At 38.6% G+C, this 121,896-nt stretch overlaps 4 protein-coding genes across 19 annotated transcripts; 1 reads left to right on the top strand and 3 right to left on the bottom strand.

The window, feature by feature from the left end:
* Positions 1–760: 760 nt before the first annotated feature.
* GGH (gamma-glutamyl hydrolase) lies at positions 761–15,827 on the bottom strand. Of its 3 annotated transcripts, XR_001313192.2 has the most exons (10): positions 15,627–15,827; positions 12,240–12,351; positions 11,242–11,292; positions 9,665–9,749; positions 8,794–8,932; positions 7,625–7,731; positions 6,357–6,444; positions 4,142–4,279; positions 2,741–3,563; positions 761–2,228 (listed from the first exon to the last, which is right to left on the bottom strand). XR_001313192.2 is itself a non-coding variant. In XM_014060087.2 (9 exons), exons 1-9 carry the CDS (start codon positions 15,730–15,732, stop codon positions 3,442–3,444), a joined length of 948 nt encoding a protein of 315 aa, XP_013915562.2. In that variant the 5' UTR covers positions 15,733–15,827; the 3' UTR covers positions 761–3,441. The 3 variants fall into 3 exon arrangements, 2 of the variants coding, with proteins under 2 accessions (XP_013915562.2, XP_013915563.2); XM_014060087.2 differs by having other exon boundaries at positions 761–3,563; XM_014060088.2 differs by lacking the exon at positions 2,741–3,563.
* A 3,273-nt stretch (positions 15,828–19,100) lies between these two features.
* On the bottom strand, positions 19,101–33,691 carry TTPA (alpha tocopherol transfer protein). Its single transcript, XM_014060089.2, has 5 exons — positions 32,873–33,691; positions 28,302–28,455; positions 25,415–25,608; positions 24,114–24,224; positions 19,101–22,606 (listed from the first exon to the last, which is right to left on the bottom strand). The coding sequence occupies exons 1-5, from the start codon at positions 33,071–33,073 to the stop codon at positions 22,436–22,438; spliced, it is 831 nt and encodes a 276-aa protein (XP_013915564.1). The 5' UTR covers positions 33,074–33,691; the 3' UTR covers positions 19,101–22,435.
* Positions 33,692–40,861: 7,170 nt separating this feature from the next.
* Positions 40,862–52,084, bottom strand: LOC106543963 (E3 ubiquitin-protein ligase RNF4). Of its 6 annotated transcripts, XM_014060084.2 has the most exons (4): positions 51,535–51,834; positions 44,016–44,725; positions 43,459–43,516; positions 40,862–42,440 (listed from the first exon to the last, which is right to left on the bottom strand). In XM_014060084.2, the coding sequence occupies exons 2-4, from the start codon at positions 44,677–44,679 to the stop codon at positions 42,374–42,376; spliced, it is 789 nt and encodes a 262-aa protein (XP_013915559.2). In that variant the 5' UTR covers positions 44,680–44,725; positions 51,535–51,834; the 3' UTR covers positions 40,862–42,373. The 6 variants fall into 6 exon arrangements, 5 of the variants coding, with proteins under 5 accessions (XP_013915559.2, XP_013915557.2, XP_013915556.2 ...); XR_015695635.1 differs by having other exon boundaries at positions 43,459–44,725; XM_014060082.2 differs by lacking the exon at positions 51,535–51,834 and adding an exon at positions 51,978–52,084 and having other exon boundaries at positions 41,025–44,725.
* YTHDF3 (YTH N6-methyladenosine RNA binding protein F3) lies at positions 51,911–73,022 on the top strand. 9 transcript variants are annotated; one of them, XM_014060077.2, is made up of 8 exons: positions 52,043–52,151; positions 53,405–53,429; positions 56,013–56,044; positions 58,219–58,304; positions 61,585–63,189; positions 67,811–67,879; positions 70,856–70,910; positions 71,874–73,022. In XM_014060077.2, coding segments are annotated over exons 3-8 (1,836 nt in total). In that variant the 5' UTR covers positions 52,043–52,151; positions 53,405–53,429; positions 56,013–56,025; the 3' UTR covers positions 71,876–73,022. The 9 variants fall into 9 exon arrangements, with proteins under 9 accessions (XP_087563140.1, XP_013915551.2, XP_087563138.1 ...); XM_087707014.1 differs by lacking the exons at positions 52,043–52,151; positions 56,013–56,044 and adding an exon at positions 51,911–51,930; XM_014060076.2 differs by lacking the exon at positions 56,013–56,044 and having other exon boundaries at positions 52,011–52,151.
* The last annotated feature ends 48,874 nt before the right edge of the window (positions 73,023–121,896 follow it).

Here is a 121,896-nt window from a genome sequence, read left to right as displayed (position 1 = left end):
CCTAGTGCCAAACATGTTACAGCACATTAAAGAAACAGAGTTTATTATGTTCATAAAATGATACAGCTTGTATGGAATCAGTGAAAGTCACAATGGATAGAAAAACTCTTTAATTCAGTCCTTAATTGAAGCAGATTTTCAGATAAATTCAAGCATGTTTTTACAAGCATCGTCTGGCCTAGCTCTCTTTCAGATAGAGGTCCTAGTAACTTGATGATGTCCAGCTGGCTGGTTAAAGCTCCCATCAGCCACAGCCAATATGGGAAGTTGTCTGCGAACATTTACTCTGTATTAGATGTGTACAGTACACACAAACCTCAGTAAGGTAGTTTGAGGTGTGACATTATGGTGATAATAAAGGCAGATATCCTAACCCAATAAGCAAACAAGAAAAAAATTGTGCCTCATTGCTTAGTTAGTTGATGGTGAATCGTATAGTGAAAAATCATGATCTTTTGGATCCTTTCAAACATTTTGACAGTTGAAACCTATCACTTCCCTTCAAAGAAACTTAGCATTCTATACAATTATAGAATTATATAAAATTATTTATAACAAGAGCTGAAAGGACGTACTTTTTTTTTAAAAAAAGCACCAACTTTCAAAACAAAGCTGTAAGTACCATCTTTTTAAACATCTGAATGAGCTATCTTTTCTTCTCCACCTTTTTATCAAAATTATCCATATGGAATAGCAAGTAGCATGGAGACATGCTAAGAAGGTACAGTAGGAAAAAATGTACGCATTTCATTCTTAAAAGCACTATTAAGTTGCATTTCCTTTATTATACAGCAATAAACACATTTCAGCAAAGAATACAAGGCTATAGGATCAAAGTCAAATATATGATGAAAGAATACAATTGAGTAACTGTATTAAATTAAACAAATTGTATAACACTTAAAATACATTCACACTTACTTCCTGTCATTTAGTCATTCAGGTTTGGTCTTTTAATATGGGAAACGTAGTTTTTTAACAGCCCAAAGGACCACAATAATTATTGATTTATCCCAGTTATCCCAGGGGAAGGGAGGGGGAGAATGAGGCGAATTACAATTTTTTTAAGACCATTCTAAAACTTAACGTATTATCCTATATTTCATGTTTTGGAAGACCTTATCAATTTTGTGTGATCACTATAATCAGAAGGACTGCAAAACAACCACAACAAGAAAACAAATCAAAGCACAATTTGTGGATCATGCCTGGTCCACAGGCTATTACAATATATTAGTGAAATACAAAAAGTGCAATTGTAAAAAGACAAAAAAATAATCCTATATATTTTTTTAAAAGGCTGATCTTTAACTCACATTAATAGCATCATCAACATGCAAGGTTTTTATATTTACGAAAAGAAAATGACAGGGAAAAATCTATGCGGTTTTTCCCCCATAGGCCACACCAGCAGATACTCATGTATTTATGATACTAGCATAATATTTTACCCAAGAAGAGAATTTCAGTCACAAATACTTTATATATCAAAATATAGATCTAGTTTTCTAAATTTGCATATTTGTTGTATTATATGAAAACCCTGTTAATATTTGGTAAATTGGAATGTTTCACTTCAGTACTCAGGGTAATGCAGACTGCCCCTAAGCATATTTAGCACCTTAGTTATTAAACAGTCATGACAAATCTTAGAAAACCACAGATCTTAAATGCATTAATTGTAAATAAAACCAAAACCTTTTATGGGGAAAATCTGGTCCATCTTAAAATAAGATGACATCTTAGAAGGATTCTCTGAGCTTCAAATTTTTGCAAAAACAGTATTTCAAGTAGAAAACCCCAAGCTCCATTAATCTATACAAATGATATTGATTGATAGAATCCTGGAATGGAATGAAAGTCACTTTCAAGCAACCGCTTTACGGCTTTCAGGTTGGGTCAACCTGAAATACTGAGTTTCTATTTTGAGAAGGCTGGGATGCAGCTGAAAGGTAAATTGAGTGCCTTTTTCCCATCGTGGATAAGTTTTAGGAGTAGAATGCCATCTGAATTTTTGTAAGCATCGTCAAAGACAAAAATGCATCTGAAAATATTTGTCCTGTCCGTTTAAATGTCTCATGAGGTTACCAGCTGGCAGAGCACAAGGGAAAGTGCTGCCTGAAGTTCTCAAAGCAAAGCAAAACTTAACCTTCCATAAGAAGATGCCTCTCAGATGTACCAGGACTTCAGTTTTCATGATCCCTAGAAGATTCATGTATAGAATGGGTCTGGAAACAATGGGTGTACTTAGTATGAGTTATCTCCACAGTATTATACAAATCCAATCAGTTTAAAGTGCATGGACCACACAGGAAGTGATTATGAGTAGAAAGCAAAGAAGGTGATTAAAATGTAGGGGAGAGAAAACTAATGAGGCTCAGATATTATCTATCTGTGTCATAATAGTAAACTTTATAGAAGATACATGTATATCAGTGAATTTGTGGCAATAGTTTCTTTTAAAAAAAGAGCAAAATAATTTTTAAAGTGCTGCATTATTCTAAGAAAATGTATAAAAGAAAGGAATCTCATAAAAAGGAGGATTAAAAAATACAACATTGTTTGGGTGGATAATGATGTCTACTCTAAACACTAAAACCACATACAACAGAGATGTAAGAAAAGGAAGGGAAGAAAGCAATTGGCAGGTTGAAGATATGAAATTAAAAAGGCATTCCAGTGAGAGGCTCAGAATGTGTGTCCAAGGAGAAATGTTCTCCTTTATTTAAGAATGGGTTACCTGAGAATTTTTATATCACACTGTTCCTTAATGGACAGAAACAACTATAGCAGAAGTTCTTTGATCGAAGAGAAGTCTTCATTCCCATTCACATTAAAAAGCCATCCTCTTCAACTTTTCCCATTAAATAAGAGTTTTAAATGAACACAAATAGTTAAGTGCAATTTCACAAATGAAATATGTGCAATTAATGAAAACATAAAGATAAACTACATAAAATGTTATATAAGGCTGGAGTGTTTACCAATTCCAGATATGATAAAGATCAGAACAATGTGAGTTCTACTGAGGACATGTCCCCCTTTGCCAAGCCTGTAATAATAGGAAACGGTAAGTCAAATCCTGTATGATTTACTGTAACCACCAAACTAACAAATACTGTTCCATTTCTAGTTATTGAACCCATAAGGGGTTTGTGCTTCAAGTGAACAGCTATTGGGGACACTCAGAAGTATTCCTGCACAAGGTTCATAAGATTCAGGGCTTTCACAACAAGCTTTTAGTGTCAAGTTGCTTCAGAAGCTTTTTCCAAATTCATCGCTTTGGAACATGAATGATTCTACAGAAAGGAATGGAAAGGATAAGTTCTACAAAGACCTACACACAATCTGAATTTTTGCCCTTACAATACACTGTATCAATTTAAACAGAAATATTAAATCATTTTAAAATTTACTTATGTTCTTCTTCAGGCTGGCAATTTAATCAAAAAAGTACACTTGGTCAAAAGATGAAAAGGTCCCAGTGTAGAGAGGATTAAAATTATAAATCAGTGCATCAGCCTCAGCCTTTTTGCTGGAAAAATGGTGATTGCTCTTCCGGGCTGCAAAATATTGGACAAATATGGATTATTTCATGTCATCATCTTCTACAATCCCAATTCTTTTGTTAACATTATGCTTAGAGACTCTAACACTAAATATAATCCAAAAACTTCCCGATTATTACAGTTTAGAGGATATGTCCTAGACTTAAAGCTCTTTCTTCTTTCAACCTGCCCTCCTTGTAGTTTCTGTGAAACACCATATTTAAAGAGAACAGGGGAAATGTATTTGACTGAAATTAGCATTGGAAAATCCCAGGTTTATATTGGGTAAAAGGTAGATGTCTTTTTCACAAAAGACAAGCAACTGGTCAAAGGTTATTGTGGAATAAGTCTTGCTCAGTGTAGTTGAAGTAAAGTATAATTTTCAATATTGCAGCCCCCATATCTAACCATTCAGTCAAGTAATAAAATACAATCTATGAAATATGCTATATTTCCAACAAATATTCCATTAATAAGAATTTCATATTTGCGGTACAAACACTGTTAAAACATAATGATCCTTTTCTTTTTGCTCTTTTTTTTAAAGAAATGTTTCATTATATCCACTCATATCCCTTACCAAGGTTACTTACCTTCATTGACTAAGAAGTTAGCTAGGAAAAATGTTACTTTTATAGATGCTGATGAATGTGGAATGCCAGTTGAATTTTTCCATTCAAATGGACTTTTTTCTGGATGCCACTGAACACCATAAATAGGGTATCTGTAAGCTACAAAAACAGAAAAACTAAATTACCAAACTTACCCACCTTATCATCTTCAGAGACAAGTTATTGGAAGATCTTGAAACTATGAGTTGCTTCATGTCAAGATGTGGGGTGGGAGGATGTAAATTTAATAAATAAAACTTAATAACTAAATAAATAGGAACAAAGAGCAGAATCTCAAAATTATCAGCCAATGTACTGCTCAATAACTCTTCATAAAGTAAGACTCTATGTTGTCAAAATGGCTATATTGAAGGGAATTCTTATTACAGAAGCTTTCATGACAATGTCTCTTTTCAGTCTTGATTATAAAGACTAATAGGTCTACTCTTTAAAAATTAGAATATAGACCAGAGACCACTGTGCCATCCATTCCAGTATTGCCTGTTTTGGCAGTAGCTTACTTCTTTGCTCACTTGATCACTTGAACTATGATCATTTTAAACTAAAGGTATAGAGTTAGTACTCTGTTGCTAAACTATGGTACTATTAAGCACAGCTTTTTTAAAAAATGCAATTAAGAAATAGTAGTATATACTACTAATTTAACTAAACTAACATAAATTAATATAATAATTCTAATTTGATGACACTTTCATTGGTCAATAATCTGAAAACTAAAGAATATACCTCAACTGAATATGAGAACATTTGCAACTGTCTTCTTCCACCGAAGGTTTACTTGATAAAATACAATTTACATTAACTTCCACTAACATAAGCATGCCATAAGAGCATGATAAGAGTTTTAGTCAGACACATATGAAAGTACATAAATCAGGGAGAACAATAGATGATGGCCACAGAAAATTTCAGAGTTATGTTTTCTTCAGCCTTCCTATTTCCTCTACTAATGTAAAATCTGTAAAATGACATCATTCTGTTGCATGTTTTCTAATTCTCCTTTGTTTTGTTTGTAAAAATAGAATAGTGGAATGCAATGACCTAACAATAAACACAATAAAACATGCAGTTTTAAATGTATAAGGAAAAGACAGAGGTAGAATAACCTCTGGAATCCATCTTATATTATTTGAACAAATGGGTCCTTCTTCTTTACTGTGACCACAGTGTAGGGATAGAGGAAAGGTTACGTAAAGACATGCTCAGCAAACTGCCATGACCTCAGTAACTGGTTACCTCTTAACCTATGAGCTCCCCTAATTAGCAGAACCAGGCACTACCAGAAACTATTGAGTTATGTGAGATTCTATCCTGGGTGGGATGTTCTTAGAGATTGACAAGGAGAATATGCCAATTATTGGTATTGGTATTTTGGTATTTTATTATTTGTATGCCGCCCTTCTCCGGGAGGACTCAGGGCGGCGAACAATTCAAAGGGGAAAAAAAGGGGGAACATAAAAGACAAAATACAAATAATAAAAGTAGACAACAGTCGCACAACCATACATGTCGAGAGGGAAGGGAACTCATCACCCCCAGGCCTGCCGGCAAAGCCGGCTTTTCGGAAGGCCTGGAGAGAGGTGAGGGTCCGAATCCCTGCGGGGAGTTCATTCCAGAGGGCCGGAGCTGCCACAGAGAAGGCCCTCCCCCGGGTAATAGCCAGGTGGCATTGGCTGGTAGATGGCACCCGGAGGAGGCCAACCCTGTGAGATCTAATGGGTCTGTGGGAGGTAATTGGCAGCAGGCGGTCTCTCAAGTACCCAGATCCAATACCATGAAGGGCTTTATAAGTTACGACTAGCACCTTGAAGCGTATCCGGAGACTGATCAGTAACCAGTGCAGCTCGCGGAGGATAGGTGTAACGTGGGTGTACCACGTTACACCTACAATGCTGTTGCTATATGCACATTGCTTTGCTTGTAAAAGCTGTATAAAAAGAATAAACCCTGCAAAGGCAGGGAGGCATTTTGGAACGAACCCTGTATGATTGATTTTTGAACCCATCACCATGGCAGTTTCTGTGACCTTCAGCAGATGTTTTGAAGTGGGTAGAAAAGAAAGAGAAAACCTATTCCACCATGTTGCCAGTACAAAAACTGTTTCACTAATAGGCTGCCCATGCAGTGGCTACAATTTTTAGTTCTAGACAGCATTTAGAAATTAATTAGGTATTACCTTCCATGGTGGATATGAATTCCACATTATGAAAATTAGTTGTTAAGATCTTATAAAAGTTGCGCAGTTTCTCATTTTTTGTGTAATTCTGTAAAAAAAAGGTAATCATGATTTAGACTAATTTTTTAAAATAAATTTATCTGCATCATTTTATCACAATTTCTCTGTGGCGCCCAGGTGGATCCCTTCTCCAACTTTGCACCAACTTATTCAGTCCAAATTTCCAAGTTTGGCCTTCAACCCATCTTTTGTGTCTCTAATGCACCTTGAGACCACAGACAGGTCTCATGAAAGTAGAGGCAAGAGTATGGGCAACCATATTCAACTACTAGGTAGACTACTCTTTCCCCCTCTTGGTCTTGTCCAAATAACTATGTGGGATGATTTTCAGTTCACATGGGGGAGAAAACAGTGACAACTAAAATATCATCATTGGGATTCTTTCCTTCTAGTCAGCATGGGATATGATTAGGCCAAAGTTCTCAATAAACAGCATTTATCAGATGCAGAGAACCAATTGGACCTAGCCAGGTTCCCAACCTTTATCAACTATGAGTCCAATAGGTAGTCCGCCTCCTCTCATGGCATATTTAACAAACATTCAAGTACCTAACCACCCAAGGGCCTTTACTCTGACAAAATGTCAGGCCTTCTTCTCAGCTGTACTTGAAAACTAATACAGGGAGATTCCCTACCCCAAAAAGACAACATCTCTATGACTCTGGTCATTTAGAAACTACAGAATATGTACTTCTACAATGCTTATATTAAAAAGATATTCATCCTAGCCTCATTTCGCCATTATTGCATACATACTCAGGATATCAATCCTGATACAACATACAATGGTACCCTATTCTTCACGCTTAAAATTATGTCAGACCTGTGCCACAAATCAGGTTTCATGAGCAGCTAGACCAGGGTGTCAAAACTCTCAGGCCGCAGGCCGGATGTATCACGTGCTAGACCCGGGTTAGTGAAGAGGTAAAAAGTCCCAATATGCCATGTGACAACGCCATGACAATGCGAGCTTGACACCCCTGACCTAGACCATTATTATAGAATGTATTATATTATGATAAATCTATTTTGCCAGGCTTTTTAATGCCCATTTATTATTCCTACCCCTCCTTTTAGACTTTTTTATATTTTTTATTTAGCTTTTTTTCTAACTTTATTTTTGCATTTTATATTTTTTTATGCTTTAAAATTCTTTGTATACCCCTCCTCCTTATGCTGGTCTTTGACAGCAATTGACAAGAAATTACCTGCATAGATAGGCTCCAGAAATGAAAGTGTGAAGATACAGGCTCTGAAGCTAACAGTTCATATATCTCTTCAGGAAAATCCTGGAACATCTTACTGTGGTTTGAAGCTTATTTCCAAAAGCAAAACAAAATGAAACACTACTCATCAACATCGAGAAGAGCAATGATTGGGTTCAAATTCTATGTTAGGCTGCATACCACAATTTGTAAACCGTAGTCGTTATATTCACCAACTTGCTAAGTCAAAATGCAACATCTGAATTGTGTCAACCAATATTGCCAATTGACTGCTAGGCACTCTTTTGCTTGCTCAGATTTGGACTGGAGACCAAAGTCAAGCCTCTGTCCTTCTTGGGCAGATGGCCACTTAACCTTCCTGCTGCAGAGATTTGTGTCAAATGCTTAATTATGCCCAGCAGCCAATCCGGAGGGACATATTTGACATGCTCACATATGAAAATAGTGATAGATAATGAAAGATAGATAATGAGATCCTGAATGGGACTCTAAATTTTCTTATTCCTCATTCAGCTTTTATACATTGAAAGTATTAGTGTCATGATTATTCAAATATATTGTCCTTAATACATATTTTAAAACAATTCCTTGTAAACAGCTTTTCAATTTAATCAAGAAAATTATAACCCACATATTTCTGAAGAAATGAGTGTCACAACAGTAGGGAGCTAGAAATTACACTGTATTATTCCTAACTCAGTCCTGCTGTCATTAAAAAGAATGTATGACTTAAGTGTCTTTTTCCTCTTTCTATTCCGAACAAGCAGAAACTTCTGTTTTTATAGCAAAAAGGTATTGTCAGCATAGAGGTTGAGTACTTTTGAGCTGCACTAGATTTGGACTAGATTCAGGAATTAGTCACAAGATAGAAGCAGAAAGACACTGATCCACCCAAATACTGTACAAATACAGTATTTGTATACAGTTCTTCGCTTTAACTCTGAAAATATTATATTATTAGGAAAAACTACTGAATATGCTGAGCTGTCAAGAATTCTTATTGTATTTCTATTACAAATAGCTAAGGAAATGCAGCTATTCTGTTCATTTTCATAGGGGAAAGGTTAACTGTCCTGTGTCATGCATTCCTTAAACTACTACTTCATTGAGCTTAGATCATGTTATATTTGCTAAAACTTGTGAATTTTCACCTTGAGTAAAATTTAGCGGCATTGTGAAGCCATTTGTATTTGTCCGAACGAGCAAGTTTTCTCCACTCGTGAGATAGGTGAGCAATTCGTGTCCTAAGCATGTCCCCCAAATGGGAAAGTAATCTTCTCTATCATTGGCCTAGAAAATGGCAATGGGAAAAAACGACCAGGTCAATACACAAGATCATAGACTAATCACTAAATGTTTTGAATTATAACATCCATCAATCCCAATCAGCAGTCATCACATTAGAACTATATTTGACTTCCAAAGCCATTCAGATAAGAAAACCTTCATTCTCCATTAAAGCAACAAAGCAGTCTAGACATGACAGAGTATATTTTGCCTTGAGAGAGAAAGTGGGGGGATATAAATCAAGCAAACAAGCAAAATTAAATTAACACAATAACTGCAGCTTTGAGAACAGAGTCGATGAGTGTGGGCAATCATTCCACAAGTAGGGTTTCTTAATTGAATTGACATATTTTCTTTTCAAAAATCAATGTCCAGTTGTTTATAATTAGCAGAAACATAAGCATTGATTGGCCCAAATCCTGTATTAAACTAATACAGACTAAAATGAGGCTAAGGGCGAAGGGAATTTAATATGCCGTTGCAAGATAATAGGATTTATATTTGAAATGCATCTATCAGAAGTATTTTATTTACATGTATCACACTCTCATCAAGATAATCCTGTTTTACATAGTAGATATATCAATTGAAGCACACACACCTCAATTAACTATTGAAGCACACATACTTCTATTGACAAGGTTATGCAAGCTGAAAAATGTGTAAACATGACTCACCTACAGCCTTCATGTCTCAAACATTAATACATCTTGACTTGAATGCTAGAACACTTACCTCTAGTGCTTTTGTATAGAATATTTTAGCCACTCTGGAAAATTCAGAAGTTTCAAGATCAACACCACCTCCCGGAAAAAGTATTCTAAGAAAATATGGTTACAACAATTTGATTATCAAGAACGTCTCAGCTGATTTCAGTTAAATGAGGGTTATAAAGTAAGACCTTTTAATATATACAACAAACTACAGCAGTAAATGCAACTTAAGCTTTATTTCAGCTTCTTCTTTAATAACTCATTAGTTTGTATATTGCTCTAAAAGTCCAATATCTAAAACGTCTTCCAGTTCTAGTCTGCACTTACTTTAAATGCAAACTAGAATGTAGTTCAACAGCAATCAATGTTATATTTATTAAAAGAACCAGAGAAACAGATGAACTACCATTCTGGAAACATACAGTATTTAACTTTGGGCTAAGAAGCATTCAGTCCTTCAGAGATCATAGTTCCAAACTTCATGCATCATTAAAATGATATATTCCTGATATATTCCTATTTGCATTGCTACAATTTATTATTCTCAATAATGTAAAGGTAAAGGTAAAGGTTCCCCTGGCATATATGTGCTAGTTGTTTCCGAATGTAGAGGGCATTGCTCATCTCCGTTTCAAAGCCGAACAGCCAGCACTGTCTGAAGACGCCTCCATGGTCATGTGGCCGGCACTGACTAAATGCCGAAGGCACACGGAGCACTTACCTTCCCACAAAAGGTGGTTCCTATTTTTCTACTTGCCTTATGTGCTTTCAAACTGCTAGGTTGGCAGAAGTTTTGACATGTAACAAGAGCACACTCCAGAATGCGGCGCTAGGGATTCAACTCACTGAACTGCCAACCTTCTGATCAACAAGCTCAGCATCTTAGCTACTGAGCTACCTCAGTAACTTTTTTATTTATCAAGTACTTTACAAATTTTCTCAAATTGTGTTTCTTATAAGGCAGGCTGTTCTCTATAATAGTCATCCTATGAATTTTCCTGGCTGGAAACTAAAATCAAGATCTTCAGTATCATTTTGATATCTTGATACTCCTTCCCCTATAACTAACTTTACTGTTATACCAGAGGCGGGTTCCTACCAGTTCGCACCTATTCGGTAGAACCGGTGCGTCAAATCTACCGAACCGGTTAGAAGAGGTTCCACCTGTGGACCCGGAAAGCAGGCCACACCTACAGAAGAGGTTCCAAAATTTTTTGAAACCCACCACTGGTCCTTGGATATGATTATTCTACACTATCATGCTCATATTTATAAAACTCAGTGCCTCTGTGAAAGGTAAGGATGACTACTGCATTTGTGGTGCAATCAGAACATTGTGTGTGTTGAAGTTGTTTTAACACAAACCAAAGATGCCTTTTAAAAAACAAGTTTACATCATATTCTTATGCATGCCAGTGCTGTATGTGAGGTAATTTAAGGTGGTTCTGACAAGTGTCGTTGGCATCTTCATATCCGGTCACATAGGCAGCAAGCCACTCCCATCCGGTCACATGGGTGGCAAGCCACTCCCACAAAGGAGGCCACACCCACAGAGTAGGTTCGAACAATTTTTGAAACCCAATACTGTGTTTTACTTACCCATTTATAGAACGGAATATCTCATCATATTCTTCATTGGAACGATTCAATCTATAATAATTCAAATGAAAATTTCTAGCCTGAATATGTATCATTCCAATGTTAGATTAGAATTGTCTTAATCACTAAATGCAAATAAAATTCATCTTTAGTAATACCAGAATGGTTACTCAATATGAATCAACTACTCAAAATAAAAGTTACTATCCTTCTTACAGTACTGTAGATTGACTAGAAAGTGAAATGAATTACACATATGGATTATTATGGAGGAAGCCTGAATTCAAACTGATCACTGAATCACTTTGGAATACTAATACTTTTTGTATTAGTATTGTAATATTTTTAATGGGATTATTGCAATGGCAACTTTTTCCTCCAAGAATCTTCAAGGCAGCATATATGAATACTCCTGGATCTTCCATCTAATTTTATCTTCAGAACAATCTCAGAGATAATAACTTTAGTGATTTTTTGGCTCAGTAGGTGAATATATTTATATCCTTTTCTTTAGGACCTTAAAGCAGTGTGTATTGCGCTTCCTCCTCCGTTGCCCTCCACAACAACTCTGTGAGTACAGCTGAACTAAAAGGAGTCAGCTTCCATGCCTGAGGTGGACTTGAACATGGTTTTCCCCAATTCTGGTCCACCATCTTAACCATTGCACTCACTATGATGAGTTTCTGAATATAAATTTGAATGTAGACATTCCTATTCCTAGTTCAAGACTCTAATTATTACATATGACATCATATGTGACTGTGATAGCACCAAGAAGTATTAAAGTATTTAATTCCAGTCCGGAAGACTGATATTACAGTTCTTAAGCAGCTTATTCACAACAGCTGCTTCTAATTCCTCAATGTTGAATATTAAGTCCTAAGTACGTTTCTGTGTGATATTATTCAGTATCACATGGTATCTTGAAGACAAATTTAATTATATGTTTTTTTTTATTTCTGGCATAGCATGGGAGCAGATAGTTCTTAGCAGCTTACCGTACTGGTATTACTCTTGCTCCAGCTGATTCGATGAATTTCACATAAGAAGCAGCAATGTAAGAACTTCCAAACTTCTGAAAATTTTCAAAAGTTTCCTGAGCTAATATTCCTAAACCATCCAGAAAAAGAGAGAATGTATATTATATATTTGTGCCATTCTAAGACTGTACATAGAGGCTGATGTTAAAATAATAGAGCTGTATTATTGATATATTTTGAAGTATTCAATAATTGTTTGAATCCTTTCAAAAATAAATCTATCTCAGCATCACATGTTGTGCTGTGCAATAGGAATGTCACATGTTTCTACATAAACTTGAGAACATGGTGCTTTTCAAATCTTTTGGACTACTGCATTTAATTCCCAGTCAGAATGGTCATCTGGGTCATGCTGACTGGAATTCTAGAAACTTTGATCAGACCACTTGGTTGCCATTAACATGATGTAGAAAAGATGTGGAGACTCTAGAGAGAGTGCAGAGAAGAGCAACAAAGATGATTAGGGGACTGGAGACTAAAACATATGAAGAACGGTTGCAGGAACTGGGTATGTCTAGTTTAAGAGAAAGAAGAACTAGGGGAGACATGATATCAGTGTTCCAATATCTCAGGGATTGCCACAAAGAAGAGGGAGTCAAACTATTCTCCAAGGCACCTGAGGGTAGAACAAGAAGCAATGGGTGGAAACCAATCAAGGATAGAAGCAACTTAGAACTGAGGAGAAATTTCCTGACAGTTAGAACAATTAATCAGTGGAAGAGCTTGCCTCCAGAAGTTGTGAATGCCCCAAACTGCAAGTTTTAAGAAGATGATGGATAGCCATCTGTCTGAAACAGTATAGAGTTTCCTGCCTAGGCAGGGGGTTGGACTAGAAGACCTCCAAGGTCCCTTCCAACTCTGCTATTGTATTATATTGTATTGTATTAAATACATTTTTTAAAGAAATCCAGCTTGTTTAAATATGATCTTGGACTAGCTTTGTTCTTCAAAATTTAGTATAAAGAACAGATTTCAATAATTATTTTACCATTTGTGGTACATGTTTTCTATACTGATTCTAAAAGAAACCCTGAACATTGTCCTTTATTTTACGTAGGATGTGTACCAAAACAAGATGAAATCCTTTCAATCTTTTCCAGTAAATTATGCAATGTCACAGCATGATCTATTGCACAACCATTAGAAAGAGTCATCTGCTCAAAACATTCCCAAATACCAGCTCAACATTCACTAAATGCTGGATCTGACGCTTCTTCGTTCCAAGATTTCAGTGACACAGTAAAGAAGTGATAAGAAATAAAATAGCAACTTTAAATAGGAATAGATTAATCACTAAAATCACTAACAATTCACTTTAAACTGAGACAGGTAGTCCTCGACTTACAAACACAATTGAGCCCAAAAGTTCTGTTGATAAGTGAGAAAATTGTTAGGTGACTTTTGCCCCTTTCTTTAAGACCTTTCTTGCCACAGTTGTTAAATGAATCACAGTAATTGTTAAGTTAGTAACACAGCTAAGTGTATCTAGTTTCTTCATTAACCTTGCTTGTGAGAGAGTCACAAAATGTGATTACATGATCCTGGGACACTGCAACTGAACAAATATGAGTCAGTTGCCAAGTGTCTGAATTTTGATCATATGACTATGGGGATGCTACAATGGTCATGTCACTTCTTTTAGTGCCATTGTTAAGTCAAGGGTATCTCTTCCAAAAATAAACAGTATATAATACTTTTATTATACTATCTATGTCATATATTTGATGACAATACAATAGGAGCCAATACAATAGAGGTATTGACTACAACTTCCATAATTCTCAGACCCTGTGGAATTAGAGTGATTATAGTTCAAAATATTTGAAGAGCAACAGGGTTGATTTGAAGAAATATAATACAATATCCAAATGACTGAGATTTTGTATCATATTATAAAATGTTTTAGAAACATCATTTTGTACTTGAGCTCCAAAACGTAATCTGTATGGTCCTTGGTGCTGTCTGAGCTTGGTGATTTTCTTGCAGATGTTTCATTACCCAAACTAGATAATATCATCAATGCTAGAAAGTAGTAGGCTTTGCTCTTATTTTTATATATTAGTGGTTTTGATTGTTGGTCTAGAGTTGTAGATCAATGTCTTTATAGCTGCTATGCATTCATATATTTATTTTAAGCCTTGCTTGTAATCTGTAAATCTTAATTACCTATTATCACTATCCCATTATGTTCCTCATCAAAATCTCAGAAAGCATTTGATGATGTAAAATTGGAAACAAAATATTTGGACAATGAAATAATTTTGGATCAATTGAATCAGATCAATCCAAGTGCCTTCTCATTCTAGAACAGTGTTTCTCAACCTTGGCAACTTGAAGATGTCTGGTTTTCAACTCCCAGAATTCCCCAGCCAGCATTCGCCAGACATCTTCAAGTTGCCAAGGTTGAGAAACACTGTTCTAGAAGGTGGATGATTAATATTCATCTAGAAGGTGGATGATTAGAATTCATTTTTTGTCATTTCTGCCTGTTCTTCATAACTTAGAACAGTGTTTCTCAACCTTGGCAACATGAAGATGTCCGGACTTCAACTCCCAGAATTTCCCAGCCAACATTCACTGGCTGGGGAATTCTGGGAGTTGAAGTCCGGACATCTTCAAGTTGCCAAGGTTGAGAAACACTGACTTAGAACAATTAGTTATGTATATTGCTACTCCAACTGTCTCTGTGACATCTCCCACTGCTTTTCCTTTCTACAGTTCTTTCTAGCAGCATCCTTTGTATATTGCTGTATTTGATATATGCTAAATATATCACTCCAAGAGATTTTCAGGATCCAAGAATGAATCACAAATATTCATTTCATGTTTGATTATGTACTGTTTTTTCTTAACTAATTATTTTTTTAAAAAAACTCTCATATTCTAACCTACCTCTAACCACATCCATCTGAGGTTATATTCCCTTTATTTAATATTGGCACAACAGAGAAAAACAGGTAGAACAACAACACGTCTATCCAGACTATTCCTATTCATGCCTTATGCACTTCTTCCAAGAAGCCAATGTAACGGATTTCGGTCGAGGAATAAATAGAATTAGAATAGAATAGAATTCCTTATTGACCAAGTGTGTTTGGACACACAAGGAATTTGTCTTTGATGCATATGCTCTCAGTGTACATAAGGAAAATAAAATACATTCATCAAGAATAAAAAGATACAACACTTAGTGATGGTCAAGGTTACTAATAATTTAAATAATAACAATTAATAATAATTTCCCCCTCCCCACTCTTTCTCTTTCTCAACACTGAAAGCACTGAAGTCGTGGGTGGCTAACTGTCAGCTTCGCTACTCCTGCAACATCAGCGCCCTTCTACTTACCAATAATCGGTCGCTCGTTCTCATTCCGCAACACAAAGGAGACCGCGGAGCAGCAGCAGAAGGCGAGAAGCCCCCAAGCCCCGCGAACTTGCAGCCCCTTTGCCATAGCTGGCGTTCGCCCAGTTTACTTGAACGCAGCTAAGCTTTCGAAATAATCCCACTCTGCAAAGCTCTTCTGCTCCAACACTCAGGCGCGAGCCAGCTTTTGCAGCCGCGCCCACTTGTGATGTCTCTCCGCCACCAATGGCACGCTGGGAAATGTAGTCTAGAGGGAACTGGTCTTCTCGCCTTCCGTCTAGAGCTCTCATTTTGTTACTTCTCAGAGAATGTTGTTTTGAATAAATGAAAAAAGATTTGTGTGGATATTAGGGAGCTTCAATTTTTTTTATTGGGGAATGGATTTTTCTGCCCGCTCAAGAAGTAAGGAAATTCCGTGAAAATTAAGACAAAGTTCCAAACTACTGTCCTCAAAATTGATTGTATAAATGGTATTGCAGGTTATTTGATCATAGCTTAAGTGTGTAAACATCGACGGTCAACTGCTGCAACTAATAGAGTGCAGACTAATAAAAGTGGGCATGCAAACAGAAAAGACTAATAAAATTAGCAGTAATAAGTAAAAGAAGTAAAGAGTAAAAGTAGTAATAAATAATAGAAGGGTAGTATAAGGTTTAGAATAGGTTCCTAAATTGGTTTACATGCTGGAGAAGAATGTGTGCGTTACTAAGTATATTTAGGTAGACCACTTATTAATGTGTGTAACGGTTAACCTATTTCTGATTAGATTATATTTAAAGGAATAGGAGAAAGGATTCCCTATCTAGTTTAGATGTAAATTTCATACATAGGATATGTAACAAACTAACATTTTTGAAAGGTTGGAGTTAAACACCTCCACACTGACAACCTCTGTATGCATGAACATGTGTTTTATAATACATAATATGGCATTAAACTTTCAGCACTACTAGAAGTCTCCTTCAGTTCTTGCTGTAATGCTATACTCTAGGATGATGGGCATCTCCATACACTGGGCTTCCTTTTCTTCTTGCAGGAATGTCATTATCAGATTTCATAACATCATTGGTGAATGTCAGATGTGTCCTAAAGATAGAAGACTGGCAGAGGAAGTCATTCAAAAAACATAATGACAAACTCACCAAGTTTCCAACACAAAAATTCAAAAGCAGTTTAACTTGGGAAATTCTAGACATTTTAGACCAGTAAACTGTAAGAAAATTCCCAGAGATTGGCACTCTAATAAATCATTAACAGACCCATTGAAATAAGCTCCATCTATAATAAATAAAAATAGAGCAACCCAAAATCAAATAAATAAGCTCTCAGCATATCTTTCCTCATCACACCTTTATTAACCAACCCCTAGATAAACAGGAAAAGGAAAAAAGAATATTCCACTCCAAGGGCAATCAGAAGTAGCAATATCCCAGTCAAGGTCAGTAGGGCAAGCTATTACATATAAACAGTCTGCAAATTCCATTCCTCCATTCACTGATGCTGTGATTTAGTCTGGCAGTGAAATGTGTGTGAAAAGCTAAGCAAATGGAAAGAACACCAAGTACCTAAAAATTCATCCTGGACTAAATATATTCTCCACAAATAACATCCATATGTTCCTTAATATAAGTTTGATGATGCCTACCAACCATTCTTTTAAGGACATCCCCTCATAACCCAGCCCTTTCTCCCACCCTAATAAGTGAAGCCACCTAACCCTATTTCTGTTTGTTCCAAAGTTAAAATGATTGTTTCAACTTCTACCAATTCAAGCCTCGCTAACCAGTGGTGATGTAGCAGAAGGAGGAGAAACATGAAAGAAAGTACATGAAATACCAAGAGTGAACAGCTGCACAAGACAGAGAAATATGCAATAATCTGCTGAAAATCCTTAGGGTACATAGGAGCTAAAGCACCTGATCCATAGGATGAATTAGGACCTTACCATCCCACACCCCATCCCCCAAAGTAGCAAAAATCTACTTTGCTTAAGTTGACCCACAACACTTTTTATTGGCCTTATTACTTTGACAGATTAGATTTCACCTATTGGAACAAAGCAAAGTATGGCAATATGCTTCTGCACCATTATGTGGATTACAGTAAAGCATGTTAAAGCAGCAGCTTGAATTTCCCCAGAATAATCTCTCTTGGGCTGCAAAACAAGTTTGTTTTCTGAGTCTTTCTGTTGCCATCTAATGATAAGAAGGTTGATTCAGTCTTCCATCTTTCCAAGGTAAGGTGAAATAAGGACCCAGATTGTAGTGAGCAATATGCTGTAAATTGCTTAGATAGGGCTGTAAAGCACTCTGAAGTGGTATATAAATCCAAGTGTTATTGATACATATAATGCTATATATTTGACAATTCAGACTTCTCATTCTAGTGATATGCCATCCTGAATCATATCCTGGTTGCCATGTGAAAAGAAGATACAAACTCAAGGTAGACCACTCCAAACTTGATTGCAGAAAATATGACTTTTGCAACAGAGTGGTCAATGCCTGGAATGCACTACCCGACTCTTTTGTTACATTCTCAAACCCCCATAACTTTAACCTGTCTAGTGGGGACCTCGCCCCTCTCCTAAGATGTCTGTAAGGGGGCATGCATAAGCGCTCCAGTGTGCCTACCATACCTGTCCTATTGCCCCAATTTATTCGTACTCATTTCCTGTGTTCATGCCCATGTTTATACTTATACCTGTTATCTCATACATATTTGACTAAATAAATAAATATGGGGAAGTATATTTTAGACTAATGATAGCCAGTAGCATGCATCCTTCCCATGTAAAACATAGTTTTGTCCCACAGAAATCTATTAATGAGAAATTAAAACTGATTTGATCATATGACATATCTCTAAAAGGAGGGGAGAAGGATGCATAAATGTATATATTGTGGGGTTGTGTGGCTTAAACACTACAAATCTGTTCTTCTGTAGTAAAAAAAGAGATATTAACAACAGTGTCTGAAGCATTAGTTTCTGCTTGTTTCCTATTGGATAGGAAATCCTTGGTTCCCCCCCCCCCCCGCTTTATGGTTTTCTTACTTTTTAAATTGTAAGCTGCACAGAGCCATCTGCAATTGGGTAGCCTTTAATTTAATAAAATAAATAAATGCAATGGTGACGAGCAAGCCAGTATGATTAAGATCAACTTTGGGGTTGCCAATTATCCATGTTCATAATGCCACAAGCAACTTCCAGAAAATTGCCAATGTCCCTGGAACTCTACAGTCACAGGGCAAAACTGCTGAAATATAAAGAGTCATTCTCTCCGAGCAAGAGTCAATGATACATTATAAATGAATGCATAATGAAGCCTCATGATCATTGCAAATCAGAAATTGGAACCATAAATAAGATCAGTCAGAATTACACACTTTCCCATGTCAACTATTAACTGGCTCGAACATCTGACCTGGTCCATACATAGTGTGCAGGCACAGGATGTTGAATGACTTTCAAACTTTATTTTACACACACGCATATTACATAGGAATGTACTGCACACATAGGAACTTGAATGCTGAACAAATGACAATAGCCATTTAGGGCAATTGCGAAGTGAGAAGCATGCATGGAAGAATTCAAAGTTCTTTGCTTATCTAATTTGAAGATATTCAATACTGTATGAATATAATCAAAAACATACTGAATAAAAGACATTTATTAAAAGGTTTTATATTATTAACACTTTATTATATGTTAAGTTTTTAATATTTCTGTAACTTTTATAAAAATGCAAATTGCATAGTAGAACTGCAAAAGACAAATAAAAAAATACAGTATAACATCTTAAGCTCATCATTATTGAGTTAACTGATTTCTTGATAATGCAATTTTATGTAAGCTAAATCCCATTGTTCTTGCGGGTTTGCTCCAAGGAAAGCGCTTATGCTTACATCTTTAAAATATTTGCCTTCAGATTTTTTAGCTGATTTAACAATTTTCAAAATAGTCTTTATCTGGTCAATCCCTTTCCCATAGAAATATAAACTTTAACATTACTAAAAAAAATCAGAATAGGAAAGCATGATACTTAGAAAGATGCCTAGAAAAGTTGGCAGCATGAATTTTCTGTATTTTTAATGCAGTAAATATGTATATTTTTGTTTTTACTCATTAAAGTGTTATCTTAGTTGTCATTTGATTTTTTTTTCTGTTAAGAAATTACTTTGCATGCTAATCTGAGAGAAAATATCAGAACACCTTGGCAACATGTATGGACTCCAATTCCCAAAATTTCCCAGCCAGCATGGAAGTTGAAGTCTACATAACTTGAAGTGGCCAAAGTTAAGAAGCTTTGTTGTACATGACTTTGCTTTTACTTTCAATGTTTTTCATACTGTTTGTTCCCACTAGGATTTTGGATCATTCAGATGAAGTAAGCAAGATTTTATTCAAGCATCCCTCTGTAGACTATTGATGAAAGTCATCTGTTAATGCTACGCCCTACAAGGAATTCTAACTTGGGTTATCTGGGAAGATTTGCTGGAAATGCAGTCCAGTTACCCAATACTGGCATCCTTCTGCATTAATTGTTCTTCTACTTCTCAACTGGTTGCCACACAATCTGGCAGATTTGCTTTTTGGTAGGCCTGCTAGCACTCCAGAGCAATTTGTCATCAATATTACTCCAATGCCTTAAGCCCTTTTCTGCTCCTGCAGTAGTTATGGTTACTATAAGACTGCAAGGTACATAATTGTGGCCTTCTAAGTCACCATCCTTCTGCAAGCCAGTTCTGTTTCTCTTTGTACTTTTTCCCCCAAAAGCAGGTTCAGACACAGAAGCCCATTGAAAACCAATGCTTTCTGTGGCCTGCTTTCTTTCAAGATTGAAGACTTTGTGCCTTTGAAATTAGCACTCACAGTCAGAAAAAAACAATCTGAGCAAAATCAAGGCACAGATGGAAAATAATTGTCTGTGCAAAAGGAAGGGGGCGGAGGTGGAATCCATTAAGTAAGGTAAGGAGAAAAGGTCAGAAAAGGGCTTGAATACAGTTGCCACACATGCAACTTACAAAAGGCAGACATTGCTAGATTTTTTTATGAGTTCCTACCTTTTCTCCAGTAAAGATTTCTTATCAGAACCTATCTTTGTGAGTTTCAGTCCTACCAGTTGGGTGGTACCTGAAATTTAATCATTTTCTTAATCCTTCAGTCCTTCTGGTGACTGAAAAAACTTGCAGTCAGTAGAAGGTGGGGGAAAATATAATTCAGTCTATTCCCTCAGTAAAAGAGGATTTGCAAACTGATTCAGATATTATTTTCCTGCCTCTGCCCCCCACCCTTTTTTCCTTTCTTTTGCAAAAGGAAAAGACAAAACCTGGTCAACAGTCTTAGGAAACTGAAATAAGTGTTATTCTCAGTATATGTAATTCTGTAGTCTTAAATTGATTTCCCTTAAAAAGGTAACCCAACACAGATAGGGATGCTTAGATTTGTGTATGTGTATATACTACTTTCACATTATTTCAAACTCAGTACTTTATTAAATATCTCCTTGATAGTGTCTGAAAAAGTATTTAAAAATTAATGTTTCTACTTCCTACCTCCATATCTGATTCAGATGCATATTGTGCCCAAATTGTGATAATATTATGGTATGTCCTTTGTTAAAGGAACATTAGTGGCTTTCTAGTATAAAAGCCTAACTACTTATTTTTTATGATTTTTTTCTTACAGCACTTGAAGCTCCCAAACCTATATTCCTGAGAATTATGTCAAGTACAATTAAATTACATGAACAAAAACTAAGATTTAAAAAATCAGTAGTAAAAAAGAGTAATTGCTATATCAACTGATACATAGAGCTGCTTTTTTTGCATCATGAAGTAGCATCTAAGATCACCTGAGAGAAAGTTCCTTTAAAAGCTATGGGTATATTTACACAAAGTTTCAAAGCATATTATATGTGTTTTAGATTACAGTGGCTAAGCATAAATCAGTATTCCTATGTGAACCAGGCTATCACATTATATCTTAATAGTGTTTGTTTTGCAATAACATATTAGTACATTTGATTGGTAAATTTTTGATTTATATCAACCACAGACATTTGTGTTTGGTAACACAGTCTATAGCACAGTAGGCAAATATACCACTGAGAAAGAACCCACTGAACATAAAGGTTACTTTAGAGGAAACATTCACATATTAATAGTCTTAATACATCACCATTCACAAGGAGTCCAAAATGAATAAAGAAATACTTATTTCACAGAACACATAAAACAGGGGGGGGGGTAGCATCAGATATGAACACAGGAAACAGCTTATAAGTATTTCACCATGTTTGTCAGCTTCTCCATGGCATCTAGCTAGCTACTAGGAAAATGCTTGTTCTGATCAAGCAGAAGCTATATTTACCTTTTGGCAGGCCGAATTTCAGCAGATGGTCCAGTTGCATAACATTTTCTAGGGATGAAACAATCCCCTTTCACATCAAAGACTTTCTCATTTTTATTTTGTAAATAACCTTATCTCAAATCGTAATACCTGATATTGATCTATAAATAATTTTTGGAGAGTCTTACAGCTTTATTTAATTTTGTATTTAAATGATCAGTTGACCAAAACCATCAAAAAGCACCTGTATTTTTTTTTAAATGGAATTAATTGTTTCTTTTGGGGATAGGTATTCCGAGTCTATACCTATTTAAAACAGCTGAAATTTTCCATGACCTTTGGATCCTGCAACTTAAAGCATTAGTTTCATCAGTACCTCATTCTGGTTAATAAGTATTTCTCCTGCCCAGATATAGTTTACTTCATGTCAGTGGTTATCAAAAAAGAGAAATACTTTGAAGATAGTTTATAGATTCCATTAAAAAGTCAATCAAATATTTAGAAAATTCTTCAAAAGAGCCTGCTTCACCATTAAATTCTTCTGGCAGAAGGCTGACTGGAAAATGTTTCTGGAGGCCATGTGCAAAGTTATTCCCATGCAGATGAATCTACAATTAGATAGCAGATAAATCAGATAATCACATTAAATTAGACATAAGGTACCATGAAAATAGATTCCAATCACCAGTCCAGGAGATTGGATCTGAAAGTCTAAATAGACCAAGATTACAATTCAATGAATAGAAATCTATACAGAAAATATGTATAAAGTTATATGGAGCTGAGATAAGTGGACAGGGTAGGAAAGCAAACCTCTTTCAGCCTTCCATCTGAAAGTACTTTTCCCATCCTCCTCCCCCACAGCCAGCTAATACAGCTTTAGCTCAGAATTAACACTATCAGAAAGAAATATACAAATATATAATTGTCGTATACTTTACTTTGTAGGGTAAGAGCTCTATTTTCTCAGACATATATCAGATATAAATTTGTTGGTCCACTCACCATATTTTTTGGATTATAACACCTTTTTCCCTCAAAAAAGAGGGTAAAAATCTGTGTGCGTTTTATACACTAAATACAGCATTTTTAGCCTCCCGAAACTCCAACCCCATTGCAAAAATGGCTGTGCATAGCCTTTAGGAGACGTCCAGAGTGCTCCTGGGGGCTGGGGAAGGCAAAAATGAGTAAAACACGGGCCATTTTTTGCTCATTTTTGCCCTCCTCAACTCCCAGGAGCAATCTGAAAGCCTCCTGAAGGCTATGCATGCCTTTTTTTAAAAAATGAAAAACGGGGCCGTTTTTGGGAGGTCTGCAGAGTGCAAAAACTTTTTTTTTTTAATTTGCCTCTTCAAAATCTTGGTATGTCTTATACTCCGCAAAATACAGTAAGGGTAAAATTTTGAAAATATAGAGGTGGAAGAGACATCTTCAAGAATTGTAATTATGTAATTATGTGGAATTAAATGATTACATGATTTTTCCAGGAAGTGCTGCAAAAGAAAATCTGGCTTTCAGAAAAAAGTCCATAATGTTGCAAGCATGTAGTATATTTTTATTATGAAAAGAAGGAAATGGACAATAGCACTATTTATCAACCTCAACAACTTTAAGCTATGTGGATTTCAGTGGCCAGAAATCATTAGGTAGCCAAGTTGCTGAAGTTGAGAAACACTGGGGTACTTTATACATTTTCAAAAGTGGGTTTGATTTGTTTTTTTCCTTCGGAAGAAATAAATATGAACTAGATTACTTGGATTAAAAAAAAGGACTCCCAGCAATATTTGGGATTAGAATCTTTTACATTCCTATCATTCTATCATCAGGAAATCAGGAAAAGAAACTTTTACATTTCTATATCAGGAAATAACAATTTCACTCAAAACTACTCAGCAGAATACATACACTTAGCAATAACACCTTTATCTATGAACTTGCATATTCCTTTGAACTGATACAATAGTAGGTTTATAGGTGGTTTCCTGTTAATTATAATAATAAAAGAATTGTTGAATCAGAAGAAAATGGATGTATTTATTTCAAAAGAAAAAAGTGCTGGGTGCTGAAATAATAAGGGATCAATTCCATAGCAAATAAGAATTTGTGCTTACTTACCCTTGCTTTGATTTTTTCAGGGAGTAAAAGCTTAATTAGATTAAAAACATGGTAAAAAATTATAGGCTCTCTAATCAAGTGGATTCCTCGAACTTTTAGTGGGAAACCATCCTGCCAAAAAGGGAAAAATAAGAAAATAAAGTCGAGGTGAGTTTGCTTGTTATATATATATAATTGATTTGAGCTCTGAACTTGGCAATTTGGTTGCAAACATTTCATCACCATGTGAGGAGACATTGTCAGTTCGTTTTGAGTTAAACTCAAAATGATTCAAAACACACTAACAATGTCTCCTCAAATGACGACAAAATGTTTGCAACTAAATTGCCAAACATGGAGCGCAAACAGCCTAACTACCAATCGAGCTACTAATATTCAAACATATTTCAAGGTCAATAAATTCAATATAGAAAACAATTTCTTTGAAAAGGTTTTAAACATCATTGTTTTATATGGACAACCATACCTGTGTTTTGACGTATGAATGGACTGTATTTATATAATAATTACTGAATACTCAATTGTAAGGTGAAAGAATTGATTTCAGAATTGTATCTATTTCAGACATATCTTTTGAATTATTAAGACTTGATTATGGATCATCAAAATATATTTTAAATTAATTCAAGCAGTTGTCAACTCAAGTGCACTGAGAACTATGGAGACAATGTGAAATTATTGACTACAAACCCAAGACAGTACACATCTTTGCACTATAAGCAAGCCACAGTGTCAGACAATCCAAGGTGACCAAGCTCTTTAGAGCATATAATAATACAGGACAAACCTGGAGAGTGTGAAGTCAGCAGTGGTTGCATCCAAGCAAATCTATGGACCATTCTTCTTCACACCTAGCTGCCTATTTAGAATATGGACAAAAACCAAGATGGGGGCAGCCTGGCAGACATATTCTTTATTCAGTTTGAAGAGAGTTTAATTTTGAATTGTAGCATAAAGCTATACTTATTTATGTTTTACATGGGAAGGATGCATGCTACTGGCTATCATTAGTCTTTATTTATTTATTTAGTTTGTCAAACATGTACAAGATAACAGGTATAAGTATAAACATGGACATGAACACAGGAAATGAGTACAAATAAATGGGGACAGTAGGATAGGGATGGTAGGCACGCTGGTGCGCTTATTAGGAAGGGTGTGAGGTCCACAGTAGACAGTTTAAGGTTGAAGCTATGAGGGCTGAAAAGGTGCTATTTATTTGCTTCAATTCAGCTACCTGATTTTAGTTCTTGGAAATTAGCATAATATGCCTCAGTGGAATAAATAAGAATAAAGCTTACTGTGAGTGCAAATGTTATTTTCTTGGTCACTGCTGGAGTGACCTGAAATGCATGAGCAAATTTCCATCCTTGGAGATCGAAGATTGCCTTGACTCCATTACGTTGGGTATCTGGCTCTCTTGCCAAAAGCTCAGATAGCATAATACTTACACGAAAGAGATCATATGCTGTAAATATCTTAGGATCCCATCGTGCTAAATGAAATATATATATACACAGAGAGAGAAAAAGATATGAATTATTTAACAATAAGCCAATTTTTCTGCACAAAGTGAATATTTACCCTTAAATAAAATTCTGAACTAGGCAACAGGAATAATGGGAAACATTAAAAAGTTTACTTATGTTTTCCAAAACTTGTGCATCATGAACTATTCCAGACACTAGGTAGGCTTAATAGCAATCATACATTATTTGTTCAACTGATATGATTTTCCTAACACACAATGAGAATCAATTTTATGAAAGCTAATATATAAACACAAATTAAAAACACCTATAGTTTCTATACTGTGAAAACAATTAAGACAAATTAGGAGTCACAATTTAAATACAACCATACTTTATAGGCCACTTCACAAAGTTTATCATAATTATTCTTGCTAAGAAAACAGTTATAATAAATAAAAATAAGAGTGTGATAAGCATTACTACAAATGTCTACATCATTGATTTCAAAGACTGGATGAATGGATGAACAAGGAAATGAGGTACTAGATTATTCTCCATCAACTCCAAATCTGTCAGTTCTTCATAGGGAAAAGAACTAGATAGGGGTTTTCTTAAAAAGCAGTCTAACTGATCTTTATTTTTCTTATTTTCCAATTGCTGAAATAGTTGGGCTTGATTAACACAGGTTAAACGCTACTATTGTATAGAACAATCCCAACAGACTTTCTTTACCTGTGAAATTCTACTCTAGCAGTAAAGGGGCACAATAGTGCATCTAATCTTCTTTTACAGCTATCAAACATAGAAACACTCTCTGAACTGCTTATATTTTCTTGTATTTTCAGGAGAATTAAAAACTGCTTAACTCTAATTAGATTCTATTTAAATTTCTTGGAACACATAACATATCAGTGAGAGAGAGTAAAGTCTGAGCAGATGCGCTCCTAAATATTTAATTCAACATCATTAAAAGCATAGTCTCTGTGTATTATAATCTACATTTTGCCCCGAGTCTTCCAAGTTGCTTGTTCAAACAAACTCTCTTTCTTCATTCTCTAGTTTTTATATGATTATTGCTTTATGGCTATGTTTATTCCATTCCTCCCCCTTCATACCTTAATAATCAACAGCCCACAAAAATTATCTGTACATTATTTGACTGAATGTTGGCCAAATATTACTGCTGATCTTAGTGCAGCATTTGCCTTAAGACAAATTTCCCTTTCCAAACTGTTTGAAAATAATAATAAAGGTACAGATGTAAGATTCATTTAAAATGAAAGCAAAGTGTCCATGAAAGAGATGTGGTGGCATAGTGGTTAGAATGCAGTACTGAAGGCTACTTCTGCTAACTGCCATCTGCCCACAATTTGGCAGTTGAATTCTCAGCGGCTCAAAGTTGACTCAGCCTTCCATCCTTCCTAGGTCAGTAAAATGACCCAGATTGTTGGGATCAATATGATGACTCTGCTTAGAGAAGGCTGTAAAGTGCTTTAAAGAGTCTAAGTGCTATTGCTATTGCTTTATATACCATAATAATGAACTCAAAAGGCAAAGGCAACAGAAAACACAAACTATTTTGGGTGAGATTAAAAAGAAGAGAAATTAAAGAAGTTTCCAGAGAAGATAATTATTTCTCAACCAATGAAACTTCTACAGCAACAATTATCTATGTTAGCATTAAGAGAAATGGAAATAAAAATAAATTATGCAAACAAAAAAATGAGTTTTCAAATAAACCAGGGAAATGATGGAAAAAATATTTAAATTACAAGAGAGTGATACTATAATAACAGATAATGTGACTATGCAAAAAGTATTTCAATATAATTCCAATTTATATAAAGGAAAATAAATTTCCCTGGAGAAAATAGATGAATATTTAAATTTTAAAAAGTTTTACTGAAGATTACAGAGAAATAGATTATAAACAGACCAGGGGTGGGTTCCTGTACCAGTTCGCTTCATGCATGCGCCTGCTGCGCGTTGCTCGCTCATGCGCAGTTGACTTTAAATTGATGTGCATATATGCAGAAACATGCTGGCAATGGCAGAACAGACCAGGGAACTGCTTCAGGGGTGTGGCTAGCCTGGGTCACTACCGGTTCTGCAACCCAGGCCAAATCACCACTATTGATTTGGCCGAACCGGGCTGAACCGGGAGCAACCCACCTCTGAAACAGACCCATAACAATAAGATATGTTTGTGAAGTTATTAAAAAAAGACTAAAACAGGAAAGGAAGGAGGTCAATTGTTTCCTAAGTAAAAGGCAGAAAAGGAGAGGGGAGAAAAAAGCCTTCTTTTACTTGTGTGTGTGCGCACACACACACACACAGACAGACACGCACAGAGAGGAAAGTAAGTTATCAAATATGGTCCAGTGTGGCTGCTCATCCTTCACTTCTCCAGCTGGTCAACTTTAGCTTCTTTTTGCAGGCAATCTTCTAACCTTGTTAACTAGCCAGGAGAACCTGAATTACAGCTCTCTTCTCCTCAATCCCAGAATCAGCAATTTCACTGAGCAAAGGGCAAATAGTAGAAGGTGCAATGGACATGGCCGTGGCTTCTGGTCCTGATCATAAGGTCTGAGGGCAATTTATCCACTATCCCTGTATGTGCATTCTTCCCCTTCATCATCCTTCACTTTGGTGTTAGAAACTAGATAGAGTATCCTATCTAGTTTCTAACACCATAATCAACATAAAAGTTACTTGCCAATTCTATAAATGACAACTCTAGAACCACATGGATCCCTCTCTTTCAAAATTCCAATGTAGCCTGTTTGCAACAAGCTAAGACTTGAGGATGGATGTAGATTTGCAATTATTTCTGGGCAGTCCCTTCTCCATTTGTGGTAGTTTTTGAAAACCTAAGAACAGAAATAATAAACAGAGATGGAAATGAGATAACACAATATCATAATTTCATATATATATATTTTCATGGATAATAACAGTCTGATATCACCTACTAAAATTCTGGATGTCACAAGCTTAGACCTATAATACTTTCCTGTGAGTTTCTGTCTTCTCAGGAATCTCCTTGAACACCAAACCTCAAAGTTGATTATACAGCCAGTCTTTAACATACAACCGATCACTTAATTTCTGTTCAAAGTTCCAAAGGACTGACTTGGGGGTACTTGGCACCTAGATTCTAAGTTCCAATGAACATGACTGCATTTCAGGCACACCACAACCTGACTGTATTTACAGCCATTTGCAGGATCCTGTACTCATGTAACTACATTTTATGACAGTTTTACAAAGTCTGCATTTACTTCTGATTTTCAGCAAAACCATGTCCAAAGCCAACCATTAGTTTGCTTCACAACTATGATGTTTACTTAACAATCATTGCAGAAAAATTACTTTACAACTGTCATGAGTTACAACCATGCTGGGCAGGCTCCATTATGGTTGTAACCCAAGGAGTGCTTGTACAAGAGAGAGGGAGGGAGGGAGGAAAAAGAGAGATAGAGAAAGAAAAAAAAGTTGTGTATTTATATGAACTCTATCATAGCTGGTGAACAACAATTTAAATGGCCATTAGTGTTTATTTAGATTTTTGCAGTCCAAAAATTATTTATAATGTAGTCCATTGCCGATTCTAATGCTACAATCCTGGTTTATGGAAAGTTTCAGGTACTTTCTTGCCTATGCCTATGCCTGTCTATGCCTATATGAATGCTTATTCACCATGGACTTAATTGGCTTTACCTCCTAGTAAATGCATTTTAGATTTTGCTTACTTTTCATGTAAGGCATTTCATAGAATCACTTAGCAGATATTAGCAGTTAGCCAAGTTCCCAAAATGCAATCACAGGACCATGAGGGTGGGAGACAGACAACCAGAACTTGAACCTGGGTTGTAAGTACATTTTTGCGGGTCTGTAACAACCATGGCCACTAAGCGAGAATTATTATCGGTATCACACATACACACATGAAGACAAGAAATTTTCATAATTTAACATTCTAACTTAAAGCTATTCAAATTTAATACATCAGAACAAATTAATTTTATTCTGTAAAGCCAGTATGGAAGTGGTATATGGAATGGCATGAATTGGTTATAAACATTAAAACAGGACATAAGAGTTTGAAGTTGTCCAAATATTGCCATTGATTATTTTTTGCATTATGAGTTACCCATGATAGAATCAAGCAAACTTTAATAACACTGCCATCTAGTCTTCATTTTGGAAATAGTTTACCTTAGTGCCACACATACTTTGGATTTCTAAGGCAAAACAATGCTTTGGAGCATGTTTGGGCAAGCACTAAATTGTTAAATGTATATTATTCTAGATTCACATGAGAAGGTGTAGGTAATGTAATTACATAATCCTGGTGGATACTATAGGACTATTACAAAAACTTTTTGCCTTCAGGTTTAAAGCATTTCATTATTCTAGCCAACAATAGTACCAACATGGAATATTAAATAACTGTATTATGGCAATTGTGTGGGAAGATCAGAAGGAACATTTGAATGAAGCACAACGAGTGAGGATTAGATTTTAATAAAAATAAGCTATTATTATTGCTAAAACTGACAATCAATATGCACAGCTCCATATCACCTTCATAGAGCGCAATATATTCTGTCTCTGCACTTTTACAAATAGGCCCGGGAAAGCTATTGGATGCAATAGTAACAACAAATTGCCTGCCTCAGATATAGTAATAAAAATGCCAATGCACATACATTTCTTAGTGAACAAAATGAGTTAGGTTGGAATCAAATATGTGCTTAGCATAGATTGAAATGTCAATATAAATAAATGTTGCTCTGTGTAGCAATATTAGTTACAGTGTGATCTGATCTGAATGCAAGATACAGGAATGTTTTGCAAAAGGTGAGTTGGAACATAAATTAATAGCTCAAAGCTCCATATTATTTGTTAATGCAAGGATTCCCAGTCCCCGGTCCATGAACCAGCATCGGTCTATAGCCTGCCAGGAAACAGGCAACACAAGCTAGTAAAGGCCTAGGTGCTCAGGTGCAGGACCCAGGCAGTGATGAAACCATGCCCCTTTAGTCCATAGAAAAACCACCCTCCACGGAACCAGGATCTGGCATCCAAAAGTTGGGGATCATCGTGTTAATGGATTCCAAGTTTATTATTTATTAAATGTACATGTATGCTCACATGATGACAATAAACTCAGATAGCAAAGTTGAATAGTGTTTGGGCTAAAGTTTTAAAGGAGTAAATAAAAATATTTTGAACTGCCTCTTCTATCGTATATCTGACACAGAATCCTTCTCAGAGCCAGAACCGTATACTAGAAACATCTGCAATAAAAAAAATCATGATAAATTCCTCCCATGTCTGCTTCATACACATTTTAAAATTCCCCATATTCTAAGGAAGTTTGAAATTTCCTACACATTTTTGTTATAGGTTTTTGAAACTGATTGTTAGAAAGCTTGATTTGTCAAACAGCAGTAAGAATATGAAAGATGAGAGCAAAACTTTGAAAAGCATATAAAAGGACAGAGAAATGATAGAATACTAAATAATAACCATATAACTAAGTAGTAACAATAAACTAAACAAAGGTTTGGGAAACAGAATATTTGTTTTTATTTATTCCACCTTCTCTTCTTGTGTCTGCTTTCCCACAATTATTGTGAAAATGGGAATTTGTATTTGTGTGTTGTAGGTTTATTTCTATTTCTTTGAAATATGGTAATCTAGCTGGGTACAATGTCTGGTTTGTGCAAACTCAACATTTCACTTTGAATTAAGATGACACAGGAAAACAAAAGCTTATAGAGGCAGAAATAAAAACAGGCAAACAGGGAAAACAGTGACATACATGTACCGCATGAAAACATGAACTCTGTCACTATTTGTATAGTTGTAGTTTTCTTTCTCAGTATCTTTCAGGAATCTGAGCTCAGTGCCTTGAGCATTGCGTCCAGAATTTTAAATTCTTCTTTTAGCTTTTTATTGTCTTTTCTGTGCTCCTTATTGCTCTGAGGTACAAAGGTGATGGAAGTTATTACTATAGCTGTCTTTAACAGCACAAAAAAGCTAGAAGAAAGACAAACTAAATACTACTGGATGGGTGGTGCTTTAAAAAAGGAAAGACAGACACATGCTTAAATAAATCTGAACTGGAAAAAAAAAAGGATCAGTGCCACACAAGTGAAGAATGGCTTCCAACTGATACAAAAGCCACCCCAACCTTGTGTAAAGGAATTTATTCCTGGTGAGTAAGAAGGAAGTGAAGAAATGGTTGCTAAACACTGGGAAAGTAGAAAATATGAAAAAGAGACTCTGGAAGAGAATGTTTCTGACTTGACCAATGCTATCCTTAAAAAGGGTGGGGGCAGTGAAAGTTTTGGAAAGGCTTTCAAAATTCTGTTAATGTGTCCTATAAAATAAAGTAGCATTTCTGGAGTATCTCATGACCTGGCCTATCTTCAAGGGCTAAAGATCAAGAACGACAACTGTTCAACCATAATGTCTATGGAGATTCTCAATTATCCAGGTCATGGTTGTCCCAAAGGTGCTTTTTCAAGAGGCAACTGGAGTTTCTGGTTTTTTGTTGAAGATGTTTTGTTTCTCATCCAAGAAGCTAGTGGTGGAAGCTTCTTGGATGAGAAGTGAAACATCTTCAAAGAAAACCAGAAACTCCAGTTGCCTCTTGAAAAAAGCACCTGTGGTTCAACAATAATAGATTTCTGACATCCAAGATTATGCAGTTCAATATTCTTTCAAGACGAAAGAGCAATTTGAAAAAGATGAAGGGTAGCCATTAAGAAGCAAAAACCAGGCACAGGATGAGGTGAGGTGTGCCTTGCCATTGTTGTCCCCTTGCCACTGTCTTTTTCTGATGGGCTTCAACTTCCCAATCTAACCCGGCATTTCCCTTGCAGTCATCTACTGAAGTAATAACCAGTCCAGACCTTGCTTAGTTTCAAATAGGTGTAGGCACCTGCTTGGGCTCTTTCATAAAACAATTTACAGAATCAACACATTCCAATTGGTGGAAGTCTCTGACAAAGAGAAGAGCAATGCTCAGCGTCTCTAGTGAAGCAGATGGAGGCCAAAGAGGAAAGCAAGAGGATCTTTATAAGCTGGTAACCTTCCAGCTGTTTAGCATGGAAGGATCTGTGCGACGATGGCGAGAAGGAAGAGTCCGAGCCAGACAGCGAAGCAAAATTACTTGAAGAAACCCGCGCGCCAGTCTTGAGCTAGGAAGGGAGGAAGCAGGGAGGGAGGGCGTTCGTGTTCCTGTTCTTCTCCTGGGGACCGGGATCGCTTTACCTTCCAGGCCAGGTCGCTGTCGAAGTCTCGACACCGCAAAAAGCGGATCAGACAGGCGTCAGAAAGGTCAGACTGGCGGACTTCTAGGTTCTCTTCCACGGCTCTCCACCTCAGCGCTGCAACAGCGGCCCTCACCTGAGGGGAGTCGTCCGGCAAGTCGTTGAGGTTACCCGGCGGGGAAATAGGCTGGTCTCGGTCCATATCACTGCACGGAGTCCCGAGGAGAGGCAGGAAGGCGCTTCCTAAGCGCCCCTGCCCATAACTACCGGGAAAAGAGAGGAACGAAAAGAAGAGCTTCGTCCCGTAAACAACTGGCACAGCCAACTCAGTTGCGAAAAGAAGCAATACTCCGTGCCCCACCCCATGGCAAATAATAAGGGCAGCATTAGGACGGTCCACGCTCAGCTATTCCCCAGCCAACACTTCGGTAAAGAAAGACGGCGCAGGAGGAGCACCTTGCGCAACCCGAATAACACGGGAGTGGAGAAGCAAAGGACCTTTTGGGACAGTAGAGCCCGGCTGTTGCCAATCTCCAAGGCTGCTACTAACATGGACGCAGAAAGCGAAGCCAGCTTCTTCAGTCAACTTTTCTCCGAGTAGTTAAGCAGATTGTGGCAGAATAAAGTCGCTCTCCCTGTGTTACAGAAGTCTCGGTAGGATTGGCTGGATTCACTTCGAAAGCTAAATGCTACCTAGCTGTAAACAAAGCTAGAATGCACTTTGTTTAATTTTGGCTTAAGCTGTTATAGGCTTAAGCTGTGTTATATTCAAGGTCTCTTCGAGTGGCACTCCTGGCTTAATTATTGTTGAGGTGTCCTGTGACTATTTTGGAACCTGATTTATATCAAGGCAGGGGTTTGTTTGTTTGGTTTTGTGGTGCTCCTGTTTGGCTCTTACTACCTACCATAAAACAATAAAGTCCTATGTTTAGAGCAGGGGACAAAAGTTATGTGTGAGAGAACTCTGACTTCACAGATTAAGTCATTCAACAAGGATCACCTTTTGGCTTAGCACAATTTAAGGTAAAGGTTCCCCTCACACATCTGTACCCTCACACATCTGTACTAGTCGTTCCTGACTCTAGGGGGCGGTGCTCATCTCTGTTTCAAAGCCGAAGAGCCAGCACTGTCTAAAGATGTCTCCGTGGTCATGTGGTCGGCATAACTAAATGCCAAAGGCGCATGGAGCACTGTTACCTTCCCACCAAAGGTGTTCCCTATTTTTCTACTTGCATTTTTACATGCTTTCGAACTGCTAGGTTGGCAGAAGCTGGGACAAGTAAAGGGAGCTCACTCCATTATGCACTGCTAGTGATTCGAACTGCCGAACTGTTAACTTTTCTGATCAACAAGCTCAGCATCTTAGCCACTGCATCCCTCTAGTACAATTTAGTGATGCCCAAAAATGTTCCACTGCCTCAACACTTACATTTCAAGGCAAAAATAGGTGCATATCTGAAAATATTGCAGATTTTCATGGTCATTGTTTTTGGTAAGGTCAGAATCACGGTCTGATACTATAAGGCAAAATAAGAAAAAATGTATTTGTGAACTGACAGGGTGTCAAACAAGATGATTTCTAAGATTCTTTCAAACCTAGTCATTGATTCTATGGATGTCTCTGTACATGGAAGTCTCATTATAATGTAATTCCTGCTTTCTTTCCAGCAGTTTAATAACCACAAACTATATGTATAACTCATGCTATTGGCTGTCAAAATAAGCATTCCAATAACACTTGAACTCTTATTAGAAAATCCAAATTAATGCTCAAGCATTTCCACATATGTTCTTTTCATGATGTGTTTAAATGATAAACAATGAAGCCCCAGAATAAAAGCTTTCCCATTGGAAAGCATGTATCTGATCCTACATTTTGAAGGATGGAGGGCGGAGCAAAATGGCCATAGAATGACCGCATTTTAGTGACCTTTTAATTTTTCTATTTCAGTACTCTTTTAGTTTTAAAATAGCTTGTTTTATTTACGTCAATTAGTAGTTTTATTTCTTATATTGGTATTAGTAATTTAAGAACTTGAGAATTAAGATTAGTTGGTGTTTTATAGTCTGGAATCCAACAGCTTTAGACATCTGCTGATGATTATGAGGCAGCAATGGCTATAGGAAAGTAATGAAAAAGAATTCCCTTAGGAAAGTCCAAAGGAAGGATAAGTTTAAAATGATGGAAAGAGAAAATTCCAAACATTCTGAACATTAAGGCACCAGAGCTAACTCTGAACTATTTGTTCCAGCATAAGGACACAGTATGTAATTTTTCTTGTCCTTCCTCTCTGCCCTCACAGTCTTTGCTAATAAATCCTACACCCTATTTCATTAGGAAATGATTTTTTCCTCTGGTGAGAAGTTTTCTGTAGGAGATAAGATGGTAGTACCCTTTGAAAGCCACAATAATTTAAATATGAATGTATGACTTGATGGCTAAAAATTGGCTTTTAAAAACTACAAGAGTTACAGGTAGTCTTCAACTTACGTCCAAAAGTGGGACTGGAACCTCTGTCACTAAATGATGCAGTTATTAAGGGAGTCACACCCAATGTTACGACTTTTGTTTTAACCAGGGTTGTTAATTGTTTCATGGTGTTTTTAAATGCCTCTGGCTTTCCCCATTGATTTTGCTTGTCAGTAATCCCCTAGGAAGGTAGCAAATGACTACTGCTTGTCCCCAGGACACTAAAAGTGTTGTAAATTCATGTCAGTTGCTAAACGCTTCTCATGACTGTAGCGATACTGCAACAGTCAAAAGTGCAAGGACCAGCACTGCCATAACTTTTGGTCATTAAACAAATGATTGTCATGGATGAGTTATTTGTTCAGGGACACGGGATACTGTTCCAGACTGCTGCCAATAGTCTTAATGGGGAACAAGTGGCACACGGGGCAACCAGCACTATACTCCTAAGACTTAATTGCAAAATATTATCCTGTTTTCCCGAAAATAAGATCTCCCCAGATAATAAGCCCAATCGGGCTTTTGAGTACATGTGCTAAAATAAGACTTCCCTGAAAATATTGCAACACAGCAGCAGCCATGAGATGACCATGGCCGCGTCTCCTGCACCTCAAAAATAATAAGACCTCCCCGAAAATAAGGCCAAGTGCTACTTTCAGGAGTCAAAATAGGATCCTGTCTTATTTTTGGGAAAACACGGTAGTTAATATCAATCTCCAGCTTCCCAGATGGCATGGATTGAAAGAATATTGACCTTTAGGCATTATGCACTGCCTTCAATATTTTTTCAACTTAAAAAAACAATTTGTGAAGGGTTTTCAAATTGCGCTTCTATGTGTTTTTCACAATAGCTTTTAGCCTCTGCTAAATCCTGGGAGGAGAGCCAAGGCAGGATGGCAGAGTTCGTAATCTCAGCCAGCAATTTCTTACACAGCAGCTCCAACAACTCCAAGGTCAGGCCCAGATAAGCACAGGAGATACAATCCCTTGATTTAATTAAAGGAAAGACACAAATATCAGTCAACCCTGAAGAATGAAGAATAACCAGCTCAGTCGTTTAGAACAAAAAACAATTGCACATAAACTCAAAGCAGTTAAATCAAGGCTTTGGTCAGTGACTACTGCAACTGAGTTTCTCAATGTTTCATCACTGCCCTCCAGTTGTTGTCCTGTTGAAATGCTGAATTCTCTGAGTGCTTAGGTAAAGGTTCCCCTTGCAAATATGTGCTAGTTGTTCCCAATTCTAGGGTTAGGGTTAGGGTCATCTCCGCTTCAAAGCCGAAGAGCCATCGCTATCTGAAGACGTCTCCATGGTTATGTGGCCGGCATGGGTAAATGCCAAAGGCACACGGAACGCTGTTACCTTCCCCCTCAAAGTGGTCCCTATTTTTCTACTTACATTTTTAAGTGCTTTTGAACTGCTAGGTTAGAAGCTGGGGCAGTAACCTCACTCCGTTACGCAGTGCTAGGGATTCGAACTGCCAACCTTTCTGATTGACAAACTCAGCATCTTAGCCACTGAGCCACCGTGTCCCTCTGAGTGCTTAACAGCCCCCTAAAAGGTTTTCCAATGTAAATTTATTTAAACAGCCCCCTAAAAGGTTTTCCAATGTAAATTTATTTAAACAAATGAAGAAAATACCAAGTAGTTCAATGTAATGCAATCTTTTTATAACCTCCCAGATGATTAGCTCACAGGCAAAAAGCCCTTACAACTGGATGGTCAACAACAGACTTGTCAAAGGCTTCTCAGGTCCATTCCCACAGGCTTCCCCCTGAATAAATCTTGATTTTATTCTTCCAATGACTGCCCATTAATAATTTGATATTCCTCCTTGCAAGATAATTCCATAGGACTACTGAACATGGTCAGCCTTTTGACACTCAGCCCTTATTTACTCTATCCATGAAACTTCCCCTATGGAATTACTCAGGGGTGGGCTTCAAAACAGCAACAGGTTCTGTGCCTGGCTGCGGGTGAGCATGGCCATGGTGGGTGTGGCCTAGTGAGCCTGCTCTACCATGGTGGTGGGTGGGGGATGGTTTTGCCTTCTCCAGGCTCTGGAGGCTTTCCCTGAGCTTCTGGAAGGGCAAAAACTGCTTTCCCCAGGCTCTGGATGCCCTCCTGAGACCAGAAATAGGCCCGTTTCTGGCCTTCTGGAAGGCCTATTTTTCTCCCTCCCCGAGTCTCCACGTGGGCCCTCCACTTACCTCACATCCAAAATGGGCTGCTTGGAGACTCCTGGGAGGGGCAGGGTGGGATTGGGGGGGGCAGGGCCCAGGCAGGGATGGGATTTGGAGGTTCTCTGAACCAGCTATAACGTTAGCTATGGGTTCTCCCGAACCTGGGCCTCAATTCACCACCCACCTTAATTGGCAACAGGAGACCTCTCTCATCCCCATCACCATTTTTTTCAAGCCAAATTGTTGGCTGAGAAAGCCAGGAAATTGAAACTACATCTTGCTAATGCTCTTTCTTCCCTCTCTTGGAATGTAGCTGGTTGGGCCCTGAAACAAGCAGACTTTCTAAATATATAAGCAACTCCACCACAGGTCACTCAAACTTGAAACCAGGTTGGTATCTTACTATTCTAGTTAGGTTTCCTGGTACATGTATATTAATAGATGGGGATTTCAATGCAATAATAATTATAAAGGACTCTATGAATGTTTTAATGGCTGACCTTCTGAAAAACTGAACCATCATTTATAAGGAAAGAGCAAATAAAATTCAAATGAATTGGACAGCTCTTTGCAATTTTTAAAAGATTTCCTATACCTGTATATTTTCTGTTACTCTAGGACTGTGTGATGAATCTAGCAGTCCTTAGTCTATATCCCTGAGGCTCACACTCAAAATTCTTTGTGGTTTTTTGCAACCCAGAGTTTTTTGTTGTTGTCTAAGCTGCACCCTGTTGACAATTATAGATATTATTAACAGAACCTGGAAGAGAATGATAATATTAAAAGAATGGTGTTTCTTGTTTTAAAGATAGCACCATATATATGTTAATGTGCATATTCTGTTATAAGAAACAGCAGCAGAGAGGACAGCAGCAAGTGGGTTCATTCCTATGAGTTTTGTCAAAAGAACAGATTCATTGGATCTTTTCTGTAAAGTTTTCACTAGATTAATGTTGGTAAACACAAATTTTTGTTTCCTAAACTGAAAAAAATAATCTACCTATAGCCATTCTAATCTAAGGTTGGGTTCACAAACATGAAGTCATGATAATTTATGAAATCTTGCGCTCAAAACCAAGGAAAACACAATTTGTAGCAAGTAATGCATTCTGAACTTGTTTATTAGCCCTTTCCCCAATTCTCAATATTTATAGAAGGGACAATAGAAGGTACCAACTATTTCAGAATGTAGGGGATGAAATATTTACTTGGCAAAACTGCATGCATGCACCTGAACAGCAGGGATTAAATTCTAATTTTCACACCAAGCTCCACTAATTTTGAGAGATAACAATTACCTGAATACTCACCAATTTTAAGGGCCTGGCTGATTATTGAGGAGACCACCAATTTTATATTCCTTTTATTTATAACAACCTTGTTTTTAGTCCTTTTAAATAACTACCTAGAATTCAATTCTCTTTGTCCTTTCTCACAAAATTATTCAAAGCTTTAAGTCTTTTTTTGTAAATCCTAAATAGCAAAATTATCAAGGTTTCTCTTGGTTTATTTGAATAACCCTTTTAATTAAGATTATCAGCCAGTTTCATTTGATGTCCAGTACAGCTGCTTTTTCTTTATCGTTCTTGTAGCCTTTTGTTTTTAAATCCACTTTCAAATCAGTCCTATCTTGTTTCTCTTTCATAACATCTTTGAAACACAGTCTATCTATAGAGGTTGAAGACACTCTTAAAATTAACTTCTGTCTTGTTAAGAAATATTTTTTAATATATCCTGTGTTAAAATATTTTTCTCCATTCTAAATTAGTGCAATGTTATCCTTTGTTATCTTTACAGGGAGTCCTTATCTTATGGAACTTATTGGAACTGGAACTTTAGATGCTAAGCTTGAGTTATTCCCAACTTTATTCTTTTGCCAAGATATTCATTGGCTAATGGAGTTGTGGTGGCACAGTGGTTAGAATGCAGTACTGCAGGCTAATTTACTGCCACTAGTTTGATCTGACCAGCTCACGGTTGACTCAAGACTTCCATCCTTCTGAGGTTGGTAAGATGAGAACCCAGATTGTTGTGGGCAAAATGCTGACTTTGTAAACCACTTAGAGGCTGAAAAGAACAATGAAGCATTATATAAGTGTAAGTGCTTAACAGTGTCAATGTGGATTGCTGGGATTACCATCACTAAGTGTTGGACATTGTGCTTTAGTTGAAAATTGTTATTTGTAACATATATGGAAGATACTAGACTGGGGAAAACTAAGTTAAAGGATAAAACCACATTAAATAAACAATTATATTTCAGATGGCACTTGCCCATATCCTTTGGAAGTTATGACAGACTAGATGAGTAGAAATTGAATAGTTTTTACTTTAAAAAAAAGTATTTTAGTAGCTATGCACTTTAAATCCCAAGCTTGTACTGCATGGATACTGGCTGTAGGAATCAATGGGTGTAATCCAACAGACAGCTATGGTGGCATGAGGAAAGATGCTTTAGGCTAAGTAGCTTGTATTTAGAAGGGAGAAATCTCCCTTGAGTTCAATAGGGCTGTGTTTATGCTCATACAGAATTGCTTCACATTGACTTTTGCAGTGAACACAGTTGAGTAATGAATATAGTCTTTCATTTACAATCACAATTAGAATCGAAACTTCCAATGCTAAGTGATGCAGTTAAGTGAGGCATCATGTGACTGTGCCCAATTTTATAATCTTTTTGTTTCAGTTGTTAAGTGGATATGACTTTCCCCATTGATTTTGCTTGTTGGAAGCTGGCTGGAAAAATCCCAAGTGGCAATCATGTGACCCGGAACACTGCAACCATCAGAAATACATGCTGGTGGCCATGTACCCACATGAGCATTGGGATGTTGCAACAGTCATGAGTGCATGGATCTGTCATAACCACTTTTTCCAGCATCATAACTTTAAATGGTTGTTAAATGAATGGTTGCAAATTGAAGATTACCTGTAGTGCAGTTACAGATGGTAAGCAATAACTCAGCTTGTTGACCGTTGTTTCAGTATTATGAAGTTATTAAAAACTAAATGCTGAGTCCTTATTCTATATATTATAGCCAGGTTTAGCAACTTCTTGGAATTTTGAAAGTGACCAAACACTTATTACAATGCTTTTAAAGCCTATTACAACATTCTCAGCTGAAAAATATATCCAAATAGCAGCACTTCTGAGATAGTTTGATGTGTCAGCTTACCTTTTCCTGTTTTTGAGGTTTGTCTGTTTAATTTATAGTTATCATGTACAAAGAAGTTTTTAATTCTTGAACTGTATCTTTGAGAATTAAATCCTATCAAAGTTCTGTTTCAGAAACTGATTTGAGTTTTTATTAAAATCTATTCCTCAATTAGCCAAGACACTTTTTATGGTGTGTATTTATTCAAATTATGATGCTCAGTACAATAATTGATTACAACACAGCATTCTTACCATTTTTGTAAATAAATAGCACCTGCACCATTAAATATCCAGATTCTCCCTATATATGTTCTTGCATAATAAATGTGTGAAAGAGTCAAGTATGTAAAAAGCTTTTATCTGTAATAAAATTTGTCCAATATGCCAACACAAACATGATATAGATACATATAAATAAAAAAGCATGGATTCTACATATTTAGGGATGGAAGAGAATACAGATATTTGCCATTTTTAAAAAAATTATGCATGTTTGTATAAATAAATATCACCTTGAAAACAAATTCAGAATGTTTAGATTTTATTTTGAAAATGCTAAAATTATAGACTACAGTGTTAATTATGTTTAATCAATTTTATTGTGCTTCCATTCCCTAGCAAAAAGATTGATTTTGGAATAGAAGCAAAAGCTTTCAATGTAGATTTTAATTGTGAAAGAAATAACACATCCTCTTGAGGTTCATGTATGACTACTGAACAATGGTCTAACATTACATTACAGTTCAAACCTATTTAACATCTAATGCTACAGATGATCTGTTTGCTAACTAGAACTTTCAAAAGCTAGCAATAAAAAAATCACTCTAGACCAAGCAGACTTGAATTAATGACAAATTATAATAGAACAACAATTAACAATTGTGTAGCTTTTTTATTAGACAACTAGATTAATTGATTTGAATTCTGATTGTAACATATTTTATCAAAAGGAGTCTGCTCAGTAGAATTCAACCTTACTTTCTTAAAGGGTCTAGATTTTTAATTGGCATGGGTTACCCCAATCATCCAGAGTTAATTCACAAATATGTGAGCTGAAATATAGGAAACAAAAAGTGCTCCTAGATAGTGAAATTTTTAACAAGTAAAACTGAGTAATATAAAACTATGTTGCTTTCTAAACTTGTATTAAGAGAATGATTTCAGTAAATGCTCTTATTGCATCTAAATGAACCAATTATATGAATTCAGTTGATTATATAGCAACCTCCAAGCATCTGGGAATTCATGGATAAGCAGGCCTCTTAACTCCCAAAGGAAATTACAAATAAGGTTTCACATTTTATGTAAATCATTCTGAAATAATTGGTCCAGGTCTGAACTGAGACACACATTTTAGATGTATACCAAAGAAATAGGACTACTCTGTTTCGAGTAGAAGTGATTTCAGGAGTGAATATCAGCAGCTGAGAGAAAATAGTGAGAGAAGGTGCTGGGAAGTTTAGGGCCCAGGTGGGCAATGCTTGCTGGAACATCAGCAGTGGTGGCTGAAAGGAAGGAGGAAGATCTGGTAAAGTCAGGGGCAAAAAGGACATGCTATTCTAGAATATCAGTAAAGCTGCTGAGGGGGGGGGAATACAGGGGAGAAAAGACTCTTATTTATTCTTTACTAGAAGCTGCAGTGTAGAAATGGACAAAGGGGTGATATGTACTAATCTTACCCTATTCAAATTTCATCCAAAACCTAGAATAAATAAAGCTAAAGCTGGATTGTGAAGGACCAAAGAATATTTGCAGAACCTACAAAATGAAATGGAAACAAAATATTATTTCTGATTTATACACATCTCTAATTTTTACTGCCCTAATATAAACGGATAGGGGAATCCATATCATTTTTAACATTTAAAAATGGAAAAATATTCAGTTGTCTTTTGAAATTCCTAATACTGTAGAGATTGTTTCTATGTTGTGTATTCGTGATAATTTGTAAAGATAACTTTCATTTAGAAGGTGGCTGCTAACAAACCCGTCATGATTATACAATAAGCAAATATCATTAATATAATAGAACATAAATTGTCTATCCAAACTGCATGGCTCATTTCCTTCTGCCTATGCAGAAACTACAAGTTCTACTATTTTCATCCATGTAGCATATAGCAAAAATATGACGCTCCAAACTAAAATTCTTAATAACAGACTGACTGTTGTATTTTTCATGCTATATCATTCTAATTATTTGTTAATGGCAACCAGACTAATAAGGGCTTTCTTAATATTTCCCAAATGCACCTGTTTAGATCAATAATGATAGTATAGAGATTAAAAATGTTCAGTCTGCACTTTATGACTATATGAAGAGAATTGAAAGAACCATTAGGACTTCAATACACCAGTATGAAAATGCATTTACTGAAAGACAGCATTCATTATCTTCACTGTGTCAAATATCTGAACTATAAGCTTGACGCCAGAATTCACATTTCACTTTGCCTTGTTCTGTGAGATGGTGATGAAGTAGGTTTCAATTTATTCTTCTCTTAAGTTAGGTGCGTGTAGAAAGTATTTCTTTATGATTATACTTTAGAGTCAAACATTTTCTAATTATGGTCCTACTACTGTCTTCCAAAAAGCCTCCAAATAAAAGATTTAAACATTTAATGTTAGAAATGTGGTGCACCTTGACTACAATAGACAGTCTTCTTGGAAATGCAGAAGTTCACGCAAAAGGTAGAATATCATCAGGAAACAAACGTGGATTCAATTTTTTTGAGAATGAAATGCAAAAAGAAAAATGTAGGCTGCTACTACTCACATTATCATAAGCATGACTTGCATCTTGGGCAAATTAAAACAGATTTTCATCCTGTCATCTGAAGTAAAAAAAAATTGTTATCTTGAAGATGTGTCATTTTTCAAAAACAGCATGGCAATACCATTTTGCTTTCATTGTAGCTAACTGTCCTTCAAACATCTACATACTTTGGTGGACTGTAAAGCCAACTTCATATGATTAACCATTTTTTTTTAAAAAAACCTTATATACTAATAAAACTCCATAATGGCCTGCACGTTAACTGTTGCATCTGAGAAATTATAATATTCTATTGTTGCTGAAAATATACGTATATGTAGCATTCAGAAGAGTACAGTTTAGATTCTTTGTAGAAGGTTCTAAGTTTCATATATAAATTGGATGATACTGTTTGTAGCCAAGTTTCTTCCTACAAGTTGGGCAAGAATTAGAATTTCTTAGAGAATCACGGAGACACTGGCTACAGAAGACATGGCCACATTTTGTTGATACAATGAGCCGTCCATTCTGAATAATCTCTGAATAGCCATCCATGCAAATTGGGCAACTCACAGTACCTGAACGGTGGGAACTTGGAACATCATCTTCTAACAATTCCAATTCTTTACTTAGTGTGCTAGTTAAAATCACTTCATCTCTTGGTTCATCGTCATCACTACTTAATATACAGCTGTCAGGGAGTTGATTTCTAAATTCTTGATTTTGTGGTTGACAAACATTTTCTTCAACAATCACAACTGAATCATTGTGTGTCAAATCAACTACTATTGGTTCTGAAGATTCACAAGTTAGGTCAACTACTTCTTCACAAGTGTTAACTTCAACATCAATTGGTTCTTGGGAAGCTGTTTCAGAACCTGTGTTACTAACTGCGCTTCTTTTACAAGTTTGTCTAGAATTAATTGTTCCTCCACAGCGCTTTTTCTGTAACTCGGCCTTCTTCATTCTTTCACTAGGAATCGAGTTGGGAGCTGTGGCAACTACTGGCACAAGACCATTTTCAGTGCTAGAAGAAGCTATGTTGGTACTGGGAGGCTGCAAGAAGGCTATGGTAGAAGTAGATGGTGTTGAGCAGGAGAAAGAGGAGCAGGAGGGAGCAATATTGGAAGATGGTCCTACAGATTTGACCTCAAAGACTCCAGCTAGGCTTGATGGGCCAAGGCCTCCTTTTTTATTTTTCCGACGCTTGGTCCCACAGCGCTTGGTATCAGCTGGGCTCATGGTTGGCTATAGGCAGGGAAAACCAAATTCCCAATAAACAAGCAGTCTAGGAGTAAAAGAAATATATGAGTAAAACAGATGAAAGTAAAAATCCACTACATGTGCTTCCAACTGATGAACCAAAGAACAAGAGTACTAGCCATACTTTACTATGCAAATTATTTTTAAACACCACTAATTTTCTTTGTATAGATCATTATCAATGTTATTTATTGTTATAACTGAAATTATACCTTTTGACCAGGAACAAAGGTAGCGCGTATTGTATGCCCTTAACCCATTTCCCCCCCATAACAACAAACCTGTGAGATAGGCTGAGCTGAGAAATAGTGACTGAATCAAAATTACTTAAGATTAAAGTTGGATCTTAACCATCACATATGCTGGCTCTAAATTTAGTCAGTTTCTAGTCTTATGTTATAGTTAGAATAGCAGTTCCTATTATTTCTGGAATGTAAATTGCATAAATACATTTATTGCCTTAGTGCTTACCCAAATAAGCTTATGTTTAAAGTAGGCTTATTTTTTCAGTGAGTCAACAGTAAGTAAAGTTGAAAGTCTGCAGATTTATCAACAAAAAACTACGTAAGTCACCAATAGATCTATATTTAACAAGAGCCAGAGAAGATAGAAGCAGAATGTTCATATTTATTTAGCATTCTCAGTCTAAAGAATTGTTTATATTCCACTTCACTGAAAAAATAGCAAGCAGAATATTTATTACAAATTCTGAAAATAATGTTTCTAATGTTTAGAAATTCTAAAGTATTACAAAAACAAAATTTAGGTAATACCTATATTTTTAAAATCTTAATTATGCCAGTAAAAGTTTGATGAAAGAAGAATTTACAGGACTACTCCACCACGTGTAAAGGAGTGAATTTTGAATTTGAATAAGATTTGCCTAAGAATAAAATTATTTTAGATCAGGGCTATCACGCTCGCGGCCCATGGTCTGGATGTGTCACGTGCTGGCCAAGCCCATGTCTGGTTTAGCGAAGCGGAAAAAAGTTGTGATACATCATGTAACGCCACTGTGACACCACGAGTTTGAACCCCTATTCTAGATATATCAGCAAGTTGAGAAGAAATTGACTATGAATGGTGAAATCCAGCTTCTAGTCCCGCCCTACACATCAGAAGCCAGCTGGGTGACTTCGGACCAGTCACTTCCTCTCAGCCCTAGTAGAGAAGGCCACAGCAAGCCACATTCAAAAATGTTGCCAACAAAAGATAAAAAATAACTCAAAGGCTTTCTTCACTTCAAACCCAACAAGTTAGCACAGGTTTTTAAAAATTCCAATTTAATATTTCTCTAAGCTATTGAAAAGCCAATGTAGGCTTTTACATGTTATTAACTATTGTGAAACTAACTAGTTAGCTTAAATATATAACTAGTTAACTACTATGATATATATAGTATGTACTATAACTAGTATATTTAAATCACAATCAACTACAACTAATTCAAGTTCAAAGATCAAATGCAATCATCAAATTCAGACAGGATGACAAGAATTACAAAATTGAAACAAGGTTATCCCAGTTCAACACAATTACAGGAAATCCAATGGGTCCACCTTTTATTTGAATTCATTCAGTGAATGGGGGGCACCACCTTTGAATAATTGATTTGCTTATTGTCAAAATATTTTGTTAAGAAATCTCTTATATTAAACCATGATTCAAATGAAAGTACTAACTCAACTTTCTGTAGAATTGGCTACGTGTGCCCGTTTATCTATTTATAAATATTAACAGAATGTCCTAACTTAGACAAATAAGGAACAGATAAGATATTTACACTAATTTAACCTTTTTATATTATTTCATTGCTTAAGCTAAAATCTACTTTAGTAATCAAGAAAAATAAACTCGGACTTTTTGCTGCTTTCATTTGATTGATCATTAGATTTGGAAATATAGCATTCCCACCACTAAAGAAGTGCAAGACTATCAGCTAGTTAACAACTGACAAATGAAACTGGACAAATTCTTTATAATCTTTATAATTCTATACACTAATTTATCAAAACTAAAATATATCTTCAGTCAATTCTCATTTGGTAGCAGATTTAGCCGTCAGCTGTCCCAAAGGAAAAATGAAAGCAGAGGCATATTCTCTGTATCAGATGAATTTTTTTGCAGCAGTTAGAAAAGATGATGATGCAGGTCTAGACAGACCAGTGGTTCTCAACCTTTTCTTGGATGGTCCCTTTAAATACCTTTTGTGACCATGGACCTCCAAGAATTAGGATTTAAATCATAAAAATTTTTCAAGCCTTTGTGGATTCCGTATGATGACATTGCAGCCTCTTACAGGCTCAACACAACAGGTTGAGAACTACTGAGATAGGCTATTGATATAGATCATTAAAAAGATGTGCAGTTTGAAGAGAAATGGACCATTTTGAATATACAATTGTCATCTATTCACGTTTATCATGAACATGTGAAATAAAAAACTACTAAACATTAAACTGGCACACAAAAAAAATATTCAATGCTATTACCAAAATGATTGCATAACCATCCTTAGAAAAACAAACTTGTTAAAAAAATAATAACATATTTTATATATTTCACACAACAGCATTACATTCAACAGGAATCATGAATCAGTCTAAAATTTTTAAATTACTATTGTTAAAAGATAAGCAGCTTTTTACTCCAAAAATATTTTCACTTTCTGTTTGACAATAAAAAAACTAAAAAGGCAACTGTGAGCTACTCATAATGTAATGCCTCGGAAACAGAAGCAAATACTAATTTGCTATATCTGCTATCTCTTCTCTTAATGACTGTTTTCAATTACTGCCAAATGGTGTTGTCCTGGTTTGAATATACCATATTATTTCCCCTCCCCCCATCTAGTTTTGTTGCCTCAATTAAACCAATAGGCAAAATATCCATAATGATTTGCAGCAGGAGTCAGCTGGGGATGTAGGGTAGATTCTGATTTTATATACATGGTTATTTTTTTAGACTAGTCTTGCCTTCCTAGTATATCTTATTTGCACAACATACAAATTAAAATAGAAATATATTGTAAGGCACAAGGATAGAATAGTCCAGAAATGAGGGAGACAGATCCAGCCATGATGCTAATCAAGTCATGGAGTATTAAATATGCAAGGTACCTTGCTTGAGAATTAGATCTGTTGCTTAGTACATGAGAGTGGCAGGATGAGAACAACAAAATAGACAAATGCAGGGAAATGGGCAAAAATAATCCCATTTATGGGCAAAAAGAAAAAAAAGCAGAAAATTGAAAACAGTAGGAGAAAATCTTTATTAGGCTACAGACCAAAATACAATAGTAGAAATGAAATAGTTGCTTTGGCAAATAAAGGGGCTAATAAATTAACTAAATAAGTAAATACAAATCTATACCTATAATTTACTATAGAATTAAAAATATATGTTAATCTCAGTCATAGTGATTACCTCAACCAAATTCTATAAAAACTAGAGCTAGGGGCTCCTTTTTGTTGCTATCAGTCATCTACATTGGTTTTAATTTTATATCATTCTGTTAAAATATATGAACCAAATCCAATGAATACAAATAGTAGGAAATTTTCATTTCTTTAACACATACCCTACCAGGGTTTAAATTAGAGAAATGTGTGTATAAGGGGGGTAAGGTGAAATTTAATATTAAGGTTAGCTGAAGTTAGTTAACTAATCTGTTTGTGTTCCTTGTATTCAATCTATGTTAACTTTACGTATTCAAATAATGAATGCATAAAGGTATGATGGTGTTCATAACATTTTCAAATGAACTGATTTTTATCACCCTGCTTATATAAGAAATTCTAAGATCCACCTTTAATTTAACTGAAATAATTTCTCCTGAGATAATTGAGAAACCTTTTAAAGTTAGTAGTGCAAGGTGATGCCTTAACTTCTACATCAAACTGGCTCTCATAACCCTATATGCAAATTCTTCAGAGTAATAGCCACTGACTATCTCTATTTCTTAGGAAATAATCTTCAGATCCATAGATTTAGAGAAAAGTATTTTTACTAGGAAAGAACCAAAAGCAAGAAATTTCAGGCAATGGAGGCAAAGCGCGCAAAAACAGCAACTTGAAACAAACTGTATAGCCCAACCCCCTTGTAGCTAGGCAACCATAGACCACTGAATACCAGAGCTAGCAGATATGGCCTTGGACAGATAAGAAAATTCCAGGCCGTAATTGCAATGCAATGAAAATTCTCCACTGATTCCCATTTAGAATACTTAGTGTTTCACTTTTTAGAATTAATTTAAATGTTATTCAATGGATATTTTCCATTTTGCTTCATTAGTTTTTGTCTCTTAAGCTATTTATCGCTTTGCATTTTATGCCTGCTACTTAACATTTGATCTTAATGGCAGACTCTTGGTAAAAATGAGAAAGCAAGTCACAAGGGAGAAAGTATTATCCTAGTTATCTGAAATGTGTGCAGTTATCCTCAGGAGCACCTGGGGATGCTGTGTGATGGAAAGGCAATCATGCTTTTTTTTGTCTACAACAGCACAGCAGTCATTTTACTTTCTAAGCCAGCATAAAAACAGCAGAAGAGTGTAGAGCCTTCCGCTTTACTATGGCTAGTATTTAGGTGGGGTTCCGTGGTTAGAATGCAGAATTGCAGGCTAATTCTGCTGACTGATTCTCCCTGGCTCAAGATCAGCTAAGCCTTTTGAGTTCGGTAAAATGAGGACCCAGACTGTTGAGGGCAATATGCTGACTGTTAACCGCTTAGAGAGGACTGTAAAGCAATGTAAAGCAGTATATAAGTCTAAGTGCTAAGTACTTTTTTTCTACCTAAAGAACCATTCAATTTGGTGGGAGAGAAGTATGTCCATTAAAAATTATTATTCTTTGGAATAATTAGAATGTAATTCTATGTATTTCTTCCATTAGTTCTCTCTCCCATCAATATATTATCTAAGTGTTCTAGTTAACAGTCACCGTACTGTCAACAATTTACTGTGCAATAATCTTGGAGGAGGTAAGATAATGATTTTATCTTGGAATGGCACTTGGCATTCTTCTATGCTGTCTAGATGGTTAAGGTATCTGACCTTGCCATTTCTATGTTTCGTACAGGAAGTCCTTGACTTAAGGTCGCAACTGAGCCTGAAACAAGACAATTAAGTAAACTTAATTTTGTCCCATTTTACCACTTTCTTGCCACAATTGTTAAGTGAATCACTGCAGCTGTTAAGTTAGTAACAAGGTTGTTAATTGAATCTGGCTTTCCCATTCTTTGCTTGTAAGAATGTCACAAAAAGTAATCACGTGGTCCCGGGACACTGCAACATGCTAGTTGACAAACATCCAATTTTTTATCACATGATCATGGTTATGCTGTAACAGTTGTATGAAAAACATCATGTCACTTTTTTCAATACTTGTAATTCTGAATGGCCACTGAACAAATTGTTGTAAATTGAGGACTACCTGTATTACCAGTAGGCAAAGCAGCATTCATAATGGAAAAAGTGGAACAATTTCATTCACATATGAAGATTCATTTTTTAAATTGTTTTGTCCCTCCCCCCCATGAACATTCATAGACTAGGACTTATTTTGTGATAGTTTTTACTTTCCACCATTTCAAATGTCTGGTTCCTCTGTGTTTAAAAAATTTCTGGCCATTTTTAAAAGTAATTTAAAGGCTGTATCCCATTTTTTCTTGGTCGATTGATTATGAGTGTTCTGGAATAGTAAAATAATTATTTTAAAAATAAAATAGCAACAATCTGGTACTTTAGTAAAGTTGTCCCCTTGTCTAAACTGTAGAAAGCCTGGGGATGTTGGTGCTAAACAAGAAAAGAGGTAGAGAAAGAAATGGGTTAAAAGGAATTTGGAAAACAAAAGTGCTAATGACAGTAGTCATTAGACAGTAGCTAATGACAGTAAAGGCTGAGTAAAGGCTGAGTAAAGGCTAAAGACAGTAAAGACTGAGATTAGTTGGTGATCAGGAGGAGGAGTTGGGTGGCCATATAAATATAATCAATTAATAAATACAGATATTTCCCAAAGCCCAAAACATATCTTCAATTGCTCCAAAAGGTTATCTGACTTCGCCTTTAAAATAACAAGTAGTAAAGCAAAACAAATTTAACATATACTGAAACAATGAGTTTAAGGAAGAAAATAAAACTTGTATAGGGGCTTGGAAAAAGACAGATATTAAAAAAGAGTTTAAAATGGAAATGGAGCCAAACCCTTCTCTGTCGATGCTATGTCATAGCTCAGCAATAAAAATTAAATCTCCAAATAAATGACTCGTGAAATCCAGTTCTCCATTAATCTAATAACGCTAGTAGTGGAGGAGAAGAAAGCATATATGCAAATATTTACTAACCACTTCCTGCCCTTCCTGAACAACAACGAGTTCCTCCCTTCCGTTAAGCCTAAATTAGAGGGCCTCGAAGCAGTCCAGACAAAGCCTGTTTTTAAGATCCTGGCTGTCTGCCTAATCCCAATTCCATCCTCAATCTGTCCAAATGTCTCTTTTGTCACAGAATCCGTTTTGGGAAGAAGCCTTTGCGGGATCTTCTGTTCCGTCCGATCTCCTTTAAACAATGGGAGACGGAAAGGCTAGGAATACAAAGCAAAGGCACACCTTCCTTCCCACCTTCCCACGTCCTTTGTCCCACTTGGTTCTCCCAGTGAAGCGCCGCTTCGAAGTCCACAGCCCATCCCAGACGGGCCCCAATCACAACCGGGACAATGGCAGCCCCTAACCCGAATAACGCAGGCCTTTTCTCAAAGGCGACACCCCCGCCGGCCATGAAGCTGCACGGCTCAAACTCACCAACCACACCCTGAAAAAGAGCCCTTGTCTTAAACGCACCACGGGCCGCTGCCGAAGCGGGAGAAGGCCGTAGGCGGCCCCTTCTTCCTAGCAGCCACCTTTCGAAAACCAACTGCCCAGCTCTTGGCAGCCTCACTCACTTCCTCCTCCGTCCCAGCCAGCTTTTACTGCGCCTGCGCCAGATGCTCGTTCCTCTTACGAGGCGCCGCCTCTATATGGGCCTTTGGCGCACGCGCGAAGTTCCATTATTTTTTCTCTCTCCCCAACGTGACTTAAAGCGGAAAAGGAAATGGAAAGGTCAGGCGGTGACGTCGTCAACGGAGGGGGGGGGAAGAGCGGAAGGTGGGGAAGAGCGGAAGGTCAGGGTGCCGCGGAGCGGAAGTAGGAGCCGGAGCGCGTCCGCCATTGTGGGAAAGCCCGGAGCCCGGAGCAGAGGTGGGAAGTCGCGCTGCGTCCGGCGGGTGGCTTTGGGAGGCACTGACCAGGACAGGAGGGTCCGGGCTGCGGAGACAATCAGCCAGCGGCGGCGGGGAAAGTAGAGGAGGCGGAAACAGCGACCACGACGACCTGAGGGAGAGGAGGAGGAGGCCCAAGCGGAGCGGGGTGAGGGGGATTGCGGCTCCCCGTGAAGAATGTCAGCCACCAGCGTCGACCAGGTACCGCCTTCTCGCGGCTTCGTGGTTCCCGAGTGGAGGATCCCCTCGTCCCGCCTTCCTTCCGTTGGTCATAGCGGGGATCCGATCCGAGACTGTGGGACTCCTCCCCTGCTCCCAGGACCGCCCCTTCTGCAGGCCTGGAGGCCGCTGGGCCTGGGGCCTTCCTGCCGAGGCTCAACGATTCCATTTGCTTGTGTTCACGGGAGGGCAATTTATTCGCTAGTCTCTTAAAATCCACGACCTCCGGCCCTTTCCTTGCTCGGGCTGGTCCCTGGCCCTCTCTGACTGTGGTTGGACGTGGCTCTGAGGAATTCGCAGTTAGTCGTTGCCGTTTGTTCTCCATTGTACAGTATTTTCTGCTGGCCTTTTGTTGCCGCGCTTCTTTTCTTCTCCCCCTCCCCCCAATATTTATTTTTCTTGCTCTTTTGTCGCCTTAGGGTAATATGGCTATTTTTTTCCAGATAGTATGGCTTTGTTTAAATGCAGTGCTATATTTTTTATACACTGTTTTTTGCTTGCTTATTTTTTTCCTTTCCTAATTTTGCTGTTTTCATTCTTCTGTGCTTTTAACATTCCATTCCACCTTCTTATCTTTATGGGGGCTGTTTTTCTCCTTGTGCTCTTGGCAACCATCTAATGAACTTCTCTCTCCCTGTGTACACATCTTTTTAAAAGATATTTGAAAACTGTTCAAATATTTGATACTGGAAGTCTGTATTGAATAGCCAATTTAATAGACATCAAAATCAGTCACATCAGAGTCAGTATAACAATCTCAGATTTGAATTTTCACTTTTGAAAAATACTTTAGTATTTGCCAAAATTAGGCAAGTATAGATTTTTCTGCATTGATTTTATGCTTCACCAATACAAGGAAATTATTACAATTTCAAAGTCTCTAAGTCTAATGGGATAGAGGAGAAAAATGGGAATAATATACAGTGGACTGTTTATAATCATGTTATCACAGTGGAATGTTAATTCTTATCTATGCTTTAATGATAAATCTAGTGCTTAAATAAAAAGTTCTAATAGTTTTGTGTCTTATTGCTTGCGCTAATAGTGTACTTTTATGTTTAAATATTAAACTATTATGTATCTTTTAAAGTGTATAGTTCTTGTGATATTTCACGTACTAACCCGTTTAGAATTCATTAGATGCTTAGGTCCTAGTGTTTACTATTTTTAAAATAAGATGACTTATTTTCTATATTTATATTTAATTTATTGTTATTTTATTTCATTGCTCACAGAGACCTAAAGGACAGGGAAATAAAGGTAAGATGATTTTTCTTTTGTTACAATCCCAGTGAATCGTTATAATTATTTAATTAATCTGAAAAATGTCTATAGGGAGTGAGGATATTCATTTGACAACTTTTATTTAGTAAATGATTCATTAGGCTACACCAATGAAATTCTGCAATTTGTTCACATTTCTAATAAACTTGAATTACCTAAATGTTTTGCCATTTTCTTTATTTCTGCCATCAGAACAAATAGGACTAATCGACTATTCGAATGACGTAGGTTCTTTATTATTTTCTTTTGCCTATTGATTTTCCAGTTCAGATATTAAGTGTCTCAAGTACCATTCAACTTTAATTAGGTTTGATATAATTGCATATTTTTTCAGTTCATCTTAGCATCTAAATTAAAATAAATTAAGGAAATTCATAAAAAGATTTTCATTTCCTTTTCATTCCATTCCTTGAAAGCTCAGGAGGAAGGCATTTAGATTAGAGTTTAAATTTGAAAAGAAGTGGAACACATAGGCTGGATACATGGGCTGGATCTCTGTTTGGTTTGGACAGTTTTTCTTCAGCATCCCCTTGTTATGCATTTTACATTGATCAGGATATATCTAAAGTTGAGTGTTTTGAAGAAGAATGATGGGGTTTTGTAATTTCAGGGAGATAAGAATGTGAAAGGTGTTTCAATCTTTTTTTTAAGCTAACTTACAGTTGAAAACTTTTGTTTTTAAAAATAGCATTCCAAAGACTTCTGTGGTGATTTGATACAGTTGTCATTTTGCTTTCTGATAGCTTAAGTAAGCCATTTTTGTTCTTTTTATTTATTTGTGGATGACCATTGTAAACTTTTATCCTTGAATTCTAGTAACTAAAGTCTGTGCATGGGTTTGGCCTTGTGTAGATAAAAAGAAAGCTGTACAAGACCAGAAAAACCTTGCATAAACATTTAAGATTATACACAGTAAACACTGTGTCAACCAAAACTGTGTGATATAAGTGTGCACATCACTGAAATGATAAATTCCAATAGGGTTTGCTATCAGACATTTCTTACAGTTCTTTGCCAATAGTTCTTTAGAGCTATTAAAATTGATAGGATCCATCACAATAAAACACTTTCAAGTTTGAAGGATGAAACGAAGAAATGATTATGATATCTTTTTTCTGGAATACACTCAGTCATCTCAGGTTGGTTTATTTCTCAGCACAAGGATGCATAAATGTATTGTTTAAACATTTCCATGTCAGAAGTATACAGAAATAATTTCTATAAATTCCCTATAGTCCATACTTCTTGTTTTAAAGATTATTCCCCAGACGATTTACATAAGTTTAAAAAACACCACAAAACTGAAAAAAACTCATTAAAATAACATCAAATAGTAAGAAAGATGTGATGCCTAAAAGTGTTATGAAACATTAGACAGTTGAAAGTTTTATACATTTATGCAAAAGATACATATGCTGATAATATTTTAGAGAATATTTTGCATATGCGTTAAACCACAGGATTGAGGCAATGAATTGAAAGCAAAGCTGTGTATTTTGTCTTTCAGACACTGGTAATTGAACTGAATAAATTAAAACACTGTTAATAACATGGTTGTACACAGTTTATAATATTATAAATTAAGATGGCAACTAGTAATGTTCTTGTTTTAATCATTCATGGTTTATGACAAGGTCTTGGCAGTTTATTATTATTATTGCTCTGAACATATTTGTACAGCTCATTTACAAGTAAAAGACCTAAATATATTAAAATGAGTTATTAGCTTCATTATACTTTATATAATTATTTGCTTTTAATAATTGATAAAAATATATCTATAGAATCAATGTCAGATTGCTTATATTAGAATTCTCAATAAAATCCTGAAATGTCTGTTAATCTGATATTGCATTGCACAGCGCATTTTGCTTTAATTTTTAAAATAAATTGCTAATAGAAGTAAAACCCATTATTTATTTAGTATTTATTCAGTTTATATGCCAGTTAAATTATTGAGGTAACTATGGTTGATTACAATATATTAAAGCAATAAACCAAGGAGCAAACAAGTTTTTTTAATTATATTTTTTTTTACTATATTATGGAAAGAAATACCAAGAACTAAGGAATGCACTGTATTTATTTGTATTTGTAGTTCTTTTAAATTAAATAAGCATGATTGAACTTCATGATGATAGTCAAAATATCTTCCAGTGAAACAGGATGCCACACCTTTACATTCTATATATATTAATTTTATCACTGAATATTATATTGAATTAATAGTAAGTGTGCTTTCTACTTTGTGGTTTAGATTTTTAACAGCTAAATTTCAATTAGGGAGTAAATTAATCAGACTTGCAATATTTTTTGTTCCAAAATTTGTTCTGAGACATACCAGTTATTGATTTGATATTTTTTAAAAAATATTTTTTTAGTTCTTATGAGCTAGTAGCATATGTTCGTGTTCGTGTTATATGGCATAGTTGATTCCTGTAAGGTGAATCACAGGATAAACTACTGTTGTCTTTCTCTGAAATACTTGGTAGAGAATTGTGCCTTTCTCTAAAAATTGTATCGCACATTTACATCTTTTTCTTTTGCTTACTCTGTCAGATATTCTATTAGAATGAATTGTACCAATTTTGGTATGTACTTGTTTTGAATATTATTAATTTTAAAGTTAGTGTTTGCACTTGCAATATTATGTGACTTATATTTTTGACTTGTGGTTTTTAACAAACCCAATTGTTTTTTTTCCTTTCAGTACAGGAATTGTGCAAAGTGATGTAAATCATGTTAGAAGATTCAATGTTTTGAACAGAGAAAAAACTTTTAGGCTGTAGTTTACAAAAATATATGTAGAAAGAATTTAAGAAAAAAAGTCTAATGAAGAAAATATGAAATTGAAAGTATGTTAGAAATAGAATTTTAAAGAAACTAATAAAATGAAAATGTGATTCTTGAGTGTCATGTAGGACTGCAATAAAGCTTATTGTGGAGTCTTGGGTGCTGTCTGAGATTGGTTGTTTGCTTGCCGTTGTTTCATTGCCCAGTTAAGTAATACCATGAGTGCACTAGGTACTGGCACTGATGATGTTATCTAGTCAGGTAATGAAACATCTGCAAACAAACAACCAAGCTCAGAGACCATTAAGGACTCCACGGTTCAACCCTGAGCTACAGATATTGTGTTGATATCTGTATTTATATCCATTTTGTAACCCAAATATTAGGCACATTTTTGTCTTCTCCAAAATTGGCTATTTGTGACAGAAAAGAGAATACTTAATGGTGATGTATATTAAAAGGATAAGTAACTTTATTACAGACTACCAAGCTTATCAAAACAAAAGATGAGATACGTTGGATATATAGCTCAACAATCTGCTTTCAATAGAATATTAGAGCAGAGTATAAATCTGTTAGCATAATCATTGTAATAAGGGGATGCAGTACCTAATCTATAAACTAGATTGCCAGTTGAGTGGTTATAGTTATATATTTGTGAATTCTTTTATTGACAAGTTAAATTGTAAACCTTAATATCCATTCTGGTTACCAGGAATTCAGTGTATAAATAAGCACTACCTTTTGAAAACATTTTTCCTTCATTTTAAGTTTGGAATTAAAATGTTCTAATTTTTATATAAGGATTTGGCATATTGCTATCTAATCCCTACCTATACCTTTAGTATGCCTTCAGTGCAATCTCACTTTTTAAAAAAATCATTGTTGCTTGTTGCTAGAAGTGGAAACCAAATAGAACACTTGGAAATATTGAGAATATACGGTATATCTGTCTTGAAATTCTCGTTTATGCATTGTGATGTCTTTGTAGAGAACAGGCAGACATGGAACAATACACAGGCAGATTATTAAAGCCACATTTATAGGACCAGTTACTTTTATATTATAGTTTTTATGGTTCAAATTCATTGGTATTGGCTTTTTAAAAAATCAGTTTTTGTCATATTACTTCAAGCTACATTTGAAGTAATATATAGGAAATCCGGCCATTTGTCCATCTAGGTCAATATTGTATCACTGAATTTCAATCAGGAATTTTACATAGTGATTGTGTGATTGAGTCTGAGATTACTTATGTATAAAGCAAGTAGAAATACTTTTTAATACAAGCATTTGCTGATTTCATTTTTGAAATAAAGTTATTGTAGATATATGTTGGAATGTCGCTGTACTAGAAAGTGAATTTTAACAGCAAAGCTGGATTTTTTGCTGTTATTCAATCTATTTCAGTATAGAAAAATTAAATTGGCTGCTTTCAGTAAGCCATTCATCTATTCTCTCTCTTACGAACTTAAGGGAAAAATGCAATCATGGTATACTATACAAGGTAATTAGATAACTTAGTATACATATAAAGTGCTGTATAACACTAAACAGTGTTTAGTTAAAGACCAGATCAGTGCTGTAATTGCACTTCTTTATGAATCCATTGAAGGTCTCTTGTTCTGATATACATACTTCTCCAAATTAGTTTGTTTTCATTAGGGCCGTCTTACAAAAAATATTTCAGGCTTACTTTTTTTTTCTTGCTTTATATTCTAATCCGTGGCCATTGAAAGTGTAAAGCTCACCCTTCCACCTTCTATTTATGTAATATTTTCCCATTTCCATCTCTTTTCTGGATGATCCTATAAATACAGAGTGCCAACCCTTTGCAGCTTTTTGATTTAAGGATTCCACAATACATGCATGTTACCTATTATGATTTATTTTAAAATGTTATGATTTCCATTAGATGTTCACAGTGACACACAATGCTTTTATGTTATTTCTAATTTTAGTTGCATTTCAGTTTCAGTGCAAAACGGTTCGATTCATCAAAAGGATGCAGTAAATGATGATGATTTTGAGCCATATCTGAGTAGCCAGACAAATCAGGCAAGTATTTACCAAATTATTACATTTCTTGGAGCTCTGTAATAAGTAATAAAATAGATTGCTTTAATTATCTAATAACAATAAAACATAACTTTTCAAAGATTTCATATCCCATTTACCTTATTTTGTGGAGTATAAGACACACCAAGATTTTGAAGAGGCAAATTAAAAAAAAAGTTTCTTCACTCTGCAGACCTCCCAAAAAACGGGCCCATTTTTTCCCAAAAAGGGGCATGAATAGCCTTTAGGAGGCTTGTAGAGTGCTCTGGGGGGGGGAATGTAAACCGAGCAAAAAACAGCCCGTTTTTCACAAAAACGGGCCCGTTTTTTTGTCAAAAAAAAAGGGCATGCATAGCCTTTAGGAGGCTTATAGAATGCTCCTGGCGGCTGGGGGGGGCAAAAAACGGCCCATTTTTTGCTCATTTCTGCCCTCCCCAGCACCCAGGAGCACTCTGAAAGCCTCTTAAAGGCTATGCATGGCCATTTGGGTGAAGGGGGTGGGGTTTCGGGAGGCAAAAAATGCTGTATTCAGTGTATAAGACGCATCCAGATTTTCGGCCTCTTTTTGAGGGAAAAAGGTGCATCATACTCTGAAAAATACGGGACTTATAAAACATTGCTGCCTTTTTGGTACATGCCAATGAGTTAACTTTATTTTTCCTTAAATTCTTTTACAATCTAAATACAAAGGGTATACCTTGCAGTGGACATGGATGGGAAACTAGCTTAGTTAATACACATTTCTTGTGGCCATTTTCATTCATATAATACTCTAAGCAGAAGAGCATTTTTAAAGTTATACATTATATTTTCAAAGAGCATGGTTAATTTTATTTTTTTAATGAAAAATAAAAACAATGGGAGGGAGGAGTTTGAAGCCTTGATTAATTCTTGCCTGAATTATTAACCAGAGCTGTCTAGCTAGTCTTAATTAAACTCATGGGGTGCTTCTGTTGTTTTCTTCTTGCTCTACAAAGGTGGCTATTTAACAAAGGCCATAGGCAAAGATAAGGATAATGAACCAGGATTTGCATATGTATATGTTTAGTTATTCTATTCTAGCTCAACCCTATTGTCTTAGACGTTTCGCTGATATATTATAGAATTTTTTTCTCTCAAGCAGCTGCAAAGAACTAACTTAAGGCCTTGTTTTTCCCTGAAAAATTCTTAATTTGCTTCCACTGGATGTTTCAGTGTAGCAGAAGTCAAGGAAGTTTTTTTTCATCCAGGTTTGCCTAAGGCAGTAGGAGCAAAACTATATGTGTACAATAGAGAATTTGATGGCGTGGTCTTCTGAATGTCTTTTCCTGTGATTGTCTCTGCTGCCTTCTGTAACTTCCAGCTTGGGGTTGCAGTTTTATTGCTTATTATTGCTAGTTGAGCATCATAGCAAGCAGTATGTATTCAATTATAAATATTTGATTTTTGACACTAAACAAATGCCAATTTAAATGCTATTTAATATGCATAGGATATTTATATAATTCTGACAAACAGAATTAGAATGTTCATCTGCCAATCAATGTATAAGCTTTCAGTTGCAGCCACGTTTTCTGTCATTAGTTTTTGTCTCCTACTTCATCAGGACTTATCACATGGTATCAGTAATACAGAGAGTCCTTATATTTGGAATTGGCAACTTCGTTGCTAAGCAATATGGTTATTCAATGAGATATCACATGATATCTCATGTGTTATGACTTTACTGCCAGTGTCTCCTTTGACTCTGGTTGTCAGAAGCCAGCTGTAAAGCCCTGAAATGATGATCACATAATTGCTGCAATGGTGGTAAACAGCCACTGGTTGTGAAGAACCCAAATGATGCAGTGGTCAGTTGTAAAAATACTTTCCAGTATTGTCGTAGAGATCTATTGGACACAGTTCTAGAAATCATACCTGGAATCTTGTGCAACAATGCTAATATCTCACAAGGGTTTGTGATAAGAGCATTTCAGACATTGTGGGAACTTTGCATGCCTTGTTGCGTATGATTAAATTTTGGCTTACTGTTTTCCTGGTGAAAGTCATAGTTAAAAATCTGGAAGATGTTGAAATGTTAAAATATGTTGAGTTTTTTTCAATGCAAAAAAGTTTTTTGTGATGTGTGCTTGTGACGAGACAATTGTATGTGTTTCTGCCCAGGTAGTAGGTGATTTGAGCATCATATTTGCATTGGAATACAAGAAACATTAATTCATATGATAGTTTTTTAATATGATGGTTTGAGTGCGCCAATAAAATGGCCTTAAATTTCATTCCCAATTAAACAAGAACTAGGCTTGAAATTGTCCCCTCCATCCTAAGATAGCTAGTTAGCTAGCTGTGTGTAAGTGATATGATTAATTATTTATACTTCAGTTCAATGTTGTTTTACGCAAATTTTTAGTTTATGCAAATCCCTGCCATATGAGGGCTCAAGAATATCTGTGCTTAACACAAATATTACCTTTCCCGTTTTATTTTCCTCTAAGTTGGTAAAATATTGAAAATAAAGCACGTAAAATAAACTATTGTGCTTATTTTAATTTTTCTGCCATTGTACAATAAAAATATTTAGGTCGAATGAACAGAACAAGGTGTATAAAATTCAGAGATTTTGGGTCAATTAAGCTTGCAAAAAGTCCTGTCCTGCCTATGCATTTTACTTAGTGATGTATATTCTTGGAGTCTCAAATTTTGTTCCTTCTCAGGAGTAAGAAATAAATGGTGTTCCATAGCTTGATCTCTTATTGCTATCTTTCCGTAGTGAACTTAGTAGCATCTTAACATGAGACATAGTGAATTCAAACATACTGAAGGTACTAAAGTCTATTCATATTACATAAATAAAACTCTTACCATGTATAGCCTGATTTAAGATGAAGAAAACCACAGGAAGAAGGCAGGAGCCCAGTTAGAAGGAATAAAATAAAATGGCATCGGGAATATTCTTAGATGTTGGAGGTGCATCAGTGCCAGAAGATGTGCAGATTCTCTCTTTAGAAAGCAATATCTGTGTAATTAAAATTATACCACTGTGAAGCAGTTTTAACTATTCAGTAATTATATTAACCACTGTTATATATTTGGTTTTTAGGGGTTTTATTCCATGTCTTTTAATGTGAAAATATTTTTCCTGTATTTAAGTTTTAGGTTTATGGTTTATTAGATTTATATGCCAAGGACTAAGTTTTGGGACATGAACAGTATTAAATATTCTTAAATTTGGATTTGTAACAAATGAACATTATAAATGCAGCATTAAAGTTTAATTATTATTATTATTTTTCTTCTTCTGCAGAGTAATAGCTATCCACCAATGTCAGACCCATACATGCCTAGTTATTATGCTCCCTCCATTGGTTTTCCATACTCTCTGGGTGAAGCAGCATGGTCCACTGCTGGAGATCCTCCAATGCCATACTTGACAACTTATGGACAGATGAGCAATGGTGAACACCACTATATTCCCGATGGTGTATTCAGTCAACCTGGGGCTTTAGGGAATACTCCTCCGTTTCTTGGTCAGCATGGATTTAATTTTTTTCCTGGAAATGCAGATTTCTCTACATGGGGGACAAGTGGATCTCAGGGGCAATCAACCCAAAGCTCTGCTTATAGCAGCAGCTATGGCTACCCACCCAGCTCTCTCGGTAGAGCTATAGCCGATGGACAGGCTGGATTTGGCAATGATACTTTGAGCAAGGTACCTGGAATTAGCAGCATTGAACAAGGTATGACTGGATTGAAAATTGGTGGTGAAATGACAGTTGCTGTAACAAAAACAGTTGGATCAGCTCTAACCAGTACAGGTATGACCAGCATTGCAGCAAATAATGTGCCTGCAGTTAGCAGTTCAGCACCTAAACCAACCTCGTGGGCTGCCATTGCAAGAAAGCCTGCTAAGCCTCAGCCAAAACTTAAACCTAAAGGTAATGTGGGAATTGGGGGCCCTACAGTACCGCCACCACCTATAAAACACAACATGAATATTGGCACTTGGGATGACAAAGGGTCGGTGGTAAAAGCTCCTCCAATCCAACCAGTACTGCCTCCTCAGACTATAATTCAACAGCCTCAGCCTTTAATTCATCCACCTCCTATGGTGCAAAGCCAGCTGCCGCCGCCACAGCAGCAACAGCAGCCGCCACCACAGTCACAACAGCCTCAAGGACCTCAGCAACAGGCTCAGCCTCATCAGCTGCAGCAGCAGCAACAGCTGCAAAATCGCTGGGTGGCTCCTCGCAATAGAGGTGTAGGCTTCAATCAGAGCAATGGAGCTGGCAATGAAAACTATGGTATAGGTGTTATACCAGTTAGCTCTTCACCATCTGGTGTAGAAGTACACCCAGTTTTGGAAAAATTAAAGGCCATAAATAACTATAATCCCAAAGACTTTGACTGGAACCTGAAGAATGGTCGTGTGTTTATAATCAAAAGCTATTCAGAGGATGATATACATCGTTCCATTAAATATTCTATCTGGTGTAGTACTGAACATGGTAATAAGCGCTTGGATGCTGCATATCGTTCACTGAATGGAAAAGGCCCACTCTATTTACTTTTCAGTGTGAATGGCAGTGGACACTTCTGTGGAGTAGCTGAGATGAAGTCGGTGGTGGACTACAATGCGTATGCTGGAGTGTGGTCTCAGGATAAATGGAAGGGGAAGTTTGATGTTAAGTGGATCTTTGTTAAAGACGTTCCGAACAACCAGCTGCGGCACATTCGCTTGGAAAATAATGACAACAAACCAGTTACCAATTCAAGGGACACTCAAGAAGTACCCCTAGAAAAAGCCAAGCAAGTGCTTAAAATAATTGCTACTTTCAAGCATACCACCTCAATCTTTGATGACTTTGCACATTATGAAAAGCGTCAAGAGGAGGAGGAAGCCATGCGTAGGGTAAGAGATCATAATACTTTTTCCTGGATTGGCAGATTGATTATTAAAAATGGAGTTGCTTGTAGAAATTGATTTAAGGTGGATAATTCCACCTTAACAGATTTAGGTGAGAGTTATAAAATATTCTGGGCAACATGTTTGTTGCTGTCTGCATTAAAATTTAAATATCCTAATTTTAATTTAGAGCTGTATTAATAAGCTGCAAGGTCAAATATTTAATAGTAGTTATGAGGTTCTGTGTCTTAATATAAAGTATTTAAGTTGTAATAGACACTGAGGTGTACAAAAAAGAAATCCTTTGCTAGCACTATTGCTGGTTAAAAAAATAATACAAAATAAAAATATATTTCAAAAAAATCAATAAAATCATTTCTGAACAATTCCTTTTACCCCTATTCCCTCAAAAGCATTATAATTTGTATCCAAATTGATTGCAGACTAGGAATGGACAATCTACAACTCAGCTAAACCAATTAATGGAGTCTGAGTTCACGCTGGCAGAATTCAGCAGGAAGTAAGGAAACAATAGTTTTGAGATGCTTAAGGCACGCATTTTCATCCTTTAAATGTCTTGAATTACACAAAATCTTGAGCTAGTTTTGGAATTGAAAGGAAACAAAGAGTTCTGGTGGAATCACACCTGTTGGACGCAGTGTTTGTGACTTAGAAAAGTTCTCTGTCTTGTGTTTTTCCATTCTTGGATTGTTCTGAGAAGGCTAAAGGAATCAAACTGGGTAAAGCAATAAATACCTTTCTTTTGATTTGGATCTAAAGCCTCTTAGCCATCCGAATTTAACTTGTTCTTCCTTGGATTATCTGCAAGTAAGGATGTTGCTTTAGACACATGGCTTATTATCAAAACACTTTGTGGAGACAAAAACCCCTTTTTTTAGTTTAAAAAAAGACTGAACTGTAATTCATTTATTTGACAGTAAGCCAAGACCATTTGAAAGGTTATTAAAAATTTCTTGCAGCTTTTGTGGACAAAATTGCTTAGGTTTGACAGAAGCTAGATTTCTGGCTCACACTAGTAGTAGAGGTGATTGAAGTCTTGTCTTGTGAAATGATCTGGGATATTTTGAATTTATGTCTCGGAAAGCAGATCTTCTACAGCAGGAGTGTCAAACTCAAGGCCCGGGGACCGGATCCAGCTGCAGAGTACTTAAATGTGGCCCGCAGGGCTGCTCTGGAAACAGGGAAGGACTGCCCTGCAGTGCCTCTGCCAGCAAAAACAACTCGGGAGGGCTGTGTGCGGCCCTCTTGAGCTCCGTTTTCACTGGCAGAGGGTTGCAGGAGGCCGTCACAGCTGAAAACTGAGCTTGGAAGCCTTTTTTCACTGGAGAAGCGCTTGGGCCTCCACAGGTGGTCCTGATATGAATGATGTGCTGCCCATGCCCACCTGTCCACACCAATCCCCGCCCCCCAAGGTCAAACACACCTCTGATGTGTTCCTCAATGAAATCAAGTTTCACACCCCTGCTCTATCTACAGTGTTACTTTCATCACTTTTCAGTAAGAACCCTGCTCCTGCTGGCTATGACTTCCTGTGAAATGGCAGAAGGTTGGATCTGGCAGTAATCAGTAGTTTCTGGAGATGGTTGTAGCATACCTCCAGTTCAAGAAACATTGGCTCAGTACGACTTTATACCTATTTCCTTAGAAAAAAGGGGTGATCTTAACCATTTCTCCTAGAGAAAGTAGATTATTTATATCTTGGTAGTCAGGATTCAGTTTGTAATATAGTAAGTAAATTGCATTGGATATGCTTGCTGATGAGTGCAATCCTCTGAGTCCTCCTTGAACTTGGGAATTTTGGAGTTTTCCTAGCTTCACAATTCTTGCTTGAAGAGCAAGTAGTAGTGATGACTAGCATAGATTTTGCATAGTTAAATGTACTAATTGCAACCATTTCTAGACTGAGAAGCCCTACTCATATATAGGTGCTTACATCCTAATCCAGCGATGGCGAACCTTTTCTGGCTTGCGTGCCATAAGTGGGGGGAGTGCAGGGGGGTCGTTGTGCGACCCCCCAGTGCGCATGCGCGCACTACAGGCACAACCCCCCATTTTTTTGCATTCTTTTCTTACCCTCCCCAGGTTCCAGGGACTTTATAGGAGCCTGGGGAGGGCGAAAACAGCCTCCTGTGGATGCCTTCGGAAGCTTCAGGGACGCTTCTCTGAAGCCTCTGGAGCAGTCAAAGCGACCCTCCAAGCAAAGCAGAAGTCACTTCCGGTTTGCTCGGAGGGTCGTTTTGAGCGCTCCGAAGCCTCCTGAAGGTCCCTGAAGCCTCCACAGGGCGTCCGGGGGAGGCTGTTTTTGCCCTCCCCAGGGTGTACTGTGTGGTCTTTTTGAATGATACTGGCAACACTAAGGTTGAAGTGGAGACCCGGGCTGCTAACAGGTTGTTCATAGTGGAAAGGTAGGCAGGTAGAAGAGAAATTGCAGTATCCCCATGGTTATAAGAACAGGTTCACTGACAAGCAACAAAATTTTTATCATGAGATTGCAGGGACACCTACCTCAATGGTCATAACTTCAGACATAGTTTTTAACTCTGTTCAGTGCTGTTACAATTTCAAATGGCTCCTGAACAACCATTCATTCGTTAAGAGATGACTGATGCTGATTTTCCCCTGGCAGGCCCTATATGGCTAAAGATCTGGTTACCAGGGGTACTGATTTTTCTTGTACTCATCTGTACATCAAACCAGATGAAATACAATATATTCCCTCCCTTTCCCATCCCTATGAGTGTCACCTGATGGAGCTTTCGAAATGGGTCTCTTGAATAGCCCTAGCCCATGCGTGGAACTCCTTCCCAACAGAGAGATGACTTGCTTTATTGCTTTGGGGCTTTAGAAAATTGTAAAGGCTACCTGTTTCACCTTGCCCAAGAGGGTATACTGTAATTGAAGGTTGGGTTCATGGATATATGAAATTTTTATTTTTGATATTTTATCTTTTTGCCTTTATATTTTTAAATGTGCTTCAGAGTTATTTTTAACCACCTGGAGCCTTTGAGAATGTATCACATGTAAACAAAATAAATAAGAAATAAACAATATAGTGGATCTAACTTCTAACTACCTATGTATAATATTTTAAAGTATTAGACTTGTAAAATTACCTATGCATAAAGTAGTGTTATAGAATCTTGAAAATATAGTTTAAATGTTTGCACATTTATGTTAATTGCTATAATGTGAAATATTCCTTATAAAATGTGTCTTGGTGTGATAAATCAAAGCTTATATTGTATGTGCTTAATTAAATCCAACCCAGCGCTGAGTCTTATTACATGATGTAACCATTGTAGGCTAGCGTAGAACAAGACTGAAATGTATTGCTTTTTGCAATGAAAGATGAATAAAGGGTGGTTGTCCATTGGAAATTTTGAATATAAGCCCCAGATAGGACTTGAATCTCCTTGCCAACTTCATACTTTTCCCATTTGATATGCTTTTAAAAACTTGGAAAAATATAATATCAGCAACGGAGAATTGCTGAGAATTCATAATGCTTTAGCTTTTGTAAGTCCGTTTACTACTGAAAAAGTAGTGAAGTAGAAAAGTAACAATAATAAGCTAATCTGTTGATAAATGTATTCATTAAGTGGAAAAATTAGTTTTCAATATGGAAATACTAGATAATTATTTAACCAGAATAATGTCTCACAAATTTTAGTTAGCTATGACTTTGGTCATTTTGGAAGGAAATCTGGACTATAAAATATACCTGGAAAATATTAGAGTGGGATATTCTCTTAAACTAGGTAGTTTAAAAGATAAGTATTCTAATTCCTTAGTTAAAAATAGTCACTGCAAATGGAATTCTGGAAAAAAAAACTATATTGCCTTGAAATTATATTTGTCAGTGGAGAGGATTGATGGAAGCTATTCACAAACTGATGGTTATTAATTGGAGTTATTTTAGAGAACACCAGTATCCATAGGGGAAGTGAAGGAGGTCCAGAATGGCAAGATGATACTAGTAGCAGTATGATCAAAGCTCTACTTCTGTTGTATGTGTGCCAGCATTGCACACATGACAAGCAGAGGGGCTTCATTAACCTGCTGCAACTGCCATTAGGCCTTTTTTGATTTGGTCTCTCCTCATGGACACTGATGATTGCAGATCACCATTGTAAAAGCCAACCACTGTTAAATTGAGATTCTTATTAATATTCTAAATGAATTAACAATATGAAATGTTTTATTCTTTCCCAAAATTTTAGAACAGCCTAATAAAGGCTTGACCTTTTAACTGAATTGCTATTTTTCTTTAGACTCTGTCCATATGCATTAGGTGGAAAATATATCGTGTTATATTTGTTAATATAAACAAATATTTAGTTGTTGAAGACCAAAGCAATTCTCCCATCATATATTTGTTTTTGAAAAACTGACCAATCTGGTTTATTGATAACGGAACCAGAACTTTGTGCAATTGGTTGTGCTAATTACTGTGTTGTGATTTTTAAAAAAAAGACTGAATCCAGATTTCACATACTGAATTAAATGGGTCCTTGTACTGGCAGAGGAAATTCCTCATTGTAGATAAGGAGCAGATCATTGATTATTTTTGTGGATTCCATCTTCTCCATATACCTTATTTTCATAGATGATCCCTGCATTTCCAGATTTTGGGAGGCTACAGGGGAAGGAGGTTGTTTTGCCTTCCAACTATGAGGTATTTCAGTTTGCAGATAAGTGCTCTGAATAATTTTGATGCATAATGAAAGTAAGAATTCAGGGCTCTGAGAAAATAAAACTAGTCTTGAAAAGAAAATTTGTGCATATAGTTTTTTTTCTAAATATGCGAATGAGATGGGAGTTGTTTTTTCCCATTATTTTGCTAGCTAACAAATTGCCTTTTGGAATGAGAAACTTTTTTTAATAGAATACCACTTTTTGAATCCCAATCTGTTAACATATATACCTTTTAATAAGCTTTTGAATGGCTATCTAAGAAAATAATTCTATAATATTTGGTATCACGCATTTCTGCGTTGAGTAAAAAATTAACAGTGCCCTATATATATATAATTTAAAGAAATCCAAATTAATCATTGAAAAATGCTTAATAAAAATTGGTTTCAACTAGATACTTGGTTAACAGTTGCAACCTAGGCAACTTTTATGGAAAATTATGTATTGACTGTTTTACATTCAGTATGAATAAATTATGCAACAAGCAGCATAGAATTTGGCTGATCTACTGAAATTATAAATGCAAAACAGATTGCACTATGTGAGCGTCTGTATAAAGATACCTATTTTTATTTGACATTCTGTAACCATGTTTCATATAACAGACTGTATATTTAAATAGAATATAGGATTAGATGTTCACAAGGTAGCATACTTGTTTCTCTACTGTATTTTTGCAGCATGTATTATGATTGAATTTACTATTGAATGAATTTTTTCCGCTTCAGAAACAATGTTATGATAAACTCTGACAGTGCTACATATTGTGAATTATGTTATAAGATATTCAGTATCTACAGGAAACATACTACTCTATTAGGAACACTTGAAAATGATATTTATCACAGAAAGAATCCCAAAGCTTATCTCTGAAAGTTTTCCCATTAACTTTGCAAATGAAAAACATGGAGTTGTATCTAATAGACTACCGTATTTTTTGGAGCATAAGATGCACCTTTTTCCCTCAGAAAAGAGGCTGAAAATCTGGGTGTGTCTTATACACTAAATACAGCATTTTTTTTGCCTCCTGAAACCCAGTCCCCTTCATCAAATGGCTGTGCATAGTTTTAGGAGGCTTTCACAAAGCTCCTGGGGGCTGGGGAGGGCAGAAATGAGCAAAAAATAGCCTGTTTTTTGCTCAATTTTGCCCCCCAGACCCCAGGAGCACTCTGTAAGCTTCCTAATGCCTTTTTTTTAAACAAAAAGGGGCCTGTTTTCGCAAAAAACAGGCTGTTTTTTTTCTCATTTTTGCCCTCCCCCCAAGGAACACACTACAAGCCTCCTAAAGACTATTGATGCCCTTTTTTGAAAAAAAAAACGGGGCTGTTTTTGTGAAACATGGTGTGGTATTCTGGAACTGTACTCTGGTGCATCTTATACTCAGAAAAATACGGTAATTCCATTTACCACAGAATGGATCTTGGTCTCTTATTTTTCTGATTAGATTTATTTGGGAATTGGGTTCTTTTTATTTATCTAGTCAATTTATATAATTGGTCATCTCACTTTGCAAACAGTTTAAAATAAACAAAACCTCAAACTATATAATAATAACACACAGCTATCAGGAATGATTTAACTTATCATCATTACAACCAGGAGATAGGCTCTAGCCCATGCCCAGGTGGAAATCCAAGTTTTCAAGGCCTTATAAAAAGCCTACAGGGACAGTCTAATCTTAGGGGGAATGATGTTCCAAGGGTGCTGCAGCAGAAAAGATTCTTGCCTCACCTAGCTGACAGTATCTTGAGCATACCCTTCCGAGAGAACCAGCAAAAACAATTGGGGAGAGATGGTCTCATAAGTCACCTCGTCCTAAGGCATGAAGAGCTTTAATGGTGATAACCAGAACCTTGAATTGCAGAAGCACATTGGAAGCTGATGCAGCTTCCAGAGTAGTGGCGTCACATGTGCCAAGTAACTGACACCAGTAAGTGCCTGTGATGTTGCATTTTGTACCAGTTGAATCTTCCAAATATTCTTCAAGGGCAGCTCCACATAAAACACATTGTAGTAGTCCACTCTAGATAACAAAATAACATGTTTGACCATGGGCAGCCACTTCTCTGGTGTAGGAATGTGTGCAACTAATAATAACCCTTAAGGTTGCAGAGGCCCTCTTAACCATGGCTGCTTCCTCCTATTCAAGCAGGAACTGTGAGTCCTGGAGAACCCAGTTCCCAGTTGGCACAGAACCAAAGATGGAAGGACCCATGAACTAGGAGATCCAAAATATCAGAGCCACTCAGTCTTGCTTAAGTTGAGCTAAAGACTCTTTTGCCCCATCCAGAGCCCCACATTCTCCATGCCCTGAGAAGAGCCTCCATGGCATTACTTAGACATCCTCGTGTAGAGATATAAAGCTCAGCCCAAACTGTCAGATGACGTCATCCAATTTCATAGATTATAAACAAGAGAAGAGGCAGTATTTGATCCCTGAGGTGCTCCACAGAGGAGAGTCCACCACCACTGTATCTTTTCCCTCCTACCAATATTAACTGAGACTTATCCTGGAGGAAGGAAGAGAGCCAGCATCTTCCAAAAGCAACCACCGTCTCTAACCTTCCTTAGAAAGGGAAGTACGAAAACTGGACAAAAATTATTCAGAATTCTGGGGTTTAATGATACCCTCCCTTTAATATAATTTTATTGAAAGTTTTAATACAAACTAAAATAAAGAAAAAGAAGAAGAAATAAAAAAGCTAACATGCAAAAAAAAAAGAAGAAAAATAGAAAAGTGAGAAAAAAGATATAGTGGTTTTCTATTTTTCTTTAAAACAGTTATAAGTACGACTGTAGATTTACCTCATTATAAACTTATATCATTGCCTCTTTTCTTTCTATAATCTATTCTGATGTTCAAAAGCATAGATTTTTTTTCTGTTTTACACAAAAGTCCATAAGGGATTTTTAATCTGCAATAAATATAGGTATTATCTTTTTTCTAATCAAACAGGTCAATTTGGCCATCTCAACAAGTTTTTATCAACTTTGCCAACCACTCCTCAACTGTAGGTATTGCCAGATATTTCCATGTTTGTGTATACAATAATCTTGCTGTGGTTGGGTCTAGCGATGGCCCCTTGAGACAGCAGAACTATCTACCTCCTCAAAGAGAAATTAACAGCTGCCAGAACCCAACCACGTCCCCCCTCTGGAGGTTGTAATCAGCCAGGAGGAACATGGATCTAACACAGAAGTGCTGCATAATAACCCCAAGGGCTGTGTTCATTTCCTCAGGCTTATTGAAATCAAATTTGCCTCAGATATCCAAGCTGGACCCAGCCGCAGTAGCTTCCACATAATCTGATTAAGGACAGAGTCTATTTTAGACTGGACTCTTAACATTTATATTATGAAGAGAGGTACCCTTGGTCAAAATATGCAACCTCATATTGGATTGGTTGAGCCATTGTGTTATATGAAAAAAATAATGCCTGAATTTAAAAGATCCTTCACCCAATAAGAATCGGACTATTAACATGTTTCAATACAGTTAAGATGATTTTTCTATTTTAAGGATTCGGATTAAAGTTAATTATTATAGCAAAGGGTTTTTCCCTGTGCTCTGACTTTCTGTTTAAGGTGAAAAAGAGCATCAATAAATACTCTATTCATTCTATGATTAATGGCCCTACTTTGATAAATAATACTTATAATAATGAATACCATCATGGTCTTAGGCCTATACAGAAAATTAAAGTGATACGAAATATACATTACTATGGAAGAGTGGTTTATGCTTTGATAAAATACTATAGACTTATTTTTCTTAAAATATTGGATAGAATTTTCTAAACTAACAAGTTCAAATTTTATAGGTTGAGAAATGATTTTGCTTTCATGTTTTGATAAAGGTTAGTTTGTTTTTATGAAGCACTTGTAATTGAAGAGTTGGTGTGTTCTCCACTGTATAGAACTTAAGTATTTTGTGATAATGCTTTAATGATTTTCCTTTTTTTTCTGTCCTGCAGGAGAGGAATAGAAACAAACAATAACTATATGGAGATTATCCTTCTAGAATTACAACACTAATGATGTAGACTCTGGAAATGCCTAATATGTCTAAGAAGACGTTATTAAAGCTTTGTTCCTGCTTAAGGTGACATCTTTGAACACTTTAACACAAATGACTCTTCTTGTAATGGTTCTCATCAGTGCATCTGCCCTTATACTCTCTCACCAAACACACTTGAGAACTGTAACTTCGTCAAGCACTTTCTGTCCTGAAGCTTTTACCAGTATCTGCTGTCTTTTGTAATTATGCATCCTAGCTAAGGCACAGGAGATGGAACGAATGCAAGGATTCATTAACTCTTTGAATTTGTTAAATACTAACAATTAACCATCATAAGTGGTTCAATGATGTGAGATTCACATTGCTTCAATTTATTTTTCTTTGATGTAGTTTTTTAATTGTCAGGTTTTTTTTAGCTATTCAGCAGAATTTAAAGCAAAATCATGCCATATTTAGTCCTGGAGTAAAATTCAAGTCTAAATGTTCATGTGAAAATTATTGTAGTAAACTTTTAATATGGCAAAGCAACTTTGAGCTACAGTTTAGCCAAATGAATTATAACATGAAATTATATTAGAATGTCATTTCCCTTGTTTCAAACTGTTTGGTGTAGAGAATATTAATATATGCAGCTTGGTGGGCCGCACCAGTTAATGCACATTTCTTTCCCCCCCCCCCTGTAACATGTATACCAGAAGAAGTGTGTTTGTCTGAGGAACTGTTCGTTTGCTACACTCAATCTCAATTTTGAGTACATGTACCTCAGTCTAAATCAGACTTTTTATGACCTTTATAACAACACTTAAAACCTTTAATTCCTATTTCTGGTGTTTGCAAGCCTGAAAAGATTGCTATCATGGAAGTGAAAATTTATTCCTCGAAGTGATTCACTAGCTAAATAAACATTATTCTTGTTTTAGCAAGCATATATTCAGTTTCTCAGATTTTGTTTGTTCCCAATTCTGAATATAATAGTCTGCTATTTTTTCAGTTCAAAATACTTTGGGAAATAAAACGTTTATTCATGGTTTCAGTTTGTATGCTCTCATGGCTGTGTTTACATGTTACTTATTAGTACTATATAATAAAAGCCTAGGAATCATAATCACCTGAATATGTTCTATGCTACTTTTTAAAATTTATTTTAAAAGTTTACTTGTGCATCAATGTGAGTAGTACTGTTTGAAAACACAATAGTTATATTATCTATGTAAAAAACAGCTGCAGTATGCCATCAAATTGTGTTACGTTTTTAGAAGAGTCGAGGTGAAACAGGTACTCTTCATTCGTTTTAAAACTTGCTATGGTATTAGGATTACATTAGAATGTTCTCCTCCCCTCTCTCCCTCTCTCTCTCCCTCCCCCTCCCCCTCTCCCTTTCTCCACACACACAAATTGGGTAGATAGTAATTTTGATTTAAAAGGTTTTATTTTTGCCCTCATGCTTGAAGGCAATCTTGTACAGGTAGTTCTCATCTTACAACTGTTTAGTTTAGTTTGTTTGTCTTAATTAAAACAGCAGTGCAAAAAGTGGCTGGCAACCAGTTCTGACACTTACAGCCATTGCAGCATCCCCACAATCACGTGATCAAAATTCGGGCATTGGCAACTGCCAGCAGGTATTTTATAACAGTTGCAGTGTCCTGAGGCCATCATTTGCAACCTTCCGACCAACCTCCAACAGCAAAGTCAGTGGGAGAAATAAGATTAACGACCGGCCACTGCATGATTTATTTAACTGCAGTGATTTTCTTAATAACCATGGCCAAAAGATCATAAAATCAAATGGAACTCACTTAACAGTTTCCTTGCTCAGCAATAGAAATTCTGGTTTCAATTATAGTCATAAGTTGCGGGCTACTTGAACATATTAAATGTATTGTCCGAGTCAATAGCTTTACTTTTAGAAGAATTTTATGTAAGAAAGGGAAAGAGAAATCATGTCATTCCAACTGGTTAATGCTGCCAAAGATTCTGCTGGATTGAACTTGCCTTAACCGAAGAAAGGATAATTAATAAAAAAATAAAAATCACCCAGGATGGCATATATTGGACATTATATCACACGGATGAATCTAAAGCTGCTTCCAGTGTGATCCTGACATCACACTTCCTCTGTCACAATCCAAATGGGTCCATTCTGAAGAAAACTTCCACCTTAATTCCATGGGATTGAATCTAAGGCTTTTCTTTACATGCATGGATTTATAATACTTTGAACTCTATGGGGCTTCCTTCTAATAAAGTGATTTAGATATGTATTTCCAAATTAATAATTTAATTTGAAATAAGTTACATATTCTCTAAACCCCACGCATATATGTTAGAAGCAACATTTTTGGTCCAAGGATATGGTTTGTGGAAGACAATTTTTCCACAGACGGAGCCAGGAAGAGTGTGCAAACTAGATCCCACTATGTGCAATTTTGCTTGCCTGCCACTCACCTCCAGGTGTGTGTCCCGGTTCTGAACAGGCCATGGTCCGATAGTGCTCCATCACCTGGAGGTTGGAGACCCCTGGTCTAGATTACAAAATACATTTAACAATAGTGTCAATTGATGTACCCAGCAAGTATAATTGTACCCACCTATATCTTCACATTATGAAGTCTACATTTTTTTTGAACCATGGTTAAAGTTTATTATATGAACAGAGATCATGCTTGCTGCTTGAGTTAGAAAAACAATGCCTCTGTGTTTGTTTTGATATTATTCCTACAAATGGATTTTTTCCTTATTTTAATAACTGCAAAATGTGCTGATAGAATCTTGGAGAATAACATTTTGTTGTTTTTCAGTTAACATAGTGGCTTTAGAAGACCTACAGTAATTTGAAATAGGCTATCCTAAACTACAATGTACAATATGAATATAGTAATTGTTTTGAATTATGGAAATTGATGCAAAATTATCCAATGTTCTCAACTAAGAGTGTATCAGACAATGAATGCTTGAAATGGATTATTCTATTTATTCTATATCATTTAAAGGATTTTTCTATTATGAGTTCAGAATTTTCAGCTTGGAAGTTGGAACAATGTGTTTCAAAGTAAAATCAACTTTGGAATTTGAAGTATTCCACTCTCATTCACTATTTCATTAGTTGAATATTGGTGTGATTTTGATAAACCTGAAATCAAGTTTCTTAGGCTTATGCAGAAGGACATACAGACCTGAAAAGATGTTATGCTTAAATATGTATATTGGGTGTAAATTTAACAAAATCATACTATAATCACACAGTAAAATTGTCTACCTTATGCTTAAAGTTTAAGTTAACATTTTATAATTAAGGAAGAAATTGCAGAAACTTTTGATGCTGAACTGCATTAATAAGAAAATGTGACCACCACCACCCCTTTGCTAAAACAAAACAAACATGTATTTACCAGCAGATGGCAGTAGAGTAGGGCTTTCAAATTATGTTAACAATAAGGCTGAAATATTGTATATTCGGCATCAGGTAAGACATTTTGCTGCCGGATGTCAAAATTAGCAGCATCTGCAGAACAAAGAAAAAATGAATTTGGAGAGCTCCCATCATTTTTTGACCATCATCGCCTTTAAAAGAAATATTTATTCACTGTGGAAGAAATGACATGACCCATATGACATTAGGCACACAGTGTTTCTGAAGAAATATAAACAGATTTCATAAGTTGCAGAGTTAATTGACCTAGCCAAGTTGTTGTTCACTGCCCTCCTTCTATTTGCTCTTGATAGGCCTGCCCATGGATTTGTCCAACTTCCTCCTTTATATTGTCAAGCATTTCCACAATATAAAAATCTTGTATCCAATAGAGAAAACATATAAAACCCTTAGCATCTTCCTGTGAGTTGTTGGGTAGATACTTGGAGAGCAACATAGTCAAGTTCTTCATGAGTTTATAGGTCTAGTAGTTAAATTGGGAGATATGCTCAAGACTATCTGATCTGATTTCTTTGTATGAGTTTCATATTTTAAGGACCAATGATGTACAAATGGCTTGGCAAGTTCAGCCAATCACATGTGTACTTGCCCCTTGCTCTATTCTCTATTACATTTAATTAGAAGGAATTGTTCAACTGGACCAAAGAGTTCTAGATTCCTCTTCACAAAACGGCATGATCCCATTGTCATTAAATATACCTATATTGAGAAGTGTGTGTGTGTGTGTGTGTGAGAGAGAGAGAGAGAATGAGAACTTGACCACAAAATCCAAATACTTTTAGTTCAGAGGTCAACATTTGTTTGTTTCAGATTATATAGCATTCAATTCAAGGCTCTAAATATCTGAGAATTTAAAATAAAAGGGGGAAAAAAGCACTGGTAAAACAGAACAGTACCTGAAAAAACAGATCAACAAAACTATTCCATCCTTCTAAGATGAGGCATAGTATGTGCGTAGTTGGGAGTGGCTGCTTTAGTACTTCTTGTACGTTGGGCTTCCTAATCTTTTTGACCATGGCAAAGGCATTTTAATTGTTATCGAACTTTGCAGGAACTGGCGAGATAACATCTCACTACTTTGAATAATTTTAAGTATTTGAGAACAGATATATTACCTCTTAGAGTACTAAAGAAACTGAAGATTGTGATTTCAGAATCACTTGCTACTTTGAGTATTTCTGGAGTTCATGGGAAATGCAACAAGAGCTAATGTTTTGATTTTTTACCTAAGAGACTACTGACTAGTCAGCTTAACATCACTATCTGAGAAAAATCCTAGAAAAATAATAATCAAGAATTGAGTGTACAAGTCCTTGAAAAGGAACAAAATTACCAGAAGCTAGCATGGCTTTGTTAAAAATAGGCATTGCAAGATAAATCTACTTTTGGTGAGACTGTGACCAAATTAATAGACCAGGAGCATATACAGTACATGTACACTCAGATTTCAATAAGCCACTTATAAAATTGATCATAGCCTCCTTAATAAAGTGATATATTTAGTTTTAGTTTTATCGCTATCAGATGGATTCTCAGCAGGTTCAGCAATCATACCTGAAATGTACATCTAACATATATGTCTACCTCTGGGAAGACAATGGAGTAATTTAGGATTTTGTCTGCTTCGATCCAATATTTTAATAAATGACATATATGGGGATAAAATGGATGACACAAAGCGGGGGGGGGGGGAGGTTGCTAAGAAAAGAAGAAAAAAGGAAAAAAGATTCAGCAATCAAAATGATATAAACTTGAACGATGAGCTCTATTCAATAATGATGTTTGAGAAATGAAGATGATGCACCTAGATAAGGGGCAAAAAAGTAGATGCTGAGGTACAGAGTGATGACAGATGGCTTAACAATAGTTTAGGTGAGAAGGAGTACTTTGGAAGACCACAGTGAAAGCATGAAGCACCAGTGTGCTGCAGCTGCCAAAAGAACAAATGCAATCTTGGGCTGCATTAACAAAGGTATAGTGTGACATCACTGGAAATATTTCTGCTATTCTCTGAATTTATCAAACTGTCCATGGAACACTGTCCAGTACTAGTTGCTACAATGCAACAAGGATACTGACCAGCTGGAAAGAGAAGAGAAGAACAATAAAGGTAATGAGGGGCTATAAAAAAAAACAGCAGAGTAAGAGGGGGCATGAGACCTGTCTTTAAACACTTAAAAGGCTGTCAGAGGGTAGTAGATTTTTTCCCAGAATAGAAAGATAGGGCAAGAATTGGTGGAAGCTTTAAAGAGGGAAAATCAAATTTGAAATAAGGGGAGATTTACTAATCCTGAGAGCTATTTAAGGATAGAACATCCTGTCACTTTTAACTGTGTACTCCGTTGTGAATTGAAACCAAGGTTGAATGTCCGCAATGTCTTCCTAGGACGGGATGGGACTAGAAGAGCTCCAAGGTTCTTTCCAACCCTATGATTCTGTAATTCAGTTATCTTCATTTATAGTGGGGACATCTTTGACTAATAACATATTTCATACATGGACCAGCCTATTAATAAAACTTAAGAAGCTACTTGATGCAGGACACCACTCATACCATCTCTATCCCATGGCTATCCAATCAAAAATAGCTACTGCAAAAGATTTCCTGCACCTTCCCCTATGGTTAAGTCCATCCCACAACCAAATACTTGCTCCTATCCTAAAATTTATCTAATGGGCTTTCTTAGACATTCAATCCTCTTGTAGAAAAACAGACCAGGTCGGCTTATCTTCTGAGTAACTAAGCTTTTGTTATGTTTGGGTTGACTTCAACAATCTACAGCAGGGGTATCAAACTCAATTTCATTGAGTGCCGCATCAGGGTTCTGTTTGATCGTGTGTGTGTGTGTGTGTGTGTGTGTGTGTGTGTGTGTGTGTGTGTGTCCAGCTCGACATCGTGTCAGGGCACCTGTGGTGGGCCGAGCACTCTGCTAGTGAAAATGGGCTCCCGAGCTCTGTTTTCAGCTGCGATGGCCTCCTGCAACCCTCTGCCAGCAAAAATGGAGCCCTTGCAAGATCCATTTTCACTGGCAGAGGCACTGCGGGCTGGTCCTTTGCTGTTTCCAGGGTGGCCCAGGGGCCAGATCTAAACACTCCGCAGGCCCCTGGACCTTGAGTTTGACACCCCTGATCTATAGCATAAGTGAATAGTGCTTAGCTTATGCCTCTCACTTCCCAGAGAAATGATACTCCCACACAAAAAACAGAGCCTACCATTTGCACAAAACTTTGATTCTTAGAATATTCCAAACCCCTAGACCTCAAAAAATATTGTTCAGTGTAAGGTAAAGGTAAAGGTTCCCTGCACACATATGTGCTAGTTGTTTCCGACTCTAGGGGACGGTGCTCATCTCCACTTCAAAGCTGAAGAGCCAGCACTGTCCAAGACATCTCATGTGGCCAGCATGACTAAATACCAAACGTGTACAGAACACCTCACCAAAGGTGGTTCCTATTTTTTCTACTTTCATTTTTTACATGCTTTCAAACTGCTAGGTTGGCAGAAGCTGGGAAAAGTAACGGGAGCTCACACCATTACACGGTGCTAAGGATTCAAACCACCGAACTGCTGACATTCTGATCGACAAGCTCAGCGTCTTAGCCACTGAGCCACCATGTCCCTTTGTTCAGTGTACCAGAGCCCTATAGCTTTAGAGTTTACTAGAGAACTATACAGATTTAAGAATTATTCATTTTTTATTGCACAATGATCATTGGGCTAGATTGTCTTTGAGATTACTTAGGCAGTATTTCTTGCTGTTTTGGACTACGCTGCTAAATGATGGAGAAGAATCTTTCATTATTTTTGATGTCCTATGCAACAAGCATTGAGTTGAATTATTTTGGAGACCACTTTCTTCTTCTTCCTCCTCCTCCTCCTCCTCCTCCTCCTCCTCCTCCTCCTCCTCCTCCTCCTCCTCCTCCTCCTCCTCCTCCTCCTGTTTTTGTTTTTAAAGTTTTCTTAAGTACTGAAAACAACTGAAACAATGGAGTACATACCACAACAGTATAAAAATCCAAGAAGAACATCTCCGCACCTTAACAAAGACCTTTACACTATTAAAGCAATGTCACCTATACTTGTCCAGGGAGAACAGACTACAGATTTATGCAAGTATTTAATAGTAGCTTGCCAAGAATGTCGGCAAGCTTTTCAAAAGGAATCTTTTGTGTCTTTTGATATTTAAAGAGCTGTAATTACAATGGCATAGCTTTGAATTTTCCTCTTCTTCCCCACCTCCATCCCCATCTCTATTAGTCCCTTATGCAGATTAATTTATGGACCAATACATGTTGCAGACAAGCTAATGAAAGAACTACACATTTCTTTTATATTTTGTTTCTTTTATGGTTTCATTTGTATGGATAAATGCAAAATAGGGAATGCTATAAATAAGCATAATGAGGTCTCTTTCTTTCTCCAGTTGTTGGTTGTTAGTGCTGAAGCCCTGCATAATAGAAAGAGAAAAAAGAAGCAGAATTTAAATGTTCATCTCCCTTTTTTCCTTTTATTTCACAAGATTAATTTGGTCAATGTTAAATTTTACTCTTGGTTTCTTTTCCTTTGTTCTTTTCCTAAAGACTTATAGAACTTTTTTGTTCTTCTTGATAACCTATTAAACACAGATTTATAAAACAGATCACTGTTTTCCCCACTGCAAATTGTGAAACTAGAATATCCTACGTAACATTGTATTGCTACACTTCTTAGGCTGGCCACATTTTGGCATAGAAAATCAATTATGTCACAGGAAAGGAATTCCAGTTTTGAAACCATAGATTAGAACATCAACAACTAATTTGATGAAAGTTAATTTTTATCTCATGAACACTTTATCGGCTACCTATCTACACATAATTGGATCAACTTACTTTTGTTTGTTTTAATAGTTGGCAAGTAATTATAGAGAAATCCACTAAAGGTTAGAAAACCAGATTTGTTTCTGGCCTTTAAGAATTTGTCAAACCTTTTCTGATAATATCTTTCTGCACCTCTCTTTCCTCCCCAATAACCATATTAACAACTTCAATATATGTGTTTATGTCTATATATACATGCACAGAAGATTGAAAGAACAAAGGGGAGATGAATTAAAATCTTTAACAAAGTGATACTATTAAGTCATTTCATGGATACAGAAATTCACTGGGTTTACACATAGCACTAAGTCCAAAATTTGGCAAAGCCAGAGTTACAAATGCTACAACAATGGTGCCCACACATGTCTGCCCGACATGTGGCAGAACCTTTTATGCCCATATAGGCCTTACCAGCCACCTGCAGAGACACCGCAGACAGCCCACAACCTGTTAGATGTCAAACATGTCAAACATGATGGATGAAATCGTCAAGTCCAAAATATTCTAAACTTTCTAAAAGAAAGGAATTAAAATGTCTCCTTTTCATGCAAAGCCAATTCAGATGCCAACTTCATGATGAATTTAACCCTGGAATATAGTTTTCCTAAATGTACTGTAATCTCTTTCTCCAGGAATTTTGCAACATGCAGTATACTGTACATGTACAATACATGCTAAATATTGGATGATTATTCAGAGAGCCTTGATTTGCGACCATTGGTTTAATACGATAGTCTTTAAAAAGGTATTTTTAAGACCTGACACAAAGTTATAATTGTTGCTCCATTCCTATGGTCATGGGATCACAATCTAGGCACTTGGTAACTGTCTCACTTTTATGACCAGGTAAAGTGTCATACATAACATGATCACAATTTGTAATTTGCCTAATTATAACAATATCAATTGAGGATGTCATATTTTCTGAAAGACCACCTAATTTTCTGTGGTTAAAAAAAGGTTATAAAATCAGATTTGATCACTCACTTAACAACTGTATGACTTAGCAACCAAAATTCCAGTCCCAGTTGTCATGCATCAAGGACCACCTGTACCTACAAACTAGATTAGCTGTTGGAAAGTCCCTTCCTTTCATCTATTAAGTGAATTGCTCCTTCCCAAGAAGAAACATTTGAAATGAAGTTTTAATCATTTCAGAGCATGGAGTTACAGGCAATGGCTTCTATCAATAATGCATAATGCATTATTCTTGCATGACACAAAAACAAGTTTATGCCTTATCAATATTTTTTTCGCCATGCAGGCTCTGATTGTGGGTTAAAGTTCAGCACTTATGGAGGAGGAACACTCCGTATCCAGATAGTAGCTTTAATCTTTTTGCATTGACATGCAACATTCTCTTAGATTCTCCAGGTCATGTTACCCCTTGGATCATTAGATATGGGCTATAAAAGTCTACATGTTCACTTGATAACACTAAAAGATTTAGGTTTTTAATAACTATTTGCTTCCAGCTAATGATTGTCTGAATTTCTGCAATCCAGAACTGGTAGCCATTATATTATATTACACATGACTTCCAAATAAGCAAAAGGAGGGTGAAGAAAGTAATTGAGATCTTCATAACGCCTCTTCGTTCAGCAGCCAGGAAAACTAGGAAAGTTGTTTGAGACCCTCTTGGTTGGACAGCAGGATTTCCTATGCAATTTTACGTTAGTTAACCTTTTCATGGACAAAACAAAAAATGAATAAATATACATAGGAGAAAGATACTAGGGTGTTCTGACCCCCTCCTCCATTCCGTAATGAAAGCCGAGACAAGCTTAACTGGAATATTCTTTAATAGCAAGAAACCAAAACCTTGGTGGCTGAAAGCCAAGCATAACAAACAGATAAGGACCTTGGCAGCAACTCAGACAAGCCTCAGCAGCAATCCAGCCTGCCAAGCTAGTTCCAAAAGTTCTCCAACTTTTAGTCAATGCGTTGACTTCTGCAAGAGGGGCGTGTGCACAAGCAGTCTTTTTATAGTCTGGAGAGGAGCCTAATGACCACTAGCTAAGTGCAATTACCTCCTGCAACTGCGCAACTGTTCCTGATGCCTATTAGCTCTTCGGTGCCGTGCATCCAGGAACAACTCACTGCTGGCGTCCGGCTCACTCTCCCTTGTCTCCTCCCCACTGGTCCAAGGCTCAGGTGCCTCCTGGTGGCAAACCAGCCTCTCTGTGCCTTGCTCGGAGTCGGAACCCTGTCCAGGGTCCTCCACATCCTCCAGAGCCGACTCATAAGGCCCCTCGCTGTGGGAGTCTGATGGCAGCCACAACGGCTCCTGCTGGGCCACAACACTTGGGTATGGCCAATCACCAAACACCCATTTACCAGTAGGCAAATAATTTATTTTGTTTGATTCCATTGGGCTTTTTGGGATCAAAGGTATTGTCTGCAAATAAACAATAGAACTATCAAGTCTATATATCTATGGAGATTATCAATCATCCAGGTCATGGTTGTCCCAAAGGTGCTGTTCAAAAGGCAACTGGACTTTGTGTTTTAGCAATTAGCAATAGCACTTAGACTTATATACCGCTTTACAGTGCTTTACAGACCTGTCGAAGTGGTTTTACAGAGTCAGCATATTGCCCCCAACAATGTGGGTCCTCATTTTACCACCTCAGAAGGATGGAAGGCTGAGTCAACCTTGAGCCTGGTGAGATTTGAACTGCCAATTTGCAGACAGTTGGCAGGCAGCAGAAGTAGCCTACAGTGCTGCACTCTAACCACTGCGCCACCACAGCTCTTATTTATTTGAAAAGGTTTCGCTTCTCATCAAAGAAGATTCTTCAGTTCTGATGAGTTTTTCTGGGACTGTCAAGTCTGCATTGCAAAATGCATTTGACCATTAGATGGCAGAAAAGAGTTACCTGTATCTCTTTGTTGGTATTTTAGGGTTATCTTGATTTAGCAGCCAGGAAAGCTGTGGTTTAATTGAGTTAAAAGTGATCAAAACAGGCAAAACTATATACATCTCAACTAAATAAAGATGACATGTTGTATTCTTTAGTGTGCAATCTTATTTTCAAACTAGTCCCAGAATAATTATTTGTTCTTTGCTTAAAATAATCAGCCTATAGTTTCACCATTTTAAGTCTTTGATTAATTAACAATAGCTCATTACTGCACTTCAAATGAAAGATTTTTAGGTGGATTCTATTCTGCAGTTTCTAGAATTAGCAAGAATTTATTTATTATTATAAAATATAAGATCTCAGTAAAATATACACAAAAATAGTGTTGCACAAAAACATAACATTACAATATAATATTTCAGGCTATAAAACTGAATTATAAAGTATTTGCTAAAGCAGCTCCTAAATGACATTTTCTTAGATCTAATTATACAATTACTTCTACAAAGCTGTATTGTATTTTAGTGTTTACAACTAATACAACATTTAATTGATTGATTATGTAGTTATCACGTAGGTGACAATTACTATTGACTACTTATACCTAAAATGTCAATGTATAGTTCATAGTTGAACTTTACCATGTTCATTCATTTTATGTTTCAAATTCCCATGTTAATTTTGTTTTGAAGGTTTCAATTTTCTTTTCCTGCATGACTTATCCCCAAAATAAGCTCTAGCATGTTTTCTGTGCGTCCAATATAAGACCTACTCTCCCAAATAAGACCTACTTTAGTACCCAGCCACCCATTCTGTCTGGTTGCTTGCAGTACTGCTGACATGAGGTAAGGTGAGGGGGAGAGCTGCCCCTTGTGCACATTGGCTTACCTCAGAGACCCTGCAGACATGCCCTGACAATTGCCTCATAAAGGCAACACCATCAACCATGTGCAGCAGTGGTCCATGTGGCTGCTAGCCCACTTCTTTTTCTGGCACCAGTGTGGCACTGCAGCAGGTGGCCAAGTGCTGGAAGAAGTGGGCTGCCTCCGTAAGGTAAGGCAGTTGTACGGGTGTGGATGGCCTGGCTGCAGGAACCCTGAGGTAAGCTGGTGCAGGATGCGTTGGGGAGCTCCACAACCCAGTCTCGTGATGGTGGCACTCAAAAGAAATAAGACATCCCCTGAAAATAAGACCTAGTGCTTATTTCGGTGCCCAAAAGAAAATAAGATTGGGTCTTATTTTGGGAGAAACACAGTAGCATGTTAAGTGCCATCCAATCTGAGGGGTTTTCCTGGTGCATATACAGGGATGGTATACCATTGCCTTCTCCTGCACACTATGAAATTATGACTTTGCTCTTGTCACTAAAGTGATCTACCTCAAACAACTATCTTTAGTGCTGCGGCTCTCTTGCTTTAGCTGGACAGTTGAGACCTTCAAACCTTCTCTTTTGGGAATATATTGTCTTGATATACATTCCTAGCATTCTTTGTTTATTCCTCCCAGGAACACTCTGCTGCCGGGATAAGAACTTGGAGGGACTACAACAATTAATCAATTAATTAATGGAATCACACAATATTAAAATAATTTAATTGACATTTAATTAACTGGCAATAATCACAGTATTTATTACCTATTAATTATTGTAAAATGAAATACAAAACTTTTGCATTTAGAAATTAAACCGAAAGTTTGATAACAGCAGTCAGCCAGATAAACTTTTACTCATATATCATGCTTCTCCATCTCTTAAATAACTTTTTGATCTTCAGTAAAGGCTTTATCCCAGCATTCTTTCTAGTCATCTAGATCATTTTGCTTATTATTTTTTCATATCAGTTATTCAGAATTTATTATGGTTGCTTTGCAACTTTATCTTTGATCTTTGACCTCTTTAACAGAATCAGTTTATCAAAACCACATTTTTCAACATATTATTTCCTAGTATGAATTTTCCATTATCAGGCTGGATCCCTAGGTGGTTCTTAACACTTCTAATAAAGCTGAGATTATTGATTTAAAAGTCAATGTTTGGATAAGAAACAATTCCTTGTATCCAATTTCTTTTAATCAAGACATGAAAACAAATGTAGTACAGACATGATACTATGAAAGTAATCCAAAGGTTAAATGTCTACTCATTTTCCTCAACTACTACATTGATGTGTAATTATGTAGTTGGATTACGGGGGTGGGTGGGTGGGTAAGCTTACTAAGTTATTTTTATAACATTTTTTTTCTAATAGTGATAGGTTTCATGTGGTATCAAAAGGTACAATGTGTTTTGTGATATCACATAAAGCATTTTATTGAAATATATTTTTTCTGAGTTTTTAATAATTTTTAAACTACCCAGACGTTTTAAACTGGAGCTGTCTATAACACATAAATAAATATCCTTTTTTAAACTGTGTACTTACTTATGAATGAAAACATTCTCTCCCAACTTTGTTATTTCTTTGTTAGGTAAGAACATAACTGTTTTCATTACTATAAGGTCTTATTGCTACAACTGAACAGTTTCAGCTATGAAACCATCAGAAAGTAATATCTTTATTCTACTATTCAGAATCCTCCTTTCTGGTACAAAATGTAAGGAAGGGAGAATAGTAAATAGCAAAAGACACAAGGCAGACAATTTGCCTTACATTGAATCAGGCTTCCATATCTGAGGCAGTGATGTTCCTTTTTATCATCCACCAGGATTTTATGCAGCTATTCCAACTATAGGTGGCACTGTGGCTCAACTGAGACATCAACGTGGTATAGTATCCTTTCAGACCAGCGGCTTTTAAGCTTGTGTCTCTTCAGTGTATACTATTTGCTCATGAACCAGACTTTACGGCTTAGCTCTTCATGTGAAGATGTTTCGTTTATATGGTTCTTTTACTGAAGGATAGATGTATGTAGGATACTACACGGGTCAGGGAGCCTTGAATTGTCCTCTCAGATACCGTACTTCATTTCCAAATTGTTTCCTTCTCAGAACATGAAAAGTCTCTAATCACAAATCCTATTATAGATTCTGACACATCCAAGTCCAATCAATAATTGGAGCCATGGTGGTATAGTGGTTAGAGTGCAGTACTGCAGGCTACTTCTGCTGACTGCTGATTCAAGTCCCACCAGCTCAAGGTTGATTTGCCTTCCATCCTTCTGAGGTCAGTAAAATGAGGACCCAGATTGTTGGGGGCAATATGCTGACTCTGTAAACTGCTTAGAGAGGGCTGTAAAAGCTCTGTTAAGTGGTATATAAGTCTAAGTGCTATTGCTATTGCTATTCAAGCCACTGCGCCATCATGGCTCATGCAGTGCTTCAGTAAAAAGCCAGATCTTAATGGCTTTCCAAAAAGCTAGAACATTTGAAGCCTTGTCAAATGAGAGAGTGTTCCACAAGGTAGGAGCAGCTACAGAAAAGAATGCTTTTGAGGATCTACTAGATGGCAAGATTTCAGGGAGCAAAACTGAGGTTTGGAGATCTAAGCTGGGACTGCCACTCCCTCTCTGCTAGCCTTATGAGCTAGTCCAGACAAGAAGCACTCCCAGAAATACTTTATTGTAGGGTTACATTAGTAAAATCTTGAAAGTCTGAAAGTACATCTCTCCTTTTTCACTTTTAAAGTCCAAGAAACTAGGGAAGGTCCCTTCGGACATGTTTGCCATGCTCCCATTACTTCTGCAGGTTTGTCTCTTATTTTGCCATTGTCTAGTCTGTGGTTCTTCCTCCTGCTTGTGTGGAATGCAAATCCCCACATATCATTGTATCCTCAGCCCAACCCACTTTTTACAAGGTTTTGTTATGAATAAAATAGGAGGTAGAAGCATTATGCATACTACCTTGACTTGTACAAAATAAATGTGGAATGCAAATCTAATAATAATAAACAGTAGCATCTGCAAGGGTTACATGATAAAAGCAGGGTAGTACCAGAGGTGGTATTCAGCCGGTTCTCGCTGGTTCAGGGGAACCGGTAGCGGTGGCTGTGGGAGACTCTGCCCTCCCACCTCGACATTATGCACAAGCACTGTGCACATGCAAAAGGCGGTGTTCATGCGCAGATGCACGCACACTCATATTTGCGAACTGTTAGGGAAGGTAAGTTAATTCCACTGCTGGGTAGCACCACCACAATATAAGCTCTGCCTCTTTTGTGCATGCATTGTGATGTCACATCCTGCTCTCCAAAGGCACAGAGTTTGCAACAAGATGACATGATGCTGCGTTCATCATTTTGACAAAATCAGAAAGCTTGTTTGGGGGGTGGGGGAGTGTTTGTGGTTCTAATAATTCATTTGGAAATTATCAGAATTTTGCTAAACCACCCAATAAACTCTTTGTTTTACAAACTAAATCACTCAAATCAGCCTCTTATTTTTAAAATATAATTTCTTCAATGTCGGCATCACCATGACAGGCAAAGTTTTTAAACCACATTCATCTCTGGATAATTTCAAAGATAGATCCAGGTAGTTTTTCTGGCTGTTATAGAGAAGCTTTTGCCGTTACCTTATTCCAGGATTTCTTCCCAACCTTCCAATATAGCTTCCTATTCTCGGATTTCTGAAACCTCACATTACAATGTAGGCCCTTATTTGCTTATTTTTTTGAGATTAGCCAAATTGGATTAGAGGCTTCCACATCCAGTAAAACTGTTGTATTATTTAATACGCCCTGAGTCTTCTGAGAGTGGCATACAAACTAATTAAATTTAAGTTTTGCGTCTGGAGAATCAAGTTTTTTTTGCTTCTGGGGAATACAATACATAGTTCTCCCTTTATTTTAGAGGTGGTATTCAGCAGGTTCTGACCAGTTCTGGAGAACCAGTAGTGGAAATTTTGAGTAGTTTGGAGAACTAGTAAATACCACTTCTGACTGGCCCTGCCCCCATCTATTCACTGCCTCCCGAGTCCCAGCTGATCAGGAGGAAATTGATATTTTACAGTATCCTTCACCTGCCATGGCCACCATGCCATGCCCACACAACCAGTAGTAAAAAAAAATTGAATCCCACCACTGCTTTATTTGTTCATCTGTTGTTTCATTTTCAAATTTATATGCCACCCAATTCAAATGGAAGGGGAGCCTTATAAAAATATAAAGATTAACATCACACAGTCAATATTTTTTCCTCTTTTTGTGTCCTTAAAGAACCTTGTACTGTAGTAACTCAGCAGGGCTTGAAGGACAAACCTTTTATCTGAAAAGCCCATGGGGTTTTATGCTCACTATTCCTGACTCCTGCCTGGGCATAACTGTCATCATCTATCTCCTAGGGATGACCCCATCAACCCTGGTCTGAGAAATAGGGCTCCCATGTTCTGTACTGTCCTTGTAAATAAAACATAACAATTAACATACCATTGTTCATTTCTAAAACACTGCCTACTGGCTCTGAAGGCTTGTGAGTACAGGTAGTGCTCAATTTACAATCATTCATTTAAAGGCAGTTCAAAGTTATAACAGCAACTTTGCAACTTTGCAACTTTAATAAAATCTGTATGCCGTCCACTCCCTAGGGACTCTGGGTGGCTCACAACAAAAGCAAAAAACATAAATATTAAAAGTACAATTTTTAAAATAAAAATCATCCATTCAATCACATGGGGCTGGATTTTAATCAACAGCCCCAGGCCTGTGGGAACAGCCAAGTCTTGGTCGCTTTACGGAAGGTTGGGAGAGTGGTAAGGGTCTGGATCTCTGTGGGTAGCTCGTTCCATAAGGCCGGTGCAGCTACAGAGAAGGCCCTCCCTCGGGGGGCCGCCAGCCGGCATTGTCCAGTCGACAGCACCTGGAGGAGGCCCAACCTGTGTGATCTTATTGGTCGTTGGGAGGTGAATGGCAGGAGGCGGTCTCTCAGGTAGCCAGGTCCAATACCATGTAGGGCTTTAAAAGTAACGACTAGCACCTTGAAGCGGGTCTGGAGACCAATGGGGAGCCAGTGCAGCTCGCGGAGGATAGGTGTAACATGGGTGTATCTGGGTACACCCATTATCACTGCGCGGCTGCATTCTGGACCAACTGCAGTCTTCGAACACTCTTCAGGGCCACCCCCAAATTGCGGGCCCTCTCTGAGGGGTGTATAACTTCACCCCCTAGGCTAAGAGGTGGAATGCCTGGACATCTTTTGGAGGCAACATCAATAGCCACTCGGTCTTGTCTGGATTGAGTGCAAGCTTGTTCGCTCCCATCCAGACCCTGACAGCCTCCAGGCACTGGCACATCACTTCAACTGCTTCGCTGAGGTGGCACGGGGCAGACAGATACAATTGGGTATCGTCCGCGTATTGATGATATTTGATCCCGTGCCGGCGTATGATCTCACCCAGCGGCTTCATGTAGATGTTAAATAGGAGCGGGACAGGACCAAGCCCTGCGGCACCCCATATTTGAGGGACCTAGGGGTTGATCTCTGTCCCCCAACCAACACCGACTGCGACCTGTCTGAGAGGTAGGAGGAGAACCACTTTAGAACGGTGCCTCCCACTCCCGTCGCAGAAGGATACCATGATCGATGGTATCGAAGGCCGCTGAGAGGTCAAGAAGCACTAGGATAGAGGAATGTCCTCTATCCCTGGCCCGCCAGAGATCATCGATCAGCGCGACCAAAGCAGTTTCGGTGCTGTAACCAGGCCTGAAACCCGACTGAAAGGGATACAGATAATCTGTTTCATCCAAGGTCCATCGGAGTTGAAAGGCCACCACCTTCTCAACAACCTTCCCCACGAAGGGGAGGTTGGAGACTGGGAGATAGTTGTTCAAAATGGCTGGATCCAGGGAAGGTTTCTTAAGGAGGGGTCTCACCACCGCATCCTTTAGAGGATGCGGGAAGGATCCCTCCAGAAGAGAGGTGTTAACAATCCTCTGGAGCCAGCCACGTGTCACCTCCCTGCTGGTTGAGACCAGCCAGGAAGGACACGGGTCCAGTAAACAGGAGGCACTCACTGCTCCCATGGCCTTGTCCACTTCCTCAGGAGCGACAAGTTGAAACTCGCTCCATAAAATCTGATCAGGACCTTCTCCCGGCACCTCGGCTGGTACCGTCTAAGTGGAGTCCAGGTCCATCCAGATCCGAGCGATATTATCCGACAGAAACTGAACAAATTCCTCAGCTCTACCCTGTAAGGGTTCGTCCGCATCCCTCCCTTTCAAGAGGGAGCGGGCTATCCTAAACAGGGCAGCTGGGCAAGATTCTGCGGATGCAATAAGAGCGGAAACATGCGTACATTTTGCCACCCGTATCGCCACTAGATAAGTAGCAATAGCAATGAAGAGCCTAATGAAGGCTCTTAATTGTGTTTGGTCGGATTCGGAGTTACTAGCCCTCCAATGTCGCTCTAGGTGTCTCTTTTGGCGCTTCATCTCCCGGAGTTCCTCGGTGAACCAAGCAGCCCTCCTGGATCCACTGCTGTGGAGAGGCTGTAAAGGCGCAATCCAGTTTAGAGCCTCCACCGCCGCTATATTCCAAGCAGCGACCAAGGACTCTGCCGGACTGTGGGCCAGAGAGTCAGGTATCTTACCAAGTGCCATCTGAAATCCCATAGAGTCAGGCCCCTGGGGCGGAACCACCTAATCGGTTCCCCTTCCCTACAATGGGGGATTGGTTTCCAAAAGTCGAGCCTCAGTAGGAAGTGATCTGACCATGACAAGGGCAAGATCTTGATGCCCTTCAAATCTAGATCACATCTCCACTACTCCGAGAGAAATACAAGGTCGAGCGGGTGCCCCGCTGAATGAGTCGGACCCTGAATTACCTGGGTCAAGTCCATGGCTGTCATGGAAGCCATGAACTCCTGCGCTCCATCAGAGCGATCACCGAGTGACGGCAGATTGAAATCCCCAGCACTATAAGCCTGGGGAACTCAACCACCAGCTCGGCTACTGACTCGAGGAGCACAGGCAGGGCTGTTGCAATGCTGTTGGGAGGTAGGTACGTTAGCAACAAACCCATTTGACCCCCAAGGTCCAACTTCACCAGGAGGGACTCACACCCGACAATCTCCGGAGCAGGGACCCTACGAGGAACTAGGGACCTTCGGATGATGACTGCCACTCCCCCACCCCTTTCTTGGTGTCGCGGCTGATGTAGCACCTGAAACCCTTCTGGACACATTTCAGTGAGGGGGACTCCTCCCTCATGGCCAAGCCAGGTCTCAGTAATACATGCCAGGTCTGCCCCCTTGTCTAATATTAGGTCCCGGACAAGGGGAGCTTTGTGAACCACAGACCTGGCATTTAGCAACAACAGCCTGAGACCAGGGCCCTGACAACTCTCGCCATCTGGTCCTGGAGTGGAGCTAATAGGGCCGGAAGGAGGGATCGCTGTGACGTAGCAAACCCACCTTCCCTGGGAATGTCTAGCCCTATAGCTCCTGTCAAACCTACCTCTCCCAACCATGACCGGAATGCGCCGGCCCATCCCCGCACCCATAGACCCCATTTCCCCTCCCATAGCCTCCGTTCTCTCCGGCAGGCCATTTATATCATTCATTCTAGGATGAGAGGTAGGCCTGGGCCCCCTACCACTTCTGCTTCAGCACTCAGTGGAGGAGGCACCAGGCTGTACTCCCAGTCCTCTCATACATACCACAGTCACTCACTCATACAGTCCCCACAAGAGTCAATTAAAAATACAAAATACAATGGAATACAGTAGATAATATAAATTAAATAAAAGTGGATACAAGCATCAACAATCATACCATACACACCTCATCCGTAAAAATTGAGGAGACTTAGGTCCAGTCAGTAAGTTTGTGCAATTATGAGATGGAAACAATGATGGAACAGGGGGAGAGCTCCTCCGCTCCTCTCCCTTCCTATAAGTCCCGAAAAGAACCATAGAGGGCCAGGCTCCAGAGTCCATGATGGGTGGGATAGCTGCAGATGGAGAGGGGGCATAAGCACCAGATTGAGACAGGAGGCAAGTTCGTAGCCTCGTCCCCTCCAATTTTCATTGTAGTCCAGAAGGAAAAGAACAGGGCCAGGACTGCAGATGGCATAGCGGTCATGGGGCCGGAGTAAGTGGAAGACAACAGGATCGATGGCTCCCTGGAAACATCAGGGCTAGATCGCAACAGCTGGGCAGATGAAATGGTGGTTGTGGTGGCCGGGGTAGGTGGAAAAGCGACTGGCTCTCTCGAACAACAAGTCCAGTCACGGCGGCCGAAGCAGATGGAAAAGCAGATGGAAAAGCGGTAAGGGAAAAGTGGTAACGGCAGGGACTCGTTCCCCCCCAACAGCAGAACTTGGCCGCAGCTCGGCTGTAGCAGCCGGGGCGGTAGAATGGCAGGCGTGGCAGCCAGAGTGGATGAAATAGTGGCAGAGTCCGTCAGCCCCCCAAACTCCTCCAAGTTCCTCCAAGCATCTGAGCCAGGTGAAGTGGCGGACGCAGCAGTCAGAGCAGGAAGAATGGCGGCAGGGTCGAGGCTCCTCCGAAATGGCAGAGCAGCTGAGCTGCAGAGCAGCTGAGCCGCGGGGGCTGGGATAGATGAAATGGTCCCACAGCGGCCGAGGCAAACAGACCCGTTCCTCCCCAACAGTAAAACTCGACCACAGCAGCCGGAGCGATGGAAATAGTGGGCGCGGCAACCAGAGCAGACGGAGCAGCGGCAGCCAGCAAGTCCCCCCCAAGGTTCCTCCAAGCTCTTCCAAGGTGGCCAAGCTGGCGAAGCGGCGGTTGCGGCAATCAGGGCGGCGGTCGTGGCAGGGTCGGAGCTCCACATAACAGCTGGGCCGCAGCGTCCTCCGAATGGCGTCGGCCTCTTCCACAAACGGCAGCCTTGGAGAGCGATATCTCTCCCATTCACTGCCACCACCAGCACCCCCATAAATCACTCCTGCCTTGCCCTCTCCCCAACTCAATTCCCGAGCTCGGTTTCACCTCTTCTCTAGTTGTTCTCTTTTACGGGGCCTGAGCGGCGAGCTCGGCAGACATGTTCCTCGCACATGCGCACTGGAGAGTCAGATGGTCGATTGTCAGCACTGAAAGATGTGACTTACAACTGGTCCTTGCACTTACAAGAGCAGCATTCTCAATGGGGATTCCCCATAGTCACATGATTAATGTTTGGGTGCTTGGCAACTGGTATGAATGCTGGGTTGATGATCCATAATGGGTCTTCTTCAGAGCATCTTGGAGAGTAACATGTTGGTCAACATGGGAGGACTCTCCCACAATGGGAGGGAGAGCCGTTTGAGAACGCCACAGCCTAGTTGCTAGAGAAAGCTGAGGCCGCTGAGAACGAGGCCGCTTGTGAGTGCCGCGGCTTACGAACGCCACTGCCCAGCTGTCCTGGAGGAGCCATCTGACTGCCGCGATCACTGGGACCTCCTGAGAACGCTGCCGGCCCAGCTGCTTGAGAACGCCGAGACCACTTGAGAACGCCGCGGCTTGTGAACGCCATGGCCCAGATGTCCTGGAGGAGCCCCGTCCTCACCAGAGCTGCCATCTGATGGCCGCCTGAGAGCACCGCGACTTGTGAACGCCTCGGCTCAACTGCTGGAGGATATTGTGGCCCAGATGCCCTGAGGAGCCTGCTTGGGGGAGCCCCGATCCTACTGTGACTGCCACTAATCGCTGCGGTCTCAGCTGTTGGAGGTCCGTCTTGGGGGGGGGCGACCCCTGCTTTCGTTGCCTGACTGCTGTGCTGTTGCGGGGTTAGGACTAGAGTCAGGGCTAGGGCTAGGGTTAGGGCTAGCTTAGGGTTAGGGTTAGGCTAGGGTTAGGGTTAGGGTTAGGGTTAGGGTTAGGTTTAAGGTTAGGATTGGATTAGGGTTAGGGTCAGTGCTAGGGTCAGGATTAGGGTTAGGGTCAGGGTTAGGGTTGGTTAGGGTTAGGGTTAGGAGTGGGGTTGGGGTTATTAGACCGATGATTTGCTGGCTTGCTGATGCCGCCAGAGAACGTTGCGGCTCAGTTGTTGAGAGGTGTCCCCCCCTCTCCTTCCCCCTCCCCTTCCATCGTGGATGCAGTCCTTTTGGTTTCTACTCTGACTGCCAGGGGGGCTTTGCTCCGACCACTGTAATCCCGGCCGTCTGTCGACCATGAGCGGCCTCTCGGCTTCCGCTGTTATAACTGTTGCCATCTATGGCTTTTCTGCCTTCCGGCCATCCCTGCCCCTGCCTTCGTCTTCTGGACCATCATTGGGGAGTGAGCTGGGACTTTTGAATCTATCTCTGGCCTCCCTCAGATCCCCGTTTGTGCTCCTGCTTATTATTCTGTGTTTCCATCTCGGCAGAAAGAGAGGGCAGGGGACAAAGAGGACGTGGGTAGGGAGATTGCTTCTTACCTCCCTCCACCTGTTATTAACGTACCACCTGTTCCAGATTTTTGGACCTTGCTCTCCGTGTTGGAGAAGATCGGAACATTAGCCTTCCTTTTCCACACGAGGATGTTTTGCACGAACTTAATTTTACACTATTGCGCAATTTTTAAATGATATGGGGAGTGCATGTGGTATGGGTGTGATTGAATGAATGTGCCCACTTTTATTAACCTATTATTGCTGTATTTTGTGTTTTAATTGTTACGTGGGAATTGCTTGGGAGTATGGATGTGTATGTTTGAGTGGGCTGGGAGTACAACCTGGTGCCTCCTACACTGAGTGCTATTGCAGAAGTGTTAGGGAGCCCAGACCCAATCCCAGCCTTAGAATGCTTGAGTTAAATTGTCTGCCGAAGAATGCAGTAGCTATGGGGGCAGGGATGGGGACTACGGACATGGGAGTGGGCCGGAACATTAGGGTCATGATGGGGAGGGGCAGGTATGGCGGGAACTTTAGGGCTAGCCATTACCGGGAAAGGAGGGTCCGCTACATCACAGCGATCCCTCCTTCCGGCCCTACTAGTTCCACTCCAAGGCCAGATGGTGAGAGTAATTTGGGCCCTGGTATCAGGCTGCTGTTGCTAAATGCCAGGTCTGTGGTTCACAAGGCTCCCCTCGTCTGGGACCTAATATTAGACAAGGGGGCAGTCCTGGCATGTATTACTGAAACCTGGCTGGGCCCGGAGGGAGGAGTTCCCCTCACTGAAATGTGCCCAGAGGGTTTTCAGGTGCTTCATCAGCCGCGACCTCAGATAAGGGGTGGGGGAATGGCTATCATCATCCAAGGGCCTTTAGTTCCTCATCGGATCCCTGCTCTGGAGCTTGTCGAGTGTGAGTCCTTGCTGGTGAAGTTGGACCTTGGGGGTCAAGTGGGCTTGTTGCTAACATACCTTCCTCCCAACAGCGTTGCAACAGCCCTCCCCTCACTCCTCGAGTCCGTAGCCGAGCTGGCGGTTGAGTTCCCCAGGCTTATGATACTGGGGGATTTCAACCTGCCCTCACTCGGTGATCACTCTGATGGGGCGGGGGAGTTCATGGCTTCCATGACAGCCATGGACTTGACCCAAGTAATTCGGGGCCCGACTCACTCTGCGGGTCACACACTTGACCTCGTATTCCTCTCGGAGCAGTGGAAATATGATCTAGATTTGAGGGGTATTGAGATCTTGCTCTTGTCATGGTCTGATCACTTCCTACTGAGGCTTGACTTTTGGAGACCAATCCCCCACTGTAGGGAGGAGGAACCGATTAGGTGGTTCCACCCCAGGCGCCTGATGGACCCTATGGGATTTCAGACGGCGCTTGGTGTAATACCTGATGCTCTCATCCACAGTCTGGTGGAGACCTTGGTCGCTGCTTGGAATATAACGGCGGCAGGGGCTCTGAACCGGATTGCACCTTTACGACCTCTCCGAGGCAGTGGATCCAGGAGGGCTCCTTGGTTTACCGAGGAACTCCGGGAGATGAAGCGCCAAAAGAGATGTCTAGAGTGCCACTGAAGGGCCAGTAACTCTGAGTCAGACCGAGCACTGATGAGAGCCTATGTCCGAGCCTATCTCGTGGCAATATGGGCGGCGAAATGTGCGCATTTTGCCACTCTTATTGCGTCCGCTGAATCGTGCCCAGCTGCCTTGTTTAGAATAACCCACTCCCTCTTGAAAGGGAGGGATGCGGATGACCCTTTACAAGGTAGAGCTGAGGAGTTTGTTCAGTTTCTAGCAGATAAAGTCGCTTGGATTCGGACAGACCTGGACTCCAATTGCTCAGAGCCAGCCGAGGTACTGGGGTAAGGCCTTGAGCGGAATTTATGGATTGAGTTTCAACTTGTCATGCCTGAGGAAGTGGACAAGGCCATGGGAGCGGTGAGTGCCTCTACTTGTATACTGGACCCGTGCCCCTCCTGGGTGGTCACGAACAGCAGGGAGGTGACACGTGGCTGGATCCAGACGATGGTTAACACCTCTCTTCGAGAGGGATCCTTCCCGCTCCTTCTAAAGGCTGCGGTGGTGAGACTCCTCCTGATGAAGCCGTCTTTGGATCCAGCCATTTTGAGTAACTACCATCCAGTTTCCAACCTCCCCTTTGTAGGGAAGGTTGTTGAGAAAGTGGTGGCCTTTCAGCTCCGGCGGTCCTTGGATGGAACCGATTATCTAGACTCCTTTCAGTCTGGATTCAGGCCTGGCTACAGCACAGAAACTGCTTTGGTCGTGCTGATCGATGATCTCTGGAGAGCCAGGGATAGGGGCCACGTGTTCTCTGTGGCTGCTCTGGCCCTCTGGAACGATCCCCCCATTGAGATTTGGACCCTCACCACCCTTCCGGCTTTCCGCAAAGCCACGAAGACCTGGTTGTTCCGGCAGGCCTGGGGCTGATGAATTTCCAGCCCCAGTTGAATGTTGCGACTGTTGTGTATTTTAATTTGTTTGTCGTTTTAATTTGTTTGTCTTTATTTTCCTATTTGTATCCCCTTCCCCCCTTGGTTGTTAGCCACCCTGAGTCCCTCGGGAATAGGGCGGCATACAAATTGAATAAACTACAAACTACTACAAACTAGATAAATATGGGAAATGGCAGAGTTTCTGTTTCAAATAACATCTCTTTCATCTGTTTCCCAAGCCATAGATACTTACCTTTTAAACATCACTGGCCTGCCTAACTCACCCAAACCACAGCAGCCATAAGTGCCATATTAAGACATATTGTGTCTATCATGCATAGGACTATATTTTCCTATGAATTACTTGGTAATAGTGGAAACTTTCTGTTTGAGTTTGATTATTTATGTATGTATGGGCTAGTACATATTAAGGGATCAAATACTATATCTCAGAGGTGGTATTCAGCCAGTTCTGATAGGTTCTGGAGAACCAGTAGCAGAAATTTTGAGTAGTTTGGAGAACTGACGAATAGGCTGGCCCCATCCCCGCTGCCTCCCAGCGTCCCAGCTGACCTTCTTTTGTTGCCCTGAACAGGAGAACAGAACTGGAAAGCAGGTTAGTGGAGTGGGGAGGGAATGGGGATTTTGCAGTATTCTTCCCCTGCCATGACCACAAAGCAACACCCACAAAGTCACACCATGCCCACAAAGCCATGTCCACTTAACCAGTAGTTTAAAAATTTGAATCCCACCACTGCCATATCTGTCTCTTTTTGCCTGCCAATAAGAAGATCTTTCTTATTGCACTCCTTTCACAAGTGTACTAGAAATAGGCAGATAGACACATACACATATACATACACACTATATGAAGTAGAGGTAGACAGAAAGATATTTGGATCCTCTTGGTTATGTTTTCTATAATGTATTTTTTCCTTTCTGTTTTGAAAATCATTTCAGTGAAAAAGAATTAAAAACTCTCAAAATCAGTTTTGAGGAAGACTTACCATTTGCCATGCCTTGAATTTTGATTAGAATATAAAGCTGCTTAAGTGGGAACAATCAGAATGACAGCTGAAATCTAACTAAACTTTTTAGTGAGGTCATTGAAAGGTATACTTTCTATCCATCTTTTAAGGGCTAAAAATAGATATGTTTATTGTCAGTAATTAGAAGTGAAGTGATTACCATTTCAAGATAATTTCATACTTCTGAATTAATTTGAAATTCATTTTAGAATGGCATTCTGAAATGCCTGAAGATATGTGTTTTCTATGAAATACTGCCCTGCCAGAGGGTTGTAAACAGCTACCTATATCTTCAAAATGTTTGAGCTTCTGAATCTCCTACTGCCAATGGTCCTTTACAATCATAATGGGATATTAATTGTGTGGGCAATGAATGAAACAGTTTGGAATAATTTAGGAAAGCATCATTAGCTGTGTAAGATAGATGGCCATGTCAGGCACAGCAGACTCCTTGAAAACAGTATCTGTTGAACCAAGACTCAGTGTGAACCATTGCTTGCAGTTAGCTTGAAACTCAAATCCAGTTGCTCAGTTCAAGAGCAAAGTACTGCATTGCAGCTCTCTGTTTGCTTTGTAGAAATTGTTGTTGGCACTGACCATCCGGAGTGGTTTCGCAGTAGCAAGCTATTTTCAGTTTCATCGTGCAGTTCTGTTATCAACTCTTTTTAAAACAATAAATGAATAAACTAATATATATCAACAACTTCCTTTTGGAAATGAAAGCTATCAGAGCTTTCAGAGCGCTCACGTGCTGAATTCATGTGGTTCTCAGAGCTCCCAATTGGGTAGTATTTACTCTTTACATAAGTGTAATGCTTTCTGACATAGTTGTTTCTTAATTTGAAAAATTGCCTACCCCTAGCCTCTGGACTCCACTGAGGCTTTATGCAGAGTTTGAGATGAAGGAATGGAAGGATATGTTGGAATTGTTTGGCTAAAGGGTGTCATTGAGATTTACACTTGACTATAATATTCTGAGAAGATGAGAATGTGTTAAAGAAAATCCTGATCATTTGATATATAATCTTGGGAAATGTTTGATATTTAACTGTTAGACAACCATGGAGACATTTGTTGTGTGTTTTTCTAAGTTGTAATAAAAAATAAAAGGATGAATTTAAAGCAAAATATCATTCCTTTCTGTATAACCATGTGCTTTTATTTTTATTATATATTTTGTGCTTTTACTAGTTTTATTGTAATCTACCTAGAGTCACACAAAAGATGAGATCGGCAGCTATATAAATTGAGTCAGCAATTAAACAACGCCCATCCATCCATTCAATCAATCAATCAACCAGCTATCAAACATTCTTCAAAAATATTTTTCAATCTCAGTATTCGGCAACTGGTATCAATCTATGGATAATCCAACTGTCAAGCCTTTGAATTACAAAGACATATTAAAAGTGCCATGGGCTACTAAGAATACAATAATCTCTATAGTAGCAGTTTTGCCATACCTTGTGTACATATGGAGCACTGCATCTGAAATCAACTGGTCTTTGTGGCTACATTCTTATCTGAAATATAGTTTCTAATCTGCAGTTGAGTTAGGGTCTTTTGCCAAGAGGACAATTGAATTCAGGGTTCAATGCTTAGAGATTATGATTTGCTTCTGTGCCTGAGTATTGAGGTTCATGTGAGTTCAAGTTTGTATTTTAAATCTAACACTGAATCTATTAAAAAAATTCTTCATTTGTTTTGTCCTAAAAATTAGGCATTTAAAAAAAGATGATACCTAAGCATATTATTTACAAATGTTAACAAGGTTTTAATTAAGCAAATTGTCTGCAGGTTTGACAGAAAATCATTTTGACTGTGATTTTATACATTGTTGATATTTCCAGGATAGGAGAACTATAGTTATTCCCATTTATATTCGGATAATATTGGCAGGTTCAATTGCAAACCTGATCTAAAGAGAATAGCAAACACTATATGAAACATAATATTCTAAGAAATGGGGCTGTAGTGAAAATACTCTCTTCTGGACAGTTATTATATGAAGATTCAAGTAAGTCAAGGAACACACAAAGTTGCTTTATGGTCTGTCAGCTTTTGCCCATCTAGCCCAATATTTTTCATTCACTTTCTCCCTGTTGATTAAGTATTAGTAGCCTGCAGTTAAATATTAGTCATAACTTGTAAAAAGGTAAATCTTGGGCTTGATATGGTTCTTCTAGGGCAGGGTGTCAAACTTCATATAATAACTGGCCTCTCAACTCCGACGGTCCTTGGATGAAACCGATTACCTAGACTCCTATCAGTCGGGTTTCAGGCCTGGTTACAACACGGAAACTGCTTTGGTCGCGCTGATCGATGATCTCTGGTGAGCCAGGAATAGGGGTTACCCCTCTATCCTTGTGCTCCTTGACCTCTCAGCGGACTTCGATACCATCGACCATGGTATCCTTCTGCGACGGTTGCGAGAGGTGGGAGGCACCGTTCTTCGGTGGTTCTCCTCCTACCTCTCGGACAGGTCGCAGTCGGTGTTGGTCGGAGGGCAGAGGTCGACCCCAAGGCCCCTCAACTATGGGGTGCCGCAGGGCTTGGTCCTGTCCCCCCTCCTATTTAATATCTACATGAAGCTGCTGGGTGAGATCATACGCCAGCATGGGATTAAGTTCCACCAATACGCGGACGATACGCAGTTGTATCTGTCCGCCCCGTGCCAACTCAGCAAAGCAGTAGAAGTGATGTGCCAGTGCCTGGAGGCTGTTAGGGTCTGGATGGGAGCAAACAAGTTGGCACTCAATCCAGACAAGACCGAGTGGCTTCTGATGTTCCCTCCCAAAGATTGGCCAACTATTCCATCTCTCAGGCTGGGGGGTGAAATTATATGCCCCTCAGAGAGGGTCCGCAATTTGGGAGTCCTCCTGGATCCCCAGCTGACTTTAGAACACCATCTGTCAGCTGTGACCAGGGGGACCTTTGCCCAGGTTCGCCTGGTGCACCAATTGCGACCCTACCTGGACCGGGAGGCCCTTCAGACAGTCACTCACACCCTTGTGACCTCAAGACTGGATTATTGTAACGCGCTCTACATGGGGCTGCCCTTGAAGAGTGTTCGAAGACTTCAGTTAGTCCAGAATGCAGCCGCGTAAGCGATTGTGGGTGCACCTAGGTACACCCATGTCACACCTATCCTCCGCGAGCTGCCCTGGCTACCCATTAGTCTCCAGACCCGCTTCAAGGTGCTGGTCGCTACCTATAAAGCCCTACATGGCATCGGACCTGGGTACCTGAGAGACCGCCTCCTGCCGATTACCTCCCTTAGACCGATTAGATCTCACAGGTGAGGTCTCCTCCAGATTCCATCTGCCAGCCAATGTCGGCTGGTGACTCCCCGGGGAGGGCCTTCTCTGTTGCAGCTCCAGCCCTCTGGAATGACCTCCCCGTGGAGATCCGGACCCTGACTACCCTCCCGGCCTTCCGCAAAGCCACCAAGTCCTGGCTGTTCCAGCAGGCCGGGGGGCTTGTGAAACATCCAGCCCCACGGAAATTGTGAATGTTGCATTTTTAAAGTGTTGTCTTTGTCTATTTATCGCCCTTCCCCTGTCTATTGTGAGCTGCCCGGAGTCCTTCGGGAGTGGGTGGCATACAAGACAAACAAACAAACAAATAAATAAATAAATAAATAAATAAATAAATAAATAAATAAATAAATAAATAAATAAATAAATTGATTTCATTGAGGGCCGCATCAGGGTTGTGTTTGATGTTGAGGGGCCAGAGACGACATGGCAAGAGTGAGTGTGACCCATCTTGATGTCACTAGTGATGGCTCAAGTGCTGTACCAGCGAAAACAGGTTCTCAATCTCTATTTTCAGTAGGGACGGCCTCCTGCAACCCTCTGCCTGCAAAAAGAGAGCTTGGGAAGGCCATGGTCCTCCCCAGTTCCATTTATGCTGGCAGAGGGTTGCAGGGAGCCATCCCAGGAAATAACAGAGATTGGGAGCCCATTTTCACTGGCAGAATCACTGTAGACTTGTCCTTCATTGTTTCTTGGCAGCCCCATAGGTGAGATCTAACCACCCCATGAACCGGATCTGGCCTGCGGGCCTTGAGTTTGACACCCCTGTTCTAGGGAAACCCTAAGTTTCCTATTGTAGTGGGCAAAAAAGTAGCTGACCATTTACAAGTAGCTACCCTCTGACCTCTTTTTCAGTTGTACAATAAAGAAAGACAGAAATACATATTCTGTAAACTCAACTGAGGATTTTTAAAAATATTAATGGAAGATTTATTGATTAATTGATTGACTGATGGCAATTGATGCAGAAGCAAGTCAAAAAGGCTTTGTGGCAGACTGATTCAAGGAAAGCTGGGGGTACTTCCGAGGATCTGACCACAATAATTTGGGTGATTCCTCCACAGCTCTGGCTCTGATTTCTGTGACTGTGTGTCAGTTGTTTTTGTTTGGTATTCAAGATAATAGCTACACTGAAATTTTAAATATTCTTAGAGAACCACCAATGAGAGAGTTGTGGTTTGTCTGATGATTTAGCGTATTTTCCAGGATAGAAAGATGCCTCCACAAGCCTAATGTGCTTCCTTATTCCATTTGATGAAGGTTTTCCTCAGCCTCCTGCATGAATTTGCCAATTACTTATACAGCACTGAGCATTTGCATTCCAATAGCTTTAATTAAGTCATCTGTTCATATTACCAATTTGTTAACATTAGAAAAGCAAGGTTTTGCTGATGTAGAGGCTGGTATGCTGAGCAACATGGTAATTAGTGGATGCTCTAAGGTCACAGGGAAACGATGCAACAAATCCATAGATTTCCAATAGTTAGTATTCTATGGTGACTCTCAAGAGAGTTACATTTATAAAAATGTAGGTACTATATACTTTATACATTGAAAGAATTTGGAGCATTGACATGGTGGAGGAGAATTGCTTCTACAGTATGTATTTAATCAAGGAATAGTTTCCTTTGAGTCCTCGACTTACAATAACAATAGCTTATATATTCCTTGATAGTGCTGTGTAGCCCTCTCTAAGCAGTTTACAGAGTCAGCATATTGCTCTCAATAATCTGGATCCTCATTTTACTGGCCCTGGGAAGATAAAATTGAGCCCCAAATTTCTGTTGTTAAGTAAGTAGAATAGAATAGAATTCTTTATTGGCTAAGTTTGATTGGACACACAAGGAATTTGTCTTTGGTGCATATGCTCTCAGTGTACATAAAAAGGCAAAATACATTTGTCAAGAATCATAAGGTGCAACACTTAATGATAGTCATAGGATACAAATAAGCAATCAGAAAACAATAAATTGTAAGCATACAAAACATTGAGACAGTTGTTGTGAATTTTTCCCATTTTATGACCTTTCTTGCCAGTGTTATTAAGTGAATCACTGAAGTGGTTAAGTTGGTAACATGGTTACCAACTAATGGGGAATCTGGCTTCCCCATTCAATTTTTTATCAGAAGATCATAAAAGATAATCACATGATCCTGGGATATTACAATTGTTATAGATATAAATCAAGAGCCTAAATTTGGATCATGTGACCATAGGGGTGCTGCAATGGTTATATATGTAAAATGATCATAAGTCACTTTTTTCAGTACCATTGTAACTTTGAACAGTTACCAAAGAAATTGCATGCACAATTTTGCATGCATGCTCTCGTTTCGCTTGCGTAATTACACATAAATAGGTGTGTGCATGCGCAGAACATAAAAAACAACAACATGCTGAGCCGATTGGGGAACCAGTTCGGAGGCATGGCAGGCCTAGCTCACTGCCAGTTCCGTCGACCCAGACTGGCAAACCACTACTGAACTGGTCCAAACTGGTAGGAACCTACCTCTGGCTGTCATCCCAAACAGCCAGTCAGTTTCCCATAATTACAGAATTAGAGAATAATAGAGTTGGAAGGGACCTTGGAGGTCTTCTAGTCTAAACCTGCTCACTTAAGGACAGTATTTTCATTAAATTATCATTAAATGATTAGCTTAACAACCACAGCAAAAAAGTTCATACAGTTGAGTACGACTCACTTATGACCACATCACTTAGCAACAGAAATTCAGGTCCCAGTTATAATTGTAAGTCAAGGACTATCTAGAGTTGTAACTAATTAGATGATGGGCTGATCTACTGGAAATAAACTTCATGATGGATTTTAAATCGGGGACAAAATATGTTATAAACATCCATTCCATCTTGGGTCAGTAATTCAGATTATCTCAGATTTAGACATCTCAATTTAGAGCAGTTGCTAAGAGCAGGATATTTTTAGGCCTTGACTTCATTTGCAGTTTGACAACAATTGATGCAAAATGTGTTATAAAAAGGTAGCTGCCTTCAATTAAATACATTAAGCTGGTATTTAATGCTTGCATTCTACTTGTGGGAAAGCTTTGATCAAAAGAATATCTCTACTAAGAGAAGAAGCAATTTTTGTGGATTCTTCTGTTTCTGTAATAATTTCTTATGCCAGGCTAACATCGTTGTAGAGAGTTGGAGAAACTAAGAAGAGGAAGAGAATAGGAAATCACAGAACACTGTATTATCATTATGCAACCTCCCTCAGACCCAGGGGTGAAATTCAGAGGTTCTGGAGAACCAGTAGCGGAAATTTTTAGTAGTTCGGAGAACTGGCAAATACCACCTCTGGCTGGTCCCAGAGTCGGGCGGGAATGGAGATTTTGCAGTATCCTTCCCCTGGAGTGGGGCGGGAATGGAGATTTTGCAGTATCCTTCCCCTGCCATTCGCACCAAGCTACAGCCACAGAACTGGTAGTAAAGAATTTGAAAGAGGAGAAGCTAGTTCAAACGGTTCCAGTATGGGCAATTACAGGCTAGGTGGAAAATAGATCAAAAAATTGGTTTTATCCAAGTTGAGGATAACTTGTTTAAACAAATAAGAGATCAAAGCTTAATGCATATAAAGAGGATATATAATGTATTAATACAGATGGATTCGGAAACAGAATTAGTTAAAGATTGTATGATAAAATGGGCTCAAAATATTGAAGAACCAATAATGTTGGATACATGGGAAAGAATCTGGGTAAGAAATGTGAAATTTACACAAGCTCAAAATCTGAGAGAAAATTTTTACAAGATGTTCTATAGATGGCATTTAGATCCTAAAAAGTTGGCTTCTATGTATCCAAATGTACAGCCTAAATGTTGGAGGTGTGGTTCTCTCGATGCTACATATTATCATATATGGTGGACCTGCCAAAAGGTTAACGCATTCTGGATAAAAATATGGTGGGTTATGCAAAATATTTTTAAAAGAAGGATGAAGTTTACTCCTCAGTTATTTTTACTAGGTATATGTACTGACTTTACAGTGGCAGAGACTAACTTGATTCTGCACCTAATAACCGCAGCAAGACTGTTGGTGGCGCAATACTGGAAGAAGGAAGACTTGCCTACAATCCAAGAATGGACATTGAAAGTCACAAACTTAGCCGAGATGGCTAAAATATCGGCATATCTTAAAGATCACTCAAATGAGAGATATAAACGAGACTGGAAAAAATGGATTGACTATATACAAAATAAATACGGGACCAAGAAATTCCAGTTAGCCTATGCTTAAGATCAGAAATGATTTAAACTGTTTAAAGTTAGTTCAGTAAGAAGAAGCTAAGGTCAATGTAGAATGTCATTAATTTCTTTATTTCTTTTTTCTCAATAGATTTTAGACTGTGTTAGTTAAAAATCCATACCGTGTACGGGTTCTGGGAAGTCAGGGGGGGGGGAAGGAGGAGGGGGGTTGGGGGGTGGAGGGAGGGAGGGGCATACAAAAAAAATTGTACTTCAATGTTTTAATGATTGACGAATGTTGAAATATTTGTGTTTTTTAAAAGAAATAAAATCTTTTAAAAAAAAAAGAATTTGAATTTCAGCGCTGCTCAGACCCTCTGCATCAGGCCTCCCCAGACATTTGTGTACTCTACCCAAGCCTCACTGAGCTTGTGTCACACCTTGCCTGTTATGTATTAAATGTATATAGTTATGTTAAAGAAGATTAACCTTTAGATGGCCCTGACTGTTGAATTGGGCTAAAGTGAAACTAACCTTTGCATGACCTTAACTGTTAGACTGTGCAAAAGTGAAACTTATATGACTCCAACTGTTGGAAGGAAGTTCAGAACAATTATATGGAAATGGGTTTTTTCTAGTTTATGATTGGTTAAGGCCTAGCGTATAAATAACAGTCATTTGCCTACAGTTCCTCAATTCTATTTTGAGTCAATAAAAGCTGTTGCAGCTATGTAGGTCTAGTTCTTTCCTACTGAAGCCCACTACACAATATTCCCCACTTTCTTTCGATTGATGCCATAACTTTGTTTCTGCATATTTGTTAATGGTTTGTTACTGGTTTGATTGCTAAACTATTGACAAGTTAAACAAACTTCAGCTTAATTCAAACAAAGAAGTGGTTTCTAACTGTTAAAGGGGGGGGGGAGAAAATCAAGGAATAGTAATTGAGATTGGCAGTCATGGATTCATACTTGAACTAATTAATATGAGCTCAGGCTAATGAACAAGCAACTACAGCCATTCCTGAAGACACTGGAACTATCTATCATAGTGTATTTTGAGTGGACCGTAAGATACTTTAAGCATGTTTTCCTTTCAAAGTGGGGCCTTCAGCAGGCATCCCTAAGAATAGCTTTGAAATTGACTAGAATGAATAGTGGAGGATGTTAACTAGTCTTGTTAATATGGTTCCACTTATAGATTTCCTGGTTCTAAAGACAATTTAAAATAGTTTGGCCTATATAGCCTCCATCATTTGAAAGCTTCTGGGCTGAAAGGGCAGATTGTCCTCTGCCCAGGTTCAGATATTCATACAAGACAAGCCCTTTACAGTGGCTGCACCAGAAATCTAGAATTTCATCACAAGATGGGTCCCTCTGTTATCAGGTTAAAAAAAATATTGTTGGACAACAATTGGTTTATTTCTGAACCAAGAAGATGTGGTTTCATTATTGAATTTTAAATTATATTTTAATAGTGTCTTCAATTTGTTGGGGCTTTTGTTTTACCTTTTTTATTATTGGTCATACTGAATGCTACTCTTAGTAGGAAGACATGTGATGGTATAAAATAAATAAGGAACCCTTTCATTAAGAAGTTTTAAATAATAAAAGCAGACAGTCTAGTCTGAATGGAAAAGGCAACAACCAAGTCTCAGGGTTTGAATACTGTAGTGATTTCAAATGATCACTACAAAACTCAGATTTTAACTGCATTATTCATAGACTGACACAAGGGGGAGACTCTGGAATGCTATCTGTTTAGAAACATTTATTTGGGCTTCTTTATAAACAAACCAGGGGAGTCATACATTGGCTCACCAGTGACAAATATCTTTCACAAGAAGGTGCATGCTGTGGAAATGGGAGGGAGAGAGGGATGGAGGAGTTGGCACTTTGCAGATTTGTTGGGCGTTGACTTCATCAAGCTGGCTGAAAATTGTAGGAGTTTAAATGTCAACAATTCTAGAGGATGTCAAGTGGAGAAAGAACGGCCTGGTAATATTAGGTGACATTTGTATTTGCCCTAGAAGAGGCCAGAATGCTTACAATTAATAAATAATTATTAAATGGTCCCTATATTTTCAGGATTGGGGATTCATCCCCTCCGAGCATTGCAATAAGTCAGGATTGGGGTGACATAGATAGTTCATGGATGTGAGTCACAAAGGGATTTGCTTTCAATAGGCAAATTTTGTTGCCTTTCCTCCTCAAACCTCAGAGATGCTTAGTTAGTTATCAGTAAAGGAAAACTACATATTAGAAAAGATTAAATGTCTAGTAGGTATTGATGGCCTACAAATACAAAAGACAGAAATAATTACTTGGTTGGGACTTCAATAGAAAATGTATTACCTTACAACAAGCAAGAATAAACAGGAAGAGCTAGCCTCTCTTCCAAGTGATAATTTAAAAATGTGGGTCAATCACAGAACACTCCCTTCCTGACAACATTAGAACTCAAGGTCATCATTTTAAACTAAATGAAGTCAGATTCTATTTCTCATGTTGACCATTTTGTTTCACAGGGGATATATTCACAAAACTCTGCTACCAGAGTCCTTATTTCCCATCTTGCAACTCCAATACTCCTAGCTGCTTTTTTCTAGGTTTTTTGAGGGGTGGGGGAGCAGTGGGATTCAAAACAATTATTACTGGTTTTGTGAGTGTGGTTTTGTGGGCATGGCAAGGGAAGGATAGTGTAAAATCTCCACACACCCCCACTCCAGGGGAAGTTACTGCAAAATCCCCATTTCTTCCCGATCAGCTGAGCCTTGGAAGGCAGAGAATAGATGGGAGCGGGGCCAGTTAGAGGTGGTAATTACTGGTTCTCCAAACTACTCAAAATTTCCACTACCAGTTCTCCAAAACTGGTGAGAACCTGCTGAATACCACCTCTAGTGGGAGAGTAGGTGATGGGACTTTCATTATAATATATAGTCCTTGGATTCCTTGCAATTTTCTATCTAAGCACTGACAGTGCTTAGTTTTCAAGATCAGCCAAGACCAGTTATATCTCACTGCCTACCATTGGCTATATGTTATTATTATGCAATTATACTGTATGGTCTATATGGCCCAGATAGCCTGAGGCAGCAATTTCCTTGTCCACACAATTTGGACAAGTGATCTAAAATATCTGGAATAAGTAGATAGCTTCCTTTTCAATATACCGGTACTGCTATCAGAATCAATAGTTAGTGATGGCTTACATTTAAATGTAGCGGTTTATTTATCAGAGTTTTATAGTAGCTCAGTTATGTTTGGTTTAATTATCTCCATAATTGCCTCCAAGAGGTGATTCCAGGCAGCAATGTGTTGTGGATTTGATGGAATTGTCAGAATAAAAAAGCAACACTGAATTACAAACTCCATCCCTTTGGGAATGAGTTCTACACAGATCTTGCATCATTAGCAGCAATGTTCCTTCCTCAGTCACACTCCTTTGTCCCTGTATGCACGCCACTACAACCACATCCCTTTTTTTCCTTACTATTTTTAAAAGATATGCTAACCTTGAAATTGGGTATTTATTGATAATTTATAAATTAAATTTGGATGTGGTAACACAGAGGCTTAATGCTGGATGTGCAAGCAATTACCAGCACTCCAATGGTTCGAGTTCAGATCTGCAGGACAGGGTGACCAGCATCTCTTGTGTCTAGCTCCTGCCTACCTAGCAATTTCAAAGCATTGTTTGTGAGTAGATAAATAGGTACCATCATTTCAGTGGTGGGAAACTGCTGACTGTGTTCTGCATGGAAAGCTGAAACTGGTGCTGCATCTGCCCGGATGTGATTGGTGGAGGAAAGTCCCAGATGACTCAACTTCCTCTGACAATGCTGCAGGCCAGCTGATTTGAGGCAAGTTCTCCTCTTGTGGTAAAGCAGTGCAACAAACAGAGTAGCAACTGTTGGCTTCCAGGACGTCTAGTCTGGGCATAACATTGTAATCTCCATGGACTTGTATGCCATCAGTTAAATAAATAAATAAATAAATATTAAATATTTTGCCTATGTTGCAAATTTTAGGTATGTTTTGTGAGACATGAGCATCCTTTATAAATGCACATTTTGCATGAGATTATATTCAGATTTGTTTGTTTAGACAGTTGAATAGCAAAATAAATTAGTGTTTACTACTTTTCGCTTTTCTTGACAGGTAGAGATAAATGATGCTCTACTTCAACATCTTTGTATCAAGGTACTTCCGTACCAAATCGTGTTTTTTGTCTCTCATTGTGGCAGAGAGACATTGTGAGGAAATGCTGGTGATCCATTATTTGTATTTGAATAGAAAATCCAATTTAGCCTATTAGAGTGGGGAATTTTTCACCATAATTGCTCAATGAAGCATTAATTTGTCATTGAGTTGCAACAGCACTTGGTTTTCTCAGAGGCTCCCTCTCAAGCCCTGTTCAGGCATTTATTAAATGGAGAATAAATATACTGGATAAGGGAAGTAAAAAGAGTGTCACATTTACTGATCCAATCTGTGATTGTCAACCCTTTAAAGCCATTATGTCCATAAGGCCTATAAATATGAAACTCTAAACATGGGGAGATTCTTGGGGGTGCATTTCCTCTAAAGCAGGGGGGAATGATGGCCCTTTTATGACTTGTGGCCTTCAACTTCCAGAATTCCTGAGCCAGCAACATTCCCCATCTGTGCTTTAGAAGACAGATGCTTCCATTCTGTCATTATATCATTCTGCCTTTTATTAGGATGGGCAAACATACCATCAAAATTGGTGGCATTAATTTCTTAGGGAATGTTGAAACTTTGTGGAGGAAAGGTTTTAGAGGCATGGGGCGTTCATTGAATGCACAATTTTCTCCTTTATTATAAAGAAATAATGTTGAAAATCAGAAACTCTTGGCTGAATAAGTTCTGTAAAATGGGAGCAGGAGACGGACATATGCTCCATAGCCATGACTTTCTCCATCTTGCTTTTCATTCTCTTTAACAAGGAAGGAAGGGTGTTCATGTGATTTTAAAGAAGGACAGAAAAACAACAATGTTGTAACTGGTTTAGCCCTAGGATCTTGTGAGAAAATTGCCGATTACTGATAAAACTGAGAAATTATAATGCAGTTTAAAACAACTGATAAAATTTAATTTAAATATTTGGCCTTTTTTATTTGGACAAAAATAAAAGCACCCAATGAAAACCTTTTTTTGAAATGTGTTTTAAGAGAGCTATTTTAATTTAATTAATGAAAAAAAATGTTTAGGTTAATTGCTTCACATTAATGTGAGGATATTATGCATGCAGGCATCTTTTACTTATATGTCAATGGTTTGATCTACACAATTCAAAAAGGGATAATAAAGAAATGCTACATCATGTGTAGAATAATAATTAGAGATTTTAGCATGTTTTTCCTAGACTGTGCACCACTATAAACATATTGGACCTTATGTCCACAAAGGTATTTGGCACATTTTATAACCCTCTAAAATCTGCCTTGTTTTCATAAATTATTAAAAAAAACCAAATAAAAAATAAAAAAAATAGGATATTAATCCACACAATTCTATCTACTTTAGGAAATGCAAGCAGTGAAATGATCCTAGAGGAAAACCTGGTCCTAAGTATTTTAATTTACATTTTAAATATATGCTATTCTAAACATTTTGAATATTTGATTTTTATAGAGGTTTTTCCCTCTTAACATTCTTTGGTCAAGTTAATTTTTTGTCTAAAGGGGAAGGCTGTTAGCAAAAGGGCCTTCTGATTAGCACTGCAGTGTCCCTTTCTCCTCTTCCATGTGTGGGTGGATCCTGGTCAGCCCAAGTAGCCATAGTGGACAAAGACAGAGGTGGGGTCCTTGGGGTGGAGGTGGGGTGTCAAAAAAATCAAGACCCACCAATGTTATTGTTCTGTAAACTACGGATGAGAAATAGCATCAGGAAATTATTAGTCTACATATACGCTGTCTCTTTCTTCTTAATAAGTAGAAAAGAAAAGATGTGATGATAATTTCTGGTAGCAAACATAATAACTGGCATTCATAATAATGATGCCATAGAATGTAATGGACCTTGAAGATCATTTTATCCAAGCCCTTGCGGAATGCAGGAATCCATTATTCTAGCATCCCTGACAGATGGCCATTGAGGCTCTCCAGAGAGTATCACCTCTTGAAGATGTATCATTGCTAAGTAGCTCTGACCAATAGGAACTTTTATTTGTACAGCTGGACATTATTTATTTGTAGTTTATCCTACAGTATTTCTTGTCCTATCTTTTGCATCAATTTTAACTGTTGTGTTTTGTCTTTTAAATAATAATCTTTTTGATACTCGAAAACATCTCCCATATTTCCCTGCCTTAATTATTATTCATACTTCTCCTTCCCTTCCCTTATTTATCATCAATAGCTCTCCTGGACATGTGTGGGTTAGCAAATGTCCTTCCTAAATTGTGATACCCAGAAAGATAGAAGCACTACAATTTTGTTGATTCAGCCTAGGATTGTATTGCTTTTTTAGTAAATGTATCATCCTTTGTCTCACATTCAGTTTCTGATCCTTCTATACATAGAGATCCTTCTCTAATCCACACCAACTTGTTACTACCCAGTATGATTCTCCCATTCCCTGATCATTCTTTTGATTTTTCCTATGAAAATGTAAGAATTTTCATTTATTTATTTTATTTGTCCACCCGATTCACAAAAATATACATAACTCTAGGCAGCCTACAGGTGTAAACACCAATCAATGTCATAACAAGAAAGAAGTAATGACAACAAATAACAAAATCAGAACATAACCACATAAACAGCATGTCCCAGGACAAACATATCTAATCTCAATGACTCAAATGCCCTAGGCAATCTTTCTTGAAGAATGACAGGGTTGGAACCAGTCAAATATTTTGGAACCAGTCAAATATATTTCCACAGAGAATGGAACTATGCTCCTGTTGAAATTAGTCTTGAATGATTTCTGCCCATTCTTGTAGCCTGTCGAGATCCCTTTGGATCTGGATGGCATCCTCTGAAATGTTAGCTACACCTCCTACTTTTATAATATCTGAAAATTAAATAATTATATTTTACAGACCTCATCAAATCATTTATTAAGCAGTTAAACAATACAGGCCTAGAATGTAATCAGGCGATATGCAAATTTTAGCAACAACTTTTTATTTGCTTTTATAAAAATCTGATTACTTGTGTTTAAAATGTGAAGGAAAAATGTGGAATATTTTAGAGGCTTTATGTGAAGGAGCAAAACTGAAAGTTATATAGAATAAAACGTAATGAATTTTCTCTCTCCCCTCAAACATTTTTAGTCTTAGCATATATTTAATGTTAATATATTTATTAAAAATCAGTGGTGAAAAGAAAAGGCTAAGTACCTCTTAATAATTCTTGTAGATTATATGCTTTATCAAATGGTAGCATTGCTACCTAACTTTGATTTTTCATCTAAAAAAACAAGCTCAAGTTGTGCATAATTTGTTTTGCTTTATATATCATTGACAAAGAAATGCAAAAGGCAGTTCTATTTGCATTATCAGCAAACTAAATGAATATTCATGTTGCAACCTGGCTTTTTTTAAAAAAAGATCCAGTCCTCCTCCAGAAAAGGGACGATCACGCCTGCAGAAACGAAAAAATACAGACAAACAAACGAACAACATAACATAGAAGAAAAAGGGAAAGGGAAAGAAAAGAGAAATCAATGGAGGTCAAGGCTTGTTTGGGCAGGCAGAATAGAATCTACGAAGAAGTCGAGAGGCCCGTACATGGGACTTATCGACCCATTCAGCATGAGAGGGAGGAAAATGCTTCCACGACACAAGATATTGAACACGATTTCTACATTTTCGAGAGTCCAAAATTTCCTTAATTTCAAAATGTTGCTCACCCTCAACCAGGAGTGGGACAGGTGGATCCGGTAAGGGAGTCCTCAATGGAGAAGTGCATTCCGGCTTTAGGAGGTTAACATGAAACACAGGGTAGACGCGGTTAAGATATTTAGGCAGTTCAAGACGTACGGAGACAGGGTTGATGACTTTTATAATCGGGAATGGGCCAACATACTTGGGGCCCAATTTCTTAGACTTTTGAGAGGTCTGAAGAAACTTGGTGGATAAATATACACGATCACCAACTTTATATTCCTTTGGCTTTGCCCTCTTCTTATCTGCCTGTTTCTTGTGTGCCTGATGCGCAGCATGAAGTGCCCGGTAAGCCAAAGGCCGCATCTCCTGGAGGCGATCACTCCACTCGGAAAGGGATACTAACTGCGATTTTTCGCGAGGAATCTCGGGGATAGGCACAAAATCATGTCCGTACACCACCCTGAAGGGTGTAAATCCCGTGCTGCTGTGAACCGAGTTGTTATATGCTACCTCAGCATGAGGCAACAACTCCACCCAATTATCCTGCTGATAATTGATTAAATAAACGGAGATATTGTTCCAGTACAGAATTAGTCCTCTCACAAGCACCGTTAGTTTGAGGGTGGTGGGCAGAGCTTAAGCCCTGGGCGGAGCCAATTAACTTCAGAAACTCCTTCCAAAACAAGGAGGTAAATTGGACTCCTCTATTTGAGATGATGCAGTCCTGTACCCCATGCAGACGATAAATATGCGTAATAAACAATTTAGCCAGGGATTTAGCGGACGGGATCTTGGAACAAGGAACAAAATGAACTTGTTTGGAAAACAAGTCAGTAACAACCCAAATCACTGTATTTCCTTGAATTTCTGGCAATTCAACAATGAACTCCATGGAGATCTCCTTCCACGGTGCCTCAGGGTGGGCTACTGCCTGGACCAACACTTGAGGCTTCCCTGGTGGACGCCTTACCGCAGCACCAGTGGGGCAACTAGCCACATAAGATTCAATGTCTTTTTTCAATGAGGGCCACCAAAATTGCCTCTTGACGAGATGTAGGGTTTTCACAAAACCAAAGTGACCGGCCATGCGAGAGTCATGAGCATGCTGAAGGACCATAGCTCTAATGGTTGCGGGAACATACAATTTAGCCCCAATCCAAGCTAGGCCACCCTTCATGGTGCATTCATCCGTTGGCAGAACCAGTCATCATCTGCAAGAGCTCCTTTGAGCTTTGTAACGAGGTCATATGCGACTTCCAAATCAGTATTGGCCTGGCTTCTGGTGACAACAGGAATGGCCAGGCTTCTTGTTGGCATGACAGGTTGGACAACACTCAGCTTTGAACTGTTACATTGAGGAAATCTGGGCAAAGCATCAGCCATAAAGTTCTTACCCCCCGGGATATATTTCAAAGTGAAATTAAATCTATTGAAGTGTTGTGCCCATCACATTTGTTTAGGAGATAGTTTCCTGGGGGTTTTCAACACCTCCAATTTTTTGTGATCAGTCCATACCTCAAAAGGGTGTTTTGTCCCTTCCAAAAAATGACGCCAGGTCATTAAAGCCCATCAGACAGCAAAAGCTTCTTTTTCCCCAATAGCCCATCGCTTCTCTGTTTCTGTAAGCTTACGAGAGGTATAAGCACAGGGTTGTAACTTCCCTTGTGCATTCTCCTGAAGTAGTACCACCCCCACTGCAACATCACTAGTATCCGCTTGAACCACAAAAGGTGAATCCATGTCTGGGTGTTTGAGGACTGGTTCAGATGCAAACAGATGTTTTAATTTCTCGAAAGCAGTCTGACATTCCATAGTCCAATTCAAGGGTTTACTTGGTCTGGGTTTCATCCCCCCCCCTTTGATTTCAGGAAGTTTGTAATTGGCAGGGCAATCTTGGCAAAAGAAGGAATAAATTGACGAGAGAAATTGGCAAAACCTAAGAAGCTTTGTAACTGCTTATGTGTGTGGGGGGCTGCCCATTCGGTGACCGCTTTGACTTTTGCTGGGTCCATTTCTATCCCCTTGTGGGAGATGCAATACTCCAGGTAGTCCACCTTTTCCTGATGAAATTCACATTTGGACAATTTAGCGTACAGTTCTGCTGCGTGAAGTTTCTTGAGCACAGTGCAAACCAGTTTCACGTTTTCTTCACGTGTTTCCATGTAAATAAGGATGTCATCCAAATAGACCATCATGCCTTTGTAAAGGTGGTCATGTAAAACCTCATTAATTAATTGCATGAAAACAGATGGCACCCCCTGCAGTCCAAATGGCATAACTCAAAATTGGAAACAAGTTTGCAAGTTTGCAAGTTTAATAAAATTTATATGCTGCCAAATCCCATAGGACTCCGGGCGGGAACAGCCAAGAGGACAATTAAACGCAGTTTTCCACTCATCCCCTTCCTTAATTCTGACTTGATAGTATGCCTCTCGCAAATCTAACTTTGTGAAAAAATTTCCCCTTCCCCAATTGGGCTAGCATGTCCTTCATCAGTGGTAAAGGGTAGACATTTTGGGCACAAATTCCATTAAGGTTTTTAAAATTCACATAGAGATGGAAGGAGCCATATTTCTTTTCTCTGAACAAGACTGGAGCAGCCACTTTGGGCCTAGCAGGTTCAATGAATCTCCTTTGCAAATTTTTGTCAATGAATTTTCTTAATTAGTCCATTTCCTTAGGGGTCATTGAATAAATTTGGGGTTTAGGGAGTTTTACTCCAGGTAGAATATCAATGCTGCAATCCGTGGGCCTGTGAGAGGGCAACTTATCAGAAGATTTCTCACTGAAAACATCTTTCAGGTCCCAATATTCTCTTGGGATTTTCTCCTCCCCTTCAATCTTCTCCTACCCTCTGGCCACTAGTTTGGGGCCTGTCTCATTCAGTTCTGGACCCCCCTCCTCCCCTTCAGGGGGCGTAGCAGACCAAATGCATAACCAACCTTTCCTCCAATTTATGCGTGGGTTCCACTTACGTAGCCAGGGTAATCCCAATATAAGGGGTCGGTCCATCCCTGGAGCTACAATAAAACGTATCATTTCTTGGTGGGTTCCCATCCACATATCAATAGGTTCAGTAACAAAATGAGCAGGGCTTCCTCCCGCAATAGAGCCATCTAATTGGCAAAATGCAATTGGGATTTTCAAAGTTTTTAGTCTTAATCCCAATTTTTCTACTATTTCCGGGGGTTCCACCACAAAACCGCGGTAGACTAAAGCGCGTGTGACTAAAGCACGGTGACAAAACCGCACCATCAAAACCGCGTGACAACAGCGCGCCAACAGCGCGCCGACAGCGCGCCGACAGAAGCGCACTGTAACATAACCCTAAACCTAACCCTAAACCTAACCCTAAACCTAACCCTAAACCTAACCCTAAACCTAACCCTAAACCTTACCTTAAGTTAAATTGCGCTTCTGTCGGCGCGCTGTTGTGGGCGCGCTGTTGTGGGTGCGCTTTTGACATCACGGTTTTAGCACTGCGGTGTTGTCGGCGTGCTTTTGACGTTCACGGTTATGTCGTGCCACGATTTCCGGGCTCATAATGCATCGTGAACAACTGGAATCCAAAAGAGCTAGAATTTTCTATTGCGTGCCAGAAGAGGGAACTCTAAGCTCAACTTGGACAGTCATGGGCCCTGAACGGGAACTTACCCAGTGTTCCGCTTCATCAGAGTCACTGTCATCGGACGACCTGGGGGTTTCATTTTCTCCTTCCTCCGGGTCGAAACGCCGAAAAGGATCCTCCCTTGTGAAGGCTGGTTCCTTCCTTCTGCTGGGAGGCTTCTCTAGCTTTTTCTCTTTCCAAGGGGGTGGGGCGCTTTGGCTGATCTTGACTCGGCAGTTTATGGCACGATGCCCCTCCTTCCCACAGCAGAAGCACACAGGAGGCTTGGGTTTGCCTGTAAATCCCCCCTTCCCCCCTTTTGGCATTCTTGGGAGGGGTTTTTTGCAGGGGGAGGGGATTCCTCTCTCTCTCCTTCTCCTTTGTAATAAAGTCTGGCTAGGTCAATTTCCACGTCAGCGGCTGCCTCATACCAGGGCTGCAATTTTCAGGGGGGTCTCCTGTTCACATATTGCTGGTAAACCTCTTTGTTTAATACATCAGGAAAACGGTCTAGCAAGGCTTCTTCAGACCAACCCCTCATATAAGCTGACAGCTCCTGAAATTCTTGCACATACTCAGCCACTGATCTTTTCCCCTGTCTAAGGGTTGTAAATTTAATTCTTGGTCTGGGCTCAGTGAGGGGGTCATCAAAACACTTCCTCAACGCTGCCATAAATCCGTTAAAGTCTCTTAAAAGAGGGGAGTCATTATTATGTAGCCCCACCATCCAGTCCGCTACTTTTTTATCGAAAGCCATTAATACAATTCTCACTTTAGCTTCATCAGACCCCAGATCTTGGCCATACATTTGCATATAATTCCACACCTGAATTAGAAATAATCCAAGTTCTTTAGGGTCTCCCCTGTATTTCACACTTAAAGGAGGGACTTTAGCCATTCGGCGTCTGCAAGGGCCCCCCCACTCTTGGAATGTCTCTAGCCACAGGGATTGGGGTTGGCGCTGGGTCATCTTGTGCAATTCTCCCTTTGGCCCCCCTAGCGTCTCTCAAACTAGGCAAAGTATACCTTCTCTCTGTTTCCTCCTCAAGTCCTCTGTCCATACCACTCTCTCGAGTTCAGCATTTTTCCCATGCTCCTTTGAGAAGTTTCATGACTTGGGACATCATGAGATTTTCTTCTTCAGGGCCTTGCCAGTCAGCTGCTGGTTTTCTGGGTCTCCTCACCGTAATCCCAGTTAACGGTCCTTCTGATTCCTCTTTCTGTCCCACTCCCCAAGTCCACCTGGATCTAACAGATTGTTCCTCTACTTGCAGGTCGACCAACATTTCCGTCACCGAAGGAACTGCAGCCACTCCCATGTCTTCCTCTTGATCACTGCCATGGAGGGACATTTTTCAGCATTAGGAAGCATTCCCTCTAAGCTGCGCACGTGAGCGGCCGCGCAGGTAACAAAAAAACACCACGCACAAGTTTCAAAGTGCAGCGCAGTGTTTTTTAATGCCTTTAAATGTGACTGAAAATATCCCCCTTCCCTCTCTTCTGAACTCTTGATTTCTGATTGGTGAAATCAAGGAAGACTCTGCCCGGAGATCGATGACGCTGCAGAATGGAGAATTCCCATTGGTCCTCTGGGGCTTTGTCAGTTCCTGGGAAAACGGGATTCCCTGGTTGTAGCCTGCGTTTCTCTGCACATCCGGGGTTTCTCAGGCATTGCCTCATCTGAAGCCCCGTTCTGGGCTCAGCATTTTTTCTGTGATCCCTTCGCTTTGGGGAGAGAGGGAAGCAGTGTGGAATTGGACTGCCTGAGCCAAAGGGGTCCACGGGATCTTGAGACTTGATTTTTGAGCAGTACCAATCCTTTCCACTCTTTCCTTTTCCTTTCTCTCCTTCTTCTAACTTCCTTTCTTTTTCCTTTCCTTTCTCTTTGCCTTTCCTTCTTTTCCATTTCCTTTTCTTTCTCCTTTCCTTTCCTTTTCCTTTCCTTTCTCTTTTCCTTTCCTTCTTTTCCTTTTCCTTTCCTTCTTTTCCATTTCCTTTTCTTTTTCCTTTCCTTTCCTGTTTCCTTTCCTTTCTCTTTTCCTTTCCTTCTTTTCCATTTCCTTTCTCTTTTTCATTCATTTTTCCTTTCCTTTCCTTCTTTTCCATTTCCTTTCTCTTTTCCTTTTCTTTCTCCTTTCCTTTCCTTTTTCCTTTTCTTCTTTCCCATTTCCTTTCCTTTTTCCTTTCCTTCTTTTCTATTTCCTTTCCTTTCCTTTTTCCTTTCCTTTTCTTGTTTCCCATTTTCTTTCCTTTCACTCCCCCTCCCCTCCCTTCCTTCCTGGGGGTCTGAGGGAGAGGGAGGGGACCCTTTTCCTCCTTGCCCCTCTCCCAACATCTGCTCTGATGGCAATTATGGCTAAAAAAAATTCAGGTGCTCAGGCATGAAAATGTGCTGCTCGAACACTATACTTTTCCGCACACACTGAAAAAATATTAGAGGGAACATTGGCGTTGGGTGCACCCCCCCTCAGAAGGGTTTGCTCCGAGATGGGTGCGAAGTGTGATCCAGCTTAATGTCACAGCTCCTTCACTTAATAACCTTGAAAGAAACCACTCAACTCCATGTTTCAGAATTCAGTGTACTTTTACTGATTATAAACAATGAGAAGCGAAGCAAAGCTAGATCTGAGTAAAAGAGCATGAAAGCAATAGATATCAATACATGATTCATTCCCCTCCCCTTGGTACTCCAGTCCACAGTCCAATCATATATCACCACAACTGTCAGGTGGGAAACATCTTCAAACATCATCATCAGGTTGGAATGCTGGACAGTTGGCCTTGGCAGGAAACTCCCCTCCTTCCACATGTGCAAACGAATGGTGAGAACAACTCCCAATTAACAATCCTCCTACACAGATCACCACCCAAATACCATGCCCTCCCTCCCCATTTCAATGGCAGCCGAAAAGCAAGCAGCAAAACAGAGGCTGACAGAGAGAGATTAATCTTGATCCAGTTCCTACTCTGGAATATTTAGAAAAAAGTAGGGCTAACTATAAAGAAACATATATCTCCATTTTATGACAATGATTATGTGGAATTTCCTTCTACTCCACTCCACTCCATTCTATTCTATTTTCACTTATATTATATGATTTATCTGCCAGCATAAACATGTAAGATTTACATACAGTTATTTATGTTGTACTATGAAAACCACTTTGATCTAGTAGTTAAGGCACTAGGCTAGAAATCAGGAGACTGTGAATTTTAGTCTCATCTTTGGCATGAAAGCCATCTACGTGACTCTGGGCCAGTCACACTCTCTCATCCTACAATGTCAGGCTTGAGTGATAAGTTGGTTGGTTAATTCCTGTGGCAACCAATGGATCAATACCAGAGTGATCAAAAGCAAAAAAAAGGGGCAAACTCTGCATTTGTCTGAAAACATTAGGAGAAAAAAAATGTATACTGTACTTTCCCAGTAATATCAACTGAAAATTTTCACTCATGGAAATAATTGGCTTGGCTTCCAACTTAAAAAAGTCGAGAACCAGATTTTGGTCAAGCCCTGTTTAATTTGGTTTAAAATATGGCTTTATTGTGTTTATTTATAAAAAACTTAGTACTGTATTTTTTGGAGTATAAAATGCACCGGAGTATAAGAGGCATCAAGATTTTGAAGAGGCAAATTAAAAAAAAATGTTTTTGCACTCTGCAGACCTCCCAAATTGGCCTGTTTTTTTGCAAAAATGTACCCATTTTTTCCCATAGTTCTAATTCTGAAATTTTACATACCATATTTTTCAGAGTATAAGATGCACTGGAGTATAAGACGTACCAAGGATTTGAAGAGGCAAATTAAAAAAAAAGTTTTTGCAAACTGTAAACCTCCCCAAAACAGCCCATTTTTCATGAAAATGGGCCTGTTTTTTGTCAAAAAAGGGGCATGCATAGCCTTTAGAAGGCTTATAGAGTGCTCCTGGGGTCAGGGGGGCAAAAGTGAGCAAAAGAAACGGCTTGTTTTTCATTCATTTCTGCCCTCCCCACCCCCCCAGGAGCACTCTGAAAGCCTCCTAAAGGCTATGCACGGCCATTTTGGTGAAGGGGATGCGGTTTCGAGAGGCAAAAATAATGCTGTATTCAGTGTATAAGATGCACTCAGATTTTCAGCCTCTTTTTTGAGGGAAAAAGGTCTGTCTTATATGGTAAGTGCCATTCCAATGTTTCTTCTAGTTTCATCTTTTTTTAAAACATTCTGTGGCAGGAAATATAGGTGGTACTGCTATCTGATGCTGCTATTGTCAGAAGTCCCTAGTTACGGTTCCTATAGGAATTTCAGAAGAAACAACTCTGTTTTCTATCCAGATTATGCATGAGGAGACCAGAGCATCAGGGCTCCCATCCTTCCAATGTTTTGTTGATCATGCAAAGATCCCAGTTGGCCAATCCATCAGGGGCAAAAAAAGATGGAAATTGGCAGTGGGAAAATAGTGAAACTTATGAGTTCAGAAGGCTGTGTTAATTGTTTGGGGAAGGGGAAGAAAATTCATGTGCAAACTCTGGCTGCTGGGGTAATTAGATAGGTTCAGCAGCCTTTATGAGAGGCTTACATTTCCTGATTAATGTCCCACTTGTGCACAGATGTGATTTAGCCTGCTGCTGAATAAACACAACATGGGGAAGGCAAGGTGATAACTACCCAGCTCAGCAAAATACAGGAACCTATAAATATGCCAGTGGGTCAATAGAAGATTTCATTCTTCCTTCACAAGATTGCTGATGAAGTCTGACAAGGCAGCTCTACTTCATTAATGCATCACAATGGCAAATAAAGCTTGAAAAAAAAGGGGGGGGGGAGAGAAGGTGTGTGTGTGTGTGTGTGTGTGTGTTGGGGGGAGGGTGGTGACTCTTGTAGCAGATTTCAGCTGGGTTTGCAGCTGTCAAGAACAACCAGTTTGAAAGAGCTGTAACAATGGAATAAGGAAGATCCTATCATACATTGAATGTAGATTATTTCCACCACCACCCCTACAAAGTTTTAATTTGGATTGGACAAATTTATTTAAAATAGAGAACAGGGTAAAAGACCAAACGATCCAAGTAGTTTAATTTACTTGTCAAAGGTAAAAGATGGTTCCATGGTAAATCTAACTGGGAATAGT

This window comes from Thamnophis sirtalis, unplaced genomic scaffold (genome assembly GCF_051295495.1).
Source record: "Thamnophis sirtalis isolate CommonGarterSnake01/CBP01778 unplaced genomic scaffold, rThaSir2_p1.2 scaffold_2, whole genome shotgun sequence".
NCBI classification, from domain to species: Eukaryota; Metazoa; Chordata; class Lepidosauria; order Squamata; family Natricidae; genus Thamnophis; species Thamnophis sirtalis.
Note: the sequence above shows the minus strand (reverse complement) of the source record. Positions and strands in the feature narration are given on the sequence as shown.

Excerpts from the sequence above, each read along its gene's own strand:
- GGH (XM_014060087.2), bottom strand. The coding sequence starts at position 15,732 with ATGGCAAAGGGGCTGCAAGTTCGCGGGGCTTGGGGGCTTCTCGCCTTC. Across the intron at positions 9,750-11,241 it reads ATATTCCGTTCTATAAATGG|AATACTTTTTCCGGGAGGTG; the intron begins GTAAGTAAAACA and ends ATATTTTCTTAG. Across the intron at positions 8,933-9,664 it reads TCTATACAAAAGCACTAGAG|GCCAATGATAGAGAAGATTA; the intron begins GTAAGTGTTCTA and ends GCCATTTTCTAG.
- TTPA (XM_014060089.2), bottom strand. The coding sequence starts at position 33,073 with ATGGACCGAGACCAGCCTATTTCCCCGCCGGGTAACCTCAACGACTTG. Across the intron at positions 28,456-32,872 it reads ACAGCGACCTGGCCTGGAAG|GTTTTCAAAAACTACCACAA; the intron begins GTAAAGCGATCC and ends TTCTGTTCTTAG. Across the intron at positions 25,609-28,301 it reads AGTTGTCATTTATAGAATTG|CACGATGGGATCCTAAGATA; the intron begins GCAAGTAACTTT and ends TATTTCATTTAG.
- LOC106543963 (XM_014060082.2), bottom strand. The coding sequence starts at position 44,679 with ATGAGCCCAGCTGATACCAAGCGCTGTGGGACCAAGCGTCGGAAAAAT.
- YTHDF3 (XM_014060076.2), top strand. The coding sequence starts at position 52,128 with ATGTCAGCCACCAGCGTCGACCAG. Across the intron at positions 52,152-53,404 it reads CAGCCACCAGCGTCGACCAG|AGACCTAAAGGACAGGGAAA; the intron begins GTACCGCCTTCT and ends CATTGCTCACAG. Across the intron at positions 58,305-61,584 it reads TGAGTAGCCAGACAAATCAG|AGTAATAGCTATCCACCAAT; the intron begins GCAAGTATTTAC and ends CTTCTTCTGCAG.